The following is a 137513-nucleotide window of genomic DNA, read 5'->3' as shown; positions in this document are numbered from 1 at the left end:
TTGCCTGCTTGCCTACCTGCCGGCCTGTCAGCCTGCCTGCAGCCTGCCTGCCTGCCTGCGAGCTTGCGAGCTTGCTTGCCTGCCTGCCTGCCTGTGAACCTTCCTGCCTACCTGGCTGCGAGCCTGCCTGCCTGCCTATCAGCGAGCCTGCCTGGTGCGAGCCTGCCTTCCTGCCTGCCAGCGAGCCTGCCTGGTGCGAGCCTGCCTGCCTGCCTGCCTACCTGCCTACCTGCATGACTGCCTGCCTGCCTACCTACAAGCCTGCTTGCCTGCTAGCCTGGATGCAAGCCTGCTAGCCTGCTAGCCTGCCTGCCTGCCTGCCTGCGAGCCTGTGAGCTTGCTTGCCTGCTTGCCTACCTGCCTGCCTGCCTGCCTGCAGCCTGCCTGCCTGCCAGCGAGCCTGCCTGGTGCGAGCCTGCCTGCCTGCCTGCCTGCCTGCCTAACTGCCTGCCTGCATGCCTGCATGCCTGCCTAACTGCTAGCGAGCATGTGAGCTTACTTGCCTGCCTGCCTGCCTGCGGCCTGGCTGCCTGCATGCCTGCCTGCTAGCCTGCTACCCTGCTAGCCTGCCGGCCTGCATGCCTGCGAGCCTGTGAGCTTGCTTGCCTGCTTGCCTACCTGCCTGCCTCCCTGCCTGCCTGCAGCCTGCCTGCCTGCCTGCCTGCCTGCCTGCCTGCGAGCTTGCTTGCCTGCCTGCCTGCCTGCGAACCTTCCTGCTTACCTGCCTGTGAGCCTGCCTGCCTGAATGCCAGCGAGCCTGCCTGGTGCGAGCCTGCCTGCCTGCCTGCCAGCGAGCCTGCCTGGTGCGAGCCTGCCTGCCTGCCTGACTGCCTACCTGCCTGCCTGAATGCCTGCCTGCCTGCCTGCCTGCCTGCGAGCGAGCATGTGAGCTTGCTTGCCTGCCTGCCTGCCTGCAAGCCTGCCTGCCTGCTAGCATGCCTGCCTTCCTGCCTGCCTGCCTGCCTTCCTACCTGCCTGCTAGCCTGCCTGCCTTCCTGCCTGATTTCCTGCCTTCCTGCCTGCCTGCCAGCGAGCCTGCCTGATGCGAGCCTGCCTGCCTGCCTGCCTGCCTACCTGCCTGCCTGAATGCCTGCCTGACTGCCCGCCTGCCTGCGAGCGAGCATGTGAGCTTGATTGCCTGCCTGCCTGCCTGCCTGAAAGCCTGCATGCCTGCTAGCCTGCCTGCCTTCCTGCCTGATATCCTGCCTTCCTGCCTGCCTGCCTGCCTGCCTGCCTGCATGCCTGCCTGCCTGCCTGCCTGCCTGCCTGCCTGCCTGCGAGCCTGCGAGCTTGCTTGCCTGCCTGCCTACATGCCTGAGGCTTGCCTGCCTGCCTGCAAGCCTGTGAGTTTGCTTGTCTGCCTGCCTGCCTGCGAGCTTGCTTGCCTGCTTGCCTACCTGCCTGCCTGCCTGCATGCCTGCAGCCGGCCTGCCTGCCAGCAAGCCTGCCTGGTGCGAGCCTGCCTGCCTGCCTAACTGCCTGCCTGCCTGCCTGCCTGCCTGCGAGCGTGCATGTGAGCTTACTTGCCTGCCTGCCTGCCTGCGGGCTGGCTGCCTGCATGCCTGCCTGCTAGCCTGCTACCCTGCTAGCCTGCCGGCCTGCCTGCCTGCGGCCTGACCGCCTGCCTGCTTGCCTGCTAGCCTGCTACCCTGCTAGCCTGCTGGCCTGCCTGCCTGCGAGCCTGCGAGCTTGCTTGCCTGCTTGCCTACCTGCCTGCCTGCCTGCCTGCAGCCTGCCTGCCTGCGAGCCTGCGAGCTTGCTTGCCTGCCTGCCTGCCTGCTATCCTTCGTACCTACCTGCCTGCGAGCCTGCCTGGTGCGAGCCTGCCTGCCTGCCCCCCAGCGAGCCTGCCTGGTGCGAGCCTGCCTGCCTGCCTGCCTGCCTGCCTACCTGCCTGCCTGAAAGCCTGCCTGCCTGCCTGCCTGCGAGTGAGCATGTGTGCTTGCTTGCCTGCCTACCTGCCTGCAAGCCTGCCTGCCTGCTAGCATGCCTGCCTTCCTGCCTGCCTGCCTGCCTTCCTGCCTGCCTGCTAGCCTGCCTGCCTTCCTGCCTGATTGCCTGCCTGCCTGCCTGCATGCCTGCCTGCCTGCCTGCGAGCCTGCGAGCTTGCTTGCCTGCCTGCCTGCTTGCCTGCAAGCCTGTGAGTTTGCTTGCCTGCCTGCAAGCCTGTGAGTTTGCTTGCCTGCCTGCCTGCCAGCGAACCTGCCTGCCTGCCTGCCTGCCTGCCTGCCTGCATGCCTGCCTGCCTGCCTGCCTGCCTGTATGCCTGCCTGCCGGCCTGCCTTCATGCCTCCCTGCCTGCCTGCCTGCAGCCTGCCTGCCTGCCAGCGAGCCTGCCTGGTGCGAGCCTGCCTGCCTGCCTGCCTGCCTGTCTACCTGCCTGTCTGCCTACCTGCCTACCTGCCTGCCAGCCAGCGAGCTTGCTTGCCTGCTTACTTGCCTGACTGCCTGCGAGCCTGCCTGCCTGCTAGCCTTCCTGCCTGCCTGCCTGCCTGCCTGCCTGGCTACCTGCCGGCATGGCTGCCTGCATGCCTGCCTGCCTGCGAGATTGCGAGGTTGCTTGCCTGCTTGCCTGCCTGCCTGACTGCCTGCGGCCTGCCTGCCTGCATGCGAGCCTGCGAGCTTGCTTGCCTGCCTGCCTGCCTGCCTGTCTACCTGCCTGCCTTCCTGTATGCCTGCCTGCCGGCCTGCCTTCCTGCCTGTATGCCTGCCTGCCGGCCTGCCTTCCTGCCTGCCTGCATGCCTGCATGCCTGCCTGCCTGCCTGCTAGCGAGCATGTGAGCTTACTTGCCTGCCTGCCTGCCTGCATGCCTGCCTGCCTGCCTGCCTGCCTGCTAGCTTGCTAGCCTGGCTGCCTGCCTGCCTGCCTTCCTGCCTGCCTGTGAGCGATCATGTGAGCTTGCTTGCCTGCCTTCCTGCCTGCAAGCCTGCCTGCCTGCTAGCCTGCCTGCCTGCCTGCCTGCCTGCCTGCTAGCTTGCTAGCCTGGCTGCCTGCCTGCCTGACTGCCTGCCTGCCTGCCTGTGAGCGATCATGTGAGCTTGCTTGCCTGCCTTCCTGCCTGCAAGCCTTCCTGCCTGGTAGCCTTCCTGCCTTCCGGCCTGTCTACCTGCCTGCCTGCCTGCCTGCATGCCTGCCTGCCTGCCTGTGAGCCTGCCTGGTGCGAGCCTGCCTGCCTGCCCCCCAGCGAGGCTGCCTGGTGCGAGCCTACCTGCCTGCCTGCCTGCCTGCCTACCTGCCTGCCTGAATGCCTGCCTGCCTGCCTGCCTGCAAGCGAGCATGTGTACTTTCTTGCCTGCTGCCTGCCTGCCTGCAAGCCTGCCTGCCTGCTAGCCTGCCTGCCTTCCTGCCTGCCTGCCTGCCTTCCTGCCTGCCTGCTAGCCTGCCTGCCTTCCTGCCTGATTGCCTGCCTGCCTGCCTCCCTGCCTGCCTGCATGCCTGCCTAACTGCCTGCGAGCCTGCGAGCTTGCTTGCCTGCCTGCCTGCATGCCTGCGGCCTGCCTGCCTGCCTGCGGCCTGCCTGCCTGCCTGCAAGCCTGTGAGTTTGCTTGCCTGCCTGCCTGCCAGCGAACCTGCCTGCCTGCCTGCCTGCCTGACTGCTTACCTGCCTGCATGCCTGCCTGCCTGCCTGCCTGCCTGTATGCCTGCCTGCCGGCCTGCCATCCTGCCTGCCTGCCTGTGAGCCTGTGCCTGTGAGCCTGCCTGGCTGCCTGCCTGCTTGCCTGAGTGACTGTGAGCCTGTCTGCGAGTCTGCCTGCCTGCCTGCTTGCCTGCGAGCGTGTGAGCTTGCTTGCCTGCCTGCCTGCCTGCGAGCCTGCCTACCTGTAAGACTGCCTGCCTGTGAGCCTGCCTGCCTGCGAGTCTGTCTGCGAGCCTGCCTGTGAGCCTGCCTGCCTGCGAGCCTGCCTGCGAGCCTGCCTGCCTGTGAGCCTGCCTGCCTGCCTGCCTGCCTGCCTGCCCGCCTGCGAGATTGTTTGCCTGCTTGCCTGCCTCCCTGCCTGCCTACCTGCCTGCGGACTGCCTGCCTGCCTGCCTGCCTACCTGCCTGCCTACCTGCCTGCCTGCATGCCTGCCTTCCTGCCTGCCTGTCTGCCTGCCTGCGTGCCTGCCTGCCTGCCTGCCTGCCTGCTAGCTTGCTAGCCTGGCTGCCTGCCTGCCTGCCTGCTTGCGAGCCTGCGAGTTTGCTAGCCTGCCGGCCTGCCTGCGAACCTTCCTGCCTACCTGCCTGAGAGCCTGCCTGCCTGCCTGCCAGCTAGCCTGCCTGATGCGAGCCTGCCTGACTGCCTGGCTGGCTGCCTACCTGCCTGCCTGCATGTCTGCCTGCATGCCTGCATGCCTGCCTGCCTGCTAGCCTTCTAGCCTGGATGCCTGCCTGCCTGCAAGCCTGTGAGTTTGCTTGCCTGCCTGCCTGCCAGCGAACCTGCCTGCCTGCCTGCCTGCCTGCCTGTGAGCGATCATGTGAGCTTGCTTGCCTGCCTTCCTGCCTGCAAGCCTGCCTGCCTGCTAGCCTGCCTGCCTTCCTGTCTTCCTGCCTTCCTGCCTGTCTACCTGCCTGCCTGCCTGCCTGCATGCCTGCCTGCCTGCCTGCCTGCCTGTCTGCCTGCCTGCCTGCGAGCCCGCCTGGTGCGAGCCTGCCTGCCTGCCCCCCAGCGAGCCTGCCTGGTGCGAGCCTGCCTGCCTGCCAGCCTGCCTACCTGCCTGCCTGAATGCCTGCCTGCCTGCCTGCGAGCGAGCATGTGTGCTTGCTTGCCTGCTGCCTGCCTGCCTGCAAGCCTGCCTGCCTGCTAGCCTGCCTGCCTTCCTGCCTGCCTGCCTTCCTGCCTGCCTGCTAGCCTGCCTGCCTTCCTGCCTGATTGCCTGCCTGCCTGCCTGCCTGCCTTCCTGCCTGCCTGCGAGCCTGCGAGCTTGCTTGCCTGCCTGCCTGCCGGCCTTTAAGCCTGCCTGCCGGCCTGCCATCCTGCCTGCCTGCCTGCGAGCCTGTGCCTGTGAGCCTGCCTGCCTTCCTGCCTGCTTGCCTGAGTGACTGTGAGCCTGTCTGTGAGTCTGCCTGCCTGCCTGCCTGCCTGCTTGCCTGAGTGACTGTGAGCCTGTCTGTGAGTCTGCCTCCCTGCCTGCCTGCCTGCTTGCCTGCGAGCTTGCGAGCTTGCTTGCCTGCCTGCCTGCCTGCGAGCCTGCCAACCTGTGAGACTGCCTGCCTGCGAGCCTGCCTGCCTGCGAGTCTGTCTGTGAGCCTGCCTGCCTGCGAGCCTGCCTCCGAGCCTGCCTGCCTGTGAGCCTGCCTGCCTGCCTGCCTACCTGCGCGCCTGCGAGATTGTTTGCCTGCTTGCCTGCCTCCCTGCCTGCCTACCTGCCTGCGGACTGCCTGCCTGCCTGCCTACCTGCCTGCCTACCTGCCTGCCTGCATGCCTGCCTTCCTGCCTGCCTGCCTGCCTGCCTGCCTGCATGCCTGCCTGCCTGCCTGCCTGCCTGCTAGCTTGCTAGCCTGGCTGCCTGCCTGCCTGACTGCCTGCCTGCCTGCCTGTGAGCGATTATGTGAGCTTGCTTGCCTGCCTTCCTGCCTTCAAGCCTGCCTGCCTGGTAGCCTTCCTGCCTTCCGGCCTGTCTACCTGCCTGCCTGCCTGCCTGCATGCCTGCCTGCCTGCCTGCGAGCCTGCCTGGTGCGAGCCTGCCTGCCTGCCCCCCAGCGAGGCTGCCTGGTGCGAGCCTACCTGCCTGCCTGCCTGCCTGCCTGCCTACCTGCCTGCCTGAATGCCTGCCTGCCTGCCTGCCTGCGAGCGAGCATGTGTACTTTCTTGCCTGCTGCCTGCCTGCCTGCAAGCCTGCCTGCCTGCTAGCCTGCCTGCCTTCCTGCCTGCCTGCTAGCCTGCCTGCCTTCCTGCCTGATTGCCTGCCTGCCTGCCTCCCTGCCTGCCTGCATGCCTGCCTAACTGCCTGCGAGCCTGCGAGCTTGCTTGCCTGCCTGCCTGCCTGCGGCCTGCCTGCCTGCCTGCGGCCTGCCTGCCTGCCTGCAAGCCTGTGAGTTTGCTTGCCTGCCTGCCTGCCAGCGAACCTGCCTGCCTGCCTGCCTGCCTGACTGCTTACCTGCCTGCATGCCTGCCTGCCTGCCTGCCTGCCTGTATGCCTGCCTGCCGGCCTGCCATCCTGCCTGCCTGCCTGTGAGCCTGTGCCTGTGAGCCTGCCTGGCTGCCTGCCTGCTTGCCTTAGTGACTGTGAGCCTGTCTGCGAGTCTGCCTGCCTGCCTGCTTGCCTGCGAGCGTGTGAGCTTGCTTGCCTGCCTGCCTGCCTGCGAGCCTGCCTACCTGTAAGACTGCCTGCCTGTGAGCCTGCCTGCCTGCGAGTCTGTCTGCGAGCCTGCCTGTGAGCCTGCCTGCCTGCGAGCCTGCCTGCGAGCCTGCCTGCCTGTGAGCCTGCCTGCCTGCCTGCCTGCCTGCCTGCCTGCCTGCCCGCCTGCGAGATTGTTTGCCTGCTTGCCTGCCTCCCTGCCAGCCTACCTGCCTGCGGACTGCCTGCCTGCCTGCCTGCCTACCTGCCTGCCTGCATGCCTGCCTTCCTGCCTGCCTTCCTGCCTGCCTGTCTGCCTGCCTGCGTGCCTGCCTGCCTGCCTGCCTGCCTGCCTGCCTGCTAGCTTGCTAGCCTGGCTGCCTGCCTGCCTGCCTGCTTGCGAGCCTGCGAGTTTGCTAGCCTGCCGGCCTGCCTGCGAACCTTTTTGCCTACCTGCCTGGGAGCCTGCCTGCCTGCCTGCCAGCTAGCCTGCCTGATGCGAGCCTGCCTGACTGCCTGGCTGGCTGCCTACCTGCCTGCCTGCATGCCTGCCTGCCTGCCTGCGAGCCTGCGAGCTTGCTTGCCTGCCTGCCTGCCTGCCTGCAAGCCTGTGAGTTTGCTTGCCTGCCTGCCTGCCAGCGAATCTGCCTAACTGCCTGCCTGCCTGCCTGCCTACCTGCCTGCATGCATGCCTGCCTGCCTGCCTGCCTGTATGCCTGCCTGCCGGCCTGCCTTCCTGCCTGCCTGCCTGCGAGCCTGTGCCTGTGAGCCTGCCTGCCTGCCTGCCTGCTTGCCTGAGTGACTGTGAGCCTGTCTGCGAGTCTGCCTGCCTGCCTGCCTGCCTGCTTGCCTGCGAGCGTGTGAGCTTGCTTGCCTGCCTGCCTGCCTGCGAGCCTGCCTACCTGTGAGACTGCCTGCCTGTGAGCCTGCCTGCCTGCCAGTCTGTCTGCGAGCCTGCCTGCGAGCCTGCCTGCCTGCGAGCCTGCCTGCGAGCCTGCCTGCCTGCGAGCCTGCCTGCCTGCCTGCCTGCCTGCCTACCTGCGCGCCTGCGAGATTGTTTGCCTGCTTGCCTGCCTCCCTGCCTGCCTACCTGCCTGCGGACTGCCTGCCTGCCTTCCTGCCTGCCTGCCTTCCTGCCTGCCTGCATGCCTGCCTGCCTGCCTGCCTGCCTGCTAGCTTGCTAGCCTGGCTGCCTGCCTGCCTGCCTTCCTGCCTGCCTGTGAGCGATCATGTGAGCTTGCTTTCCTGCCTTCCTGCCTGCAAGCCTGCCTGCCTGCTAGCCTGCCTGCCTTCCTGCCTTCCTGCCTGTCTACCTGCCTGCCTGCCTGCCTGCCTGCCTGCCTGCCTGCCTGCCTGCCTGTGAGCCTGCCTGGTGCGAGCCTGCCTGCCTGCCCCCCAGCGAGCCTGCCTGGTGCGAGCCTGCCTGCCTGCCTGCAAGCCTGCCTGCCTGCTAGCCTGCCTGCCTTCCTGCCTGCCTGCCTTCCTGCCTGCCTGCTAGCCTGCCTGCCTTCCTGCCTGATTGCCTGCCTGCCTGCCTGCCTGCCTGCCTGCCTGCCTGCCTGCCTGCCTGCCTGCCTGCCTGCCTGCCTGCGAGCCTGCGAGCTTGCTTGCCTGCCTGCCTGCCTGCCGGCCTTTAAGCCTGCCTGCCGGCCTGCCATCCTGCCTGCCTGCCTGCGAACCTGTGCCTGTGAGCCTGCCTGCCTTCCTGCCTGCTTGCCTGAGTGACTGTGAGCCTGTCTGTGAGTCTGCCTGCCTGCCTGCCTGCCTGCTTGCCTGAGTGACTGTGAGCCTGTCTGCGAGTGTGCCTCCCTGCCTGCCTGCCTGCTTGCCTGCGAGCTTGCGAGCTTGCTTGCCTGCCTGCCTGCCTGCGAGCCTGCCAACCTGTGAGACTGCCTGCCTGCGAGCCTGCCTGCCTGCGAGTCTGTCTGCGAGCCTGCCTGCCTGCGAGCCTGCCTGCGAGCCTGCCTGCCTGTGAGCCTGCCTGCCTGCCTACCTGCGCACCTGCGAGATTGTTTGCCTGCTTGCCTGCCTCCCTGCCTGCCTACCTGCCTGCGGACTGCCTGCCTGTCTGCCTACCTGCCTGCCTACCTGCCTGCCTGCATGCCTGCCTTCCTGCCTGCCTGCCTGCCTGCCTGCATGCCTGCCTGCCTGCCTGCCTGCCTGCTAGCTTGCTAGCCTGCCTGCCTGACTGCCTGCCTGCCTGCCTGTGAGCGATCATGTGAGCTTGCTTGCCTGCCTTCCTGCCTGCAAGCCTGCCTGCCTGCTAGCCTTCCTGCCTTCCTGCCTTCCGGCCTGTCTACCTGCCTGCCTGCCTGCATGCATGCCTGCCTGCCTGCCTGCCTGCCTGCCTGCCTGCCTGCCTGCCTGCGAGCCTGCCTGGTGCGAGCCTGCCTGCCTGCCCCCCAGTGAGCCTGCCTTGTGCGAGCCTACCTGCCTGCCTGCCTGCCTGCCTGCCTGCCTGCCTGCCTACCTGCCTGCCTGAATGCCTGCCTGCCTGCCTGCCTGTGAGCAAGCATGTGTGCTTGCTTGCCTGCTGCCTGCCTGCCTGCAAGCCTGCCTGCCTGCTAGCCTGCCTGCCTTCCTGCCTGCCTGCCTTCCTGCCTGCCTGCTAGCCTGCCTGCCTTCCTGCCTGATTGCCTGCCTGCCTGCCTCCCTGCCTGCCTGCATGCCTGCCTAACTGCCTGCAAGCCTGCGAGCTTGCTTGCCTGCCTGCCTGCCCTGCCTGCGGCCTGCCTGCCTGCCTGCCTGCAAGCCTGTGAGTTTGCTTGCCTGCCTGCCTGCCAGCGAACCTGCCTGCCTGCCTGCCTGCCTGCCTGCTTACATGCCTGCATGCCTGCCTGCCTGCCTGTATGCCTGCCTGCCTGTATGCCTGCCTGCCGGCCTGCCATCCTGCCTGCCTGCCTGCGAGCCTGTGCCTGTGAGCCTGCCTGGCTGCCTGCCTGCTTGCCTGAGTGACTTTGAGCCTCTCTGCGAGTCTGCCTGCCTGCCTGCTTGCCTGCGAGCGTGCGAGCTTGCTTGCCTGCCTGTCTGCCTGCGAGCCTGCCTACCTGTGACACTGCCTGCCTGTGAGCCTGCCTGCCTGTGAGTCTGTCTGCGAGCCTGCCTGTGAGCCTGCCTGCCTGCGAGCCTGCCTGCGAGACTGCCTGCCTGTGAGCCTGCCTGCCTGCTTGCCTGCCTGCCTACCTGCGCGCCTGCGAGATTGTTTGCCTGCTTGCCTGCCTCCCTGCCTGCCTACCTGCCTGCGGACTGCCTGCCTGCCTGCCTACCTGCCTGCCTACCTGCCTGCCTACATGCCTACCTTCCTGCCTGCCTGCCTGCCTGCCTGCGTGCCTGCCTGCCTGCCTGCCTGCTAGTTTGCTAGCCTGGCTGCCTGCCTGCCTGCCTGCCTGCCAGCCTGCGAGTTTGCTAGCCTGCCTGCCTGCCTGCGAACCTTCCTGCCTACCTGCCTGAGAGCCTGCCTGCCTGCCTGCCAGCTAGCCTGCCTGGTGCGAGCCTGCCTGCCTGCCTGGCTGGCTGCCTACCTGCCTGCCTGCATGCCTGCCTGCATGCCTGCATGCCTGCCTGCCTGCTAGCCTTCTAGCCTGGATGCCTGCCTGCCTCCCTGCGAGCCTGCGAGCTTGCTTGCCTGCCTGCCTGCCTGCAAGCCTGTGAGTTTGCTTGCCTGCCTGCCTGCCAGCGAATCTGCCTGCCTGCCTGCCTGCCTGCCTACCTGCCTGCATGCCTGCCTGCCTGCCTGTATGCCTGCCTGCCGGCCTGCCATCTTGCCTGCCTGCCTGCGAGCCTGTGCCTGTGAGCCTGCCTGGCTGCCTGCCTGCTTGCCTAAGTGACTGTGAGCCTGTCTGCGAGTCTGCCTGCCTGCCTGCTTGCCTGCGAGCGTGCGAGCTTGCTTGCCTGCCTGCCTGCCTGCGAGCCTGCCTACCTGTAAGACTGCCTGCCTGTGAGACTGCCTGCCTGCGAGTCTGTCTGCGAGCCTGCCTGTGAGCCTGCCTGCCTGCGAGCCTGCCTGCGAGCCTGCCTGCCTGCCTGCCTGCCTGCCTGCCCGCCTGCGAGATTGTTTGCCTGCTTGCCTGCCTCCCTGCCTGCCTACCTGCCTGCGGACTGCCTGCCTGCCTGCCTGCCTACCTGCCTGCCTACCTGCCTGCCTGCATGCCTGCCTTCCTGCCTGCCTGCCTGCCTGCCTGCCTGCGTGCCTGCCTGCCTGCCTGCCTGCCTGCTAGCTTGCTAGCTTGGTTGCCTCCCTGCCTGCCTGCCTGCGAGCCTGCTAGTTTGCTAGCCTGCCTGCCTGCCTGCGAACCTTCCTGCCTACCTGCCTGAGAGCCTGCCTTCCTGCCTGCCAGCTAGCCTGCCTGGTGCGAGCCTGCCTGCCTGCCTGGCTGGCTGCCTACCTGCCTGCCTGCATGCCTGCCTGCATGCCTGCATGCCTGCCTGCCTGCTAGCCTTCTAGCCTGGATGCCTGCCTGCGAGCCTGCGAACTTGCTTGCCTGCCTGCCTGCCTGCCTGCAAGCCTGTGAGTTTGCTTGCCTGCCTGCCTGCCAGCGAACCTGCCTGCCTGCCTGCCTGCCTGCCTACCTTCCTGCATGCCTGCCTGCCTGCCTGCCTGCCTGTATGCCTGCCTGCCGGCCTGCCTTCCTACCTGCCTGCCTGCGAGCCTGTGCCTGTGAGCCTGCCTGCCTGCCTGCCTGCTTGCCTGAGTGACTGTGAGCCTGTCTGCGAGTCTGCCTGCCTGCCTGCCTGCCTGCTTGCCTGCGAGCATGCGAGCTTGCTTGCCTGCCTGCCTGCCTGCGAGCCTGCCTACCTGTGAGACTGCCTGCCTGCGAGCCTGCCTGCCTGCGAGCCTGCCTGCGAGCCTGCCTGCCTGCGAGCCTGCCTGCCTGCGAGCCTGCCTGCCTACCTGCGCGCCTGCGAGATTGTTTGCCTGCTTGCCTGCCTCCCTGCCTGCCTACCTGCCTGCGGACTGCCTGCCTGCCTGCCTACCTGCCTGCCTACCTGCCTGCCTGCATGCCTGCCTTCCTGCCTGCCTGCCTGCCTGCCTGCCTGCAAGCCTGCCTGCCTGCCTGCCTGCCTGCTAGCTTGCTAGCCTGGCTGCCTGCCTGCCTGCCTTCCTGCCTGCCTGTGAGCGATCATGTGAGCTTGCTTGCCTGCCTTCCTGCCTGCAAGCCTGCCTGCCTGCTAGCCTGCCTGCCTTCCTGCCTTCCTGCCTGTCCACCTGCCTGCCTGCCTGCCTGCATGCCTGCCTGCCTGCCTGCCTGCGAGCCTGCCTGGTGCGAGCCTGCCTGCCTGCCCCCCAGCGAGCCTGCCTGGTGCGAGCCTGCCTGCCTGCCTGCAAGCCTGCCTGCCTGCTAGCCTGCCTGCCTTCCTGCCTGCCTGCCTTCCTGCCTGCCTGCTAGCCTGCCTGCCTTCCTGCCTGATTGCCTGCCTGCCTGCCTGCCTGCCTGCCTGCCTGCCTGCCTGCCTGCCTGCCTGCCTGCGAGCCTGCGAGCTTGCTTGCCTGCCTGCCTGCCTGCCGGCCTTTAAGCCTGCCTGCCGGCCTGCCATCCTGCCTGCCTGCCTGCGAGCCTGTGCCTGTGAGCCTGCCTGCCTTCCTGCCTGCTTGCCTGAGTGACTGTGAGCCTGTCTGTGAGTCTGCCTGCCTGCCTGCCTGCCTGCCTGCTTGCCTGAGTGACTGTGAGCCTGTCTGCGAGTCTGCCTCCCTGCCTGCCTGCCTGCTTGCCTGCGAGCTTGCGAGCCTGCTTGCCTGCCTGCCTGCGAGCCTGCCAACCTGTGAGACTGCCTGCCTGCGAGCCTGCCTGCCTGCGAGTCTGTCTGCGAGCCTGCCTGCCTGCGAGCCTGCCTGCCTGTGAGCCTGCCTGCCTGCCTGCCTACCTGCGCACCTGCGAGATTGTTTGCCTGCTTGCCTGCCTCCCTGCCTGCCTACCTGCCTGCGGACTGCCTGCCTGCCTGCCTACCTGCCTGCCTACCTGCCTGCCTGCATGCCTGCCTTCCTGCCTGCCTGCCTGCCTGCCTGCATGCCTGCCTGCCTGCCTGCCTGCCTGCTAGCTTGCTAGCCTGGCTGCCTGCCTGCCTGACTGCCTGCCTGCCTGCCTGTGAGCGATCATGTGAGCTTGCTTGCCTGCCTTCCTAACTGCAAGCCTGCCTGCCTGCTAGCCTTCCTGCCTTCCGGCCTGTCTACCTGCCTGCCTGCCTGCATGCATGCCTGCCTGCCTGCCTGCCTGCCTGCCTGCCTGCCTGCCTGCCTGCGAGCCTGCCTGGTGCGAGCCTGCCTGCCTGCCCCCCAGCGAGCCTGCCTTGTGCGAGCCTACCTGCCTGCCTGCCTGCCTGCCTGCCTGCCTGCCTACCTGCCTGCCTGAATGCCTGCCTGCCTGCCTGCCTGTGAGCAAGCATGTGTGCTTGCTTGCCTGCTGCCTGCCTGCCTGCAAGCCTGCCTGCCTGCTAGCCTGCCTGCCTTCCTGCCTGCCTGCCTGCCTTCCTGCCTGCCTGCTAGCCTGCCTGCCTTCCTGCCTGATTGCCTGCCTGCCTTCCTCCCTGCCTGCCTGCATGCCTGCCTAACTGCCTGCAAGCCTGCGAGCTTGCTTGCCTGCCTGCCTGCCTGCCTGCGGCCTGCCTGCCTGCCTGCCTGCAAGCCTGTGAGTTTGCTTGCCTGCCTGCCTGCCAGCGAACCTGCCTGCCTGCCTGCCTGCCTGCCTGCTTACATGCCTGCATGCCTGCCTGCCTGCCTGTATGCCTGCCTGCCTGTATGCCTGCCTGCCGGCCTGCCATCCTGCCTGCCTGCCTGCGAGCCTGTGCCTGTGAGCCTGCCTGGCTGCCTGCCTGCTTGCCTGAGTGACTTTGAGCCTCTCTGCGAGTCTGCCTGCCTGCCTGCTTGCCTGCGAGCGTGTGAGCTTGCTTGCCTGCCTGTCTGCCTGCGAGCCTGCCTACCTGTGAGACTGCCTGCCTGTGAGCCTGCCTGCCTGTGAGTCTGTCTGCGAGCCTGCCTGTGAGCCTGCCTGCCTGCCTGCCTGCCTGCGTGCCTGCCTGCCTGCCTGCCTGCCTGCCTGCTAGCTTGCTAGCTTGGTGGCCTGCCTGCCTGCCTGCCTGCGAGCCTGCGAGCTTGCTTGCCTGCCTGCCTGCCTGCAAGCCTGTGAGTTTGCTTGCCTGCCTGCCTGCCAGCGAACCGGCCTGCCTACCTGCCTGCCTGCCTACTTGCCTGCATGCCTGCCTGCCTGCCTGCCTGCCTGTATGCCTGCCTGCCGGTCTGCCATCCTACCTGCCTGCCTGTGAGCCTGTGCCTGTGAGCCTGCCTGCCTGCCTGCCTGCGAGCCTGCGAGCTTGCTTGCCTGCCTGCCTGCCTGCCTGCAAGCCTGTGAGTTTGCTTGCCTGCCTGCCTGCCAGCGAACCGGCCTGCCTACCTGCCTGCCTGCCTACTTGCCTGCATGCCTGCCTGTATGCCTGCCTGCCTGTATGCCTGCCTGCCGGCCTGCCATCCTGCCTGCCTGCCTGCGAGCCTGTGCCTGTGAGCCTGCCTGGCTGCCTGCCTGCTTGCCTGAGTGACTTTGAGCCTCTCTGCGAGTCTGCCTGCCTGCCTGCTTGCCTGCGAGCGTGCGAGCTTGCTTGCCTGCCTGCCTGCCTGCGAGCCTGCCTACCTGTGAGACTGCCTGCCTGCGAGCCTGCCTGCCTGAGAGTCTGTCTGCGAGCCTGCCTGTGAGCCTGCCTGCCTGCCTGCCTGCCTGCCCGCCTGCGCGCCTGCGAGATTGTTTGCCTGCTTGCCTGCCTCCCTGCCTGCCTACCTGCCTGCGGACTGCCTGCCTGCCTGCCTACCTGCCTGCCTACCTGCCTGCCTGCATGCCTGCCTTCCTGCCTGCCTGCCTGCCTGCATGCCTGCCTGCCTGCCTGCCTGCTAGCTTGCTTGCCTGGCTGCCTGCCTGCCTGCCTGTGAGCGATCATGTGAGCTTGCTTGCCTGCCTTCCTGCCTGCAGCCTGCATGCCTGCTAGCCTGCCTGCTTTCCTGCCTTCCTGCCTTCCTGCCTGTCTGCCTGCCTGCCTGCCTGCATGCCTGCCTGCCTGCCTGCCTGCCTGCCGGCCTGCCTGCGAGCCTGCGAGCTTGCTTGCCTGCCTGCCTGCCTGCCTGCAAGCCTGTGAGCTTGCTTGCCTGCCTTCCTGCCTGCGAACTTTCCTGCCTACCTGCCTGCGAGCCAACCTGCCTGACTGCCAGCAAGCCTGCCTGCCTGCCTGCCTGCCTGCCTGCCTGCGAGCCTGCGAGAATGCTTTCCTGCCTGCCTGCCTGCGAGCCTGCCTGTCTGCCTGCCTGCCTGTCCGTCTGCATGCCTGCCTGCCTGCCTGCCTGCCTGCCTGCAAGCCTGCCTTCCTGCCTGGCTGCTAGCCTGGCTGCCTGCCTGCGAGCCTGCCTACCGACCAGCCTGCCAGCGTGTCTGTCTGCCTGCGAGCCTGCCTGCCTGCTAGCCTTCCTGCCTGCCTGCCTGCCTGCCTACCTGCCTGTATGCCTGCCTGCCTGCATGCCTGCTGCCTGCCTGCCTGAGGCCTGCCTGCCTGCCTGCCTGAGGCCTGCCTGTCTGCCTGCGAGCCTGCAAGTTTGCTAGCCTGCCTGCCTGCTTGCGAATCTTCCTGCCTACCTGCCTGGGAGCCTGCCTGCCTGCCTGGCAACTAGCCTGCCTGGTGCGAACCTGCCTGCCTGCCTGGCTGGCTGCCTACCTGCCTGCCTGCATGCCTGCCTGCGTGCTAGCCTTCTAGCCTGGCTGCCTGCCTGCCTGCCTACCTGCGAGCCTGCGAGCTTGCTTGCCTGCTTGCCTACCTGCCGGCCTGTCAGCCTGCCTGCTGCCTGCCTGCCTGCCTGCGAGCTTGGGAGCTTGCTTGCCTGCCTGCCTGCCTGCGAACCTTCCTGCCTACCTACTGTGAGCCTGCCTGCCTGCCTGCCAGTGAGCCTGCCTGGTGCGAGCCTGCCTGCCTGCCTGCCAGTGAGCCTGCCTGGTGCCAGCCTGCCTGCCTGCCTGCCTGCCTACCTGCCTACCTGCATGCCTGCCTGCCTGCCTGCCTGCCTGCAAGCCTGCTTGCCTGCTAGCCTGCCTGCCTGCCTTCCTGCCTGCCTGCCTGCCTGCGAGCCTGTGAGCTTGCTTGCCTGCTTGCCTACCTGCCTGCCTGCCTGCCTGCCTGCAGCCTGCCTGCCTGCCAGCGAGCCTGCCTGGTGCGAGCCTGCCTGCCTGCCTGCCTTCCTAACTGCCTGCCTGCATGCCTGCCTGCCAGCCTGCCTGCCTGCGAGCGAGCATGTGAGCTTGCTTGCCTGCCTGCCTGCCTGCGGTCTGGCTGCCTGCCTGCCTGCCTGCTAGCCTGCTACCATGCTAGCCTGCCGGCCTGCCTGCCTGCGAGCCTGCGAGCTTGCTTGCCTGCTTGCCTACCTGCCTGCCTGCCTGCCTGCCTGCAGCCTGCCTGCCTGCCTGTGAGCCTGCGAGCTTGCTTGCCTGCCTGCCTGCCTGCCTGCGAACCTTCCAGCCTACCTGCCTGTGAGCCTGCCTGCCTGTGAGCCTGCCGGCCTGCGAACATCAGGCCAGCCGGCCTGCCTGCCTGCCTGCCTACCTGTCTGCGAGACTGCATGCCTGCCTGCGAGCCTGCGAGCTTGCTTGCCTGCTTGCCTGCCTGCCTGCCTATGAGCCTGCGAGCGAGCTTGCTTGCCTGCCTACCTGCCTGCCTGCCTGCGAGCCTGCCTGCCTGGTAGCCTTCCTGCCTGCCTGCCTGCCTGCCTACCTGCCAGCATGCCTGCCTGCCTGCCTGCCTACCTGCCGGTGGCCTGCCTGCCTGCCTGCAAGCCTGTGAGCTTCCTTGCCTGCCTTCCTGCCTGCAAACCTTCCTGCCTACCTGCCTGTGAGCCTGCCTGCCTGACTGCCAGCGAGCCTGCCTGCCTGCCTGCCAGCGAGCCTGCCTGCCTGCCTGCATGCCTGCCTGCCTGCATGCATGCCTGCCTGCCTGCTAGCCTTTTAGCCTGGCTGCCTGCCTGCCTGCCTGCGAGCTTGCTTGCCTGCTTGCCTACCTGCCGGCCTGTCAGCCTGCCTGCAGCCTGCCTGCCTGCCCGCCTGCGAGCTTGCGAGCTTGCTTGCCTGCCTGCCTGCCTGCGAACCTTCCTGCCTACCTACTGCGAGCCTGCCTGCCTGCCTGCCAGCGAGCCTGCCTGTTGCGAGCCTGCCTGCCTGCTTGCCAGCGAGCCTGCCTCGTGCGAGCCTGCCTGCCTGCCTGCCTACCTGCCTACCTGCATGCCTGCCTGCCTGCCTGCCTGCCTGCCTGCAAGCCTGCCTGCCTGCTAGCCTGCATGCAAGCCTGCTAACCTGCTAGCCTGCCTGCCTGCCTGCCTGCCTGCCTGCCTGCGAGCCTGTGAGCTTGCTTGCCTGCTTGCCTACCTGCCTGCCTGCCTGCCTGCCTGCAGCCTGCCTGCCTGCCAGCGAGCCTGCCTGCCTGCCTGCCTAACTGCCTGCCTGCCTGCCTGCCTGCCAGCCTGCATGCCTGTGAGCGAGCATGTCAGCTTGCTTGCCTGCCTCCCTGCCTGCGGCCTGGCTGCCTGCCTGCCTGCCTGCTAGCCTGCTAGCCTGCTAGCCTGCCGGCCTGCCTGCCTGCGAGCCTGAGAGCTTACTTGCCTGCCTGCCTGCCTGCCTGCCTGCGAGCCTGCCTGCGAGACTGCCTGCCTGTGAGCCTGCCGGCCTGCGAGCATCAAGCCAGCCGGCCTGCCTGCCTGCCTGCCTACCTGTCTGCGAGACTGCATGCCTGCCTGCGAGCCTGCCTGCCTGTTAGAATTCCTGCCTGCCTGCCTGCCTGCCTACCTGCCAGCCTGCCTGCCTACCTGCCTGTGACCTGCCTGCCTGCGAGCCTGCGAGTTTGCTTGCCTGCCTACCTGCCTGCCTGCCTGCAAGCCTGCCTGCCTGGTAGCCTTCCTGCCTGCCTGCCTGCCTGCCTGCCTACCTGCCAGCATGCCTGCCTGATTGCCTGCCTTTCTGCCTGTGGCCTGCCTGCCTGCGAGCCAGCGAGCTTGCCTGCCTGCCTGCCTGCCTGCGAACCTTCTTGCTTTCCTGCCTGTGAGCCTACCTGCCTGCCTGCCAGCGAGCCTGCCTGGTGCGACCCTGCCTGCCTGCCTGCCAGCGAGCCTGCCTGGTGTGAGCCTGCCTGCCTGCCTGCCAGCGAGCCTGCCTGGTGCGAGCCTGCCTGCCTGCCTGCCTGCTTGCCTACCTACCTGTCTGCATGCCTGCCTGCCTGCCTGCGAGCGATCATGTGAGCTTGCTTGCCTGCCTGCCTGCAAGCCTGCCTGCCTGCTAGCCTGCCTGCCTTCCTGCCTTCCTGCCTGTCTTCCTGCCTGCCTGCCTGCCTGCCTGCCTGCCTGCCTGCCTGCCTGCGGCCTGCTTGCCTGCCTGCAAGCCAGTGAGCTTGCTTGCCTGCCTTCCTGCCTGCTAACCTTCCTGCCTACCTGCCTGCGAGCCTGCCTACCTGCCTGCCAGCGTGCCTGCCTGCCTGCCTGCCTGCATGCCTGCCTGCCTGCGAGCCTGTGAGTATGCTTGCCTGCCTTCCTGCCTGCGAGCCTGCCTGCCTGCTAGCCTTCCTGCCTGCCTGTCTGCCTGACAGCGAGCCTGCCTAGCTGCCTGCCTGCCTGCATGCCTTCCTGCCTACCTGACTGCGAGCCTGCCTGCCTTCGAGCCTGCCTGCCTGCCTGCTGCCTGCCTGCCTGAGAGCCTGTGCCTGCGAGCCTGCTTGCCTGCCTGCCTGTGAGCCTGCGAGCCTGCACGCTTGCTTGCCTGCTTGCCTGCCTGCCTGCCTGCCTGCGGCTGGCCTGCCTGCTTGCCTGCGAGCCTGCGAGCTTGCTTGCCTGCCTGCCTGCGAACCTTCTTGCTTACCTGCCTGTGAGCCTGCCTGCCTGCTTGCCAGCGAGCCTGCCTAGTGCGAGCCTGCCTGCCTGCTTGCCTGCCTGCCTGCTAGCCTGCTAGCCTGGCTGCCTGTGGCCTTCCTGCCGGCGAGCATGCGAGCTTGTTTGCCTGCCTGCCTGCCTGCGAACCTTCCTGCCTAGCTGCCTGTGAGCCTGCCTGCCTGCTTGCCAGCGAGCCAGCCTGGTGAGAGCCAGCCTGCCTGCCTACCTGCCTGCCTGTCTGCTTGCAAGCCTGCCTGCCTGGAAGCCTGCCTGGCTGCCTGCCTGCCTGCTAGCCTGGCTGCCTGCCTGTGAGCCTGCCTGCCTGCCTGCGGCCTGCCTGCCTGCCTGCCTGCCTGCAAGCATGCCTGCCTGCCTGCCTGCCTGCCTGCCTGCGATCCTGCGAGCTTGCTTGCCTGCCAGCCTGCCTGCGGCCTGTTTGCCTGCCTGCAAGCCTGTGAGCTTGCTTGCCTGCCTTCCTGCCTGCGAGCCTGCCTGCCTGACTGCCAGCGAGCCTGCCTGCCTGCCTACATGCCTGCCTGCCTGCGAGCCTGGGAGTATGCTTCCCTGCCTGCCTGCCTGTGAGCCTGCCTGCCTGCCTGTCCGTCTGCATGCCTGCCTGCCTGCCTGCCTGCAAGCCTGCCTGCCTGCCTGGCTGCTAGCCTGGCTGCCTGCCTGTGAGCTTGCCTACCCGCCTGCCTGCCAGCGAGCCTGCCTGCCTGCGAGCCTGCCTGCCTGCTAGCTTTCCTGCCTGCCTGCCTGCCTGCATACCTGCCTGTATACCTGCCTGCCTGCCTGCCTGCTGCCTGCCTGCCTGAGAGCTTGCTTGCCTGCCTGCCTGCCTGCGAGCCTGCGAGTTTGCTAGCCGGCCTGCCCGCCTGCGAACTCTCCTGCCTACCTGCCTGCGAGCCTGCCTGCCTGCCTGCCAACTAGCCTGCCTGGTGCGAGTCTGCCTGCCTGCCTGGCTGGCTGCCTACCTGCCTGCCTGCATGCCTGCCTGCCTGCCTGCCTGCTAGCCTGCCTGCCAGCGAGCCTGCCTGCCTGCGAGCCTGCCTGCCTGCTAGCCTTCCTGCCTGCCTGCCTGCCTGCCTACCTGCCTGTATGCCTGCCTGCCTGCATGCCTGCTGCCTGCCTGCCTGAGAACTTGCTTGCCTGCCTGCTTGCCAGCCTGCCTGCCTGCCTGAGGCCTGCCTGCCTGCCTGCGAGCCTGCGAGTTTGCTAGCCTGCCTGCCGGTCTGCGAACCTTCCTGCCTACCTACCTGCGAGCCTGTCTGCCTGCCTGGCAGCTAGCCTGCCTGGTGCGAACCTGCCTGCCTGCCTGGCTGGCTGCCTACCTGCTTGCCTGCATGCCTGCCTGCCTGGTGCGAGCCTGCCTGCCTGCCTGCCAGCGAGCCTGCCTGGTGCTAGCCTGCCTGCCTGCCTGCCAGCGAGCCTGCCTGGTGCGAGCCTGCCTGCCTGCCTGCCTGCCTACCTGCCTACCTGCATGCCTGTCTGCCCGCAAGACTGCCTGCCTGCTAGCCTGCATGCAAGCCTGCTAGCCTGTTAGCCTGCCTGCCTGCCTGCCTGCGATCCTGTGAGCTTGCTTGCCTACCTGCCTGCCTGCCTGCCTGCCTGCAGCCTGCCTGCCTGCCAGCGAGCCTGCCTGGTGCGAGCCTGCCTGCCTGCCTGCCTGCCTAACTGCCTGCCTGCATGCCTGCCTGCCAGCCTGCCTGCCTGCGAGCGAGCATGTGAGCTTGCTTGCCTGCCTCCCTGCCTGCGGCCTGGCTGCCTGCCTGCCTGCCTGCTAGCCTGCTACCCTGCTAGCCTGCCGGCCTGCATGCCTGCGAACCTGCGAGCTTGCTTGCCTGCTTGCCTACCTGCCTGCCTGCGAGCCTGCCTGCGAGCCTGCCTGCCTGTGAGCCTGCCAGCCTGCGAGCATCAAGCCAGCCGGCCTGCCTGCTTGCCTACCTACCTGTCTGCATGCCTGCCTGCCTGCCTGCGAGCGATCATGTGAGCTTGCTTGCCTGCCTGCCTGCAAGCCTGCCTGCCTGCTAGCCTGCCTGCCTTCCTGCCTTCCTGCCTGTCTTCCTGCCTGCCTGCCTGCCTGCCTGCCTGCCTGCATGCCTGCTTGCCTGCCTGCCTGCCTGCCTGCGGCCTGCTTGCCTGCCTGCAAGCCAGTGAGCTTGCTTGCCTGCCTTCCTGCCTGCTAACCTTCCTGCCTACCTGCCTGCGAGCCTGCCTGCCTGCCTGCCAGCGTGCCTGCCTGCCTGCCTGCCTGCATGCCTGCCTGCCTGCGAGCCTGTGAGTATGCTTGCCTGCCTTCCTGCCTGCGAGCCTGCCTGCCTGCTAGCCTTCCTGCCTGCCTGTCTGCCTGACAGCGAGCCTGCCTAGCTGCCTGCCTGCCTGCATGCCTTCCTGCCTGCCTGCCTGCTGCCTGCCTGCCTGAGAGCCTGTGCCTGCGAGCCTGCTTGCCTGCCTGCCTGTGAGCCTGCGAGCCTGCACGCTTGCTTGCCTGCTTGCCTGCCTGCCTGCCTGCCTGCGGCTGGCCTGCCTGCTTGCCTGCGAACCTGCGAGCTCCTTTGCCTGCCTGCCTGCGAACCTTCTTGCTTACCTGCATGTGAGCCTGCCTGCCTGCTTGCCAGCGAGCCTGCCTAGTGCGAGCCTGCCTGCCAGCTTGCCTGCCTGCCTGCTAGCCTGCTAGCCTGGCTGCCTGTGGCCTTCCTGCCGGCGAGCATGCGAGCATGTTTGCCTGCCTGCCTGCCTGCGAACCTTCCTGCCTACCTGCCTGCGAACCTTCCTGCCTAGCTGCCTGTGAGCCTGCCTGCCTGCTTGCCAGCGAGCCAGCCTGGTGAGAGCCAGCCTGCCTGCCTACCTGCCTGCCTGTCTGCTTGCAAGCCTGCCTGCCTGGAAGCCTGCCTGGCTGCCTGCCTGCCTGCTAGCCTGGCTGCCTGCCTGTGAGCCTGCCTGCCTGCCTGCCTGCAAGCATGCCTGCCTGCCTGCCTGCCTGCCTGCCTGCCTGGCTGCCTGCCTGCGATCCTGCGAGCTTGCTTGCCTGCCAGCCTGCCTGCGGCCTGTTTGCCTGCCTGCAAGCCTGTGAGCTTGCTTGCCTGCCTTCCTGCCTGCGAACCTTCCTGCCTACCTGCCTGCGAGCCTGCCTGCCTGACTGCCAGCGAGCCTGCCTGCCTGCCTACCTGCCTGCCTGCCTGCCTGCCTGCGAGCCTGGGAGTATGCTTGCCTGCCTGCCTGCCTGTGAGCCTGCCTGCCTGCCTGTCCGTCTGCATGCCTGCCTGCCTGCCTGCCTGCAAGCCTGCCTGCCTGCCTGGCTGCTAGCCTGGCTGCCTGCCTGTGAGCTTGCCTACCCGCCTGCCTGCCAGCGAGCCTGCCTGCCTGCGAGCCTGCCTGCCTGCTAGCTTTCCTGCCTGCCTGCCTGCCTGCATACCTGCCTGTATACCTGCCTGCCTGCCTGCCTGCTGCCTGCCTGCCTGAGAGCTTGCTTGCCTGCCTGCCTGCCTGCGAGCCTGCGAGTTTGCTAGCCTGCCTGCCCGCCTGCGAACCCTCCTGCCTACCTGCCTGCGAGCCTGCCTGCCTGCCTGCCAACTAGCCTGCCTGGTGCGAGTCTGCCTGCCTGCCTGGCTGGCTGCCTACCTGCCTGCCTGCATGCCTGCCTGCCTGCCTGCCTGCTAGCCTGCCTGCCTGCCTGCCTGCCTGCATGCCTGCTTGCAAGCCTGCGAGCTTGCTTGCCTGCTTGCCTACCTGCCGGCCTGTCAGCCTGCCTGCAGCCTGCCTGCCTGCCTGCGAGCTTGTGAGCTTGCTTGCCTGCCTGCCTGCCTGCGAACCTTCCTGCCTACCTACTGCGAGCCTGCCTGCTTGCCTGCCAGCGAGCCTGCCTGGTGCGAACCTGCCTGCCTGCCTGCCTACCTGCCTACCTGCATGCCTGCCTGCCTGCCTGCCTGCCTGCAAGCCTGCCTGCCTGCTAGCCTGCATGCAAGCCTGCTAGCCTGCTAGCCTGCCTGCCTGCCTGCGAGCCTGTGAGCTTGCTTGCCTGCTTGCCTACCTGCCTGCCTGCTTGCCTGCCTGCAGCCTGCCTGCCTGCCAGCGAGCCTGCCTGGTGCGAACCTGCCTGCCGGCCTGCCTGCCTAACTGCCCGCCTACATGCCTGCCTGCCAGCCTGCCTGCCTGTGAGCGAGCATGTGAGCTTGCTTGCCTGCCTGCCTGCCTACGGCCTGGCTGCCTGCCTGCCTGCCTGCTAGCCTTCTACCCTGGTAGGCTGCCGGCCTGCCTGCCTGCGAGCCTGCCAGCTTGCTTGCCTGCTTGCCTGCCTGCCTGCCTGTGAGCCTGCGAGCGAGCTTGCTTGCCTGCCTACCTGCCTGCCTGCCTGGTAGCCTGCCTGCCTGATAGCCTTCCTGCCTGCCTGCCTGCCTGCCTACCTGCCAGCCTGCCTACCTACCTGCCTGTGGCCTGCCTGCCTGCGAGCCTGCGAGTTTGCTTGCCTGCCTGCCTGCCTGCGAACCTTCTTGCTTACCTGCCTGTTAGCCTACCTACCTGCCTGCCATCGAGCCTGCCTGGTGCGAGCCTGCCAGGTGCGAGCCTGCCTGCCTGCCTGCCTGCTTGACTACCTACCTGTCTGCATGCCTGCCTGCTTGCCTGCCTGCCTGCCTGCGAGCGATCATGAGAGCTTGCTTACCTGCCTGCCTGCCTGCAAGCCTGCCTGCCTGCTAGCCTGCCTGCCTTCCTGCCTTCCTGCCTGTCTACCTGCCTGCCTGCCTGCCTGCATGCATGCATGCCTGCCTGCCTGCCTACCTGCCTGCCTGCCTGCGAGCCTGCGAGCTTACTTGCCTGCCTGCCTGCCTGCCTGCGGCCTGTTTGCCTGCCTGCAAGCCTGTGAGCTTGCTTGCCTGCCTTCCTGCCTGCGAACCTTCCTGCCTACCTGCCTGCGAGCCTGCCTGCCTGACTGCCAGCGAGCTTCCCTGCCTGCCTGCCTACCTGCGAGCCTGCGAGTATGCTTGCCTGCCTGCCTGCCTGCCTGCCTGCCTGTCCTTCTGCATGTCTGCCTGCCTGCCTGCCTGCCTGCCTGCCTGGCTGCTAGCCTGGCTGCCTATCTGCGAGCCTGCCTACCGGCCTGCCTGCCAGCGAGCCTGCCTGCCTGCGAGCCTGCCTGCCTGCTAGCCTTCCTGCCTCCCTGCCTGCCTGCCTACCTGCCTGTATGCCTGACTGCCTGCATGCCTGCTGCCTGCCAGCCTGAGAGCGTGCTTGCCTGCCTGCTTGCCTGCCTGCTTGCCTGCCTGCCTGCCTGCCTGCGAGCCTGCGAGTTTGCTAGCCTGCCTGGCTGCCTGCGAACCTTCCTGCCTACCTGCCTGAGAGCCTGCCTGCCTGCCTGCCAGCTAGCCTGCTGGGTGCGAGCCTGCCTGCCTGCCTACCTGCCTGCCTGCCTGTCTGTCTGCATGCCTGCCTGCCTGAATGCCTGCGAACCTTCCTGCCTACCTGCCTGAGAGCCTGCCTGCTTGCCTGCCTGCATGCCTGCCTGCCTGCATGCCTGCCTGCCTGCTAGCCTTCTAGCCTGGATGCCTGCCTGCCTGCCTGCGAGCCTGCTTGCCTGCTTGCCTACCTGCCGGCCTGCCTACCTGCCTGCGAGCCTGCCTGCCTGACTGCCAGCGAGCCTGCCTGCCTGCCTACATGCCTGCCTGCCTGTGAGCCTGGGAGTATGCTTGCCTGCCTGCCTGCCTGTGAGCCTGCCTGCCTGCCTGTCCGTCTGCATGCCTGCCTGCCTGCCTGCCTGCAAGCCTGCCTGCCTGCCTGGCTGCTAGCCTGGCTGCCTGCCTGTGAGCTTGCCTACCCGCCTGCCTGCCAGCGAGCCTGCCTGCCTGCGAGCCTGCCTGCCTGCTAGCTTTCCTGCCTGCCTGCCTGCCTGCATACCTGCCTGTATACCTGCCTGCCTGCCTGCCTGCTGCCTGCCTGCCTGAGAGCTTGCTTGCCTGCCTGCCTGCCTGCGAGCCTGCGAGTTTGCTAGCCTGCCTGCCCGCCTGCGAACCCTCCTGCCTACCTGCCTGCGAGCCTGCCTGCCTGCCTGCCAACTAGCCTGCCTGGTGCGAGTCTGCCTGCCTGCCTGGCTGGCTGCCTACCTGCCTGCCTGCATGCCTGCCTGCCTGCCTGCCTGCTAGCCTGCCTGCCTGCCTGCCTGCCTGCATGCCTGCTTGCAAGCCTGCGAGCTTGCTTGCCTGCTTGCCTACCTGCCGGCCTGTCAGCCTGCCTGCAGCCTGCCTGCCTGCCTGCGAGCTTGTGAGCTTGCTTGCCTGCCTGCCTGCCTGCGAACCTTCCTGCCTACCTACTGCGAGCCTGCCTGCTTGCCTGCCAGCGAGCCTGCCTGGTGTGAACCTGCCTGCCTGCCTGCCTACCTGCCTACCTGCATGCCTGCCTGCCTGCCTGCCTGCCTGCAAGCCTGCCTGCCTGCTAGCCTGCATGCAAGCCTGCTAGCCTGCTAGCCTGCCTGCCTGCCTGCGAGCCTGTGAGCTTGCTTGCCTGCTTGCCTACCTGCCTGCCTGCTTGCCTGCCTGCAGCCTGCCTGCCTGCCAGCGAGCCTGCCTGGTGCGAACCTGCCTGCCGGCCTGCCTGCCTAACTGCCCGCCTACATGCCTGCCTGCCAGCCTGCCTGCCTGTGAGCGAGCATGTAAGCTTGCTTGCCTGCCTGCCTGCCTACGGCCTGGCTGCCTGCCTGCCTGCCTGCTAGCCTGCTACCCTGGTAGGCTGCCGGCCTGCCTGCCTGCGAGCCTGCCAGCTTGCTTGCCTGCTTGCCTGCCTGCCTGCCTGTGAGCCTGCGAGCGAGCTTGCTTGCCTGCCTACCTGCCTGCCTGCCTGGTAGCCTGCCTGCCTGATAGCCTTCCTGCCTGCCTGCCTGCCTGCCTACCTGCCAGCCTGCCTACCTACCTGCCTGTGGCCTGCCTGCCTGCGAGCCTGCGAGTTTGCTTGCCTGCCTGCCTGCCTGCGAACCTTCTTGCTTACCTGCCTGTTAGCCTACCTACCTGCCTGCCATCGAGCCTGCCTGGTGCGAGCCTGCCAGGTGCGAGCCTGCCTGCCTGCCTGCCTGCTTGACTACCTACCTGTCTGCATGCCTGCCTGCTTGCCTGCCTGCCTGCCTGCGAGCGATCATGAGAGCTTGCTTACCTGCCTGCCTGCCTGCAAGCCTGCCTGCCTGCTAGCCTGCCTGCCTTCCTGCCTTCCTGCCTGTCTACCTGCCTGCCTGCCTGCCTGCCTGCATGCATGCCTGCCTGCCTGCCTACCTGCCTGCCTGCCTGCCTGCGAGCCTGCGAGCTTACTTGCCTGCCTGCCTGCCTGCCTGCGGCCTGTTTGCCTGCCTGCAAGCCTGTGAGCTTGCTTGCCTGCCTTCCTGCCTGCGAACCTTCCTGCCTACCTGCCTGCGAGCCTGCCTGCCTGACTGCCAGCGAGCTTCCCTGCCTGCCTGCCTACCTGCGAGCCTGCGAGTATGCTTGCCTGCCTGCCTGCCTGCCTGCCTGCCTGTCCTTCTGCATGTCTGCCTGCCTGCCTGCCTGCCTGCCTGCCTGGCTGCTAGCCTGGCTGCCTATCTGCGAGCCTGCCTACCGGCCTGCCTGCCAGCGAGCCTGCCTGCCTGCGAGCCTGCCTGCCTGCTAGCCTTCCTGCCTCCCTGCCTGCCTGCCTACCTGCCTGTATGCCTGACTGCCTGCATGCCTGCTGCCTGCCAGCCTGAGAGCGTGCTTGCCTGCCTGCTTGCCTGCCTGCTTGCCTGCCTGCCTGCCTGCCTGCGAGCCTGCGAGTTTGCTAGCCTGCCTGGCTGCCTGCGAACCTTCCTGCCTACCTGCCTGAGAGCCTGCCTGCCTGCCTGCCAGCTAGCCTGCTGGGTGCGAGCCTGCCTGCCTGCCTACCTGCCTGCCTGCCTGTCTGTCTGCATGCCTGCCTGCCTGAATGCCTGCGAACCTTCCTGCCTACCTGCCTGAGAGCCTGCCTGCTTGCCTGCCTGCATGCCTGCCTGCCTGCATGCCTGCCTGCCTGCTAGCCTTCTAGCCTGGATGCCTGCCTGCCTGCCTGCGAGCCTGCTTGCCTGCTTGCCTACCTGCCGGCCTGCCTACCTGCCTGCGAGCCTGCCTGCCTGACTGCCAGCGAGCCTGCCTGCCTGCCTACATGCCTGCCTGCCTGTGAGCCTGGGAGTATGCTTGCCTGCCTGCCTGCCTGTGAGCCTGCCTGCCTGCCTGTCCGTCTGCATGCCTGCCTGCCTGCCTGCCTGCAAGCCTGCCTGCCTGCCTGGCTGCTAGCCTGGCTGCCTGCCTGTGAGCTTGCCTACCCGCCTGCCTGCCAGCGAGCCTGCCTGCCTGCGAGCCTGCCTGCCTGCTAGCTTTCCTGCCTGCCTGCCTGCCTGCATACCTGCCTGTATACCTGCCTGCCTGCCTGCCTGCTGCCTGCCTGCCTGAGAGCTTGCTTGCCTGCCTGCCTGCCTGCGAGCCTGCGAGTTTGCTAGCCTGCCTGCCCGCCTGCGAACCCTCCTGCCTACCTGCCTGCGAGCCTGCCTGCCTGCCTGCCAACTAGCCTGCCTGGTGCGAGTCTGCCTGCCTGCCTGGCTGGCTGCCTACCTGCCTGCCTGCATGCCTGCCTGCCTGCCTGCCTGCTAGCCTGCCTGCCTGCCTGCCTGCCTGCATGCCTGCTTGCAAGCCTGCGAGCTTGCTTGCCTGCTTGCCTACCTGCCGGCCTGTCAGCCTGCCTGCAGCCTGCCTGCCTGCCTGCGAGCTTGTGAGCTTGCTTGCCTGCCTGCCTGCCTGCGAACCTTCCTGCCTACCTACTGCGAGCCTGCCTGCTTGCCTGCCAGCGAGCCTGCCTGGTGTGAACCTGCCTGCCTGCCTGCCTACCTGCCTACCTGCATGCCTGCCTGCCTGCCTGCCTGCCTGCCTGCAAGCCTGCCTGCCTGCTAGCCTGCATGCAAGCCTGCTAGCCTGCTAGCCTGCCTGCCTGCCTGCGAGCCTGTGAGCTTGCTTGCCTGCTTGCCTACCTGCCTGCCTGCTTGCCTGCCTGCAGCCTGCCTGCCTGCCAGCGAGCCTGCCTGGTGCGAACCTGCCTGCCGGCCTGCCTGCCTAACTGCCCGCCTACATGCCTGCCTGCCAGCCTGCCTGCCTGTGAGCGAGCATGTGAGCTTGCTTGCCTGCCTGCCTGCCTACGGCCTGGCTGCCTGCCTGCCTGCCTGCTAGCCTGCTACCCTGGTAGGCTGCCGGCCTGCCTGCCTGCGAGCCTGCCAGCTTGCTTGCCTGCTTGCCTGCCTGCCTGCCTGTGAGCCTGCGAGCGAGCTTGCTTGCCTGCCTACCTGCCTGCCTGCCTGGTAGCCTGCCTGCCTGATAGCCTTCCTGCCTGCCTGCCTGCCTGCCTACCTGCCAGCCTGCCTACCTACCTGCCTGTGGCCTGCCTGCCTGCGAGCCTGCGAGTTTGCTTGCCTGCCTGCCTGCCTGCGAACCTTCTTGCTTACCTGCCTGTTAGCCTACCTACCTGCCTGCCATCGAGCCTGCCTGGTGCGAGCCTGCCAGGTGCGAGCCTGCCTGCCTGCCTGCCTGCTTGACTACCTACCTGTCTGCATGCCTGCCTGCTTGCCTGCCTGCCTGCCTGCGAGCGATCATGAGAGCTTGCTTACCTGCCTGCCTGCCTGCAAGCCTGCCTGCCTGCTAGCCTGCCTGCCTTCCTGCCTTCCTGCCTGTCTACCTGCCTGCCTGCCTGCCTGCCTGCATGCATGCCTGCCTGCCTGCCTACCTGCCTGCCTGCCTGCCTGCGAGCCTGCGAGCTTACTTGCCTGCCTGCCTGCCTGCCTGCGGCCTGTTTGCCTGCCTGCAAGCCTGTGAGCTTGCTTGCCTGCCTTCCTGCCTGCGAACCTTCCTGCCTACCTGCCTGCGAGCCTGCCTGCCTGACTGCCAGCGAGCTTCCCTGCCTGCCTGCCTACCTGCGAGCCTGCGAGTATGCTTGCCTGCCTGCCTGCCTGCCTGCCTGCCTGTCCTTCTGCATGTCTGCCTGCCTGCCTGCCTGCCTGCCTGCCTGGCTGCTAGCCTGGCTGCCTATCTGCGAGCCTGCCTACCGGCCTGCCTGCCAGCGAGCCTGCCTGCCTGCGAGCCTGCCTGCCTGCTAGCCTTCCTGCCTCCCTGCCTGCCTGCCTACCTGCCTGTATGCCTGACTGCCTGCATGCCTGCTGCCTGCCAGCCTGAGAGCGTGCTTGCCTGCCTGCTTGCCTGCCTGCTTGCCTGCCTGCTTGCCTGCCTGCCTGCGAGCCTGCGAGTTTGCTAGCCTGCCTGGCTGCCTGCGAACCTTCCTGCCTACCTGCCTGAGAGTCTGCCTGCCTGCCTGCCAGCTAGCCTGCTGGGTGCGAGCCTGCCTGCCTGCCTACCTGCCTGCCTGCCTGTCTGTCTGCATGCCTGCCTGCCTGAATGCCTGCGAACCTTCCTGCCTACCTGCCTGAGAGCCTGCCTGCTTGCCTGCCTGCATGCCTGCCTGCCTGCATGCCTGCCTGCCTGCTAGCCTTCTAGCCTGGATGCCTGCCTGCCTGCCTGCGAGCCTGCGAGCTTGCTTGCCTGCTTGCCTACCTGCCGGCCTGCCTGCCTGCCTGCAGCCTGCCTGCCTGCCTGCAAGCTTGCGAGCTTGCTTGCCTGCCTGACTGCCTGCGAACCTTCCTGCCTACCTACTGCGAGCCTGCCTGCCTGCCTGCCAGCGAGCCTGCCTGCCTGCCTGCCTACCTGCCTGCCTGCATGCCTACCTGCCTGCCTGCCTGCCTGCATGCCTGCATGCCTGCCTGCCTGCCTGCCTGCTAGCCTGGCTGCCTGCCTGCCTGCCTGCCTGTGAGCCTGCGAGCGAGCTTGCTAGCCTGCCTACCTGCCTGCCTGCCTGCGAGCCTGCCTGCCTGGTAGCCTTCCTGCCTGCCTGCCTACCTGCCAGCATGCCTGCCTGATTGCCTGCCTACCTGCCTGTGGCCTGCCTGCCTGCGAGCCAGCGAGCTTGTGTGCCTGCCTGCCTGCCTGCGAACCTTCTTGCTTTCCTGCCTGTGAGCCTACCTGCCTGCCTGCCAGCGAGCCTGCCTGGTGCGAGCCTGCCTGCCTGCCTGCCAGCGAGCCTGCCTGGTGCGAGCCTGCCTGCCTGCCTGCCAGCGAGCCTGCCTGGTGCGAGCCTGCCTGCCTGCCTGCCTGCTTGCCTACCTACCTGTCTGCATGCCTGCCTGCCTGCCTGCGAGCGATCATGTGAGCTTGCTTGCCTGCCTGCCTGCAAGCCTGCCTGCCTGCTAGCCTGCCTGCCTTCCTGCCTTCCTGCCTGTCTTCCTGCCTGCCTGCCTGCCTGCCTGCCTGCCTGCATGCCTGCTTGCCTGCCTGCCTGCCTGCCTGCCTGCGGCCTGCTTGCCTGCCTGCAAGCCAGTGAGCTTGCTTGCCTGCCTTCCTGCCTGCTAACCTTCCTGCCTACCTGCCTGCGAGCCTGCCTGCCTGCCTGCCAGCGTGCCTGCCTGCCTGCCTGCCTGCATGCCTGCCTGCCTGCGAGCCTGTGAGTATGCTTGCCTGCCTTCCTGCCTGCGAGCCTGCCTGCCTGCTAGCCTTCCTGCCTGCCTGTCTGCCTGACAGCGAGCCTGCCTAGCTGCCTGCCTGCCTGCATGCCTTCCTGCCTACCTGACTGCGAGCCTGCCTGCCTTCGAGCCTGCCTGCCTGCCTGCTGCCTGCCTGCCTGAGAGCCTGTGCCTGCGAGCCTGCTTGCCTGCCTGCCTGTGAGCCTGCGAGCCTGCACGCTTGCTTGCCTGCTTGCCTGCCTGCCTGCCTGCCTGCGGCTGGCCTGCCTGCTTGCCTGCGAGCCTGCGAGCTTGCTTGCCTGCCTGCCTGCGAACCTTCTTGCTTACCTGCCTGTGAGCCTGCCTGCCTGCTTGCCAGCGAGCCTGCCTAGTGCGAGCCTGCCTGCCTGCTTTCCTGCCTGCCTGCTAGCCTGCTAGCCTGGCTGCCTGTGGCCTTCCTGCCGGCGAGCATGCGAGCTTGTTTGCCTGCCTGCCTGCCTGCGAACCTTCCTGCCTAGCTGCCTGTGAGCCTGCCTGCCTGCTTGCCAGCGAGCCAGCCTGGTGAGAGCCAGCCTGCCTGCCTACCTGCCTGCCTGTCTGCTTGCAAGCCTGCCTGCCTGGAAGCCTGCCTGGCTGCCTGCCTGCCTGCTAGCCTGGCTGCCTGCCTGTGAGCCTGCCTGCCTGCCTGCGGCCTGCCTGCCTGCCTGCCTGCCTGCAAGCATGCCTGCCTGCCTGCCTGCCTGCCTGCCTGCCTGCCTGCCTGCCTGCGATCCTGCGAGCTTGCTTGCCTGCCAGCCTGCCTGCGGCCTGTTTGCCTGCCTGCAAGCCTGTGAGCTTGCTTGCCTGCCTTCCTGCCTGCGAACCTTCCTGCCTACCTGCCTGCGAGCCTGCCTGCCTGACTGCCAGCGAGCCTGCCTGCCTGCCTACCTGCCTGCCTGCCTGTGAGCCTGGGAGTATGCTTGCCTGCCTGCCTGCCTGTGAGCCTGCCTGCCTGCCTGTCCGTCTGCATGCCTGCCTGCCTGCCTGCCTGCAAGCCTGCCTGCCTGCCTGGCTGCTAGCCTGGCTGCCTGCCTGTGAGCTTGCCTACCCGCCTGCCTGCCAGCGAGCCTGCCTGCCTGCGAGCCTGCCTGCCTGCTAGCTTTCCTGCCTGCCTGCCTGCCTGCATACCTGCCTGTATACCTGCCTGCCTGCCTGCCTGCTGCCTGCCTGCCTGAGAGCTTGCTTGCCTGCCTGCCTGCCTGCGAGCCTGCGAGTTTGCTAGCCTGCCTGCCCGCCTGCGAACCCTCCTGCCTACCTGCCTGCGAGCCTGCCTGCCTGCCTGCCAACTAGCCTGCCTGGTGCGAGTCTGCCTGCCTGCCTGGCTGGCTGCCTACCTGCCTGCCTGCATGCCTGCCTGCCTGCCTGCCTGCTAGCCTGCCTGCCTGCCTGCCTGCCTGCATGCCTGCTTGCAAGCCTGCGAGCTTGCTTGCCTGCTTGCCTACCTGCCGGCCTGTCAGCCTGCCTGCAGCCTGCCTGCCTGCCTGCGAGCTTGTGAGCTTGCTTGCCTGCCTGCCTGCCTGCGAACCTTCCTGCCTACCTACTGCGAGCCTGCCTGCTTGCCTGCCAGCGAGCCTGCCTGGTGTGAACCTGCCTGCCTGCCTGCCTACCTGCCTACCTGCATGCCTGCCTGCCTGCCTGCCTGCCTGCAAGCCTGCCTGCCTGCTAGCCTGCATGCAAGCCTGCTAGCCTGCTAGCCTGCCTGCCTGCCTGCGAGCCTGTGAGCTTGCTTGCCTGCTTGCCTACCTGCCTGCCTGCTTGCCTGCCTGCAGCCTGCCTGCCTGCCAGCGAGCCTGCCTGGTGCGAACCTGCCTGCCGGCCTGCCTGCCTAACTGCCCGCCTACATGCCTGCCTGCCAGCCTGCCTGCCTGTGAGCGAGCATGTAAGCTTGCTTGCCTGCCTGCCTGCCTACGGCCTGGCTGCCTGCCTGCCTGCCTGCTAGCCTGCTACCCTGGTAGGCTGCCGGCCTGCCTGCCTGCGAGCCTGCCAGCTTGCTTGCCTGCTTGCCTGCCTGCCTGCCTGTGAGCCTGCGAGTGAGCTTGCTTGCCTGCCTACCTGCCTGCCTGCCTGGTAGCCTGCCTGCCTGATAGCCTTCCTGCCTGCCTGCCTGCCTGCCTACCTGCCAGCCTGCCTACCTACCTGCCTGTGGCCTGCCTGCCTGCGAGCCTGCGAGTTTGCTTGCCTGCCTGCCTGCCTGCGAACCTTCTTGCTTACCTGCCTGTTAGCCTACCTACCTGCCTGCCATCGAGCCTGCCTGGTGCGAGCCTGCCAGGTGCGAGCCTGCCTGCCTGCCTGCCTGCTTGACTACCTACCTGTCTGCATGCCTGCCTGCTTGCCTGCCTGCCTGCCTGCGAGCGATCATGAGAGCTTGCTTACCTGCCTGCCTGCCTGCAAGCCTGCCTGCCTGCTAGCCTGCCTGCCTTCCTGCCTTCCTGCCTGTCTACCTGCCTGCCTGCCTGCCTGCCTGCATGCATGCCTGCCTGCCTGCCTACCTGCCTGCCTGCCTGCGAGCCTGCGAGCTTACTTGCCTGCCTGCCTGCCTGCCTGCGGCCTGTTTGCCTGCCTGCAAGCCTGTGAGCTTGCTTGCCTGCCTTCCTGCCTGCGAACCTTCCTGCCTACCTGCCTGCGAGCCTGCCTGCCTGACTGCCAGCGAGCTTCCCTGCCTGCCTGCCTACCTGCGAGCCTGCGAGTATGCTTGCCTGCCTGCCTGCCTGCCTGCCTGTCCTTCTGCATGTCTGCCTGCCTGCCTGCCTGCCTGCCTGCCTGGCTGCTAGCCTGGCTGCCTATCTGCGAGCCTGCCTACCGGCCTGCCTGCCAGCGAGCCTGCCTGCCTGCGAGCCTGCCTGCCTGCTAGCCTTCCTGCCTCCCTGCCTGCCTGCCTACCTGCCTGTATGCCTGACTGCCTGCATGCCTGCTGCCTGCCAGCCTGAGAGCGTGCTTGCCTGCATGCTTGCCTGCCTGCTTGCCTGCCTGCCTGCCTGCCTGCCTGCGAGCCTGCGAGTTTGCTAGCCTGCCTGGCTGCCTGCGAACCTTCCTGCCTACCTGCCTGAGAGTCTGCCTGCCTGCCTGCCAGCTAGCCTGCTGGGTGCGAGCCTGCCTGCCTGCCTACCTGCCTGCCTGCCTGTCTGTCTGCATGCCTGCCTGCCTGAATGCCTGCGAACCTTCCTGCCTACCTGCCTGAGAGCCTGCCTGCTTGCCTGCCTGCATGCCTGCCTGCCTGCATGCCTGCCTGCCTGCTAGCCTTCTAGCCTGGATGCCTGCCTGCCTGCCTGCGAGCCTGCGAGCTTGCTTGCCTGCTTGCCTACCTGCCGGCCTGCCTGCCTGCCTGCAGCCTGCCTGCCTGCCTGCAAGCTTGCGAGCTTGCTTGCCTGCCTGACTGCCTGCGAACCTTCCTGCCTACCTACTGCGAGCCTGCCTGCCTGCCTGCCAGCGAGCCTGCCTGCCTGCCTGCCTACCTGCCTGCCTGCATGCCTACCTGCCTGCCTGCCTGCCTGCATGCCTGCATGCCTGCCTGCCTGCCTGCCTGCTAGCCTGGCTGCCTGCCTGCCTGCCTGCCTGTGAGCCTGCGAGCGAGCTTGCTTGCCTGCCTACCTGCCTGCCTGCCTGCGAGCCTGCCTGCCTGGTAGCCTTCCTGCCTGCCTGCCTGCCTGCCTACCTGCCAGCATGCCTGCCTGATTGCCTGCCTACCTGCCTGTGGCCTGCCTGCCTGCGAGCCAGCGAGCTTGCCTGCCTGCCTGCCTGCCTGCGAACCTTCTTGCATTCCTGCCTGTGAGCCTACCTGCCTGCCTGCCAGCGAGCCTGCCTGGTGCGAGCCTGCCTGCCTGCCTGCCAGCGAGCCTGCCTGGTGCGAGCCTGCCTGCCTGCCTGCCAGCGAGCCTGCCTGGTGCGAGCCTGCCTGCCTGCCTGCCTGCTTGCCTACCTACCTGTCTGCATGCCTGCCTGCCTGCCTGCGAGCGATCATGTGAGCTTGCTTGCCTGCCTGCCTGCAAGCCTGCCTGCCTGCTAGCCTGCCTGCCTTCCTGCCTTCCTGCCTGTCTTCCTGCCTGCCTGCCTGCCTGCCTGCCTGCCTGCATGCCTGCTTGCCTGCCTGCCTGCCTGCCTGCCTGCGGCCTGCTTGCCTGCCTGCAAGCCAGTGAGCTTGCTTGCCTGCCTTCCTGCCTGCTAACCTTCCTGCCTACCTGCCTGCGAGCCTGCCTACCTGCCTGCCAGCGTGCCTGCCTGCCTGCCTGCCTGCATGCCTGCCTGCCTGCGAGCCTGTGAGTATGCTTGCCTGCCTTCCTGCCTGCGAGCCTGCCTGCCTGCTAGCCTTCCTGCCTGCCTGTCTGCCTGACAGCGAGCCTGCCTAACTGCCTGCCTGCCTGCATGCCTTCCTGCCTACCTGACTGCGAGCCTGCCTGCCTTCGAGCCTGCCTGCCTGCCTGCTGCCTGCCTGCCTGAGAGCCTGTGCCTGCGAGCCTGCTTGCCTGCCTGCCTGTGAGCCTGCGAGCCTGCACGCTTGCTTGCCTGCTTGCCTGCCTGCCTGCCTGCCTGCGGCTGGCCTGCCTGCTTGCCTGCGAGCCTGCGAGCTTGCTTGCCTGCCTGCCTGCGAACCTTCTTGCTTACCTGCCTGTGAGCCTGCCTGCCTGCTTGCCAGCGAGCCTGCCTAGTGCGAGCCTGCCTGCCTGCTTGCCTGCCTGCCTGCTAGCCTGCTAGCCTGGCTGCCTGTGGCCTTCCTGCCGGCGAGCATGCGAGCTTGTTTGCCTGCCTGCCTGCCTGCGAACCTTCCTGCCTAGCTGCCTGTGATCCTGCCTGCCTGCTTGCCAGCGAGCCAGCCTGGTGAGAGCCAGCCTGCCTGCCTACCTGCCTGCCTGTCTGCTTGCAAGCCTGCCTGCCTGGAAGCCTGCCTGGCTGCCTGCCTGCCTGCTAGCCTGGCTGCCTGCCTGTGAGCCTGCCTGCCTGCCTGCGGCCTGCCTGCCTGCCTGCCTGCCTGCCTGCAAGCATGCCTGCCTGCCTGCCTGCCTGCCTGCCTGCCTGCCTGCCTGCCTGCCTGCCTGCCTGCCTGCGATCCTGCGAGCTTGCTTGCCTGCCAGCCTGCCTGCGGCCTGTTTGCCTGCCTGCAAGCCTGTGAGCTTGCTTGCCTGCCTTCCTGCCTGCGAACCTTCCTGCCTACCTGCCTGCGAGCCTGCCTGCCTGACTGCCAGCGAGCCTGCCTGCCTGCCTACCTGCCTGCCTGCCTGTGAGCCTGGGAGTATGCTTGCCTGCCTGCCTGCCTGTGAGCCTGCCTGCCTGCCTGTCCGTCTGCATGCCTGCCTGCCTGCCTGCCTGCAAGCCTGCCTGCCTGCCTGGCTGCTAGCCTGGCTGCCTGCCTGTGAGCTTGCCTACCCGCCTGCCTGCCAGCGAGCCTGCCTGCCTGCGAGCCTGCCTGCCTGCTAGCTTTCCTGCCTGCCTGCCTGCCTGCATACCTGCCTGTATACCTGCCTGCCTGCCTGCCTGCTGCCTGCCTGCCTGAGAGCTTGCTTGCCTGCCTGCCTGCCTGCGAGCCTGCGAGTTTGCTAGCCTGCCTGCCCGCCTGCGAACCCTCCTGCCTACCTTCCTGCGAGCCTGCCTGCCTGCCTGCCAACTAGCCTGCCTGGTGCGAGTCTGCCTGCCTGCCTGGCTGGCTGCCTACCTGCCTGCCTGCATGCCTGCCTGCCTGCCTGCCTGCTAGCCTGCCTGCCTGCCTGCCTGCCTGCATGCCTGCTTGCAAGCCTGCGAGCTTGCTTGCCTGCTTGCCTACCTGCCGGCCTGTCAGCCTGCCTGCAGCCTGCCTGCCTGCCTGCGAGCTTGTGAGCTTGCTTGCCTGCCTGCCTGCCTGCGAACCTTCCTGCCTACCTACTGTGAGCCTGCCTGCTTGCCTGCCAGCGAGCCTGCCTGGTGCGAACCTGCCTGCCTGCCTGCCTACCTGCCTACCTGCATGCCTGCCTGCCTGCCTGCCTGCCTGCAAGCCTGCCTGCCTGCTAGCCTGCATGCAAGCCTGCTAGCCTGCTAGCCTGCCTGCCTGCCTGCGAGCCTGTGAGCTTGCTTGCCTGCTTGCCTACCTGCCTGCCTGCTTGCCTGCCTGCAGCCTGCCTGCCTGCCAGCGAGCCTGCCTGGTGCGAACCTGCCTGCCGGCCTGCCTGCCTAACTGCCCGCCTACATGCCTGCCTGCCAGCCTGCCTGCCTGTGAGCGAGCATGTGAGCTTGCTTGCCTGCCTGCCTGCCTACGGCCTGGCTGCCTGCCTGCCTGCCTGCTAGCCTGCTACCCTGGTAGGCTGCCGGCCTGCCTGCCTGCGAGCCTGCCAGCTTGCTTGCCTGCTTGCCTGCCTGCCTGCCTGTGAGCCTGCGAGCGAGCTTGCTTGCCTGCCTACCTGCCTGCCTGCCTGGTAGCCTGCCTGCCTGATAGCCTTCCTGCCTGCCTGCCTGCCTGCCTACCTGCCAGCCTGCCTACCTACCTGCCTGTGGCCTGCCTGCCTGCGAGCCTGCGAGTTTGCTTGCCTGCCTGCCTGCCTGCGAACCTTCTTGCTTACCTGCCTGTTAGCCTACCTACCTGCCTGCCATCGAGCCTGCCTGGTGCGAGCCTGCCAGGTGCGAGCCTGCCTGCCTGCCTGCCTGCTTGACTACCTACCTGTCTGCATGCCTGCCTGCTTGCCTGCCTGCCTGCCTGCGAGCGATCATGAGAGCTTGCTTACCTGCCTGCCTGCCTGCAAGCCTGCCTGCCTGCTAGCCTGCCTGCCTTCCTGCCTTCCTGCCTGTCTACCTGCCTGCCTGCCTGCCTGCCTGCATGCATGCCTGCCTGCCTGCCTACCTGCCTGCCTGCCTGCGAGCCTGCGAGCTTACTTGCCTGCCTGCCTGCCTGCCTGCCTGCCTGCGGCCTGTTTGCCTGCCTGCAAGCCTGTGAGCTTGCTTGCCTGCCTTCCTGCCTGCGAACCTTCCTGCCTACCTGCCTGCGAGCCTGCCTGCCTGACTGCCAGCGAGCTTCCCTGCCTGCCTGCCTACCTGCGAGCCTGCGAGTATGCTTGCCTGCCTGCCTGCCTGCCTGCCTGCCTGTCCTTCTGCATGTCTGCCTGCCTGCCTGCCTGCCTGCCTGCCTGGCTGCTAGCCTGGCTGCCTATCTGCGAGCCTGCCTACCGGCCTGCCTGCCAGCGAGCCTGCCTGCCTGCGAGCCTGCCTGCCTGCTAGCCTTCCTGCCTCCCTGCCTGCCTGCCTACCTGCCTGTATGCCTGACTGCCTGCATGCCTGCTGCCTGCCAGCCTGAGAGCGTGCTTGCCTGCCTGCTTGCCTGCCTGCTTGCCTGCCTGCCTGCCTGCCTGCCTGCGAGCCTGCGAGTTTGCTAGCCTGCCTGGCTGCCTGCGAACCTTCCTGCCTACCTGCCTGAGAGTCTGCCTGCCTGCCTGCCAGCTAGCCTGCTGGGTGCGAGCCTGCCTGCCTGCCTACCTGCCTGCCTGCCTGTCTGTCTGCATGCCTGCCTGCCTGAATGCCTGTGAACCTTCCTGCCTACCTGCCTGAGAGCCTGCCTGCTTGCCTGCCTGCATGCCTGCCTGCCTGCATGCCTGCCTGCCTGCTAGCCTTCTAGCCTGGATGCCTGCCTGCCTGCCTGCGAGCCTGCGAGCTTGCTTGCCTGCTTGCCTACCTGCCGGCCTGCCTGCCTGCCTGCAGCCTGCCTGCCTGCCTGCAAGCTTGCGAGCTTGCTTGCCTGCCTGACTGCCTGCGAACCTTCCTGCCTACCTACTGCGAGCCTGCCTGCCTGCCTGCCAGCGAGCCTGCCTGCCTGCCTGCCTACCTGCCTGCCTGCATGCCTGCCTGCCTGCCTGCCTGCATGCCTGCATGCCTGCCTGCCTGCCTGCCTGCTAGCCTGGCTGCCTGCCTGCCTGCCTGCCTGTGAGCCTGCGAGCGAGCTTGCTAGCCTGCCTACCTGCCTGCCTGCCTGCGAGCCTGCCTGCCTGGTAGCCTTCCTGCCTGCCTGCCTGCCTGCCTACCTGCCAGCATGCCTGCCTGATTGCCTGCCTACCTGCCTGTGGCCTGCCTGCCTGCGAGCCAGCGAGCTTGCGTGCCTGCCTGCCTGCCTGCGAACCTTCTTGCTTTCCTGCCTGTGAGCCTACCTGCCTGCCTGCCAGCGAGCCTGCCTGGTGCGAGCCTGCCTGCCTGCCTGCCAGCGAGCCTGCCTGGTGCGAGCCTGCCTGCCTGCCTGCCAGCGAGCCTGCCTGGTGCGAGCCTGCCTGCCTGCCTGCCTGCTTGCCTACCTACCTGTCTGCATGCCTGCCTGCCTGCCTACGAGCGATCATGTGAGCTTGCTTGCCTGCCTGCCTGCAAGCCTGCCTGCCTGCTAGCCTGCCTGCCTTCCTGCCTTCCTGCCTGTCTTCCTGCCTGCCTGCCTGCCTGCCTGCCTGCCTGCATGCCTGCTTGCCTGCCTGCCTGCCTGCCTGCCTGCCTGCCTGCGGCCTGCTTGCCTGCCTGCAAGCCAGTGAGCTTGCTTGCCTGCCTTCCTGCCTGCTAACCTTCCTGCCTACCTGCCTGCGAGCCTGCCTGCCTGCCTGCCAGCGTGCCTGCCTGCCTGCCTGCCTGCATGCCTGCCTGCCTGCGAGCCTGTGAGTATGCTTGCCTGCCTTCCTGCCTGCGAGCCTGCCTGCCTGCTAGCCTTCCTGCCTGCCTGTCTGCCTGACAGCGAGCCTGCCTAGCTGCCTGCCTGCCTGCATGCCTTCCTGCCTACCTGACTGCGAGCCTGCCTGCCTTCGAGCCTGCCTGCCTGCCTGCTGCCTGCCTGCCTGAGAGCCTGTGCCTGCGAGCCTGCTTGCCTGCCTGCCTGTGAGCCTGCGAGCCTGCACGCTTGCTTGCCTGCTTGCCTGCCTGCCTGCCTGCCTGCGGCTGGCCTGCCTGCTTGCCTGCGAGCCTGCGAGCTTGCTTGCCTGCCTGCCTGCGAACCTTCTTGCTTACCTGCCTGTGAGCCTGCCTGCCTGCTTGCCAGCGAGCCTGCCTAGTGCGAGCCTGCCTGCCTGCTTGCCTGCCTGCCTGCTAGCCTGCTAGCCTGGCTGCCTGTAGCCTTCCTGCCGGCGAGCATGCGAGCTTGTTTGCCTGCCTGCCTGCCTGCGAACCTTCCTGCCTAGCTGCCTGTGAGCCTGCCTGCCTGCTTGCCAGCGAGCCAGCCTGGTGAGAGCCAGCCTGCCTGCCTACCTGCCTGCCTGTCTGCTTGCAAGCCTGCCTGCCTGGAAGCCTGCCTGGCTGCCTGCCTGCCTGCTAGCCTGGCTGCCTGCCTGTGAGCCTGCCTGCTGCCTGCGGCCTGCCTGCCTGCCTGCCTGCCTGCAAGCATGCCTGCCTGCCTGCCTGCCTGCCTGCCTGCCTGCCTGCCTGCCTGCCTGTGATCCTGCGAGCTTGCTTGCCTGCCAGCCTGCCTGCGGCCTGTTTGCCTGCCTGCAAGCCTGTGAGCTTGCTTGCCTGCCTTCCTGCCTGCGAACCTTCCTGCTTACCTGCCTGCGAGCCTGCCTGCCTGACTGCCAGCGAGCCTGCCTGCCTGCCTACCTGCCTGCCTGCCTGTGAGCCTGGGAGTATGCTTGCCTGCCTGCCTGCCTGTGAGCCTGCCTGCCTGCCTGTCCGTCTGCATGCCTGCCTGCCTGCCTGCCTGCAAGCCTGCCTGCCTGCCTGGCTGCTAGCCTGGCTGCCTGCCTGTGAGCTTGCCTACCCGCCTGCCTGCCAGCGAGCCTGCCTGCCTGCTAGCTTTCCTGCCTGCCTGCCTGCCTGCATACCTGCCTGTATACCTGCCTGCCTGCCTGCCTGCTGCCTGCCTGCTGCCTGCCTGCCTGAGAGCTTGCTTGCCTGCCTGCCTGCCTGTGAGCCTGCGAGTTTGCTAGCCTGCCTGCCCGCCTGCGAACCCTCCTGCCTACCTGCCTGCGAGCCTGCCTGCCTGCCTGCCAACTAGCCTGCCTGGTGCGAGTCTGCCTGCCTGCCTGGCTGGCTGCCTACCTGCCTGCCTGTATGCCTGCCTGCCTGCTAGCCTGCCTGCCAGCGAGCCTGCCTGCCTGCGAGCCTGCCTGCCTGCTAGCCTTCCTGCCTGCCTGCCTGCCTGCCTACCTGCCTGTATGCCTGCCTGCCTACATGCCTGCTGCCTGCCTGCCTGAGAACTTGCTTGCCTGCCTGCTTGCCAGCCTGCCTGCCTGCCTGAGGCCTGCCTGCCTGCCTGCGAGCCTGCGAGTTTGCTAGCCTGCCTGCCGGTCTGCGAACCTTCCTGCCTACCTACCTGCGAGCCTGTCTGCCTGCCTGGCAGCTAGCCTGCCTGGTGCAAACCTGCCTGCCTGCCTGGCTGGCTGCCTACCTGCTTGCCTGCATGCCTGCCTGCCTGGTGCGAGCCTGCCTGCCTGCCTGCCAGCGAGCCTGCCTGGTGCTAGCCTGCCTGCCTGCCTGCCAGCGAGCCTGCCTGGTGTGAGCCTGCCTGCCTGCCTGCCTGCCTACCTGCCTACCTGCATGCCTGCCTGCCCGCAAGACTGCCTGCCTGCTAGCCTGCATGCAAGCCTGCTAGCCTGTTAGCCTGCCTGCCTGCCTGCCTGCGATCCTGTGAGCTTGCTTGCCTACCTGCCTGCCTGCCTGCCTGCCTGCAGCCTGCCTGCATGCCTGCCTGCCAGCCTGCCTGCCTGCGAGCGAGCATGTGAGCTTGCTTGCCTGCCTCTCTGCCTGCGGCCTGGCTGCCTGCCTGCCTGCATGCTAGCCTGCTACCCTGCTAGCCTGCCGGCCTGCATGCCTGCGAACCTGCGAGCTTGCATGCCTGCTTGCCTACCTGCCTGCCTGCGAGCCTGCCTGCCTGTGAGCCTGCCGGCCTGCGAGCATCAAGCCAGCCGGCCTGCCTGCCTGCCTGCCTACCTGTCTGCGAGACTGCATGCCTGCCTGCGAGCCTGCGAGCTTGCTTGCCTGCTTGCCTGCCTGCCTGCCTGTGAGCCTGTGAGTGAGCTTGCTTGCCTGCCTACCTGCCTGCCTGCCTGCGAGCCTGCCTGCCTGGTAGAATTCCTGCCTGCCTGCCTGCCTGCTAGCCTGCCAGAATTCCTGCCTGCCTGCCTGTCTGCCTGCCTGCGAGCCTGCGAGCTTGCTTGCCCGCCTGCCTGCCTGCCTATGGCCTGCTTGCCTGCCTGCAAGCCTGTGAGCTTGCTTGCCTGCTGCCTGCCTGCCTGTGAAACTTCCTGCCTACCTGCCTGCGAGCCTGCCTGCCTGCTTGCCAGCAAGCCTACCTGGTGTGAGCCTGCCTACCTGCCTGCCTACCTGCCTGCCTGCCTGCCTGCCTGCCTGCATGCTTGCCTGCCTGCATGCCTGCATGCCTGCCTGCCTGACTGCCTGCCTGCTAGCCTGCTAGCCTGGCTGCCTGCCTGCCTGCCTGCAAGCCTGCGAGCTTGCTTGCCTGCTTGACTACCTGCCTGCCTGCCTGCAGCCTGCCTGCCTTCCTCCGAGCCTGCGAGCTTGCTTACCTGCCTGCCTGCCTGCAAGCCTGCCTGCCTGCCTGCATGCCTGCCTTCCAGCCTGCCTGCCTGTCTACCTGCCTGCCTGCTTGCCTGCATGCCTGCCTGCCTGCCTGCGTGCGAGCCTGCGAGCTTGCTTGCCTGCCTGCCTCCCTGACTGCGGCCTGCCTGCCTGCCTGCAAGCCTGTGAGCTTGCCTGCCTGCCTGCCTGCATGCGAACCTTCCTGCCTACCTGCCTGCGAACCTTCCTGCCTAGCTGCCTGTGAGCCTGCCTGCCTGCTTGCCAGCGAGCCAGCCTGGTGAGAGCCAGCCTGCCTGCCTACCTGCCTGCCTGTCTGCTTGCAAGCCTGCCTGCCTGGAAGCCTGCCTGGCTGCCTGCCTGCCTGCTAGCCTGGCTGCCTGCCTGTGAGCCTGCCTGCCTACCTGCGGCCTGCCTGCCTGCCTTCTTGCCAGCGAGCCTGCCTGGTGCGAGCCTGCCTGCCTGCCCGCCTGCCTGCCTGCCTGTCTGTCTGCAAGCCTACCTGCTTGTCTACCTGCCTACCTGCAAGCCTGCCTGCCTGCCTGCCTGCTAGCCTGGCTGCCTGCCTGCGAGCCTGCCTGCCTACCTGCCTGCTGGCCTGCGGCCTGCCTGCCTGCCTGCCTGCAGCCTTCCTGCCTGCCTGTGAGCCTGTGAGCTTGCTTGCCTGCTTGCCTGCCTGCGAACCTTCCTGCCTACCTGCCTGCGAGCCTGCATGCCTGCCTGCCAGCGAGCCTGCCTGGTGAGAGCCTGCCTGCCAACCTGCCTGCCTGCATGCCTGCATGCATGCCTGCCTGCCTGCCTGCCTGTTTGCCTGCGAGCATGTGAGCTTGCTTGCCTGCCTGCCTGCCTGCTAGCCTGCCTGCCTGCTAGCCTGCCAGAATTCCTGCCTGCCTGCCTGTCTGCCTGCCTGCGAGCCTGCGAGCTTGCTTGCCCGCCTGCCTGCCTGCCTACGGCCTGCCTGCCTGCCTGCAAGCCTGTGAGCTTGCTTGCCTGCTGCCTGCCTGCCTGTGAAACTTCCTGCCTACCTGCCTGCGAGCCTGCCTGCCTGCTTGCCAGCAAGCCTGCCTGGTGTGAGCCTGCCTGACTGCCTGCTTGCCTGCCTGCCTGCATGCCTGCCTGCCTGCCTGCATGCCTGCCTGCCTGACTGCCTGCCTGCTAGCCTGCTAGCCTGGCTGCCTGGCTGCCTGCCTGCCTGCAAGCCTGCGAGCTTGCTTGCCTGCTTGACTACCTGCCTGCCTGCCTGCAGCCTGCCTGCCTGCCTCCGAGCCTGCGAGCTTGCTTGCCTGCCTGCCTGCCTGCAAGCCTGCCTGCATGCCTGCATGCCTGCCTTCCAGCCTGCCTGCCTGTCTACCTGCCTTCCTGCTTGCCTGCATGCCTGCCTGCCTGCCTGCGTGCGAGCCTGCGAGCTTGCTTGCCTGCCTGCCTACCTGACTGCGGCCTGCCTGCGAGCCTGCCTGCCTGCCTGCTAGCCTTCTAGCCTGGCTGCCTGCCGGCCTGACTGCCTGCCTGCCTGCCTGCCTGCCTGCCTGCCTGCGAGCCTGCGAGCTTGCTTGCCTGCCTGCCTGCCTGCCTGCGAACCTTCCTGCCTACCTGCCTGCTTGCCTGCCTGCCTTCTTGCCAGCAAGCCTGCCTGGTGCGAGCCAGCCTGCCTGCCCGCCTGCCTGCCTGCCTGTCTGTCTGCAAGCCTGCCTGCTTGCCTACCTGCCTGCCTGCAAGCCTGCCTGCCTGCCTGCCTGCTAGCCTGGCTGCCTGCCTGTGAGCCTGCCTGCCTACCTGCCTGCCTGCCTGCGGCCTGCCTTCCTGCCTGCCTGCCTGCAGCCTGCCTGCCTGCCTGTGAGCCTGTGAGCTTGCTTGCCTGCTTGCCTGCCTGCGAACCTTCCTGCCTACCTGCCTGCGAGCCTGCATGCCTGCCTGCCAGCGAGCCTGCCTGGTGCGAGCCTGCCTGCCAACCTGCCTGCCTGCATGCCTGCATGCATGCCTGCCTGCCTGCCTGCCTGTTTGCCTGCGAGCATGTGAGCTTGCTTGCCTGCCTGCCTGCCTGCAAGCCTGCCTGCCTGCCTGCGAGCCTGCGAGCTTGCTTGCCCGCCTGCCTGCCTGCCTACGGCCTGCCTGCCTGCCTGCAAGCCTGTGAGCTTGCTTGCCTGCTGCCTGCCTGCCTGTGAAACTTCCTGCCTACCTGCCTGCGAGCCTGCCTGCCTGCTTGCCAGCAAGCCTGCCTGGTGCGAGCCTGCCTACCTGCCTGCCTACCTGCCTGCCTGCCTGCATGCCTGCCTGCCTGCCTGCCTGCATGCCTGCCTGCCTGCCTGCCTGCCTGCTAGCCTGCTAGCCTGGCTGCCTGCCTGCCTGCCTGCCTGCAAGCCTGCGAGCTTGCTTGCCTGCTTGACTACCTGCCTGCCTGCCTGCAGCCTGCCTGCCTGCCTCCGAGCCTGTGAGCTTGCTTGCCTGGCTGCCTGCATGCAAGCCTGCCTGCCTGCTACCCTGCCTGCCTTCCTGCCTGCCTGCCTGTCTACCTGCCTGCCTGCCTGCCTGCATGCATGCATGCATGCCTGCCTGCCTGCCTGCCTGCAAGCCTGCGAGCTTGCTTGCCTGCCTGCCTGCCTGCCTGAGGCCTGCCTGCCTGCAAGACTGTGAGGTTGCATGCCTGCCTTCCTGCCTGCGAACCTTCCTGCCTACCTGCCTGCGAGCCTGCCTGCCTTCCTGCCTACCTGCCTGTCTACCTGCCTTGCTGCCTGCCAGCCTGCCTGCCAGCCTGCCTGCTTGCCTGTGAGCCTGCCTGCCTGCATGCCTTCCTGCCTACCTGACTGCGAGCCTGCCTGCCTGCGAGCCAGCCTGCCTATCTGCCTGCCTGACTGCGAGCCTGTGCCTGCGAGCCTGCTTTCCTGCCTGCCTGCGAGCCTGCCTGCCTGCCTGCCTGCCTGCGAGTCTGCCTGCCTGCGAGCCTGCCTGCCTGCCTGCCTGCCTGCTTGACTGCCTGCCAGCGAGCATGCCTGGACGAGCCTGCCTGCCTGCCTGCCTGCCTGCATACCTACCTGTCAGCATGCCTGCCTGACTGCCTGCCTGCCTAAGAGCGAGCATGAGCTTGCTTGCCTGCCTGCCTGCCTGCGAGCCTGCCTGCCTGCCTGCCTGCCTGCCTGCCTGCCTGCCTGCCTGCGAGCCTGCCTGCCTGCCTGCTAGCCTGCTACCCTGGCTGCCTGACTGCCTGCCTGCGAGCCTGCCTGCCTGCCTGTGAGCCTGCGAGCTTGCTTGCCCGCTTGCCTGCCTGCCTGCCTACCTGCCTGAGGCCTGCCTGCCTGCCTGTGAGCCTGCGAGCTTGCTTGCCTGCCTGCCTGCCTGCCTGCGAGCCTACCTGCCTGCCTGCCTGCGAGCTTGCCTGCTGCTAGACTTCCTACCTGCCTGCCTGCCTGTCTACCTGCCTGCCTGCCTGTTTGCCTGCGAGCATGTGAGCTTGCTTGCCTGCCTGCCTGCCTGCAAGCCTGCCTGCCTGCTAGCCTGCCAGAATTCCTGCCTGCCTGCCTGTCTGCCTGCCTGTGAGCCTGCTTGCCCGCCTGCCTGCCTGCCTACGGCCTGCCTGCCTGCCTGCAAGCCTGTGAGCTTGCTTGCCTGCTGCCTGCCTGCCTGTGAAACTTCCTGCCTACCTGCCTGCGAGCCTGCCTGCCTGCTTGCCAGCAAGCCTGCCTGGTGCGAGCCTGCCTACCTGCCTGCTTGCCTGCATGCCTGCCTGACTGCCTGCCTGCATGCCTGCCTGCCTGACTGCCTGCCTGCTAGCCTGCTAGCCTGGCTGCCTGCCTGCCTGCCTGCCTGCAAGCCTGCGAGCTTGCTTGCCTGCTTGACTCCCTGCCTGCCTGCCTGCAGCCTGCCTGCCTGCCTCCGAGCCTGTGAGCTTGCTTGCCTGGCTGCCTGCATGCAAGCCTGCCTGCCTGCTACCCTGCCTGCCTTCCTGCCTGCCTGCCTGTCTACCTGCCTGCCTGCCTGCATGCATGCATGCATGCATGCCTGCCTGCCTGCCTGCCTGCAAGCCTGCGAGCTTGCTTGCCTGCCTGCCTGCCTGCCTGAGGCCTGCCTGCCTGCAAGACTGTGAGGTTGCATGCCTGCCTTCCTGCCTGCGAACCTTCCTGCCTACCTGCCTGCGAGCCTGCCTGCCTTCCTGCCTACCTGCCTGTCTACCTGCCTTGCTGCCTGCCAGCCTGCCTGCCAGCCTGCCTGCTTGCCTGTGAGCCTGCCTGCCTGCATGCCTTCCTGCCTACCTGACTGCGAGCCTGCCTGCCTGCGAGCCAGCCTGCCTATCTGCCTGCCTGACTGCGAGCCTGTGCCTGCGAGCCTGCTTTCCTGCCTGCCTGCGAGCCTGCCTGCCTGCCTGCCTGCCTGCCTGCGAGTCTGCCTGCCTGCGAGCCTGCCTGCCTGCCTGCCTGCCTGCTTGACTGCCTGCCAGCGAGCATGCCTGGACGAGCCTGCCTGCCTGCCTGCCTGCCTGCATACCTACCTGTCAGCATGCCTGCCTGACTGCCTGCCTGCCTAAGAGCGAGCATGAGCTTGCTTGCCTGCCTGCCTGCCTGCGAGCCTGCCTGCCTGCCTGCCTGCCTGCCTGCCTGCCTGCCTGCGAGCCTGCCTGCCTGCCTGCTAGCCTGCTACCCTGGCTGCCTGACTGCCTGCCTGCGAGCCTGCCTGCCTGCCTGTGAGCCTGCGAGCTTGCTTGCCCGCTTGCCTGCCTGCCTGCCTACCTGCCTGAGGCCTGCCTGCCTGCCTGTGAGCCTGCGAGCTTGCTTGCCTGCCTGCCTGCCTGCCTGCGAGCCTACCTGCCTGCCTGCCTGCGAGCTTGCCTGCTGCTAGACTTCCTACCTGCCTGCCTGCCTGTCTACCTGCCTGCCTGCCTGTTTGCCTGCGAGCATGTGAGCTTGCTTGCCTGCCTGCCTGCCTGCAAGCCTGCCTGCCTGCTAGCCTGCCAGAATTCCTGCCTGCCTGCCTGTCTGCCTGCCTGTGAGCCTGCTTGCCCGCCTGCCTGCCTGCCTACGGCCTGCCTGCCTGCCTGCAAGCCTGTGAGCTTGCTTGCCTGCTGCCTGCCTGCCTGTGAAACTTCCTGCCTACCTGCCTGCGAGCCTGCCTGCCTGCTTGCCAGCAAGCCTGCCTGGTGCGAGCCTGCCTACCTGCCTGCTTGCCTGCATGCCTGCCTGACTGCCTGCCTGCATGCCTGCCTGCCTGACTGCCTGCCTGCTAGCCTGCTAGCCTGGCTGCCTGCCTGCCTGCCTGCCTGCAAGCCTGCGAGCTTGCTTGCCTGCTTGACTCCCTGCCTGCCTGCCTGCAGCCTGCCTGCCTGCCTCTGAGCCTGCGAGCTTGCTTGCCTGCCTGCCTGCCTGCAAGCCTGCCTGCCTGCCTGCATGCCTGCCTTCCAGCCTGCCTGCCTGTCTACCTGCCTGCCTGCTTGCCTGCATGCCTGCCTGCCTGCCTGTGTGCGAGCAGGCGAGCTTGCTTGCCTGCCTGCCTACCTGACTGCGGCCTGCCTGCCTGCCTGCAAGCCTGTGAGCTTGCCTGCCTGCCTGCCTGCGTGCGAACCTTCCTGCCCACCTGCCTGCGAGCCTGCCTGCCTGCTTGCCAGCGAGCCTGCCTGGTGCGAGCCTGCTGCCTACCTGCCTGCCTGCCTACCTGCCTGCCTGCATGCCTGCCTGCCTGCCTAACTGCCTGCCTGCATGCCTGCCTGCCTGCCTGCTAGCCTGCTAGCCTGGCTGCGTGCCTGCCTGACTGCCTGCCTGCGGCCTGCCTACCTGCCTGCGAGCCTGCGAGCTTGCTTACCTGCCTGCCTGCCTGCGAACCTTCCTGCCTACCTGCCTACGAGCCCGCCTGCCTGCTTGCCAGCATGCCTGCCTGGTGCAAGCCTGCCTACCTGCCTGCCTGCCTGCATGCAAGCCTGCCTGCCTGCCTGCCTGCGGCCTGCCTACCTGCCTGCGAGCCTGCGAGCTTGCTTGCCTGCCTGCATGTATGCGAGCCTGCCTGCCTGCGAGCCTGCCTGCCTGCCTGCATGCATGCCTGCCTGCCTGCTAGCCTGGCTGCCTGCCTGTGAGCCTGCCTGCCTGCCTGCGGCCTGCCTGCCTGCCTGCGAGCCTGCGAGCTTGCTTGCCTGCCTGCCTGCCTGCGAACCTTCCTGCCTACCTGCCTGCTTGCCTGCCTGCCTTCTTGCCAGCGAGCCTGCCTGGTGCGAGCCTGCCTGCCTGCCCGCCTGCTTGCCTGCCTGTCTGTCTGCAAGCCTGCCTGCTTGTCTACCTGCCTGCCTGCAAGCCTGCCTGCCTGCCTGCCTGCTAGCCTGGCTGCCTCCTGCGAGCCTGCCTGCCTACCTGCTTGCCGGCCTGCGGCCTGCCTGCCTGCCTGCCTGCCTGCCTGCAGCCTGCCTGCCTGCCTGTGAGCCTGTGAGCTTGCTTGCCTGCTTGCCTGCCTGCGAACCTTCCTGCCTACCTGCCTGCGAGCCTGCATGCCTGCCTGCCAGCGAGCCTGCTTGGTGCGAGCCTGCCTGCCAACCTGCCTGCCTGCATGCCTGCATGCATGCCTGCCTGCCTGCCTGCCTGTTTGCCTGCGAGCATGTGAGCTTGCTTGCCTGCCTGCCTGCCTGCAAGCCTGCCTGCCTGCCTGCCTGCAAGCCTGCCTGCCTGCCTGCCTGCAAGCCTGCCTGCATGCATGGCTGCCTGCCTGCCTGTCTGCCTGCCTGCGAGCCTGCAAACTTGCTTGCCCGCCTGCCTGCCTGCCTACGGCCTGCCTGCCTGCCTGCAAGCCTGTTAGCTTGCTTGCCTGCTGCCTGCCTGCCTGTGAAACTTCCTGCCTACCTGCCTGCGAGCCTGCCTGCCTGCTTGCCAGCGAGCCTGCCTGGTGCGAGCCTGCCTTCCTGCCTGCCTACCTGCCTGCCTGCCTGCATGCCTGCCTGCCTGCCTGCCTGCATGCCTGCCTGCCTGACTGCCTGCCTGCTAGCCTGCTAGCCTGCGAGCTTGCTTGCCTGCTTGACTACCTGCCTGCCTGCCTTCAGCCTGCCTGCCTGCCTCCGAGCCTGCGAGCTTGCTTGCCTGCCTGCCCGCCTGCAAGCCTGCCTGCCTGCCTGCATGCCTGCCTTCCAGCCTGCCTGCCTGTCTACCTGCCTGCCTGCTTGCCTGCATGCCTGCCTGCCTGCCTGCGTGCGAGCCTGCGAGCTTGTTTGCCTGCCTGCCTACCTGCCTGCGGCCTGCCTGCCTGCCTGCAAGCCTGTGAGCTTGCCTGCCTGCCTGCCTGCGTGCGAACCTTCCTGCCTACCTGCCTGCGAGCCTGCCTGCCTGCTTGCCAGCGAGCCTGCCTGGTGCGAGCCTGCTACCTGCCTGCCTGCCTGCCTACCTGCCTTCCTGCATGCCTGCCTGCCTGCATTCCTGCATGCCTGCCTGCCTGCCAGCAAGCCTGCCTGGACGAGCCTGCCTGCCTGCCTGCCTGCCTACATACCTGTCTGCATGCCTGCCTGCCTGCCTGCCTGCCTACGAGCGAGCATGTGAGCTTCCTTGCCTGCCTGCCTGCCTGCAAGCCTTCCTGCCTGCCTGCCTGCCTTCCTACTTGCCTGCTAGCCTGCCTGCCTTCCTGCCTGATTTCCTGCCTTCCTGCCTGCCTGCCTGCCTGCCTGCATGCCTGCCTGCCTGCCTGCCTCACAGCGAGCCTGCCTGGTGCGAGCCTGCCTGCCTGCCTGCCTGCCTACCTGCCTGCCTGAATGCCTGCCTGCCTGCCTGCCTGCCTGCCTACCTGCCTGCTTGCCTGCCTGCCTGCCTGCCTGCCTGCCTGCCTGCCTGCGAACCTTCCTGCCTACCTGCCTGCTTGCCTGCCTGCCTTCTTGCCAGCGAGCCTGCCTGGTGCGAGCCTGCCTGCCTGCGAGCATGCCTGCCTGCCTGTCTGTCTGCAAGCCTGCCTGCTTGTCTACCTGCCTGCCTGCAAGCCTGCCTGCCTGCCTGCCTGCTAGCCTGGCTGCCTGCCTGCGAGCCTGCCTGCCTACCTGCCTGCCGGCCTGCGGCCTGCCTGCCTGCCTGCCTGCCTGCAGCCTGCCTGCCTGCCTGTGAGCCTGTGAGCTTGCTTGCCTGCTTGCCTGCCTGCGAACCTTCCTGCCTACCTGCCTGCGAGCCTGCATGCCTGCCTGCCAGCGAGCCTGCCTGGTACGAGCCTGCCTGCCTGCCTGCCATCGAGACTGCGAGCTTGCTTGCCTGCCGGCCTGCCTGCATGCCTGCCTGCCTGCCTGCCTGCATGCCTGCCTGCCTGACTGCCTGCCTGCTAGCCTGCTAGCCTGCTAGCCTGCTAGCCTGCGAGCTTGCTTGCCTGCTTGACTACCTGCCTGCCTGCCTTCAGCCTGCCTGTCTGCCTCCGAGCCTGCGAGCTTGCTTGCCTGCCTGCCTGCCTGCAAGCCTGCCTGCCTGCATGCCTGCCTTCCAGCCTGCCTGCCTGTCTACCTGCCTGCCTGCTTGCCTGCATGCCTGCCTGCCTGCCTGCGTGGGAGCCTGCGAGCTTGCTTGCCTGCCTGCCTACCTGCCTGCGGCCTGCCTGCCTGCCTGCAAGCCTGTGAGCTTGCCTGCCTGCCTGCCTGTGTGCGAACCTTCCTGCCTACCTGCCTGCGAGCCTGCCTGCCTGCTTGCCAGCGAGACTGCCTGGTGCGAGCCTGCTGCCTGCCTGCCTGCCTGCCTGCCTGCCTGCCTGCATTCCTGCATGCCTGCCTGCCTGCCAGCGAGCCTGCCTGGACGAGCCTGCCTGCCTGCCTGCCTGCCTACATACCTGTCTGCATGCCTGCCTGCCTGCCTGCCTACGAGCGAGCATGTGAGCTTGCTTGCCTGCCTGCCTGCCTGCAAGCCTGCCTGCCTGCTAGCATGCCTGCCTTCTTGCCTGCCTGCCTGCCTTCCTACCTGCCTGCATGCCTGCCTGCCTGCCTGCCAGCCAGCGAGCCTGCCTGGTGCGAGCCTGCCTGCCTGCCTGCCTTCCTGCCTTCCTGCCTGCCTGCCTGCCTGCCTGCATGCATGCCTGCCTGCCTGCGAGCCTGTGAGCTTGCTTGCCTGCCTGCCTGCCTGCCTGAGGCCTGCCTGCCTGCCTGCAAGCCTGTGAGTTTGCTTGTCTGCCTGCCTGCCTGCGAGCTTGCTTGCCTGCTTGCCTACCTGCCTGCCTGCCTGCATGCCTGCAGCCTGCCTGCCTGCCAGCGAGCCTGCCTGGTGAGAGCCTGCCTGCCTGCCTGCCTGCCTGCCTAACTGCCTGCCTGCATGCCTGCCTGCCTGCCTGCCTGCCTGCGAGCGAGCATGTGAGCTTACTTGCCTGCCTGCCTCACTGCGGCCTGACTGCCTGCCTGCTTGCCTGCCTGCCTTCCAGCGAGCCTGCGAGCTTGCTTGCCTGCTTGCCTCCCTGCCTGCCTGCCTGCGGCCTACCTGCCTGCCTACGAGCCTGCGAGCCTGCTTGCCTGCCTGCCTACCTGACTGCGAGGCTGCGAGCTTGCTTGCCTGCCTGCCTGCCTGCAAGCCTGCCTGCTTGCCTGCATGCCTGCCTTCCAGCCTGCCTGCCTGTCTACCTGCCTGCCTGCTTGCCTGCATGCCTGCCTGCCTGCCTGCGTGGGAGCCTGCGAGCTTGCTTGCCTGCCTGCCTACCTGCCTGCGGCCTGCCTGCCTGCCTCCAAGCCTGTGAGCTTGCCTGCCTGCCTGCCTGCGTGCGAACCTTCCTGCCTACCTGGCTGCGAGCCTGCCTGCCTGCTTGCCAGCGAGCCTGCCTGGTGCGAGCCTGCTGCCTGCCTGCCTGCCTGCCTACCTGCCTTCCTGCATGCATGCCTGCCTGCCTGCCTGCATTCCAGCATGCCTGCCTACCTGCCAGCGAGCCTGCCTGGACGAGCCTGCCTGCCTGCCTACATACCTTTCAGCATGCCTGCCTGCCTGCCTGCCTACGAGCGAGCATGTGAGCTTGCTTGCCTGCCTGCCTGCCTGCAAGCCTGCCTGCCTGCTAGCATGCCTGCCTTCCTGCCTGCCTGCCTGCCTTCCTACCTGCCTGCATGCCTGCCTGCCTGCCTGCCAGCCAGCGAGCCTGCCTGGTGCGAGCCTGCCTGCCTGCCTGCCTTCCTGCCTTCCTGCCTGCCTGCCTGCCTGCCTGCATGCATGCCTGCCTGCCTGCGAGCCTGTGAGCTTGCTTGCCTGCCTGCCTGCCTGCCTGAGGCCTGCCTGCCTGCCTGCAAGCCTGTGAGTTTGCTTGTCTGCCTGCCTGCCTGCGAGCTTGCTTGCCTGCTTGCCTACCTGCCTGCCTGCCTGCATGCCTGCAGCCTGCCTGCCTGCCAGCGAGCCTGCCTGGTGAGAGCCTGCCTGCCTGCCTGCCTGCCTGCCTAACTGCCTGCCTGCATGCCTGCCTGCCTGCCTGCCTGCCTGCGAGCGAGCATGTGAGCTTACTTGCCTGCCTGCCTCACTGCGGCCTGACTGCCTGCCTGCTTGCCTGCCTGCCTTCCAGCGAGCCTGCGAGCTTGCTTGCCTGCTTGCCTCCCTGCCTGCCTGCCTGCGGCCTACCTGCCTGCCTACGAGCCTGCGAGCCTGCTTGCCTGCCTGCCTACCTGACTGCGAGGCTGCGAGCTTGCTTGCCTGCCTGCCTGCCTGCAAGCCTGCCTGCTTGCCTGCATGCCTGCCTTCCAGCCTGCCTGCCTGTCTACCTGCCTGCCTGCTTGCCTGCATGCCTGCCTGCCTGCCTGCGTGGGAGCCTGCGAGCTTGCTTGCCTGCCTGCCTACCTGCCTGCGGCCTGCCTGCCTGCCTCCAAGCCTGTGAGCTTGCCTGCCTGCCTGCCTGCGTGCGAACCTTCCTGCCTACCTGGCTGCGAGCCTGCCTGCCTGCTTGCCAGCGAGCCTGCCTGGTGCGAGCCTGCTGCCTGCCTGCCTGCCTGCCTACCTGCCTTCCTGCATGCATGCCTGCCTGCCTGCCTGCATTCCAGCATGCCTGCCTACCTGCCAGCGAGCCTGCCTGGACGAGCCTGCCTGCCTGCCTACATACCTGTCAGCATGCCTGCCTGCCTGCCTGCCTACGAGCGAGCATGTGAGCTTGCTTGCCTGCCTGCCTGCCTGCAAGCCTGCCTGCCTGCTAGCATGCCTGCCTTCCTGCCTGCCTGCCTGCCTTCCTACCTGCCTGCTAGCCTGCCTGCCTTCCTGCCTGATTTCCTGCCTTCCTGCCTGCCTGCCTGCCTGCCAGCGAGCCTGCCTGGTGCGAGCCTGCCTGCCTGCCTGCCTGCCTACTGCCTGCCTGAATGCCTGCCTGCCTGCCCGCCTGCCTGCCTGCTAGCCTGCCTGCCTTCCTGCCTGATATCCTGCCTTCCTGCCTGCCTGCCTGCCTGCCTGCCTGCCTGCCTGCCTGCCTGCGAGCCTGCGAGCTTGCTTGTTTGCCTGCCTGCCTGCGAGCTTGCTTGCCTGCTTGCCTACCTGCCTGCCTGCCTGCATGCCTGCAGCCTGCCTGCCTGCCAGCGAGCCTGCCTGGTGAGAGCTGCCTGCCTGCCTGCCTGCCAAACTGCCTGCCTGCATGCCTGCCTGCCTGCCTGCCTGCCTGCGAGCGAGCATGTGAGCTTACTTGCCTGCCTGCCTGCCTGCGGCCTGACTGCCTGCCTGCTTGCCTGCCTGCCTTCCAGCGAGCCTACGAGCTTGCTTGCCTGCTTGTCTCCCTGCCTGCCTGCCTGCGGCCTGCCTGCCTGCCTGCGAGCCTGCGAGCATGCTTGCCTGCCTGCCTGCCTGACTGCGAGCCTGGCTGCCTGCGAGCCTGGCTGCCTGCCTGTCTGCCTGCCTGCGAGCCTGTGCCTGCGAGCCTGCTTACCTGCCTGCCTGCCTGCCTGCGAGCCTGCCAGCCTGCCTGCCTACCTGTGAGCCTGCCTGCCTGCGAGCCTGCCTGCCTGCCTGCCTGCCTGCTTGACTGCCTGCCAGCAAGCCAGCCTGGATGAGCCTGCCTGCCTGCCTGCCTGCCTGCCTACGAGCGAGCATGTGAGCTTGCTTGCCTGGCTGCCTGCATGCAAGCCTGCCTGCCTGCTACCCTGCCTGCCTTCCTGCCTGCCTGCCTGTCTACCTGCCTGCCTGCCTGCATGCATGCATGCCTTCCTGCCTGCCTGCCTGCGAGCCTGCGAGCTTGCTTGCCTGCCTGCCTGCCTGCCTGAGGCCTGCCTGCCTGCAAGCCTGTGAGGTTGCTTGCCTGCCTTCCTGCCTGCGAACCTTCCTGCCTACCTGCCTGCGAGCCTGCCTACCTTCCTGCCTGCCTGCCTTCCTGCCTGCCTGCCTGTCTACCTGCCTGCATGCCTGCCTGCCTGCCTGCCTGCCTGCCTGCTTGCCTGTGAGCCTGCCTGCCTGCATGCCTTCCTGCCTACCTGACTGCGAGCCTGCCTGCCTGCGAGCCTGCCTGCCTATCTGCCTGCCTGCCTGCGAGCCTGTGCCTGCGAGCCTGCTTTCCTGCCTGCCTGCGAGCCTGCCTGCCTGCCTGCCTGCCCACCTGTGAGTCTGCCTAGCTGCAAGCCTGCCTGCCTGCCTGCCTGCCTACCTACCTGTCTGCATGCCTGCCTGACTGCCTGACTGCCTGCCTGCCTAAGAGCGAGCATGAGCTTGCTTGCCTGCCTGCCTGCCTGCCTGCAAGCCTGCCTGCCTGCTAGCCTGCCTGCCTTCCTGCCTGCCTACCTGTCTACCTGCCTGCCTGCATGCCTGCCTGCCTGCCTGCCTGCCTGCCTGCCTGCCTGCCTGCCTGCCTGCCTGCCTGCCTGCGAGCCTGCCTGCCTGCCTGCTAGCCTGCTAGCCTGGCTGCCTGACTGCCTGCCTGCGAGCCTGCCTGCCTGCCTGCGAGCCTGCGAGCTTGCTTGCCCGCTTGCCTGCCTGCCTGCCTACCTGCCTGAGACCTGCCTGCCTGCCTGTGAGCCTGCGAGCTTGCTTGCCTGCCTGCCTGCGAGCCTACCTGCCTGCCTGCCTGCGAGCTTGCCTGCTGCTAGACTTCCTACCTGCCTGCCTGCCTGCCTACCTGCAAGGCTGCCTGCCGGCTAGCCTGCCTGCTTTCCTGCCTGCCTGCCTGTCTACCTGCCTGCCTGCCTGCCTGCCTGCCTGCCTGCCTGCATGCATGACTGACTGCCTGCATGCCTGCCTGCGAGCCTGCCTGCCTGTGAGCCTGCCTGCTTGCGAGCCTGCCTGCTAGCCTGCTAGCTTTCTTGCCTGCTTGTCTGCCTGCCTGACTGCCTGCCTGTGAGCCAGCCTGCCTGCCTGCGAGCCTCTGAGCTTGCTTGCCTGCTTGCCTGCCTGCCTGCCTGCCTGCCACCGAGCGAGCATGTGAGCTTCCTTGCCTGCCTGCCTGCCTTCAAGCCTGCCTGCCTGCTAGCCTTCCTGCCTGGCTGCCTGTCTACCTGCCTGCCTGCCTGCCTGCATGCAAGCCTTCCTGCCTGCCTGCCTGCCTGCCTGCCTGGCTGCCTGCATGCCTTCCTGCCTACCTGACTGTGAGCCTGCCTGCCTGCGAGCCTGCCTGCCTGCCTGCCTGCCTGCCTGCGAGCCTGTGCCTGCGAGCCTGCTTGCCTGCCTGCCTGCGAACCTGCCTGCCTGCCTGCCTGCCTGCCTGTGAGCATTCCTGCCTGCGAGCCTGCCTGCCTGCCTGCCTGCCTGCTTGCCTGCCTGCCTGCCTGCCTGCCTGCCTGCTTGCCTGCCTGCCTGCCTGCCTGCCTGCCTGCCTGCGGCCTGCCTGTCTGCCTGCGAGCCTATGAGCTTGCTTGCCTGCCTGCATGTATGCGAGCATGCCTGCCTACGAGCCTGCCTGCCTGCCTGCATGCATGCCTGCCTGCGAGCTTGCCTGCCTGCTAGCCTTCCTACCTGCCTGCCTGCCGGCCTGCCTGCCTGCCTGCCTGCCTGCCTTCCAGCGAGCCTGCGAGCTTGCTTGCCTGCTTGCCTCCCTACCTGCCTGCCTGCGGCCTGCCTGCCTGCCTGCGAGCCTGCGTGCTTGCTTGCCAGCTTGCCTGCCTGCCTGACTGCCTGCGGCCTGCCTACCTGCCTGCGAGCCTGTGAGCTTGCTTGCCTGCCTGCCTGCCTGTGAGCCTGCCTGCCTGCCTGCTAGCCTGCTAGCCTGGCTGCCTGCCTGCCTGCCTGCCTGCTTGACTGCCTGCCAGCAAGCCAGCCTGGATGAGCCTGCCTGCCTGCCTGCCTACCTACCTGTCTGCATGCCTGCCTGACTGCCTGACTGCCTGCCTGCCTAAGAGCGAGCATGAGCTTGCTTGCCTGCCTGCCTGCCTGCCTGCAAGCCTGCCTGCCTGCTAGCCTGCCTGCCTTCCTGCCTGCCTACCTGTCTACCTGCCTGCCTGCATGCCTGCCTGCCTGCCTGCCTGCCTGCCTGCCTGCCTGCCTGCCTGCCTGCCTGCGAGCCTGCCTGCCTGCCTGCTAGCCTGCTAGCCTGGCTGCCTGACTGCCTGCCTGCGAGCCTGCCTGCCTGCCTGCGAGCCTGCGAGCTTGCTTGCCCGCTTGCCTGCCTGCCTGCCTACCTGCCTGAGACCTGCCTGCCTGCCTGTGAGCCTGCGAGCTTGCTTGCCTGCCTGCCTGCGAGCCTACCTGCCTGCCTGCCTGCGAGCTTGCCTGCTGCTAGACTTCCTACCTGCCTGCCTGCCTGCCTACCTGCAAGGCTGCCTGCCGGCTAGCCTGCCTGCTTTCCTGCCTGCCTGCCTGTCTACCTGCCTGCCTGCCTGCCTGCCTGCCTGCCTGCCTGCATGCATGACTGACTGCCTGCATGCCTGCCTGCGAGCCTGCCTGCCTGTGAGCCTGCCTGCTTGCGAGCCTGCCTGCTAGCCTGCTAGCTTTCTTGCCTGCTTGTCTGCCTGCCTGACTGCCTGCCTGTGAGCCAGCCTGCCTGCCTGCGAGCCTCTGAGCTTGCTTGCCTGCTTGCCTGCCTGCCTGCCTGCCTGCCACCGAGCGAGCATGTGAGCTTCCTTGCCTGCCTGCCTGCCTTCAAGCCTGCCTGCCTGCTAGCCTTCCTGCCTGGCTGCCTGTCTACCTGCCTGCCTGCCTGCCTGCATGCAAGCCTTCCTGCCTGCCTGCCTGCCTGCCTGCCTGGCTGCCTGCATGCCTTCCTGCCTACCTGACTGTGAGCCTGCCTGCCTGCGAGCCTGCCTGCCTGCCTGCCTGCCTGCCTGCGAGCCTGTGCCTGCGAGCCTGCTTGCCTGCCTGCCTGCGAACCTGCCTGCCTGCCTGCCTGTGAGCATTCCTGCCTGCGAGCCTGCCTGCCTGCCTGCCTGCCTGCTTGCCTGCCTGCTTGCCTGCCTGCCTGCCTGCCTGCCTGCGGCCTGCCTGTCTGCCTGCGAGCCTATGAGCTTGCTTGCCTGCCTGCATGTATGCGAGCATGCCTGCCTACGAGCCTGCCTGCCTGCCTGCATGCATGCCTGCCTGCGAGCTTGCCTGCCTGCTAGCCTTCCTACCTGCCTGCCTGCCGGCCTGCCTGCCTGCCTGCCTGCCTGCCTTCCAGCGAGCCTGCGAGCTTGCTTGCCTGCTTGCTTCCCTACCTGCCTGCCTGCGGCCTGCCTGCCTGCCTGCGAGCCTGCGTGCTTGCTTGCCAGCTTGCCTGCCTGCCTGACTGCCTGCGGCCTGCCTACCTGCCTGCGAGCCTGTGAGCTTGCTTGCCTGCCTGCCTGCCTGTGAGCCTGCCTGCCTGCCTGCTAGCCTGCTAGCCTGGCTGCCTGCCTGCCTGCCTGCCTGCCTGCCAGCCTGCCTACCTACCTGTCTGCATGCCTGCATGACTGCCTGCTTGCCTACGAGCGAGCATGAGCTTGCTTGCCTGCCTGGTTGCCTGTGAACCTTCTTGCTTTCCTGCCTGTGAGCCTACCTGCCTGCCTGCCAGCGAGCCTGCCTGGTGCGAGCCTGCCTGCCTGCCTGCCAGCGAGCCTGCCTGGTGCGAGCCTGCGTGCCTGCCGGCCAGCAAGCCTGCCTGGTGCGAGCCTGCCTGCCTGCCTGCCTGCTTGCCTACCTACCTGTCTGCATGCCTGCCTGCCTGCCTGCCTGCGAACGTTCATGTGAGCTTGCTTGCCTGCCTCCCTGCCTGTGAACCTTCCTGCCTACCTGCCTGCGAGCCTGCCTGGTGCGAGCCTGCCTGCCTGCCTACCTGCCTGCCTGCCTGTCTGTCTGCATGCATGCCTGCCTGCCTGCCTGCCTGCCTGCCTGCCTGCTTGCCTGTGAGCCTGCCTGCCTGCATGCCTTCCTGCCTACCTGACTGCGAGCCTGCCTGCCTGTGAGCCTGCCTGCCTATCTGCCTGTCTGCCTGCGAGCCTGTGCCTGCGAGCCTGCTTTCCTGCCTGCCTGCGAGCCTGCCTGCCTGCCTGCCTGCCTGCCTGCCTGCTTTACTGCCTGCCAGCGAGCATGCCTGGACGAGCCTGCCTGCCTGCCTGCCTGCCTGCCTACCTACCTGTCTGCATGCCTGCCTGACTGCCTGCCTGCCTACGAGCGAGCATGAGCTTGCTTGCCTGCCTGGTTGCCTGCAAGACTGCCTGCCTGCTAGCCTGCCTGCCTTCCTGCCTGCCTGCCTGTCTGCCTGCCTGCCTGCCTGCCTGCCTGACTGCATGCATGCCTGCCTGCCTGCCTGCCTGCCTGCCTGTGAGCCTGCCTGCATGCCTGCTAGCCTGCTAGCCTGGCTGCCTGCCTGCCTGACTGCCTGCCTGCGAGCCTGCCTGCCTGCCTGCCTGCGAGCCTGCGAGCTTGCTTGCCTGCTTACCTGCCGGCCTGCCTACCTGCCTGTGGCCTGCCTGCCTGCCTGTGAGCCTGCGAGCTTGCTTGCCTGCTTGCCTGCCTGCCTGCCTTCCTGCGGCCTGCCTGCCTGCGAGCCTGCGAGCTTGCTTGCCTGCCTGCCTGCCTGTGAGCCTTCCTGCCTGCGAGCCTGCCTGCCTGCCTGCCTTCCTGCTTGCCTGCCTGCCTGTGAGCTTGTCTGCGAGCATGCCTGCCTGTGAACCTACTGGCTGCGAGCATGCAAACCGGCTTGCCTGCCTGCCTGCCTGCCTGCCTGCGAGCCTGCCTGCATGCCTGCGAGCGTGCGAGCTTGCTTGCCTGCTTGCCTGCCTGCCTGCCTGCCTGCGGCCTGCCTGCCTGCCTGCGAGCCTGTGAACTTGCTTGCCTGCCTGCATGTATGCGAGCCTGCCTGCCTGTGAGCTTGCCTGCGAGCATGCCTGCCTGTGAACCTACTGGCTGCGAGCATGCAAACCGGCTTGCCTGCCTGCCTGCCTGCCTGCCTGCGAGCCTGCCTGCCTGCCTGCGAGCCTGCGAGCTTGCTTGCCTGCTTGCCTGCCTGCCTGCCTGCCTGCCTGCGGCCTGCCTGCCTGCCTGCGAGCCTGTGAACTTGCTTGCCTGCCTGCATGTATGCGAGCCTGCCTGCCTGCGAGCCTGCCTGCCTGCGTGCCTGCCTGCCAGATAGCCTGCCTGGCTGCCTGCCTGCCTGCCTGTATGCCTGCCTGCCTGCCTGCCTGCGAGCCTGTGAGCTTGCTTGCCTGCTTGCATGCCGGCCTGCCTGTCTGCCTGCGAGCCTGTGAGCTTGCTTGCCTGCCTGCATGCATGCATGCCTGCCTGCCTGCCTGCCTGCGAGCCTGCCTGCCTGCCTGCTAGCCTGCCTGCTAGCCTGCTAGCCTGCTAGCCTGGCTGCGTGCCTGCCTGACTGCCTGCCTGCGGCCTGCCTACCTGCCTGCGAGCCTGCGAGCTTGCTTGCCTGCCTGCCTGCGAACCTTCCTGCCTACCTGCCTGCGAGCCTGCCTGGTGCGAGCCTGCCTGCCTGCCTGCCTGCCTGCCTGCGGCCTGCCTGACTGCCTGCGAGCCTGTGAGCTTGCTTGCCTGCCTGCATGTATGCGAGCCTGCCTGCCTGCGAGCCTGCCTGCCTGCCTGCATGCATGCCTGCCTGCCTGCCTGCCTGCCTGCTTGCCTGCTTGCCTGCCTGCCTGCGGCCTGCCTACCTGCCTGCGAGCCTGTGAGCTTGCTTGCCTGCCTGCATGTATGCGAGCCTGCCTGCCTGCGAGCCTGCCTGCCTGCATGCATGCATGCCTGCCTGCCTGACTGCATGCCTGCCAGCCTGCCTGCCTGCCTGCGAGCCTGCGAGCTTGCTTGCCTGCTTGCCTGCCTGCCTGCCTGCCACCGAGCGAGCATGTGAGCTTTCTTGCCTGCCTGCCTGCCTTCAAGGCTGCCTGCCTGCTAGCCTTCCTGCTTGCCTGCCTTCCTGCCTGCCAGCCTGTCTACCTGCCTGCCTGCGGCCTGCCTGCCTGCCTGCGAGCCTGTGAGCTTGCTTGCCTTCCAGCATGTATGCGAGCCTGCCTGCCTGCGAGCCTGTCTGCCTGCATGCATGCATGCCTGCCTGCCTGCCTGCTTGCCTGCTTGCCTTCCTGCCTGCCTGCGGCCTGCCTGCCTGCCTGCGAGCCTGTGAGCTTGCTTGCCTGCCTGCATGTATGCGAGCCTGCCTGCCTGCGAGCCTGCCTGCCTGCCTGCATGCATGCCTGCCTGCCTGCCTGCGAACCTTCTTGCTTTCCTGCCTGTGACCCTACCTGCCTGCCTGCCAGCGAGCCTGCCTGGTGCGAGCCTGCCTGCCTGCCGGCCAGCGAGCCTGCCTGGTGCGAGCCTGCCTGCCTGCCTGCCTGCTTGCCTACCTACCTGTCTGCATGCCTGCCTGCCTGCCTGCGAGCGATCATGTGAGCTTTCTTGCCTGCCTGCCTGCAAGCCTGCCTGCCTGCTAGCCTGCCTTCCTTCCTTCCTTCCTGCCTGTCTACCTCCCTGCCTGCCTGCCTGCCTGCCTGCCTGCTTGCCTGCCTGCCTGCCTGCCTGCCTGCCTGCCTGCCTGCCTGCGGCCTGCTTGCCTGCCTGCAAGCCAGTGAGCTTGCTTGCCTGCCTTCCTGCCTGCTAACCTTCCTGCCTACCTGCCAGCCAGCCTGCCTGCCTGTCTGCCAGCGAGCCTGCCTGCCTGCCTGCCTGCATGCCTGCCTGCCTGCGAGACTGCGAGTATGCTTGCCTGCCTTCCTGCCTGCGAGCCTGCCTGCCTGCTAGCCTTCCTGCCTGTCTGTCTGCCTGACAGCGAGCCTGCCTAGCTGCCTGCCTGCCTGCATGCCTTCCTGCCTACCTGACTGCGAGCCTGCCTGCCTTCGAGCCTGCCTGCCTGCCTGCTGCCTGCCTGCCTGAGAGCCTGTGCCTGCGAGCCTGCTTGCCTGCCTGTGAGCCTGCGAGCCTGCGCGCTTGCTTGCCTGCTTGCCTGCCTGCGGCCGGCCTGCCTGCTTGCCTGCGAGCCTGCGAGCTTGCTTGCCTGCCTGCCTGCCTGCGAACCTTCTTGCTTACCTGCCTGTGAGCCTGCCTGCCTGCTTGCCAGCTAGCCTGCCTAGTGCGAGCCTGCCTGCCTGCCTACCAGCCTGCCTGTCTGCCTGCAAGCCTGCCTGCCTGGAAGCCTGCCTGGCTGCCTGCCTGCCTGCTAGCCTGGCTGCCTGTCTGTGAGCCTGCCTGCCTGCCTGCGGCCTGCCTGCCTGCCTGCGAGCCTGCGAGCTTGCTTGCCTGCCTGCCTGCCTGCGAACCTTCCTGCCTACCTGCCTGCTTGCCTGCATGCCTTCTTGCCAGCGAGCCTGCCTGGTGCGAGCCTGCCTGCCTGCCCGCCCGCCTGCCTGCCTGTCTGTCTGCAAGCCTGCCTCCTTGTCTACCTGCCTGCCTGCTAGCCTGGCTGCCTGACTGCGAGCCTGCCTGCCTACCTGCCTGCCGGCCTGCTGCCTGCCTGCCTGCCTGCCTGCCTGCCTGCAGCCTGCCTGCCTGCCTGTGAGCCTGTGAGCTTGTTTGCCTGCTTGCCTGCCTGCGAACCTTCCTGCCTACCTGCCTGCGAGCCTGCATGCCTGCCTGCCAGCGAGCCTGCCTGGGCGAGCCTGCCTGCCAACCTGCCTGCCTGCATGCCTGCATGCATGCCTGCCTGCCTGCCTGCCTGTTTGTCTGCGAGCATGTGAGCTTGCTTGCCTGCCTGCCTGCCTGCCTGCAAGCCTGCCTGCCTGCTAGCCTGCCAGACTTCCTGCCTGCCTGCCTGTCTGCCTGCCTGAGAGCCTGCGAGCTTGCCTGGTGCGAGCCTGCTGCCTGCCTGCCTGTGAAACTTCCTGCCTACCTGCCTGCGCGCCTACCTGCCTACTTGCCAGCGAGCCTGCCTGGTGCAAGCCTGCCTGCCTGCCTGCATGTCTGCCTGCCTGACTGCCTGCCTGCTAGCCTGCTAGCCTGGCTGCCTGCCTGCCTGCCTACCTGCGAGCCTGCGAGCTTGCTTGCCTGCTTGACTACCTGCCTGCCTGCCTGCAGCCTGCCTGCCTGCCTCCGAGCCTGCGAGCTTGCTTGCCTGCCTGCCTGCCTGCAAGCCTGCATGCCTGCCTGCCTGCCTGCCTGCCTGCATGCCTGCCTTCCAGCCTGCCTGCCTGTCTACCTGCCTGCCTGCTTGCCTGCATGCCTGCCTGCCTGCCTGCGTGCGAGCCTGCGAGCTTGCTTGCCTGCCTGCCTACCTGCCTACGGCCTGCCTGCCTGCCTGCAAGCCTGTGAGCTTGCCTGCCTGCCTGCCTGCGTGCGAACCTTCCTGCCTACCTGCCTGCGAGCCTGCCTGCCTGCTTGCCAGCGAGCCTGCCTGGTGCGAGCCTGCTGCCTGCCTGCCTGCCTACCTGCCTGCCTGCATGCCTGCCTGCATTCCTGCATGCCTGCCTGCCTACCAGCGAGCCTGCCTGGACGAGCCTGCCTGCCTGCCTACATACCTGTCTGCATGCCTGCCTGCCTACCTGCCTGCCTATGAGCAAGCATGTGAGCTTGCTTGCCTGCCTGCCTGCCTGCAAGCCTGCCTGCCTGCTAGCCCACCTACCTTCCTGCCTGCCTGCCTGCCTGCCTGCGAGCCTGCGAGCTTGCTTGCCTGCCTGTCTGCCTGCCTGCCTGCGGCCTGCCTGCCTGCCTGCCTGCAAGCCTGTGAGCTTGCTTGCCTGCCTTCCTGCCTGTGAACCTTCCTGCCTACCTGCCTGCGAGCCTGCCTGGCTGCCTGCCTGTATGCCTGCCTGCCTGCCTGCCTGCGAGCCTGCCTGTCTGTCTGCATGCCTGCCTGCCTGCCTGCCTGCCTGCAAGCCTGCCTGCCTGCCTGCCTGCTAGCCTGGCTGCCTGCCTGCCTGTGCCTGCCTGACTGCCTGCGAGCCTGTGAGCTTGCTTGCCTGCCTGCATGCATGCGAGCCTGCCTGCCTGCATGCATGCATGCCTGCCTGCCTGCCTGCCTGCGAGCCTGCCTGCCTGCTAGCCTGCTAGCCTGCTAGCCTGGCTGCCTGCCTGCCTGACTGCCTGCCTGCGAGCCTGCCTGCCTGCCTGCGAGCCTGCGAGCTTGCTTGCCTGCCTGCCTGCCTGCGAACCTTCCTGCCTACCTGCCTGCGAGCCTGCCTGCCTGCATGCCAGCGAGCCTGCCTGGTGTGAGCCTGCCTGCCTGCCTACCTGCCTACCTGCCTGTCTGTCTGCATGCCTGCCTGCCTGCCTGCCTGCAAGCCTGCCTGCCTGCCTGCCTGCTAGCCTGGCTGCCTGACTGTGAGCCTGCCTGCCTGCCTGCAGCCTGCCTGCCTGACTGCGAGCCTGCGAGCTTGCTTGCCTGCCTGCCTGCCTGCCTGTGAACCTTCCTGCCTACCTGCCTGCGAGACTGCTTGCCTGCTTGCCAGCGAGCCTGCCTGGTGCGAGCCTGCCTCCCTGCCTACCTGCCTGCCTGCCTGTCTGTCTGCATGCCTGCCTGCCTGCCTGCCTGCCTGCCTGGAAGCCTGCCTGCCTGCTACCCTGGCTACCTGCCTGCGAGCCTGCCTGCCTGCCTGCCTGCCTGCGGCCTGCCTGCCTGCCTGCGAGCCTGCAAGCTTGCTTGCCTGCCTGCCTGCCTGTGAATCTTCCTGCCTACCTGGAAGCCTGCCTGCCTGCTACCCTGGCTACCTGCCTGCGAGCCTGCCTGCCTGCCTGCCTGCCTGCCTGCGGCCTGCCTGCCTGCCTGCGAGCCTGCAAGCTTGCTTGCCTGCCTGCCTGCCTGCCTGTGAATCTTCCTGCCTACCTGCCTGTGAGCCTGCCTGCCTGCCTGCCAGTTAGCCTGCCTGCCTGCCTGCCTGCCTGCCTGCCTGTATGCCTTCCTGCATGCCTGACTGCCTGCCGGCCTGCGAGCCTGTGAGCATGCTTGCCTGCCTGCCTGCGAGCCTGCCTGCCTGCAAGCCTTCCTGCCTGCCTGCCTGCCTGCCTACCTGCCTGCCTGCCTGGCTGCCTGCATGCCTTCCTGCCTACCTGACTGCGAGCCTGCCTGCCTGTGAGCCTGCCTGCCTGCCTGCCTGCCTGTGAGCCTTCCTGCCTGCGAGCCTGCCTGCCTGCCTGCATTCTTGCTTGCCTGCCTGCCTGTGAGCTTGCCTGCGAGCACGCCTGCCTGTGAACCTGCTGGTTGCGAGCATGCAAACCGGCTTGCCTGCCTGCCTGCGAGCCTGCGAGCTTGCTTGCCTGCTTGCCTGCCTGCCTGACTGCCTGCCTGCGGCCGGCCTGCCTGCCTGCCTGCGAGCCTGTGAACTTGCTTGCCTGCCTGCATGTATGCGAGCCTGCCTGCCTGCGAGCCTGCCTGCCTACCTGCAAGCCTGTGAGCTTCCTTGCCTTCCTTCCTGCCTGCGAACCTTCCTGCCTACCTGCCTGCGAGCCTGCCTGCCAGTTAGCCTGCCTGGCTGCCTGCCTGCCTGACTGTATGCCTGCCTGCCTGCCTGCCTGCGAGCCTGCGAGCTTGCTTGCCTGCTTGCATGCCGGCCTGCCTGCCTGCCTGCGGCCTGCCTGCCTGCGAGCCTGTGAGTTTGCTTGCCTGCCTGCATGCATGCGAGCCTGCCTGCCTGCCTTCCTGCATGCATGCATGCATGCCGGCCTGCCTGCCTGCCTGCCTGCGAGCCTGCCTGCCTGCCTGCCTGCCTGCTAGCCTGCTAGCCTGCTAGCCTGGCTGCGTGCCTGCCTGATGGCCTGCCTGCTGCCTGCCTACCTGCCTGCGAGCCTGCGAGCTTGCTTGCCTGCCTGCCTGCCTGCGAACCTTCCTGCCTACCTGCCTGCTTGCCAGCGAGCCTGCCTGCCTGCTTGCCAGCGAGCCTGCCTGGTGCGAGCCTGACTGCCTGCCTGCAAGCCTGCCTGCCTGCCTGCCTGCTTGCCTGCCTGCCTGCGGCCTGCCTGCCTGCGAGCCAGTGAGCTTGCTTGCCTGCCTGCCTGCATGTATACGAGCTTGCCTGCCTGCCTGCCTGCCTTCATGCATGCCTGCCTGCCTGCCTGCCTGCCTGCCTGCCTGCCTGCTTGCCTGCCTGCCTGCGGCCTGCCTACCTGCCTGCAAGCCTGTGAGCTTGCTTGCCTGCCTGCATGTATGCGAGCCTGCCTGCCTGCGAGCCTGCCTGCCTGCCTGCATGCATGCCTGCCTGCCTGCCTGCCTGCCTGCCTGCCTGCGAGCCTGCCTGCCTGCATGCTAGCCTGCTAGCCTGGCTGCCTGCCTGCCTGCCTGCCTGCCTGCGAGCCTGCTAGCCTGGCTACCTGCCTGCCTGACTGCCTGACTGCCTGCCTACCTGCCTGCGAGCCTGTGAGCTTGCTTCCCTGCCTGCATGTATGCGAGCCTGCCTGCCTGTGAGCCTGCCTGCCTGTGAGCCTGCCTGCCTGCCTGCCTGCCTGCCTGCCTGCCTGCCTGCCTGCCTGCCTGCTAGCCTGATAGCCTGGCTGCCTGCCTGCTTGCCTGCCTGCCTGCCTGCCTGCCTGCCTGCCTGCCTGCCTGCGGCCTGCCTACCTGCCTGCGAGCCTGAGATTGCTTGCCTGCCTGCATGTATGCGAGCCTGCCTGCCTGCGAGCCTGCCTGCCAGCATGCATGCCTGCCTGCCTGCCTGCCTGCCTGCGAGCCTGCCTGCCTGCCTGCTAGCCTGCTAGCCTGGCTGCCTGCTTGCCTGCCTGCCTGCGAGCCTGCCTATGAGCCTTCCTGCCTGCGAGCCTGCCTGCCTGCCTGCCTGCCTGCCTGCCTGCCTGCCTGCCTGCCTGCATGCATGCCTGCCTGCCTGCCTGCCTGTTTGTCTGCGAGCATGTGAGCTTGCTTGCCTGCCTGCCTGCCTGCCTGCAAGCCTGCCTGCCTGCCTGCTAGCCTGCCAGACTTCCTGCCTGCCTGCCTGTCTGCCTGCCTGAGAGCCTGCGAGCTTGCCTGGTGCGAGCCTGCTGCCTGCCTGCCTGTGAAACTTCCTGCCTACCTGCCTGCGCGCCTACCTGCCTACTTGCCAGCGAGCCTGCCTGGTGCAAGCCTGCCTGCCTGCCTGCCTGCCTGCATGCCTGCCTGCCTGCCTGCCTGCATGTCTGCCTGCCTGACTGCCTGCCTGCTAGCCTGCTAGCCTGGCTGCCTGCCTGCCTGCCTACCTGCTTGCCTGCGAGCTTGCTTGCCTGCTTGACTACCTGCCTGCCTGCCTGCAGCCTGCCTGCCTGCCTCCGAGCCTGCGAGCTTGCTTGCCTGCCTGCCTGCCTGCAAGCCTGCCTGCCTGCCTGCCTGCCTGCCTGCCTGCATGCCTGCCTTCCAGCCTGCCTGCCTGTCTACCTGCCTGCCTGCTTGCCTGCATGCCTGCCTGCGAGCCTGCGAGCTTGCTTGCCTGCCTGCCTACCTGCCTACGGCCTGCCTGCCTGCCTGCAAGCCTGTGAGCTTGCCTGCCTGCCTGCCTGCGTGCGAACCTTCCTGCCTACCTGCCTGCGAGCCTGCCTGCCTGCTTGCCAGCGAGCCTGCCTGGTGCGAGCCTGCTGCCTGCCTGCCTGCATACCTGCCTGCCTGCATTCCTGCATGCCTGCCTGTCTACCAGCGAGCCTGCCTGGACGAGCCTGCCTGCCTGCCTGCCTGCCTACATACCTGTCTGCATGCCTGCCTGCCTACCTGCCTGCCTATGAGCAAGCATGTGAGCTTGCTTGCTTGCTTGCCTGCCTGCAAGCCTGCCTGCCTGCTAGCCCACCTACCTTCCTGCCTGCCTGCCTGCCTGCCTGCGAGCCTGCGAGCTTGCTTGCCTGCCTGTCTGCCTGCCTGCCTGCGGCCTGCCTGCCTGCCTGCCTGCAAGCCTGTGAGCTTGCTTGCCTGCCTTCCTGCCTGCGAACCTTCCTGCCTACCTGCCTGCGAGCCTGCCTGGCTGCCTGCCTGCCTGCCTGTATGCCTGCCTGTCTGTCTGCATGCCTGCCTGCCTGCCTGCCTGCCTGCAAGCCTGCCTGCCTGCCTGCCTGCTAGCCTGGCTGCCTGCCTGCCTGTGCCTGCCTGACTGCCTGCGAGCCTGTGAGCTTGCTTGCCTGCATGCATGCATGCGAGCCTGCCTGCCTGCCTGCATGCATGCATGCCTGCCTGCCTGCCTGCCTGCGAGCCTGCCTGCCTGCCTGCCTGCTAGCCTGCTAGCCTGCTAGCCTGGCTGCCTGCCTGCCTGACTGCCTGCCTGCGAGCCTGCCTGCCTGCCTGCGAGCCTGCGAGCTTGCTTGCCTGCCTGCCTGCCTGCGAACCTTCCTGCCTACCTGCCTGCGAGCCTGCCTGCCTGCTTGCCAGCGAGCCTGCCTGGTGTGAGCCTGCCTGCCTGCCTACCTGCCTACCTGCCTACCTGCCTGTCTGTCTGCATGCCTGCCTGCCTGCCTGCCTGCTAGCCTGGCTGCCTGACTGTGAGCCTGCCTGCCTGCCTGCAGCCTGCCTGCCTGACTGCGAGCCTGCGAGCTTGCTTGCCTGCCTGCCTGCCTGTGAACCTTCCTGCCTACCTGCCTGCGAGACTGCTTGCCTGCTTGCCAGCGAGCCTGCCTGGTGCGAGCCTGCCTGCCTGCCTACCTGCCTGCCTGCCTGTCTGTCTGTATGCCTGCCTGCCTGCCTGCCTGCCTGCCTGCCTGGAAGCCTGCCTGCCTGCTACCCTGCCTACCTGCCTGCGAGACTGCTTGCCTGCTTGCCAGCGAGCCGAGCCTGCCTGGTGCGAGCCTGCCTGCATGCCTGCCTGCCTGCCTGCCTGCCTGCCTGGAAGCCTGCCTGCCTGCTACCCTGGCTACCTGCCTGCGAGCCTGCCTGCCTGCCTGCCTGCCTGCGGCCTGCCTGCCTGCCTGCGAGCCTGCAAGCTTGCTTGCCTGCCTGCCTGCCTGTGAATCTTCCTGCCTACCTGGAAGCCTGCCTGCCTGCTACCCTGGCTACCTGCCTGCGAGCCTGTCTGCCTGCCTGCCTGCCTGCCTGCGGCCTGCCTGCCTGCCTGCGAGCCTGCAAGCTTGCTTGCCTGCCTGCCTGCCTGTGAATCTTCCTGCCTACCTGCCTGTAAGCCTGCCTGCCTGCCTGCCAGTTAGCCTGCCTGCCTGCCTGCCTGCCTGCGTGTATGCCTTCCTGCATGCCTGACTGCCTGCGGGCCTGCGAGCCTGTGAGCATGCTTGCCTGCCTGCCTGCGAGCCTGCCTGCCTGCAAGCCTTCCTTCCTGCCTGCCTGCCTGCCTACCTGCCTGCCTGCCTGGCTGCCTGCATGCCTTCCCTCCTACCTGACTGCGAGCCTGCCTGCCTGTGAGCCTGCCTGCCTGCCTGCCTGCCTGTGAGCCTTCCTGCCTGCGAGCCTGCCTGCCTGCCTGCATTCTTGCTTGCCTGCCTGCCTGTGAGCTTGCCTGCGAGCACGCCTGCCTGTGAACCTGCTGGTTGCGAGCATGCAAACCGGCTTGCCTGCCTGCCTGCGAGCCTGCGAGCTTGCTTGCCTGCTTGCCTGCCTGACTGCCTGCCTGCCTGCGGCCTGCCTGCCTGCCTGCGAGCCTGTGAACTTGCTTGCCTGCCTGCATATATGCGAGCCTGCCTGCCTGCGAGCCTGCCTGCCTACCTGCAAGCCTGTGAGCTTCCTTGCCTTCCTTCCTGCCTGCGAACCTTCCTGCCTACCTGCCTGCGAGCCTGCCTGCCAGTTAGCCTGCCTGGCTGCCTGCCTGCCTGACTCTATGCCTGCCTGCCTGCCTGCCTGCGAGCCTGCGAGCTTGCTTGCCTGCTTGCATGCCGGCCTGCCTGCCTGCCTGCGGCCTGCCTGCCTGCGAGCCTGTGAGCTTGCTTGCCTGCCTGCATGCATGTGAGCCTGCCTGCCTGCCTTCCTGCATGCATGCATGCATGCCGGCCTGCCTGCCTGCCTGCCTGCGAGCCTGCCTGCCTGCCTGCCTGCCTGCTAGCCTGCTAGCCTGCTAGCCTGGCTGCGTGCCTGCCTGATGGCCTGCCTGCTGCCTGCCTACCTGCCTGCGAGCCTGCGAGCTTGCTTGCCTGCTTGCCTGCCTGCCTGCCTGCCTGCCTGCGGCCTGCCTACCTGCCTGCGAGCCTGTGAGATTGCTTGCCTGCCTGCATGTATGCGAGCCTGCCTGCCTGCGAGCCTGCCTGCCTGCCTGCATGCATGCCTGCCTGCCTGCCTGCCTGCCTGCCTGCCTGCCTGCCTGCCTGCCTGCGAGCCTGCCTGCCTGCCTGCTAGCCTGCTAGCCTGCCTGCCTGCTTGCCTGCCTGCCTGCGAGCCTGCCTATGAGCCTTCCTGCCTGCGAGCCTGCCTGCCTCCCTGCCTGCCTGCCTGCCTGCCTGCCTGCCTGCCTGCCTGCCTGCCTGCCTGCCTGCCTGCCTGCGAGCCTGCCTGCCTGCCTGCCTGCATGCCTGCATGCATGCCTGCCTGCCTGCCTCCCTGCCAGCCTGCCAGCCTGTGAGCTAGCTTGCCTGCCTACTTGCATGCCTGCCTGCGATCCTGCCTGCCTGCTTGACTCCCTGCCTGCCTGCCTGCCTGCCTGCCTGCCTGCCTGCCTGCGAGCCTGCCTGCCTGCCTGCCTGACTGCCTGCCTGCCTGCCTGCCTGCGAGCCTGTGCCTGCGAGCCTGCTTGCCTGCCTGCCTGCCTGCCTACCTGCCTGATGCCTGCCTGCCTGTGAGCCTGCCTGCGAGCCTGCCTGCCTGCCTTTGAACCTGCTGGCCTGCGAGCATGCAAACCGTCTTGCCCGCCTGCCTGCCTACCAGCCTGCGAGCCTGCCTGCCTGCCTGCGAGCCTGCGAGCTTGCTTGCATGCTTGCCTGCCTGCCTGGCTGCCTGACTGCGGCCTGCCTGCCTGCCTGCGAGCGTATGAGCTGGCTTGCCTGCCTGCATGTATGCGAGCATGCCTGCCTGCGAGCCTGCCTGCCTGCCTGCATGCATGCCTGCCTGCGAGCTTGCCTGCCTGCTAGCCTTCCTACCTGCCTGCCTGCCTGCCTGCCTGCCTGCCTACCTGCCTGCCTGCCTGCCTGCCTGCCTGCCTGCCTGCCTGCCTGCCTGCCTGCCTGCCTGCCTGCCTGCCTGCGAGCCTGCCTGCCTGCCTGCTAGCCTGCTAGCCTGGCTGCCTGCTTGCCTGCCTGCCTGCGAGCCTGCCTATGAGCCTTCCTGCCTGCGAGCCTGCCTGCCTGCCTGCCTGCCTGCCTGCCTGCCTGCCTGCCTGCCTGCGAGCCTGCCTGCCTGCCTGCCTGCCTGCCTGACTGCCTGACTGCCTGCGGCCTGCCTACGTGTCTGCGAGCCTGTGAGCTTGCTTGCCTGCCTGCCTACCTGCGAGCCTGCCTGCCTGCCTGCTAGCCTGCTAGCCTGCTAGCCTGGCTTCCTGCCTGCCTGACTGCCTGCCTGCCAGCCTGCCTGCCTGCCTCTGAGCCTGCGAGCTTGCTTGCCTGCTTGCCTGCCTTCCTGCCTGCCTGCCTGTCTACCTGCCTGCCTGCCTGCCTACCTGCCTGCATGCCTGCCTGACTGCAAGCATGCCTGCCTGCCTGCCTGCCTGCCTGCATGTGAGCCTGCCTGCCTGCCTGCCTGCCAGCCTGCTAGCCTGGCTGCCTGCCTGCCTGACTGCCTGCCTGCGAGCCTGCCTGCCTGCCTGCCTGCGAGCCTGCGAGCTTGCTTGCCTGCTTGCCTGCCGGCCTGCCTACCTGCCTGTGGTCTGCCTGCCTGCTTGTGAGCCTGCGAGCTTGCTTGCCTGCTTGCGGGCCTGCCTGCCTGCCTGCCTGCGGCCTGCCTGCCTGCCTGCGAGTCTGTGAGCTTGCTTGCCTGCCTGCCTGCCTGCGAGCCTGCGAGCTTGCTAGCCTGCCTGCCTACCTGTGAACCTTCCTGCCTACCTGCCTGCTAGCCTGCCTGCCTGCCTGCCAGCGAGCCTGCCTGGTGCGAGCCTGCCTGCCTGCCTGCTTGCCTACCTCCTACATGCATGCCTGCCTACCTGCCTGCTTGCCTGACTGGCTGGCTGCGAGCTTTGAGCTTGCATGCCTGCCTGCCTGCCTGCAAGCCTGCCTGCCTGCTAGCCTGCCTGCCTTCCTGCCTGCCTGCCTGTCTACCTGCCTGCCTGTCTGCCTGTGAGCCTGCGAGCTTGCTTGCTTGCTTGCCTGCCTGCCTGCCTGCCTGCCTGCCTGCCTGCAAGCCTGTGAGCTTGCTTGCCTGCCTGCCTGCCTGCGAACCTTCCTGCCTACCTGCCTGCGAGCCTGCCTGCTTGCTTGCCAGCGAGCCTGCCTGGTGCGAGCCTGCCTGCCTGCCTACCTGCCTGCCTGCATTCCTGTCTGCCTGCCTGCCTGCCTGCATGCCTGCCTGCCTGCTAGCCTGCTATCCTGGCTGCATGCCTGCCAGCCTGCCTACCTGCGAGCCTGCAAGCTTGCTTGCCTCCCTGCCTGCCTGCCTGCCTGCATCCTGCCTGCCTGCCTGTCTGCGAGCCTGTGAGCTTGCTAGCCAGCCTGCCTGCCTGCGAACCTTCCTGCCTACCTGCCTGCGAGCCTGCCTGCCTGCCTGCCAGCGAGCCTGCCTGCTTGCCTGACTGCCTGTCTGCCTGCGAGCGAGCATGTGAGCTTGTTTGCCTGCCTGCCTTCCTGCAAGCCTTCCTGCCATCCTGCCTGCCTGCTGGCCTGCAAGCCTGTGAGCTTGCTTGCCTGCCTGCCTTCCTGCAAGCCTCCCTGCCTGCCTGCCTGCCTGCCCTCCTGCATGCCTGCCTGCCTGCCTGCGGCCTGCCTGCCTGCCTGCAAGCCTGTGAGCTTGCTTGCCTGCCTTCCTGCCTGCGAACCTTCCTGCCTACCTGCCTGCGAGTCTGCCTGCCTGCCTGCCAGCGAGCCTGCGTGCCGGCCTGCCTGCCTGCCTGCCTGCGAGCCTGCCTGCCTGCCTGCTAGCCTTCCTGCCTGCCTGCCTGCCTACCTTCCGGCCTGCATGCCTTCATGCCTACCTGCCTGCGAGCCTATCTGCCTGCGAGCCTGCCTGCCTGCCTGCGAGCCTGTGCCTGCGAGACTGCTTGCCTGCTGCCTGCAAGTCTGCCTGCCTGCCTGCCTACCTGCCTGCCTGCCTGTGAGCCTGCCTGCCTGCGAGCCTTCCTGCCTGCCTGCCTGCGAACTTGCTTGCCTGCCTGCCTGCCTGTAAACCTGCCATCCTGCCTGCCTGTAAGTCTGCCTGCCTTCCTGGGAGCCTGCCTGCCTGCCGGCGAACCTTCCTGTCTACCTGCCTGCTAGCCTGCCTGCCTGCATGCCTGCGAAGCTGCCTGCCTGCCTGCGAGCCTGCCTGCCTGCGAGCCTGCCTGCCAGCGAGCCTGCTTGCCTGCCTGACTGTGAGTCTGCCTGCGAGCCTGCCTGCCTGCCTGGCTGCCTGTGAATCTGCTGGCCTGCGAGCATGCAAGCCGGCCTGCCTGCCTGCATGCCTGCCTGCCTGCCTGCCTGCCTGCTAGCCTGCTAGCCTGGCTGCCTGCCTGCCTGCCTGCCTGCCTGCCTGCCTGCGGCCTGCCTACCTACCTGCGAGCCTGCGAGTAGCTTGCCTGCCTGCCTGCCTGCGAACCTTCCTGCCTACCTGCCTGCAAGCCTGCCTGCCTGCTTGCCAGCGAGCCTGCCTGGTGCGAGCCTGCCTGCCTGCCTACCTGTCTGCCTGCCTGTCTGTCTGCATGCCTGCCTGCCTGAATGCCTGCCTGGAAGCCTGCCTGCCTGCCTGCTTGCTAGCCTGACTGCCTGCCTGCGAGCCTGCCTGCCTGCCTCCGGCCTGCCGGCCTGCCTGCCTGCCTGCGAGCCTGCGAGCTTGCTAGCCTGCCTGCGTACCTGTGAACCTTCCTGCCTACCTGCCTGCTAGCCTGCCTGCCTGCCTGCCAGCGAGCCTGCCTGATGCGAGCCTGCCTGCCTGCCTGCTTGCCTACCTCCTGCATGCATGCCTGCCTGCCTGCCTTCAAGCCTGCCTGCCTGCTAGCCTGCCTGCCTTCCTGCCTGCCTGCCTTTCTACCTGCCTGCCTGTCTGCCTGTGAGCCTGCGAGCTTGCTTGCTTGCCTGCCTGCCTGCGAACCTTCCTGCCTAACTGCCTGCGAGCCCGCCTGCTTGCTTGCCAGAGAGCCTGCCTGGTGTGAGCCTGCCTGCCTGCCTACCTGCCTGCCTGCATGCCTGTCTGCCTGCCTGCCTGCATGCATGCCTGCATGCCTGCCTGCCTGCCTGCTATCCTGGCTGCATGCCTGCCAGCCTGCCTACCTGCGAGCCTGCAAGCTTGCTTGCCTGCCTGCCTGCCTGCCTGCATCCTGCCTGCCTGCCTGTCTGCGAGCCTGCGAGCTTGCTTGCCTGCCTGCCTGCCTGCGAACCTTCCTGCCTACCTGCCTGCGAGCCTGCCTGCCTGCCTGCCAGTGAGCCTGCCTGGTGCGAGCCTGCCTGCCTGCCTGCCTGCCTGCGAGTGAGCATGTGAGCTTGCTTGCCTGCCTGCCTGCCTGCCTGCAAGCCTGCCTGCCTGCAAGCCTTCCTGCCTGCCTGTCTGCTAGGCTGGCTGCTTGCTTGCGAGCCTGCCTCACTGCCAGCAAGCCTGCCTGGTGCGAGCCTGCCTGCCTGCCTGCCTGCAAGCCTGCCTGCCTGCAAGCCTTCCTGCCTGCCTGTCTGCTAGGCTGGCTGCTTGCTTGCGAGCCTGCCTCACTGCCAGCAAGCCTGCCTGGTGCGAGCCTGCCTGCCTGCCTGCCTGCCGGTCTACCTTCCTGCCTGCCTGCCTGCCTGCCTGCCTGCCAGCCTGCCGGCGTGCCTGCCTGCCTGCCTGCCTGCCTGCCTGCCTGCCTGCGAGCCTGCGAGCTTGCTTGCCTGCTTGTCTGCCTGCCTGCATGCCTGCCTGTGAGCCTGCCTGCCTGCCAGCCTGCCTGAGCGCCTGCCTGCCTGCCTGCCTGCCTGCCTGCCTATCTACCTGCCTGCCTGCCTGTCTGCCAGCCTGCCATCCTGCCTGCCTGCCTGCCTGCCTGCCTGCCTGCCTTCCTGCCTGCCTGCGAGCCTGCCTGCCTGCGAGCCTGCCTGCCTGCCTGCCTGCCTGCCTGCCTGCCTGCCTGCCTGCCTGCCTGCCTGCCTACGAGCCTGTGCCTGCGAGACTGCTTGCCTGCTGCCTGCAAGTCTGCCTGCCTGCCTGCCTACCTGCCTGCCTGCCTGTGAGCCTGCCTGACTGCGAGCCTTCCTGCCTGCCTGCCTGCCTGCGAACTTGCTTGCCTGCCTGCCTGCCTGTAAACCTGCCATCCTGCCTGCCTCTAAGCCTGCCTGCCTTCCTGGGAGCCTGCCTGCCTGCCGGCGAACCTTCCTGTCTACCTGCCTGCTAGCCTGCCTGCCTGCATGCCTGCGAAGCTGCCTGCCTGCCTGCGAGCCTGCCTACCTGCGAGCCTGCCTGCCTGCGAGCCTGCCCGCCTGCCAGCGAGCCTGCTTGCCTGCCTGACTGTGAGTCTGCCTGCGAGCCTGCCTGCCTGCCTGGCTGCCTGTGAATCTGCTGGCCTGCGAGCATGCAAGCCGGCCTGCCTGCCTGCCTGCCTGCCTGCCTGCCTGCCTGCCTGCCAGCCTGGCTGCCTGCCTGCCTGCCTGCCTGACTGCCTGCCTGCCTGACTGCATGCCTGCGAGCCTGCCTGCCTGCCTGCCTGCCTGCCTGCGAGCCTGCGAGCTTGCGAGCCTGCTTGCCTGCCTCCCTGCCTGCCTGCGGCCTGCCTACCTACCTGCGAGCCTGCGAGTAGTTTGTCTGCCTGCCTGCCTGCGAACCTTCCTGCCTACCTGCCTGCAAGCCTGCCTGCCTGCTTGCCAGCGAGCCTGCCTGGTGCGAGCCTGCCTGCCTGCCTACCTGTCTGCCTGCCTGTCTGTCTGCATGCCTGCCTGCCTGAATGCCTGCCTGGAAGCCTGCCTGCCTGCCTGCTTGCTAGCCTGACTGCCTGCCTGCGAGCCTGCCTGCCTGCCTCCGGCCTGCCGGCCTGCCTGCCTGCCTGCGAGCTTGCTAGCCTGCCTGCGTACCTGTGAACCTTCCTGACTACCTGCCTGCTAGCCTGCCTGCCTGCCTGCCAGCGAGCCTGCCTGATGCGAGCCTGCCTGCCTGCCTGCATGCCTACCTCCTGCATGCATGCCTGCCTGCCTGCCTGCTTGCCTGACTGGCTGCCTGTGAGCTTTGAGCTTGCTTGCCTGCCTGCCTGCCTTCAAGCCTGCCTGCCTGCTAGCCTGCCTGCCTTCCTGCCTGCCTGCCTTTCTACCTGCCTGCCTGTCTGCCTGTGAGCCTGCGAGCTTGCTTGCTTGCCTGCCTGCCTGCGAACCTTCCTGCCTAACTGCCTGCGAGCCCGCCTGCGTGCTTGCCAGAGAGCCTGCCTGGTGCGAGCCTGCCTGCCTGCCTACCTGCCTGCCTGCATGCCTGTCTGCCTGCCTGCCTGCATGCATGCCTGCATGCCTGCCTGCCTGCCTGCTATCCTGGCTGCATGCCTGCCAGCCTGCCTACCAGCGAGCCTGCAAGCTTGCTTGCCCGCTTGCCTGCCTGCCTGCCTACATCCTGCCTGCCTGCCTGTCTGCGAGCCTGCGAGCTTGCTTGCCTGCCTGCCTGCCTGCGAACCTTCCTGCCTACCTGCCTGCGAGCCTGCCTGCCTGCCTGCCAGTGAGCCTGCCTGGTGCGAGCCTGCCTGCCTGCCTGCCTGCGAGTGAGCATGTGAGCTTGCTTGCCTGCCTGCCTGCAAGCCTGCCTGCCTGCAAGCCTTCCTGCCTGCCTGTCTGCTAGGCTGGCTGCTTGCTTGCGAGCCTGCCTCACTGCCAGCAAGCCTGCCTGGTGCGAGCCTGCCTGCCTGCCTGTCTGCCGGTCTACCTTCCTGCCTGCCTGCCTGCCTGCCTGCCTGCCTGCCAGCCTGCGAGCTTGCTTGCCTGCCTGCATGCCTGCCTGTGAGCCTGCCTGCCTGCCAGCCTGCCTGAGCGCCTGCCTGCCTGCCTGCCTGCCTGCCTGCCTGCCTGCCTGCCTGCCGGCGAGCCTGCCTGCCTGCGAGCCTGCCTGCCTGCGAGCCTGCCTGCCTGCGAGCCTGCGAGCCTGCCTGCCTGCCTGCCTGCCTGCCTGCCTGCCTGCCTGCCTGATTGCATGCCTGCGAGCCTGCGAGCTTGCTTGCCTGCTTGCCTGCCTGCCTGCCTTCCTGTGGCCTGCCTACCTGCCTGCGAGCCTGCGGGCTTGCTTGCCTGCCTGCCTGCGAATCCTCCTGCCTACCTGCTTGTGAGCCTGCCTGCCTGTCTGTCTGCATGCCTGCCTGCCTGCCTGCCTGCCTGCCTGCCTGCCTGCCTGCCTGCCTGCCTGCTAGCCTGGCTGCCATGGCTGCGTGCCTGCCTGCCTGTCTGCCTACCTGTGGTCTGCCTGCCTGCCTGCCTGCGAGCCTGCGAGATTGCTTGCCTGCCTGTCTGCCTGCGAACCTTCCTGCCTACCTGCCTGCGAGTTTGCCTGCCTGCTTGCCAGCGAGCCTGCCTGGTGCGAGCCTACCTGCCTGCCTGCCAGTTACAGAAAGGGACTAACATCGTCCCTTTTCTCTATAGGGCACAGTCTAAAATGTCTGGTCTTTTCACAACAGACTCCATTTTGAGTCCTGCACCTCCATCTTAGCTCTCAAGGCTCTCCCCTAAGCGACCCCCTCCCCTGCTCAACCCCAAATTCCTGGAACCAGCTCGTCCCAAAGCCAGAATGTTTTCTGAAGATATGGTCACTCCACGCGTCCCTGACATATAAGTAAGATTAACGACCTTCTCCCTTCTGAAGCACCTGTGTGCGCAGACGCTCCCCAGCTTTGATCCTCCCCAGCTGTGCCTGCCAGCAGTGGGCATAAAAACGCGGCCAGGATTTTTCCCCCCTGCGCGGCTTCAATAGCTCAATACCCTGAGTTGCTGAACCCGCCCACAAGCTTCTCAATAAAGCCTGCTTCTAAAACTTCGTTAATTGCATCTTTGATTCTGTTTTCGCGTCCAAATAAACCTTATACACCGAGCCTCGAGAAGGCTTTGGGAGTCAAAATCCTCCCAGCCTCCAGGCAGCAGCGTCCCAGCACCCTCACAAATGCAGCCCGGGAAGGCAGGCGAGTTCCCGGGAAAGCAGGCACAGAGAGGCACGTCAAGTCCCGCACACCAGCAAGAAACGGCGCAAAGACGGACACCAGCAAGAAACGGCACAAAGACGGACACCAGCAAGAAACGGCGCAAAGACGGACACCAGCAAGAAACGGCGCAAAGACGGACAACGTGAATTCAACCCAACAATTCTCGCGAGGGTGGTGAGGTCAAAGGAGCCCAGAGGGGCCCCAAACCCGTGAGACCAACATGGGAGGGCCCACTCCTGGGGCCGGCTTACCTCATAGCTCAGAGTCACACAGCACTGCTTTCTGTTCAACCTCTCCGGGGACGGGTGTGCCTCGGTCCTCGGCTCCACGCGAGAAACAACTCACGCTGAGGCTTGGTTTGGGAACCCCGTGAGTTTTATGAGCGGTTAGGAAGGCGTGGTCAATGACGTGGGTCGACCCCATTGGCTGAATTGTTGAATGAAATTCACCTGGCCTAGGTGAGCCAATGCAGGTACAGCACCCACCCAGGCGTAGCTCCCCCTCCTGGCTGGAAACCTGAACTTCTGAGCATGCAGTGAGCCACTGCTTCAGGAGCCGGTAGCTCGGACCTCTGAGCATGTGTAATGGGCCTGCCAGTCCCTATGCTAGCTCCCTAACAGGTTTTCCAGCCAAAGGTCTGCCTTCTGGAGCTGTTCTACAGAAAGCACTTTGTTCCCGACCCCTACTCATTCGGGGTAATGGCTGCCCTCGCTTCCGTGCTTGCTTCTATGTCACTCTGGAATGGTCCTTGTTTCACAAGGTCGGCGAGGTCAGGAATTCTGGGCTGGTTGGCTACCAAGCACAAAATAAATAGCCAACAGATTGAAATCTCAACCCCTATATTGGTTTGTTATCAACCACACAAACTTGTCTTCTGGAACTTCCCTCCTAAATTTCTGAACCCTTGAACTCCTTGACACATGTATTGGAAAGCAAGGATTCCAAACTCTGATCACCATATCTGACTGCTCCCCCAGTCCCTCTACACTGTCAACCAGCAAAGTCGGGCCTCCCCATTTCTCAGAAGCTGCAGATTGTTACGTGACATCACCCTGTGTTTAAATGTTAGTGATCATGCCATTTAAAAAACAAATGTGTGAGCCAACTGGGGGCAAACAAGACTCGTTTCAAACACCAGCTCTGTCTCCTCTAAGGGCCTGTGTACAACTGAGACAACACAACAGCGGGTCCTGCTGGGTCCCCATTAGCATCTGGGAGGAAGGCTATTTATGACAGGGAATCCTACCTTTGTCCCTTGGTGTTAATTGCAGACTCACTGGGTGACGGATTGTATCTGACACGCACCACGTTTGCCGCAGCAAACACCAACACTTTGTCAAACTCCGTTTGCTATTGCTCCATCCCTCCATTATTCTCCCTAATGACAAAAATAATTAACACATTCATATAAAAGCACAGGATGAGGAAAGCTTTAATTTATGCATCTAGTTCAGGGTCATCCCTCTTATCAATATATGACAATCCCATGAGGCTTAATTAAAAAGTAGCAGTGAAGCAATTTAGGAAACTGAGGGATTGTCACGAGTCCTGGTTGTGACAGCATGTTTTGTGCACCATGGAAGATAACAGATTTGTCTTCTGTGGTATCTCATATCCATCATCCCCAAACTACCTGCTCTTAGGGGTAGAGAGAGCGAGCTTGTCTTTGAAAACAGTGCCTGGGTTTGGTAGCTGCTCACAGGACGGCAGGTGTAATGTATTATGAGAACTTACCAAGGCTCTGAGAAGATGGCTATTGGAAGGTCTGGCTGGAGGGCAAGGTCATGGCCCTGAAGGATTCAGGATCCAGAAGTCAAGTCAGAACTGGATGCCAGAGACTTTCTCAATCCAGCCCTCTTTGCCCCTCCCCTAAGGCCAATACATTTCTAAGGGTTATGGATTCTACTTCAGAATCTTTCTCAAACCCAAGGCCCTCTTCACCATTATTGTCTAGACCTGGTCACCTCTTGCCTTATAAATAAAAATATGGGTTTATTGTAAGTCTGGGTCTGTTAGGTTTCTCGGGTGGGAAATGTCTCGGTCCTTGGCTACACACTGGAAAGAAATTCACACCAAAGCCTGGTTGGTAATCCGAGTGGGTTTATATACATGAGAGAAGAAGGTTCCGGCGTTACACTAAACTGAACACGGGCACCCTCATGACACTGCACACCCAGCCCTGCTGAGTGGAAGGCAGAGAAGCAGCTGAAGGGAAGGGGCGGTGGTCTCCAGATTCCAGCCTTTTAAGGGCTTTCAGCTGGGAGGCGTCAATTAAGCTCTCCTGGCTTGGGCTTAGCCCGCATTGGCTTCCAACCTCCCGTAGGGGGCCCCCTAAGCATGGAGAGGAACAACCCCTTGTCTTGCTACCTAACCGGTCTACATTCCTGCATGGCTACATTGAGATGGAACTAGCCCCTTTAGACAGCCTGTGTGGTTCACCAGGAGACACGGGCCCCAGTGTTCCCTGTGACCACCTTAACCCTTAAACTACTGTTGCAGTTTATAGTACCTGTGTGGGTCTGTGGGCATGGGACGTTTCCATGCCAGAGACCTGAAGTTGCACAAATAGGCATCCAGAACAGAACTCATACAGGCTCTAATAAGATGCTCAGATGCTTCTCGCTAGGATGAGAATTTAACGAAGTGTGTGAGCAGTTCAGATCTTGTAAGGGAGAACAGGCCGGTAGGGTATCCAGAGAAGAGAGCAAAGGTCAGGGGAAAGCAAGGGGGCCCACAGACATCTGTGCTCTGTGTTTGGCCACAAGACAAGAAACCGGGTCTCCTTGCAAAAGAAAGCAGAACAGCAAGTCCCTCAGAACTAGGACACTTTTAAACATGACCTATACAACACTCGGCTCAAGGAGGCGCCTTGGAAAACCATAAAAGCCCTAAAAGAGGGGCAAGGAGGAAGCCCAAGTCTTTGATTTTCCCTGCTGTGCTTTCAGTGTTGAAATGTCTGTGTACGGAGCCTTTGAAATTTCAGAATCAGAGAGTGGATTCACAAGCCAAGCTCCTGCTTTATTCTTCAATGCATTTTGGCCCAGCTTCTCCTTGGTGAGACATGTGACAGAAATTCTGGACTTAGGAGCCACTTGGTCCTTGGACACGAGGATATTTCAGTGGAATCTAAAACAGGACTCTAAACGCCAGCTGGACTGGCCTAGGAAGCCCAAGTGTTCAGTCTCCCAAACACCAACCTCCAGTTGCTCGTCATCTGCCTCCACCTTGTTCAGCTTTAGTTGTCCGTGGAAGCGTTTGGCACCCATCTGATGCTTCGGAACCCAGAAAGGAGGAAAGTTAAAATTGGGATTCAAATGAAACAGACTTAAGCAGGACCATAGCCAAGATGTGCCCAGGGCTCCTCGTGGCATTTGTCACCTTCATTTCCCTCTTCGGACTCAGACGTGGCAAGGTTCAGAATCAAGCTTTACCAGAAAGAACAGCTGTGAACCCAGCCTGCTTCCAAGTGAGAAAAAGCCCTTTACACATGAGTTCCTGAGGTCAGCCCAGCCCTGTGCGTCCCCACCCCTCCCAGAGTCCCCGGCTCTCTGGCGAAGCATTAAAGCAAGTGGAAGCAGAGATTTGCTCAGAATAAAAAATCATTTTTCACAATAGCACGGCACGTTCTGGATGGCAATCACGGCTGCACAAACCATATCCGTCCTCCAGCCATAACGTTGGCGCCTCAGTGACCACGCACATACATTGTGTGTCGAGACTCAGAGCCTATTCCATTTGTGATCAATTGTTTCCTCCCTCTCCATACTTTGCACTTAGGAGACATGCTCTCTGGAGGTGGTTGAGGCTTGTCTTGTCACCAATAATCATCTCCTACGCCTTCCTTTACAGTCACTAATTTGATGTGTTCACTCAGAGAAATGCCAATAATATGAGGTTTCAGAGGAGAGCCCCTAGAGCTCCCCCAGACAACAAGGAGGCCGAGTGTCACCATCATTATCCTGAGCTGGGAGGGGGCACTAGTGTTCCAGAAGCTGGGAATCCGTCACTGCCTGCCCACTGCACGGACAGAGCAGGTGCTGGTTATATTTGCTTCTAGACGTCCTGCCATGCTGAGTTGAAAGTCAAACCCGTAAACGCTGCCCGACTACAATAAAACTGGAGTACACAGACATTTCTGCATCATTGCTGGGTGAAAATATACTGAGTGGAGTTGGATGAGATGGCAGCAAGTGCCTAAGGAGGGGATGCTGTGGGAATACCAACAAGATAACTGTCAGTCGCCGGTTCCTCCTCTCGTCTGCTTTTTTCCCCCTTTCTTTCAGGACCAAAAGACATGACAAATATGTAAGGAAACAAATTTTCTCAATTCCAGAGGAGACTCTCACCCCACCCCACCCCACCCCACCCCCATCCACCTCTGGCCTCCTTTGAGCAAGTCAGTAGAGCTTTTTTTTTTTTTTTTTTTTTTTTTTTTTAAACCTGGCTTCTACTATGGAAATTTCCGGAGTTGCTATGTGGCTGTGTTTAAAAGTCGCCTTTGGGATCCAGAGCACAATCCTTGTCACAAAGGCATTCTCCCACTCCCAAATAGCAATGGGACCTCATTTCAGAAGGTTGTTCTTGTTTCTGTAGACCCAGAAAGAAGTTCAAGCTGTTGATCTTTTCCGTGGTTGTCGAGTCAGCCTCTCATGGGCACCTCATGGGAAGCGGAGCAAACTATGCCAGTCTGTGCTATCACCAGGTCTGGGTGGGGAAGCCAACCATGGCGGCCCAGAGGTCGATGTGTGGATGGAGATGATCAGGTCTTTCGTCCTTATTCTATTTCAGTCTGGAAACATCACATTTGTGAGTGGTGATACTGAGAGGGTTGTGGGAGGGTGGATTGGAAAGAGGGAACTGATTACAAGTATCTACATGTGACCTCCTCCCTGGGGGACGGATTACAGAAAAGTGGGTGAAGGGAGACATTGGAGCGGTCAAGATCCTGCCTTTTCAATTCCTCCATAGGGAGGCATGGTTGACGGTCATGGTCAACCCCAATGACTGGATTGAATTCACCTGGCCCAGATGGGCCAATCCAGGTGTAATGCCCACCTAGGTGTACCACCCCTTCCTGGCCGGAAGTTTGAACCTGAGCATATGTAATGGATGACCCAGTCCCTATGCTAAACCACCTAATAGTATTTGCAAGATGCCAAGCACCGTTCTAAGCTTTTTGTGTATAATAATTCAATTATTCCACTTAACAAGCCTATGTGTGGACTCTATTCTGGCCTCATTTTACAGATGAAAAATCAGTGGCACAGGATGATAAAGTCATGAGCCTAGGACCACACAGTGAGGAAGTGGGAAGGAGAGATTTGGACCCAGGCTGCAGAGCCCATGCCTTGGGTGCCTACAGCTGCCATGCAGGACACAGAAAAGCATGGAGCAGACTCGGCGTAAGACATTAGGGAGTTGGGAGGACTGTAGCATGAATGTATGTGCTATGACTTCATGAGAGTAGCTGCTACTCAGATCCAGAAGAAAATACAAGCCTTTTGCAAAAATTATTTTTTCCAAGAGAGGGTGGAAATCTGCATCTTGTGCGAAATCCCCCCAACCTGCACATATGCATAGCTATTTCAGAAGGTGCCACACAATGTGTGCTGTGCGGCAAACCAAACTGAGCTCAGGGGGAGCTGGTCTGTGGGTTATGTTAGCCAGAAGGTGAGCAGTTTGAACTCACCAGCCACCACTCCTAGGGAGAAAGAGGAGGCTTTCTGCTCCCATGGACTTACAGTCTTCAAAGTGGCAGGGAGCATTTCCATGCGTCCTATGATTAGGATCTCGGAGGGTGAGGGTGGAGTTGGTTGAGACCTGTCTTCAGGGCATTTCCCAGAAGGGCTTCCTGCAGTGGCTCTGCCTTCAGGAATGTCTGATGACCTTGAGGGCAGCAAAGTCCTAAACACTCTCGGGCAGTGGTTCTCAACCTTCCTAATACAGGTCCTCTTGTTGTGGTGATGCCCCCCTCCCCCAACCATTAAATGATTTTCTTGCTACTTCATCACTGTAATTTTGCTACAGTTATGAATTGGGTAAGCCCTGTGAAAGGGTCATATGACTCCCAAAGGGGTCGCAACCCACAGGTTGAGAACCACTGCACTAAGGGTTCCCCACCCAGGCAGCCCTACCAGTGTCTCAGTGTCTGGTGTGCATAGTTCTGTGAGGTGAGAGAAATGGACTTAGTGTCTGCTTCTGGGGACAGTTGATGTGGGTGGGCTTTCTCCCTATGTCAAATCCCTCTCAAGCCATTTGTCACCACAACAGAGGGAGCCATGCACAAAAAGCAAGAAGAGGATGCAGCACAGCAGGACAGCAAGCAGAACAAAGATTGAATAAGCACAATCCACTTCAATCATGAATCCGGTGCCCTTGAGATGTGAGGAAGACCCCAGTCTAGTGACATTAGATCAGGTTTAGGGATTGAGTGAAGGGACCCTTCTTGGCTCCCCTCAGCCCCTATTTTGCTTTCCCATTGACCCTGACCCTTGCATCGTGATTGGTCCTTATTCCAGCATGATGGTTGGTTTCATAACCACGGCATTTGGGAATGTGTTAGTCGATAGGTTATACAGGCACAGCCTCTGGAATGGGTAAGTGAGGAGGCGATTTGGGCTCGCTCATGCAGACCTCTAGTTGTCATTGACATGACTGGTAGAATGGATCATGTGAAGTGATTTGAGATCGGCGTTGAGATCTGATAGGTCATGCAGACTTCTAGCTGATCCTGGCAGTACCCTATTTTAAGGAAACAGAATGTTTGGCGTTTAAGTCGTATTTGAGCTTAAATTTTGAGCAATAGGCTGTGGCTCACAGTGAGAGTCTATGTGGAGACCCTACATCCATTTTGAGGGGCCACAGATTCAGCCGCCATTGAGTTCTTTCCTACTGCTGACTGGCAGTGGAAAGCTTGTCCCTCAGGCAGTGTGCTTGCGTCCACTCCCCGGGCCAGACTCAACGATATACGGTAGTGTGCACATCCCAATGAAGGTCCCGCTCATGCTCTCACAAGCCCTCCTGAAACTCCATGAATTGATCTGTCTTCAGTCACAATTTTGTGACAAAGTTGTTTGTTTTCTATGTCTTATTTAAGTTTTCAGGAGCCCAGGTGGTAATGCTGGATAGTGTTGGACTATTAAGAGCAAGGTCGCTGGTTCAAAGCCACTAGTCATTCCACAGGAGAAAGATGAGGCTATTGCTTCCTGTAAAGGTAGCCACTTCAGGATCCCTACACAGAGTCACTATGAGTCAGAGTCAGCAGGACAGAATGGGTGTCATTTTATTTAAGTCACTGTGGCTGTGGGTCCTTCCGACACCATTGGGGCCTCATGCGATGCTCTCCTTCATCCAGAACAGCAGTTTGTGCCTTTTTCTTGTGTAAAACTTAGCAAAGGAGTTCCTAATAAAATATAGTTGAATTGGGAGTCTTTTCCCCCTAAAAACGAAGTAAATACATAAATAGAAATGAGACTATGGTGCTAATAACCAGTTGGAGAGTTGAGAGAGCTGAACTCTCAGTGCTGATAGAAACCCATTGTGACTGAGCACCTGATCAAGGTCATCCACAGCCTATGAGGTTGAGCCTATGTGTTGGGGAGTAATTGTGTACATAAAGTTAACAATTTATCTTTCTAAAGATTCTGTCTAAAACTTAATTTAAATAATAAGTTTTCCCCTGGGCTAGGTAAAGTTCAGGGAGTTTAACCCCCTAGTATCCACCCCCTCTCAGCGTTCATCATGTTAGACCAGAGGAGACAAATCACACCCACTACCCAGGGAGCACTACTTCCAAAAGTACATTGCCTGTGCCGGGGCAGAGGGGAGGTACCCGGACCAGAAATGCTGACAGAGTGGAACCAGAGAGCTCAGCCCCCAGCTTCGAAGGGAGCAGCTGTGATGGTTCACTTCTGGATGAATATGTTTAAGCAAAGGCCAAGGGCATGACTTGGGCAGCACGAAAAGCAGATGTGCAGAGGTTGTTCACTGCATTCCAGAAGTTCACACACTCTCCGGAGGCTCCTTGGCTCAATGGCAGGAAGTCATTGGTGGCTTCCACCTTCAATCCCAAAAGGTCACTGCCGTCCAGTGGATTCCAACCGCAGTGACCCTATATGGAGTTTTCAAGACTGTAAATCTTCATGGGAGCCAGCAGTCTCATTGTCCCCCTTGGGACAGGGAGCTAGCAGCCCGTTTTGCCACCAGGGCTCCTTCCTCTCTAATTCTGGATCCAGTCCCTCCGAATATCCTGCCCTGCCCTTGTCTAGGCTTCTTAAATGCGTTCCACGCTGCTTATGTTAGTCTGGGTGCATTCGAGAAACAAATCCACAGAAACACGTATGTATAAGAGAGTTGTATGTAAAGGGTGAGTGCACATCAAGAAAACATGCTCGCATGTGCTTATGCACCCACTTTGTCTTCAGCGATCATGTCGGGGTAGGCTGGTGTGCTTTTTCCATGGGGGCTTTGTTGTTTCTTAGCTAGATGGCCCCCTGTTTATCTTCCAGCCTTTAAGATCCCAGACGCTATATCCTTTGATAGCCGGACACCATGGTGCTTAACTACTACACCACCAGGGTTCATTAGCATGTGACTTATCTCCTGTCATTCACACTAGATGCTCAAAATAGCAGGAAACCAGGTTTCTCCTTTGTGGCCACACCAGGTACTGACAGAACCAAGAACAGAGACACAGTTATATATCTTGACTATCATTTGCATATTATATGCCAGGCAATCTGTTAGCCTTTGCTCCCCTAACCTCTCACAGCCTCGGTAAAATGAAGTTAATAAAAGTAGTGATCTCACAAACTTAGTAAGAGATTAAACAACTCACGTAAGGCTACACAACCCATCAACCAGGAGGCGAGATGAGGCAGTGTGCGGCTGCTGAACCCACACCCTTCACAACACCGCCATTAAAATGAGTGAGGGCTATGGGGAATCAGACAGAAGCAGGTTCACACCCCAGATTTAGTCAATTAAACTGCCTATTGTGCCTGACCCTTCTATCTCCGATCTTAGAAATGGGGTTCACAACAACAAAACACTATAGAAGAAATGTCCAGCAGGTGCCAGGCACATGATTAAAAAACAAAAAATAAATCACTTAAGTTGAAATTCTAACTCCTGGAAACCCCTCACATGCGTGCAGAGAAGGATTGAGCCCCATATGGTGTTTCCAGTGGCCCCGCCCTTCCCCCCTAAAATGAGCAGTTGAGAAGGTAATGCCTGGATTGTTCCAAGCCCCAGACTGTGGAGAACTAAAGGAAAGCCCAGCATTATGAATCTTTGAGCACAGCCCTGCTGGGAAACCGCCCTGCAGCCACTTACTGTTGATGACTGGAGGAGGGACGGGATTAGGCAGGAGAACGGGGACTGAATGTGACACATAAGCAGGGATGGCCTACATTCCATAAAGGGAAACACTCAAGGTCTGCTTTTCTGGTGCTGGAAAGTTAGAACCCATCCGGTGTAGTTGAAAAGGTGTGTGTGTGTAGTGGTGGGGGGAGGTAGGGGGGAGGGGTGATGAGTCCAAAGGATGAACTCCATCTGCAATTGTGTCCTCAACGGCTTTCCCCTGCTTGCCACACGATATCTGTGGCTGGCCTGCCCTGCTTTTGTTATCAAGCCCAGAGAGGGCAAGAGACTAAGTCACACTGTAAGTGGGCAGCAGAGTCAGGCCTAGAACTCGGGATGCTTAGAAAGCTTCGCACAGACCTGAGAAAGTACCAAGGGAAGACCTGTTCGCTAACTGGGCAGCACTCACTGCATGCCAGCGCTGTTCCAGTGCCCCAGCCAGGGCACTGCTCCCTGTGTCCGTGTGTCTTCAGTGATGCACACAGGTGACGAATTGGCTTTTAATAGCATGCTTGGAAGGTTGAGTCCACCCAGCAGCACCTCAAAAGAAAGGCCTGCCAATCTACTTCAGACCAAGCAGCCTTTCAAGATCTTGGGGAGCACAGTTCTGCTTGGACACACAAGGGGGCCAAGAGTTGAAGTTGATTCCATGCTGTAGTTGATTCCATGGTTACTGGTTGTAGCTATACCTAGAGTCACATCCACATTCATGTTTACATCTCTTCACTCCCTGGGGTGTTCATGGCTCCAGCTCTTCTGAAGCAGACCACCAGGATTTTTTTAAGGGGCCTCAGGATAGGTTTGAACTGCCAACCTTTTGGTTTGCAGCTGAGTGCTAAACAAGCTGTGCCATGCAGGGTGCTAAGCTCAGAAACTCAGTCGGTGCTTGATGATCTCAGTTGGAATTACAGAGAGGGTCAGTGATGACCCATTGACTGCTGGGTAATTGTTGATGTAGTCTCCCTGTGCAGACATGTAAAGTACCTGAAAACTTAAAATCCAGCTCATCGAGTGCATCATCCTGCCGTGCTCCAGCCCAGCAGTGTGCTCTGCAGGGGACATTTGGCCATGCCTGGAGACATTCTGCAGAAGGGAGTCCCACTGCCATCTAGTGAGCTGAGACCAGGGATGCTCGCTTAGCATCCGGGTTCAGGGAAAAAGACGGCCCCACAGCAATGATGTTGCCCAAAATGTCAGCAGTGCTGCCTCTGGGAAAATGGTCTAGTCCAAGCCCTGACCTTCGTAGAGGAAGAAAGCCAATCCAGAGCAGCTAAGTGACCTGCTGTGGGTTGGACAGTCTGATTCCAAGCCCAGTACTCCACCCAAAGCTGTGACCACGTCCAAAATTACACAGCAATGCCTCACCAAAGGCCTCTTCATTTGAGGACCGAGTAAGACATTAAGGAGAAAGCCCTTTGACAAATGTGGCATGCTGCACAAACATGAGATGTTATTACCCAGGATCTTTTGATATATGTAAATAGATCTTGTACTAGGTCAGTTAATTTTCTAACTACTCTATCTGAGCTTCAAGATGGCAGCACCTCTGTCCAATCCAGGAAAGGTCTCCTGTGCAGGCTGAGCCGCCCTGGAAAGCCTCATGCCTGGCTTCTTGACCCCTCAGCTAATCTCCCAGTGATTAATAAGGGCTCTGACTCTGTTGTGCCTCCCAGCTGACAGATGCTAGGCTATCAGTGCATTCATGTCACCTCCTTGATGCCTGAGGAGGAATATAGTCTAATGTGTGAGAGAAGCCACGAATATCTCCCTTCTCACAAGTGTGCAGCTAACGAGATCTCCCGATCTGATTTTCTGCCCTCCTGTCTTTCCAAGTGAAGTGGATGGTCCATTTCACGTTGTCTCAAGTCTCTGCACATTGCATACCAACATTGCCATACAGGGTGCGGCTGTGGGTCTTAGTAGACAAAGCCCCCCCCCCTGGACCCCTTTCCCCAAAGCTACTTGGTCACCTGCACAATGCAGGTCCAGGCCGGGCTCCACACTGCAAGGTGATCAACCCTGACCCTCCAGTTTGGCCGTCCTCACACCCTCCCACAACCACCTAGAAGGACTGGAGATGAGAGATTTTGGAAGCTCTCTGCCTCATCTGCCTCCCTTCCCAGAGTGACAGAGCAACTGTAACTGACGAGGCAGGATGCAGCCTCGTTCCCAGTCCCCACCCTCTCTGGGAGAGCAGGGCTGTCTGGCCCCTCATCCAAGGCCTTTCCCCTGTGATCTCATTACTGAGGAGCTGCTTCTCTCCCGCCCACCTCCGTGCCCTCATCTACATATGGGGGAGATGACTGTGTCTTACTTGCTGCTCCTTCCCTGAGTCCATCTCAGGAGCTCCCTGAACAGATCAATTACTTCAAGTTACACCTGCAGATATGCCTGAAGAGAGCCAGGCGCCTCCCCTGCTGCTGCCAGGCTCCAGTGCACATGTGCACACACACGTGCACACACACTGTACAGACACACTCACATGTACACACATGCATGCGCACAATGTGCACAAACATGTCAACAGGTGGGAATTCTGCCCATTTTTGCCTCTAATATTGCAATTAGAGAGTGATATAATAGTGAAGGTGCAGGTGGATGAAGAAAGATCTGTTTATTCCCTTACTCGTTACATAAACCATTCAGGGCTCTTTTTTTTTTGTATGAAAACCCCACCACCACCATCAACAATAACACAGTAGCTGTCATGTATGTAGCGCTGCCCTATTCAAGGCGGTGCTGAGTATGTTCGGAGGATTCTCTAAAGCACAGCTCTGAGGAAGTCTGTCTCCTTCGCCCTTTTACACAGGCAGGGAGAAGAGCCTGCAGGAGGCTCCGTGAGTTGGGTGAAGACACACGATGAGTGAGGAGACCGAGGGTGAAGCCAGGGGAGTGAGAGCCTCAAGGTCACCACTTCACCACCATGCTGGTGTGCCAGCAACCTGGCAGTTAACAAGTACTTCCCTTGTACCTGCAATACCTGTATAAAATTTATGAAATATGAACTACTCCTGGTGTGTGATTTCAAATTGAATTATTGTGCCTGGAAATTTTTTAATAGCTAAGAATGGTGAAGTCAGACTCCTTTAGATGTTATGATAAGAATACACACTGCACAGGCCTTGGACCCAACCCATTTTAATTCAAAGGAAGGCAGATTTATTTTCTTCTGCTTCCCAGAAGGTTCCTCAGCAGAACGTGTGTTAAACAAAATTGTTTAGATATGGAAAAGAGCAATCTCTTCTTGGGAAGGTTTTGTTAGAAAGGGGTTTGGGTTATATATCCAGCTCAACCCAGCCCCTGAGGCCTCATCATGTTTTATTTTGTTTTGCTCTTGACACTGATTGTCTTGGGAACTGTGGCCCCCGTGCAATGGCCAAGAAGTCAGGTCTTCTTGATGTATATCCACTGATATCCCCTGCTATGATTTTCAGTGCCAATGGTAAGCCCCACCCAGTGGCTGCAACATGCCCCTGAGCAGACACGTCAGAGCAGATGAGAGCATGAGACAGCATTTAAGAGAATGGTAGGCTGGTCCTTGACTTAGCTGTTTGGCCTCTCCTCAGAATTCATTTGTGACACTGACTGGCTGCGCTCACGGATTTCATTAAGAACAAGTCTATCTTTACCAAAGGAAGCTGCAAGGTAAGAAGACTTTCAGCTCCAGCTACATATGGCCCCAAACTTACGTACCTATTGTCCTGCTTTCAGAAGAAAAAAAAATTACTCAGTGCCTCCCTGGCAAATAAAAACTTTGGCACTACAACCTACAATCCCAGATAAAGTGTAGGTATCTGCTTTGGCAGCTCCCCTGGATCATGCTGCTCCAGAAGCTCTTCACAACCACCCTGTGAAGAGATGATCAGTCACGATATGCTAGTCTGTTCTGCAGAAAGAAGCTACCCCTGAAACCTCAGTGGCTTAAAATCTAGAAGTTTCTTTCTTGTTCATGCAAATTCTGATGCCGGAAGGGCATTTCTACAGGGTATTTGTCCTGCACACAGTCACTCAGTGATTCGGGCTGCTTCACATATATGGTGCCACCAGATCAAACGGTGGATTCCAGGTCATCACAGCAGAGGAAGAGAGAAGTGGGGGTCGTCGATCAGCCTTTACATGCTTTGACACGTTAGTTGACATAGGTCACTGGATAGTGTTGCTTATATAAAGGTTATTAGTTCAAACCCACCTCGCTGTACCACAAAAAGAAGGGGTCATCTGCTTTCATAAAGGGTACAGTCCAGACAAGCTAATGCAGAAATTGTACTCTGCATCACAAGGGGCGAGCACGAGTCAGAATTCACTTGAAGGCAACAGGCTTTTTGTTTGTTTGTTTGCATGGTTTGGTTTGGTGGGTGGGAGGTCGTTCTACCTACAGCGTATTAATCTGAACTATTCACTTTAGTTTTTTGTTTGTTTTTTGAGAGATGTGGAAAAGCTCATTGGCTTTAATGGAGAGTTAACTCTGCCACAGACGGCCTCCTCAAAATTTCCCTCCCCCTTCAGAAACTAGCAGAGATTTTCAGTGAAGGAGCCCTGCTGGCACCCACTGGACATCTCCCTGCAAGTTCAGTCCTTTGGAGCCACTGGGAAGGAGAAAAAAAGATACTTTCTATTCCTGTAAAGAATTCCAGGCTCAGAAACCCTCCGGGGGCAATTCTACCCTGTCTTCTCGGGTCGCTAAGAGTCAGAATTGAATTTATGGCTATGAGTTGAGTATTAATTCCATTCACTTACTGCTATTGACAGGTTGCTAGATTAGGGCTTGTCTTCCCAAATGCCAACACTAACCGTGAATGAGCTGTCTGGGCCACAATGAAGGGGTTGGAAATACATCAGGCACACTAATTAGACATCTATGGCAAAATTCAGAACTGAGCATGCTCTCACCCAAGTCATGTAGGCCCAGGTGGAAGGTCCACCGGTCACACAGAATAAGACATCACAGAAGTGCGCCTAAACCAGCCAGGAAGATCGACCAAGGCCCTCCAGTGGTGTTGGGAGGTGATAGAAGTAGGCCTAGGCTCTTTGTTGCACTCTCTTGTTCATGTGCTTTACAAGTGGAGGGTGAGGCCCTTGAGGGTTCCTGCCATGGCTCCTCAGCTGGGTCTGCACTCCTGCTCAGGTATTCCTCCCATGGAACTGCCATATTCAGCTGCAAACTTTCCCCACCCCTGCCATGCAGCCCGGCCTGCTTTCTGGAGATAGCAAGTACTTTTTGAGACTGCGATACCTGAAACTTTCCTTCATAAACTTCACTTGGATTTACAAAAGTGCTTCTGCCATGTGAATTCTTTCAGCGTTGCTAAGGAAGAACTGAGGTCAACCACCCCAGAAACCTAACACTATCAAGTCGATTCTGACTTATATCAATCTAGGGGGTCCTCAAACTATGGCCCGTGGGCCACATGGCCCTCAGAGGACATTCATCCGGCACGCTGGGTGTTTTTGCCCCATTTTGTTTTTTACTTCAAAATAAGGTATGTGCAGTGTGCATAGCAATTTGTTCATAGTTTTATTTTTAAACAATAGTCTGGCCCTCCAACGGGTCTGAGGGACAATGAACTGGCCTCCTGTTTAAAAAGTTTGAGGACCCCTGAAAGGACAACGTAGAACTGTGCCTGTAGGTTCCCAAGGTCGTAAGTCTTTACAGAAGCTGAGAACCTCATCTTTCTCTGTGAGCCACTAGCGGATTCCAACTGGCTGGCCTATGGTCACACACATTCCACCAGGCTCCTTGAGCCTTAACTTGATAATTTAATGAAACGATACTTCTCCCAGTCAACTGTATCATTGTCTATAATCTTGCTATTCCAATATCAGATTTAAAATAAGGAATATATTTAAGCTCCATATCCATAAGCAATCAGATCATTATATCTCTCTGGACACTATTACTTTAAAAAAACACACTCTGTCCAATTATGTTCAGCACAGAAAAGTTTCCAGTGTTGACAGCTTAGTATTTAATTGCTTTTTCTCTTCTTCTTTTGCATTGGTGAATCATTTTGAGCTTATAATAATTTTAAAATAAATATTTTCCAAAGCCTCCAGGCATTCACTGTGTAATGGTCATTTAAAAGATTTCTTGGTTAGAGGGTCCTCAAAGAATAAAAAGCTTGTCGACATCCATGGTCATTTCTATATTCAAAAGATGAAATTGCTCACTAAATGCTACAAGTCAATTTCTTTCTTCAACCGAACTGCCCATTTCAGCAAAGATTCCATCACTGAATTAGGCAAATGGTTCTACATTTCAAAGTCAACAACGATACTCTTCCCTTTAACACGAGCATCTTAAATGGCTCCAAAAACAGCCGAGCTCTTTATTATGCCTTTTCTTGAGAAAACGGTTTTGTGGTTTATTTTATTTATTCATTTAGACTTTCATTTTAAGATTTTTTTACACTTTGCCTTTTAAAAAAGAACGAGGCTGAGCAGTGCATCCCATAAGAAAATATAAAGTCTTCGTATTTCTGTTTGTTTGTAATTTCCCTAAGGATAACTCTTAATCTAGCAACCACCCACCCCCAATGAATTACATTTATTCTACTGGGGGTTGTGGCCAACCTTTTGATAGAAAAGCCCATTGACACTCCCTTCTGCATCTCCTTTCCCAACCAAACCCCGCTGGCTGGAGGCTGGAAGGAAGAAAGAGGCTGGGCTGCTAGGGCAGGGTGTGGAAGGGGTGACCTCGCAGATTATTTCAAATTCTACCCTGAAGGCAGAAGGTTATCCAAATGAGATAGCTAGAGATTCACTTCCTTAGAAAAAGATTGAAATTATTTTGTCCCTTGGAAAAGCCAAAGGAAAAGTCGTTATTAATTTAGGCAATTAGAGAACTTTGAAAGCCATGTCTAGTACATAAAAACACCTGTCCTGAGAGCCCATCGGCCTAGAAAACGGAATTTTTATCCATGTAAAATAAAGGAAGGTTATTTCTTAGACTTGGTCAACAGAAGATTGTCATTTTAAACCGGTTACTGTAATGAGAAGCTGGGTTTTCGTAAAAAGGAGTGAATGCTTGAGTGAGTTTGAAATGAAACTAGAGATGCATGTTCTGCCCATCGCGGCATTTCCAGAGGAATCTGTGTTCCCGTGACTGCTCTTGCTCTGTCTCGTGCCTTCTGGGAAACTCAAAGCTTGGTGCCCACATCTAGTCTCTCAGACTTTCTTGCCAGCTTTGGAAAGATGTTGAGTCTGTTGGATCTGCTGCACAGAGACAGCATGCAAGTGGACCCTTCCCAGATTCTTCATAGAGCAGCCCCCCAGTGTAAAGCTGTGGGTGAGGTTTGAAGACCTTTGCCCCTTCTGCATCCCCCATTCTTTGACAGACTCAAATGCTCTCCTGAGGCATTACCGGAGAAGCAGCTACCCCATAGTTTCCAGATGGTGGGCATCAGCCTTGTGTGCTCATTGGAATCGCCAGAGAGCTTTCCAAAAGACATCTTTGTCCCATCTCCATTGAGTCTGATTTTATTGACCTGGAATGCACCCTAGGTGCTTGGATTTTTTTTCTCTCTCAAGTGTTTATTGTGAATTGGGTGAACGTTTACCAAGATCATCAGTTTTCTATTCAACAATTCATACACCTTGTGTTTTATGCCACTTATTGCAATCTCCACAATATAATATCCCTTATTCCACTTCCTACTTGTGCCTTCCATTTCCACTCCTCCTCCCTGCCTACCCTTCTGAACTTGGTCCTTGGATTAATGCTGCCCTTTTGAGATCAAATGATTTGCTATTTTAATGTCTGTGTGCCTCACTTGTGTCATTGCTCCCATTATAGACCGGTCTATTATTTGGCTGGATATTGAGCCACAGGTAAGAGTTCATTTTCGGACTTAGTGAATAAGGACCATAGTCTCAGAGGTCCGTTGGTCCCTATTCAGCCAATAAACCTGGTCTCTTTTATAACTGTGAATTTTGCTTCACTATCTAGGACCTTTTGATGTGTGATCCCGTTCAAAGAAGTTGGAATTGATAGTTGGAGATCCTCTAGTTAGTCTGTGCTCAGAGTCAGGAAGTCTACTGTTCATGTGGCCCATTCACCACTCTTATTTCCTCCAGAGTGAGGGTGACAATACTTGCCCCCTAGATGGCCACTTGTGAGCTTCTAACATCCAGCTGCTACTCTCCAGCGTGGATGTCCAACATTGTCTTTACAGTCTAGGTTATGCCAATTGACCTCGGTGTCCCTTACAACTATAATCCCCAGCCCCCAAGCCCAGTAAAGCACTCCCTCCAGTTGTTTGGTTATGCCTAAGGAGTTTTTATAAATTCATCTTCTGTGTGCTCCGGAATATTCAATTCCCTGGATGATCAGTATGCTCAGTCAGGGCTCAGAATCTTGGTGTTAAGGCTCCTGGTGAGATCCTGGCACATCAGACACAGAGGTTGTGAGGCTAGAGGATGGGCAGAAGGGGATCATACTGAGTCTAACAAGGAAAGAAAAGGAAATGAAGGATATAAGCAATTAAAAGCAAGAGCATAAATAGATACAAATACACAGATGGCCCTTGCAACATTATTCCCAATCTCGCAAACGTGTAAACGGTCTAAATACCCATCAATAGATGAATGGATAAGTCAAACATGTTGCCTACGGTATGTACAATGGACTGCTACTAAGCCACATAGAGACATGAATTCCTGACACAGGCTACAAGAGGAATGAACGTCATAAATATTATGCTGAGTGAAAGAAATCAGCTTCAAAAAGGACACATTTTGTTTAGTTCCACTTACATGAAATATCTAGACTAGGAAAATGAGTAGAGACAAACATCTATCAATTGTTTCTAGGGATAGGTAGGAAGCTAAGTATGGTTGTTACATAATTTCATGTAAATTGGATAAATAAGTGGGGTGGAGTCTTTCTTATACCTATATGAGTGTCCTTTTATTTATTTCTCTAGTCAACCCAGCCTAACCCAGTTGGGCCTGGAGGGGAAGTGCCAGCACTGAGACGATACTGAGCTTCCATAAGGGTGATGGCATAATTTTGGAATGGGTAAGGATGATATATGAACAACATGCAGAATGCCACTTAATTATAATCTTGTAGAGGGTGGAAGAGTCGAATGTTTTGATGCATGTATATTTACTACAATTTTTAAAGAGTGTACGCAAAAGAGCAATATGGCAAGTCTGCGTTACCATTTGCTTTTGCTCAGCTAAAAGCGATTTGGGCTTATGTAGTGAATGGGAACCACAGAGGCTCAGGAGGAAAGCTGGTACCATCTGGAAACTAAGACTTGTCTGACCAAACGCAGAGTCTCCCTTCAAGTAACTGACAGGTCAGAGGCAGCTCATCTCTGTTGCAGAAGCAACGATTTGTCTTAATTCCTAGACCACTGTCACAACCACGCTTTGTTGCCCTCGGTGCCCTCCTTTGCCACCACAATAAGTCACTAAAATGCCGTGCTTTATTTAAAAACAAACAAACAAAAAAACAAACAATGTCTGTCTCCATCCTGGCACCGTTCAGCTTATTTAGCATCATAGCATATGTCATCTGTTTCCCTAAAACATCTAACATGGACATGGCATGATGGGAATGATGATTTAGGCAAATGAGAAACAACCTGCCCTCCGAACACACACGACGGCATTTGATTTGCTGTCAGTAGATGCTATCGTGTTTCTTCTCCTCTTTCGTGGAAAATAAGTACAGAAGAGAAAGAGGACATGAAAAGGGCTGCACGATGTTTAGCTCTGGTCCTTCTAGAAAGTCTAGGAAAAAGTATGTGAACCCTGCCTGCCTTTAGATGCCCCAGTCACCTGGTAAACAAGGATTGCACACTGACCATGGACAAGACATCTGGATCTGGGGGGCGGATATAGCAATTGCCCCCACCAGCAAAGAGCTTCCAGATTTGCGGGAGAGCACAGGCCAGGGAGCAGCTCATAAAAAGAACAAGAAGAATCACAAAGGAGGGTGTGCTCCAGCACCACTTCATCCAGTTGCAGACACATGAAGGCAAAGTTTCCTTTGCCTTCAAGTTTATGATTTCCGCTGCATCCCTTACCAACACCTTCACAAAGATCTAGGTTCTTGGGTTGTTTCGTTCCATGGCTGACATCTCCTTGGTAAAGCCACACTTTATGGACAACGCATGGTCCAAGAATTCCACTTATATGTTCTGAAAGGGGCCACGCTAAAACCCCTGGCTCAGACTTTCAGGACTGGGCACAATACAGCAAACCCACTATGGGGAGAGTGGGATTTGGTAACACTCTCATCTCCATCACAACCTAGATCTGGTAAAGCTATTTTCTTCCACTCACCATCTTTCAATCAATATTTACTCAGCTATTAGTTGCTCCCCAGACTCAACATCAGAAAAGTGTTCAAACGTTACCGAATTGTCCATCTGATGGTAGAGGTCTGTGCAAGGGATACGAGAGCAAGAGGCTCAGAGATGATCAGCGGGTAAAGAGGGAGGGATTCACCTTTGTCTTTGGTAGAAAGCTCCTAAGGTTTAGTCACATTGGCAGACTTTCCCTGGAGCAAGCAAATAAAGCTGCTCCCGGCTCAGCTCCATTCCTAATCTGATCTTGCCATGAGACTATCCAGGCTTTGTCCCAACACCACATTCTGGAAACCACAAGTGGAAGGAGGTGGATCTTGGGGATACCATTGAAAAGAATGGGAGGTACACAACACTTCATTGTACTCATATGGAGCTTATACAAAGGCCAAGAGATAGGACAAGGTGAGACTGTGGACAGGACAAGGTGGTACTGCATGGTTTAAAATCAGAAAATTTGTGCACTAGGGTTGTATCTTTCACTGTTCTTATTCCATCTGTATGCTGAGCAATGAATACAAGAAGCTGGTCTATGTGAAAAAGCTGGTCGGGATTAGAGGAAGGCCCATGTGATGTCATTGGGAAAATTTTTCCACTGGAAATTTTAGGTCATGGCATCAAAAAAGTGTCATTTTAGCCCATATGGGGTTTTAGACCAGAGAAATAACAGCAAGAGTGAGTCAGCATTATGCACAGAATTGAGCGATATTGGTTCCTCAGGAAATTCATAATCTGACCCTGATACTGCTCAGATAAAAGGTGACAGTGTGGAAGATTCTACACCTGAGCTCAGTGATGGGCAAACGTGGTGCTCTATTGCCTTCGGCTATGGATAAGCCACTCCACCAAGATTCCCATTTACTGCAGCACCTGTTATGTATGCAGACGTTGAACACAAGAACGCTTTGGCATACCTGGGAAAAACCGATTGAAGAGCAACAATCTGCTACTCTGTTTCATAAGATTTCTAGAAGCAGAAAGAGAGATCTAGTTAACAAAATGACCTTTGGAAAAATCTGGGTCTAATCATTCCTCAGGGAGTGGGGGCGCAACGCCGGCAGAAATGGTACTGGACCAGGAATAAAGTACTTGCAGCTCAGTTTTCGGGAGCCTTCATGTTAGAATACTGATAATTTTGGATTATAACATTTTTTCACTTCACAAATAATGAAAATATGGGTCCAAAATTACTGACATTATTAGACAGGCAGGGAGGTTAACTGCTTCCCTTTACAGTGTTATTCTCCCAGTGGAGGACAGCCACAGGTGGGCCAGCCTGGGCAGGAGATTCAATAGGGTAAGTTTTAAAGAGAAATACAAACATAGTGCGATACTGTGTAATCTTTGAGGAGTATATTGTATCCAAGCAGAGCACCTCAGATTTACCTATAGAGCAGTCTTCGGTGCCTGCTTGCCTTTTCAATGTCATTGGGAAAAATTTCTGACTAGAAATTTTAGTCCAAGCGATCTAAAAAGTGTCATTTTAACACAAAATTGGTTTTAGACCAGAGAAATAACAGCGACAGTGACCCAGCATTTTGCACAAAATTGAGTAATAGTGGTTCCTTGGGAAATTCATAAACCGACACTGACACTGTTCAGATAAAGGATGACAGTGAGGAAGATAAGATTCACACCTGAGCTCTGCGATGGGCAAACGTGGTGCTCGATTTTCTTTGGGTTTGGACCAGCGAGCTCCACCAAGATTCCCACTCACAGGAGCACCTGGCATGCAAGTAGAAGATCTGCATGTGACCTCCTCCCTGGGGGACAGACAGCATAAAAGGGGGTGAGGGGAGACGGCGGATAGGGCAAGATATGACAAAATAATAATTTATGAATTATCAAAGGCTCATGAGGGAGCGGGGAGAGGGGAAGGAGAAAAAAAAGAGGACTTGATGCAAAGGGCTTAAGTGGAGAGCAAATGCTTTGAGAATGATTGGGGCAAAGAATGTACAGATGTGCTTTATACAATTGATGTATGTCTATGTATGGATTGTGATAAGAGTTGTATGAGCCCCTAATAAAATATTTTTTAAAAAAAGAAAAGAAATGGAAAAAAAATCTTTTGGGGTAACTACAATTATTTCTGTTTGATGAGGTCATTGAAAAAATCATTACAGAGACAAACTGGCTGACAGACCCTGCTCAGGAAATAAAACATTTTCTGTTGAACTTGCTGACGGTGTGAGTTTTTTTTTTTGTTTTTTTTTTTTTTTCTGGGAATGGACTGTGGCTACAACATTTTGAGGTGCACCGTGCTCTGACTGCCACTGTCCGGGCCTGCATAGAAAGGAGACCACCTGTACAGGAGTGCTCTCCCCAGAACTAGGGGATTTCTGATTTCTCTTGGCCAGGGGTCCTTAAACTCTTTAAACAGGGACCAGTTCACTGTCCCTCCAACCCGTTGGAGGGCCGGACTATAGGTTAAAAAACAAACAAAAACTAAAACAAAAAAAAAATTTGAACAAATTCCCAGGCACTATGCACACATCTAATTTTGAAGTTAAAAAACAAACCAACAAACGGGGCACAAACACCCGGCGGACAGGATCAATGTCCTCGGCTGTCCCCATGTGGCCCGCCGGCTGTCGTTTGAGGACCCCTGCTCTAAGCACTCACAAAGAGCATGTGGCTTCAACCCTAAAGCCTGGAGACTCTGCAATTTGTTTAAAGGTGATTGGGCAGAAGGAGTCCCTGATTGGCCCACATAAGATTGATTTTCCCTTCCACTATTTCTCAGAGGTCATAGTTATGCTTATGGGCAACCAGGACATCCCGATCTGATCCCTAAAATTGATGTGTGGATTGACAGGGCCACTAATAAGCCAGAATATATAAAAGACTTGCTCCCTCCCTCAACAGAATAGGTTCTTGTTTCCAAGATTTCAGGAAACATGGCATGACCGGAAAAACAACCGGTGCAAGTTCTTAAAACCTCCAAGGTGGAGGCCGTCCTTCCCTCTCCCCTCCCCCTCCCCAACCCTGTCTGCTTTATCCCACTTTGCAGGAGGACTCGGGGAGTGGGAGAGCTGGATTACGACCCATTGTGAGTGCTGCCTGCCTATCAGTTCCCGGGGGCCAGAGAGAGAGAAATACAACCCCTTTTAAAATCACCCACCAACACGTGCACTAGGGCTTTCCTGTCTTCTCTACCCACCAAGAGGGATCACTAGGCAGCAGCATTCTCTGCTTAAGGCAAGCAGCCCCAACACCTGGGGAAGACCCCGGAGTCTCTCGTTGGGTATATGTCCCCTTTTCTTCCAGGGATTACATAATTGGAATCAACAAAATCACCTTTTCTGACAAATGACAAGGTCTGATTTCTTTGCTAGACATGCTTTTCCACATGCATCAGCCCACCTCAGACAATTGCTAACCACTTCTCCAGGTGCTGTTCACAACAGAAGAACGGGAACCCTTCCAGAGAAAGGCCCAGAAAGCAGTCAATAGACATGATGGTCAGCCAGCGGGCACTCCCCACTGGAGAGAAACTCTTTTTGCCACTGCACGAAAAATACGTGGTCCAAAATCCTAGCAAGGCCCCAAGGGCTTAACCAGGTATCACCAGTTTCTATTTGCAGGGCCTCCACGGGACAGCTAGGAAACCTATGCATTTATCTAAGGTCAGTGAGAATTTTCAGGCGCCTACAAGAGAATGTCTGCCTGGCTTTTTAGAGTGGCTGATGGAAGCCTGCAGTCTTTATAACCCTATCAACCCAGAGGCCGCTGAAAACATGAGGGCAATAAGTATTGCCTTTATTACTCAGCCCGCCTCAGTCATGAAAAAGAAATGGGAAGCATTTGAAGGGAACAATCTTAGTGATTTGGTAGAAGTGTCTTAGTGGGTGTATCACAACACAGATGACCCTACCACGACAGAGACAAACAAATAGCTAAAATATTAGGAATTGCCATGAGACACACCAGAGACTCAGGAAAAGAGATCATGGCCCACTCACGGAGTGACTCAACTGTGGCACCGCCAAGCCCCGAGGAAGGAAGGATCCATGTGCCTACTACAGAGAAGACAGACATTGGAAAAATAACTGCATTAAAAACGCCAGGAGAGACGGACAACCTCCACTATAGAGGTCGGGCCTCGTCCTCACCTAGAAAAACCCAAGCGAGAGACAATAACGCTTGAGGAAGCTGAAGGAATGTCTCAGGGCTCTGTTTCACTGGCCCCCAGGATCCCGTGCTAACTGTCCAAGTCAGGGGCTAGCCAGTAAATGTCTTGGAGAACATAGGGGCCAACTTCTTGGGCTCAAAAAAGAGAACAGGCACATTGTCAAAGGAAAGATTTGAATTACTGTCAGTATATGATTGCTTCCAAAGATAACTCACACCAGAAGGTTTGCAGGGAGATTGGGGGGCTTCCCTAGCCATCGAGGTAAAAAATGTCTCTCTGCCCTTTGTCCCAGTTAGCCACATGGTTTTCATGGCATTGGCTCCCGGCTCGGCTGTTGAGCCAGTGAAACTCTTTTAGCAGGAGTTGAGGTGGCCATCAGCGGAAGGACAAAACCTCCACAGTGGGCTTCCCGTTTCAATACGAAGCCACCTATATCACCTCTTGGACATTATCATTGTCCTGGGCTCTGAATCGCCACCCGAGATCTAGAATGCGCCTGACATGAGCACATTGTCTGAATCAGGTTTGGGTTAACCCCCCTCGATCACTTAGTGTCATGGGAGTCTGGACAATGGAGTACCTTTACTTTCCAGATGAGAAAACTCACTCAAAAAGACACAGGTGTTGACCCACAGGAACACAATAGGTTAACAACAAAGCCATGGGAGAGAGGGTTTGGGGGGAAAGGGAGTGGTGTTAAGAAACCCAGAGACAAGGGAACAACAAGTGGATGCAAATCCATGGTGAGGGCGGAGTAGGAATCCTGGTAGTGCGTGATCAAGGGTAAAGGAACCCAGAGGATTTACTGAAACCCAAATGAAGACTGAGCATGGCAGTGGGCACCAGAGGGAGATAAAAGGGAATAGCAGAGCGACCTAGGAAGCACGGGCCAGTTACATGGGTCTAAAGAAAGGAAAGAACGTATGTAAATATATTTATCTGTGAGCATGGGGAAATACACCTATGTCCATATCTTTATAGGTGTCCTATTAAGGTAGCAGATGGCCTTTGGGCCTCCACTCCCGTACTCTCTCATTGCAAGAATACTTTGTTCTATTACATTGGCATTCTATGATGCTCACCTTCCCAACACGATCACTGAAGACTAAGCGGTTGCATATGCAAATATGGTCAAGAAAGATGATGGTGCCCAGCTATCAAAAGATATGGCATAAGAGGTCTTAAATGCCTGAAGGTAAGCAAGCGACCATCTAGTTCAGAAGCAACAAAGCCAACATAGGGTAAGCATACCACCCTCTGCGATCATGACGATCAAAGGGATCAGGCATCATCAGTACAAAAAATCTCATCATTGCAAATGAGCATGGAGTGCTGGGCAGAGAGCCAAAGCCCATTTTCAGTCCACTGGACATTCTCTTAAAAAAAGGTCTCAGGGAGGAGACAAGCTTACACAGGGTACGAGGCAGCAACGATGAAACACAACTTTCCTCTAGCTCCTCAATGCTTCCTCTCCCCTCACTATCAAGATCCTAATTATAACTTTCAAATCTGGCTAGAACAGAGAATGTACACTGGGACAGATAGGAACTAGAAACACAGGGAATTCAATGTGGATGAGCCCTTTAGGACCAGTGTTATGAATGGGGATGCTGGGAGGGTGGAGGGAGGCTAGGCTGGCACCAGGGAACCGATGGCAAGGATCTACATAAACCTCAAAAGAAAAGGGGTCGAAGGGGGACATCAGACAGTGCAAGACATGACAAAATAATAATTAGTAAATGATGAAGGATTTATGAGGGAGGGGTAGTGAGAATGGGGGCGGGGGGAATGAGGAGCTGAGGCCACGGGCTTGGGGGGAGAGAAGATATTTTGAGAATAATGAGGGCAATGAATGTACAAATGTGCCTTATATCAGTGATGTTTGCACGTATTGTGGTTATTGTTGTATGAGCCCCTATAAAAGGAGAGAAAAAAAAGAACCTGGCAGAGGGCTGATGCTAGGATGATCTCAGGCTGGATTAGACCAGCAAAAGCAGGTGCTGCAATCAACTCACCCTGTGTCTATTCCTGTGTAAGGCATGAAGCTTAGGGTCCACAGCCCCGGCAGCTGGACAGTGAGAGAGGCGGGGCTCTGAGGTCATTCCACAGGGGCAATGGCCCTCCGGTTCCTGCAGGGCCCACCCTCCTGGGTAGTCCTGCTGTCTGGGGCACCTCTTTCATGGAGCCTACACCAGGGGAGCTCTATAACTCATGGGGGATTGGCAGGAAGCCTCTGCTCATGCACACACACTACCACCTAGCTGGAGGACCTCGGTGAACAAAGCCTGAGGCAGACAACAAGCCCACTAACTGATCCTGTGAGAGATATGGTCAGGATCCAGAAACCGACAACTAGGAGTAAGGGGCAGCATACCTGGGTCCCAGTCCCTTCCACTGCCATATCGAAGGAGTGACATTCCAAAACAGAGGGCTTTCCAAAGGCATTGTCAGGACTTTGGAATGGGCAGCTCATTTGTGGACATGGATACTATGTGATCCAGACATACTACCTGCTCCGTTCCAGTCAGCTGAGACTAAAAACCCTTCCAAGCACAAAGCCATGCATCTGAACAGTATCCACCAGCCATTCATGTCCAGTCCTGCTGCCTCCAAAGAGCTTTCCTGGGCTGGTCAGATCTCTCTGGGGACAGATATCCCACGGTCCTTGGTTCTGCGTGAGAAAGAATTCACGCCAAACCTGGTTTGTGACCTAAATGAGGTTTAGGAGAGTTAGGGAGGTGTGGTGGGCAACCCTGGTCGATCCCAGTGGCTCTGAGCACGCACAGTGTGCCACTCCTTCCTGGGCCGCTAACTGGGCCCTCTGAGCATGTGTAATGGACACCCCAGTCCCTATGCTAGCTACGTAACTTTTCCACCCTGAAGAGATATGGACCCAAATCTTTGGGGTACTGGGCGACGGCATCTCTAATTGCTTCCTGCTGGCAAAAGAGGCAAAGTGGGGCTTTGGGTCCACACCCTTCCTGCTCTGCTGGGAGGGCTTGTCCATTCAGCGCTAGGATGGATAAGGTTGAAGTGGTCCAGGAGATGGTGGTCCTCGAGCTGGCACACTGGGATTAGGGGCCTTGGTTACTTGAGAACTTCTGGAAAAACCAACAAACGCACAAAAGGGTGAACAGTTTAACTGAGATTAGGCTAGGATTGTGAGGTAGGAGAGCCCTTGAAAGTAGGTGAGTATCACAGGAACTAAGTAAAATCTTAGGATTATCAGGCGTGTGTTTGTTCATTCTAAGTACCGGCACGGGGGTAAAAGCATTCACAATTTCCCCTAGGGGGTTCCAGGGTTTGGGCACTATTGGGTGAAGTAGGATCACTGCTTCATTTATGATCCTAAGGCCTTGGACCTGCTGATAAGAACCATCCTTCTTTTTAACCCTATAACGCCTCACTTTTAAATTTTTGGAAAAAAAATTTCATTTTGATTCTTTACTTGCATAGTTATCAATATATATATATACATATAAATTCATTTCATTAAATTTTAGGGAAAGGTCATGCTCGGCGTTATAGGGTTAAATTGTAATATTGGGATACCACAGGCCGAGTCAACAGGGAGCAAAAGTAGAGTAACTGCCTGTGTCATTTTTAATTTTCTTGGGTTCCATTTGAGTAACAGACTTGTAAATTACCCGGGGACCAAATGACCCTGGTGCATCTACTAGGGGTAGAATGTTCAGGGATGGCTCAGGGCTGGGGGAATAATAACCTGAAGTCCAGGATCCCTTAGATCCTCGAATTGTTTACACAGGGGCCCAATCACTGCCCTCCAACTGTTGGAGGGCCAGACTATGGTTTTCAAAAAAACCTATGAACAAATCCCTATGCACACTGCACGAGTTGGCTGCTAACCAGGACAGGCAGTGGCAGCAAAAACACCCCGAGGGTGGGATAAATGGCATCGTGCCACATGTGCCCCATGGACCACAGTTTGAGGACGCTTACCTTAGGGGTTCCTGGGTGCACTGGGGATGAAGGTCTCCTACTGCTTCTCGAGAGGAGAAATGCTCTAAGTTCTGGCATCTCCGCCCACTTTCCCGGCACTCTTCAAAACTGCTCCAGGTGAATCACGGTTGGAAGGGAAAGTGTACCATTCTCTGCCCACCATTCTCCTTTCTCAAAACGATACTGTGGCCAAATAGAGTTGCAAAGTGAATCTATCAGCTTCTGTTTGCCCAGCCTCTCTGTATCAACTCTATCCCAATTGAACAGGATTCATGCAAGGGGGCAATTCCTGAGCATCAAGCTGCTAAGTCCCATCTAGAAAGCACAAAACAAGGAGGCGATTGAGAGCTTGCTGCCTCCAGGTCAATAACCCCCACTTGAGAGCGCACCACTGGGTTGCCTTGAATCTCATGCCTCAGCCCGAGGGAAGGGGTCAAGGACCAGTCGCTGAGGGCGACCTTTAGGTCCAACCATTTTTCTGGACAATAGGCTAGGGGGACCGCTGCTTGGGATGGCCCCAAGGCCCTCCAAGACGCCTGCTGACGGGGCTGATGCTCAAATCTCTGAAGGGAAGGGACACGTGGCAGTTCAGTCAGGGAACCTTAAGGGAAATTGGAATTTCTGGCTGGAACATAATGGCAGAGGAGCTGTGTATTAACTTAAGAGCTGTCCCCAAAAGTGCCTGAAGCAGCATCACTGAAAGCCTAGAGGTTACAATGACTCCGCCTAGACTTCCGAACGCCATTGGCCTAAGTGTGGGCAACGGAAAACCAGCCTGTAACAAGGAACAAACCTAAACTGGATGAAAACTAGCCCTATAACGACTCACATTTTAAATTCAGGAAAAAAATTTTTTTTGGTTTTTATTCTTTACTTTCATACTTATCAATATACATGGCATTCAAAATATATTTTAAAAGCATAAAATTTTCAGTGTTTTTAAAATGTGACCAAATTGTCACATTTATAATTTGGGTACCAGATACGTTTTCATTAAGAATTATGACAATTTTGTGCTTGGCGTTATAGGGCTAGAGCAGCTTGTTTGAAAAACCAGGAGAAAGGCAAAGGGAATGGAGGGGAAAGGGAAACTTTTGGCTCCTGGGACCAGGCAGGGCTAACTCCCAGGCCTCTTCACCCAGCTCCCTAGGCAGCGCCCTTCCACATGTTTGGACTGGTGGGTGCCATCTTGGCCATGGTCACAGACCCTGTTACCTCTCGGCTACAATGGCGACTGTGTAGGTTCTCTGGGAAAAGCTAAAATAGCTTTGACAAGAGTGAAGCCATTTGGGGCTGACAGAAGCCACCATGAAAAGAAAATAAAGTAGCTAGGAAGTGTAAATGAACTAGCTGATATTGGGGAGGTAGGCTGTGCAGACGTCGCCCAAGGGAATGTCACAAAGGAAATAGATGTTCAGAAGGCTTACGAGGACGACCAGGGCAGTTTTGGTTCAACTAAAAATGGCTAACCCTAATACCCCACTTCTCACTCTGCCTGCTTGCACACATGCATATTGCAAAAGTTTTAAAACCTTTGGAAAATTCGACTCGGGGCTGCTCAGACTCCTCTCAAGAGGGCTGACAGACCCTGCTCAGGAAATAAAACTTTTCCTGTTAAACTTGCTGATGGTGTGAGTTGTTCTTTTTCTGGGAATGGACAGTGGCTACAACATTTCGAGGTGCACCGAGCTCCAACTGCCACTGTCTGGGTCTGCATAGAAAGGAGAGCACCTGTACAGGAGAGCTCTCCCCAGAACTAGGGGATTTCTGGTTTATCTAGGCCAGGGTTCCTTAAACTCTTTAAACAGGGACCAATTCACTGTCCCTCCGACCCGTTGGAGGGCCAGACTACAGTTTAAAAAAAAACTACGAAAAAATTCCAGGCACACTGCACACATCTAATTTTGAAGTTAAAAAACAAACCAGCAAAGGGGCACAAACACCCCGCTGTCCCCATGTGGCCCGCCGGCTATCATATGAGGAACCCTGCTCTAGGCACTCACAAAGAGCATGTGGTTTCAACCCGAAAGCCTGGAGACTCCGCCATTTGTTTAAAGGTGATTGGGCAGAAGGAGTCCCTAATGGGCCCACGCAAGACTCGTTTTCCCTTCCCCTATTTCTCAGAGGTCTTAGATCTATTTCTGGGCAAGCGTGACACGCTGATCTGATCTCTAAAATTGATGTGTGACTTGACAGGGTCACTAATAAGCCAGCATATATAAAAGACTTACTACCTCCCCCAAAAGACTGGGTTCTTTTCCCCAAGATTTCGGGAAACGTGGCATGGCCGGGAAAGACAACCGGTCTAAGTTCCTAAAGCCACCAAGGTGGAGGCCGTCCCTCCCCTCCCCTCCCCATCCCCGTCGTCTTTATCACACTTTGCAGGAGGACTCGGGGAGCGGGACAGCTGGCTTAAGACCCATTGTGACCCCTGCCTGCCTATCAGTTCATGGGGGGCCAGAGAGAGAGAAATATCACCCCCTTTTAAAGTCACCCCCCCAACACGTGCACTAGGGCTGGCATGTCCTCTCCACCCCCCAGAAGGATCACTGGGCAGCAGCATTCTCTGCTTAAGGAAAGCAGCCCCAACACCTGGGGTAACCCCCTGAGTCCCTCTTTGGTTCTATGTCCCCTTTTTTTCCAGGGATTGCATAATTGGGATAAACAAACGCCCCCTGTCTGACAAACCACAAGAACTGATTTCTTTGCTAGACTAGCTTTTCCACATGCATCAGCCCACCTCAGACAAGTGCCAGCCACTTCTCCAGGTGCTGTTCACAACAGAGGAACGGGAGCCCTTCCAGAGAGAGGCCCAGAAAGCAGTCAATAGACCTGATGGTCAGCCAGCCAGCACTCCCCACTGGACAGAAACTCTTTTTGCCACTCCACGAATACTGTGGGACATAACTCCCAGTAAGGCCCCGAGGGCTTAAACAGGTATCACCAGTTTCTCTTGCAGGGCCTCCGCGGGACAGCTAGGAAACCTATGCATTTATCTAAGGTCAGTGAGAATTTTCAGGCGCCTACAAGAGAATGTCTGCCTGCCTGCCTGCCTGCCTGACTGTCTGCCTTTTTAGAGTGGCTGATGGAAGCCTGCGGTCTTTGTACCCCCAAGGACCCAGAGACCCCCGAGAACAAGAGGGCAATAAGTATTGCCTTTATTACTCAGCCCGCCTCAGACAGGGAAAAGAAATGGGAAGTCTTTGAAGGGAACAATTTTAGTGATTTGGTAGAAGTGTCTTACTGGGTGTATCACAACACAGATGACCCTACCACGACAGAAACAAACAAATAGCTAAAATACTAGGAATTGCCATGAGACACACCAGAGACTCAGGAAAAGAGATCAAGCCACTCACGGAGAGACTGACCTGTGGCACCGCCAAGCCCCGAGGAAGGAAGGATCCAGGTGCCTACTACAGAACAGACAGACATTGGAAAAACCACTGCATTGTAAACCCCAGGGGAAACGGACAAACTTCCACTAGAGAGGACGAGCCTCGTCCTCGCCTAGAAAAACCCAAGCGAGAGACAATAACGCTTGAGGAAGCTGAAGGAATGTCTCAGGACTCTGTTTCACTGGCCCACAGGAACCCGTGCTAACTGTCCAAGTCGGGGGCCAGCCAGGAAATGTCTTGGAGGACACAGGGTCCATCTTCTCAGGTTCAAAGAGAGAACAGGCACATTGTCAAAGGAAAGATGGTAATTACTGTCAGCCTATGATTGCTTCCAAAGATAACTCACACCAGAAGTTTTGCATGGAGATTGGGGGGCTTCCCAAGCTATCGAGGTAAAAAATGTCTTTCTGCCCTATGTCCCAGTTAGCCACATGGTTTTCATGGCATTGGCTCCCGGCTCGGCTGTTGAGCCAGTGAAATTCTTTTAGCAGGAGTTGAGGTGGCCATCAGCGGAAGGACAGTGGGTTTCCTGTTTCAATACGATGCTCGGCGTTATAGGGTTAAATTGTAATATTGGGACATTACACGCGGAGTCAACAGGGAGCAAAAGTAGAGTAAATGCCTGTGTCATTTTTAATTTTCTCGGGTTCCATTTGAGTAAAAGGCTTGTAAATTACCCGGGGACCAAATGCCCCTGATGCCTCTACTAGGGGTAGAATGTTCAGGGAGGGTTCAGGGCTGGGCGAATAGTGACCTGAAGTCCAGGAACCCTTAAGGCAGGGGTCCTCAAATTGTTTACACAGGGGGCCAATTCATTTCTCTCCGACTGTTGGAGGGCCAGACTATTGTTTTCAAAGAACCTATGAACAAATTCCTATGCACACTGCACGAGTCGGCTGCTAAGCAGGACAGGCAGTGGCAGCAAAAACACCCCGAGGGTGGGATAAACGGCATCGCGCCACATGTGTCCCATGGACCACAGTTTGAGGACGCCTGCCTTAGGGGTTCCTGGGTGCACTGGGGATGAAAGTCTCCTACAGCTCCTCGAGAGGAGAAAAGCTCTAAGTTCTGGCATCTCCGCCCACTTTCCCGGCACTCTACAAAACTGCTCCAGGTGAATCATGGTTGGAAGGGAAAGCGTAGCCTTTCTCAAAACGATACTGTGGCCAAATAGTGTTGCAAATGAATCTATCAGCTTTTGTTGCCCAGCCTCTCTGTATCAACTCTATCCCAAATGGACAGGATTCATGCAAGGGGGCAATTCCTGAGCATCACGCTGCTAAGTCCCATCCAGAAAGCACAAAACAAGGAGGCGATTGAGAGCTTGCTGCCTACAGGTCACTAACCCCCACTTGAGAGCGCACCCCTGAGTTGCCCTGAACCTCATGCCTCAGCCTGAGGGAAGGGGTCAATGACCAGTCGCCGAGGGCGACCTTTAGGTCCAACCATTTTTCTGGACAACAGGCTAGGAGGACCACTGCTTGGGATGGCCCCAAGGCCCTCCAAGACGCCTGCTGGCGGGGCTGACGCTCATATCTCTGAAGGGAAGGGACATGTGGCAGCTCAGGGAATCTTAATGGAAATTGGAATTTCTGGCTGGAACATCATGGCAGAGGAGCTGTGTATTAAGTTAAGAGCTGTCCCCAAAGTGCCTGAAGCAGCATCACTGAAAGCCTAAAGGTAACAGTGACTCCGCCTAGGCTTCCGAACGACATTGGCCTAAGCGTGGGCAACGGAATACCAGCCTGTAACAAGGAACAAACCTAAACTGGAAGAACACTAGCCCTATAACGCCTCAGGTTTTAAATCCAGGAAATTTTTTTTTGGTTTTTATTCTTTACTTTCATACTTATCAATATATGGCATTCAAAATATATTTTAAAAGCATAATTTTCAGTGTTTTTGAAATGTGACCAAATAGTCACATTTATAATTTGGGTACCATATACGTTTTCATTAAGAATTATGACAATTTTGTGCTTGGTGTTATAGGGCTAGAGCAGCTTGTTTGAAAAACCAGGAGAAAGGCAAAGAGAATGGAGGGGAAAGGGAAACTTTTGGCTCCCGGGACAAGGCAGGGCTAACTCCCAGGCCTCTTCACCCAGCTCCCTAGGCAGCGCCCTTCCACATGTTTGGACTGGTGGGTGCCCTCTTGGCCATGGTCACAGACCCTGTTACCTCTCGGCTACAATGGTGACTGTGTAGGATCTCTGGGCAAAGCTGAAACAGCTTTGACAAGAGAGAAGCCATTTGGGGCTGACAGAAGCCACCATGAAAAGAAAATAAAGTAGCTAGCAAGTGTAAATCAACTAGCTGATATTGGGGAGGTAGGCTGTGCAGACATCACCCAAGGGAATATCACGGAGGAAATGGATGTTCAGAGGGTTGCGAGAACCACCAGAGCAGTTTTGGTTCAACTAAGAATGGCTAACCCTAATACCCCGCTTCTCACTCTGCCTGCTTGCACACATGCACATTGCAAAAGTTTTAAAACCCTTGGGAAATTCGACTCGGGGCTACTCAGACACCTCTCAAGAGGGCTGACGGAACCTGCCTATCAGTTCATTGGGTGCCAGAGAGAGAGAAATACCACCCCTTTTAAAGTCACCCCCCAACACGTGCACTAGGGCTGGCATGTCCTCTCCACCCGCCAAAAGGATCACGGGGCAACAGCATTCTCTGCTTAAGGCAAGCAGCCCCAACACCTGGGGAAACCCCCCGAGTCCCTCTTTGGGTCTATGTCCCCTTTTTTTCCAGGGATTGTATAATTGGAATAAACAAAACCCCCCGGTCTGACAAACCACAAGAACTGATTTCTTTGCTAGACTAGCTTTTCCACATGCATCAGCCCACCTCAGACAAGTGCCATCCACTTCTCCAGGTGCTGTTCACAACAGAGGAACGGGAGCCCTTCCAGAGAGAGGCCCAGAAAGCAGTTAATAGACCTGATGGTCAGCCAGCGGGCACTCCCCACTGGACAGAATCTCTTTTTGCCACTCCACGAATACTGTGGGACATAACTCCCAGTAAGGCCCCGAGGGCTTAAACAGGTATCACCAGTTTCTCTTGCAGGGCCTCCGCGGGACAGCTAGGAAACCTATACATTTTTCTAAGGTCAGTGAGAATTTTCAGGCGCCTACAAGAGAATGTCTGCCTGCCTGCCTGCCGCCTGCCTTCCTTTTTAGAGTGGCTGATGGAAGCCTGTGTTCTTTGTACCTCCAAGGACCCAGAGGCCCCCGAAAACAAGAGGGCAATAAGTATTGCCTTTATTACTCAGCCCGCCTCAGACGTGAAAAAGAAATGGGAAGCATTTAAAGGGAACAATCTTAGTGATTTGGTAGAAGTGTCTTAGTGGGTGTATCACAACACAGATGACCCTACCACGACAGAAACAAACAAATAGCTAAAATACTAGGAATTGCCATGAGACACACCAGAGACTCAGGAAAAGAGATCATGGCCCACTCACGGAGAGACTGGCCTGTGGCACCGCCAAGCCCCGAGGAAGGAAGGATCCAGGTGCCTACTACAGAAGAGACAGACATTGGAAAAAAGCACTGCATTGAAAACCCCAGGAGAGACGGACAAACCTACACTAGAGAGGACGGGCCTCGGCCTCGCCTAGAAAAACCCAAGCTAGAGACAATAACGCTTGAGGAAGCTGAAGGAATGTCTCAGGGCTCTGTTTCACTGGCCCCCAGGATCCCGTGCTAACTGTCCAAGTCGGGGGCCAGCCAGGAAATGTCTTGGAGGACACAGGGGCCAACTTCTCTGGTTTAAAAAAGGGAACAGGCACATTGTCAAAGGAAAGATGGGAATCACTGTCAGCCTATGATTGCTTCCAAGGATAACTCACACCAGAAGGTTTGCGTGGAGATTGGGGGGCTTCCCAAGCCATCGAGGTAAAAAATGTCCCAGTTAGCCACATGGTTTTCATGGCACTGGCTCCCGGCTCAGCTGTTGAGCCAGTGAAACTCTTTTAGCAGGAGTTGAGGTGGCCATCAGCGGAAGGACAAAACCTCCACAGTGGGCTACTTGTTTCAATACGAAGCCACCTATATCACCTCTTGGACATTATCAATGTCCTGGGCTCTGAATCGCCACCCCAGATCTAGAATGCGCCTGACATGTGCACATGGTTTGAATCAGGTTCGGGTTAACTCCCCTCGATCACTTAGTGACATGGGACACTAGACCATGGAATACCTTTACTTTCCAGATGAGAAAACTCACTCAAAAAGACACAGGTACTGACCCACAGGAACACAACTGGTTAACAACAAAGCCACATTCCCAACCAGTGTCTGGAGCCAGAGCTCGGAGCCCCACATGCCTGTGCCCAGCTGAGCAGTCACTCTCTCCTGGACCCTCAAAAGATCTGAGCAGATCTTCCCCAGCCCATGTGCCCCCCTCCCCCACCCGAATATGTTTTTTCATAGAATGGCACCGAATCTGCAGCTCTGGGAGAGGGACATAGCTAATGGGAGCACACGGAGCAGACGAAGGGGGAGTAGGGGAGAGTGGAGCACATCCTGGCCCACCAGGCCTTGAGGATGATGTTCCCATGCAGAGAAGACATTCCACACAGAAGACTACATGGCCAGCCCAAGTTGAGACACGACGTCCCTCAAAGACCCATAGCCCTAGAAGGGACAACACTGGAGACACAGTGCGGGAACGGATCCCGCCACACCGAGGCATAGCACTAAGGGGGTGCAGCAGAAGAGCAAGGAAGTGGAGCAGCAAGGTCCTCAGGGAATGCCAAAGGAGGACTTTGGGGGCAGGACTTGGTGCCTGCACAGACTGGACTGGAAAACACTCCTAAGGGCCGACAAACTGTCCGTGAACTACCTACGAGCTTTCCTTTCTGGATGAGTTGTGTTTTCGTTTATGGTCATTGGATTTTGGCTGTTTTCTTTCTGTTGGTGCTTGCTATTGCTCTGTTTTGTGTTTGTGCATGTTATTACCTCTCCTGTATGTCTAAGAAGAGATGCTGGATGCACAATCTGCGGGAGAGAATAAGGGGAACAACACTTTGGGGGAGGGCCACGGGAAAGAGGGAGTTGGGGGGAAAGGAAGTGGTGTGAAGAAACCCAGAGACAAGGGAACAACAAGTGGATGCAAATCCGTGGTGAGGGCGATGTAGGAATCCTGGTAGGGCGTGATCAAGGGTAAAGGAACCAAGGGGATTCACTGAAACCCAAATGAAGCCTGAGCATGGCAGTGGGCACAAGAGGGAAATGAAAGGGAATAGCAGAGCGACCTAGGAAGCACGGGCCAATTATAGAGGTCTAAAGAAAGGCACGCACAGATGTAAATATATTTATCTGTGAGCATGGGGAAATACACCTATGTCCATATCTTTATAGGATTCCTATTAAGGTAGCAGATGGCATTTGGGCCTCCACTCAAGGACTCTCTCATTGCAAGAATACTTTGTTCTATTACATTGGCATTCTATGATGCTCACCTTCCAGACACGTTCCCTGAAGTCTAAGCGGTTGCATAAGCAAACGTGGCCAAGAAAGCTGATGGTGCCCTGCTACCAAAAGATATGGCGTCTGAGGTCTTCAAGGCTTGCAGGGTAAACAAGCGGCCATGCAGCTCAGAAACAACAGAGCCCACGTGGAATAAGCATACCAACCTGTGCGATCACGAGGTTTCAAAGGGATCAGGCATCATCAGCACAAAAAAATCTCATCATTGCGAATGAGAGGAGAATGCTGGGTAGAGAGCCAAAGCCCATTTGCAGTCCACTGGACATTCCCTTAAGAAAGGTTTCAGGGAGGAGACAAGCCTACACAGAGTACTAGACAGCAATGATGAAACACAACTTTCCTCTAGCTCGTCAATGCTTCCTCTGCCCTCACTATCAAGATCCCAATTATAACTTTCAAATCTGGCTAGAACAGAGAATATACACTGGGACAGATAGGAACTAGAAACACAGGGAATACAAGGTGGATGAGCCCTTTAGGACAGGTGTTATGAATGGGGATGCTGGGAGGCTGGAGGGAGGGTATGCAGGCATTCTGGCAGGCAGGCAGGCAGGCAGGCATTCTCGAAAGCAGGCAGGCAGTTTCGCAGGCAGGCTGGCAGGCAGCCATTGTCGCAGGCAGGCAGGCAGGCAGGCATTCTCGCAGGCAAGCAGGGAGGCAGGCAAGAAGGCAGGCATTCTCGCAGGCAGGTAGGCAGGCAGGCCGGCAGGCATTCTCGCAGGAAGCAGGCAGGCAAGCAGGCATTCTCGCAGGCAGGCAGCCAGGCAGGCATTCTCACAGGCAGGCAGGCAGGCAGGCAGGCATTCTCGCAGGCAGGCAGGCAGGCAGGCATTCTTGCAGGCAGGCATGCAGACACGCATACAGGCAGGCAGGCATTCTCGCAGGCAGACAGGAAGGCAGGAAGGAAGGCATTCTAGCAGGCAGGCAGGCAGGCAGGCAGGCAGGCAGGCAGGCAGGCAGGCATTCTCGCAGGCAGGCAGGCAGGCAGGCATTCTCGCAGGCAGGCAGGCATTCTCGCAGGTAGGAAGGCTGGCAGGCATTCTCACAGGCAGGCAGGCAGGCATGTAGGCAGCCATTCTCGCAGGCAGGCAGGCAGGCATTCAGACACGCATGCAGGCAGGCATTCTCGCAGGCAGACAGGAAGGCAGGAAGGAAGGCATTCTAGCAGGCAGGCAGGCAGGCAGGCAGGCCGGCAGGCATTCTCGCAGACAGACAGGCAGGCAGGCATTCTCACAGGCAGGCAGGCAGGCAGGCATTCTCGCAGGCAGGCAGGCAGGCCGGCATTCTAACAGGCAGGCAGGCAGACACGCATGCAGGCAGGCAGGCATTCTAGCAGGCAGACAGGGAACAGGCAGGAAGGCATTCTCGCAGTCACGCAGGCAGGCAGGCCGGCAGGCATTTTCGCAGGTAGGCATTCTCGCAGGCAGGCATTCTAGCGGGCAGGCAGGCAGGCATTCTCGCAGGCATGCAGGCAGGCAGGCATTCTAGGAGGCAGGCAGGCAGACATACATGCAGGCAGGCAGGCATTCTCGCAGGCAGACAGGCAGGCAGGCAGGCAGGCATTCTGGCAGGCAGGAAGGCAGGCAGGCATTCTCGCAGGCAGGCAGGCAGGCAGGCAGGCAGGAATTCAAGTAGGCAGGCAGGCAGGCAGGCATTCTCACAGGCAGGCAGGCAGGCAGGCATGCAGGCAAGCAGGCATTCTCCCAGGTAGGCAGGCAGTCATTCTCGCAGGCAGGCAGGCAGGCAGGCAGGCATTCTCGCAAGCAGGCAGGCACGCATTCTCACAGACAGGCAGGCAGGCAGGCAGGCATTCTCGCAGACAGGCAGGCAGGCAGACACGCATGCAGGCAGGCAGGCATTCTAGCAGGCAGACAGGCAACAGGCAGGAATGCATTCTCGCAGTCACGCAGGCAGGCAGGCCGGCAGGCCGGCAGGCATTTTCGCAGGTAGGCATTCTCGCAGGCAGGCATTCTAGCGGGCAGGAATTCTCGCAGGCAGGCAGGCAGGCAGGCATTCTAGGAGGCAGGCAGGCAGACATACATGCAGGCAGGCAGGCATTCTCGCAGGCAGACAGGCAGGCAGGCAGGCAGGCATTCTGGCAGGCAGGAAGGCAGGCAGGCATTCTCGCAGGCAGGCAGGCAGGCAGGCAGGCAGGAATTCAAGTAGGCAGGCAGGCAGGCAGGCATTCTCACAGGCAGGCAGGCAGGCATGCAGGCAAGCAGGCATTCTCCCAGGTAGGCAGGCAGTCATTCTCGCAGGCAGGCATGCAGGCAGGCAGGCATTCTCACAGGCAGGGAGGCAGGCACGCAGGCAGGCAGGCAGGCATTCTCGCAAGCAGGCAGGCAGGCATTCTCGCAGGCAAGCAGGCATGCAGGCAGGCAGGCATTTTCGCACGCAGGCAGGCATTCTCGCAGGCAGGCAGGCAGGCAGGCATTCTCGCAGGCAGGCAGGCAGGCAGGCATTCTCACAGGCAGGCAGGCAGGGAGGCAGGCAGGCTCTCAGGCAGGCAGGGAGGCATTCTCACAGGCAGGCACGTAGGCAGGCATTCTCGCAAGCAGTAAGGTAGGCAGGCAGGCAGGCAGGCATTCTCGCAGGCAGGCAGGCAGGCAGGCATTCTCAAAGGTAGCCAGGCAGGCATTCTCGCAAGCAGGCAGGCAGGCAGGCATTCTCGCAGGCAGGCAGGCAGGCAGGCATTCTCACAGGCAGGCAGGCAGGCAGGCATTCTCACAGGCAGGCAGGCATTCTCGCAGGTAGGAAGGCTGGCAGGCATTCTCACAGGCAGGCAGGCAGGCATGTAGGCAGGCATTCTCGCAGGCAGGCAGGCAGGCAGGCATTCTCGAAGGTAGGCAGGCAGGCATTCTCGCAGGCAGGCAGGAAGGGAGGCAGGCAAGCAGGCAGGCATTCTCGCAGGCAGGCAGGCAAGCATTCTCGCAGGCAGGCAGGCAGGCAGGCATTCTCGCAGGCAGGCAGGCATTCTCGCAGGTAGGAAGGCTGGCAGGCATTCTCGCAGGCAGGCAGGCAGGCAGGCAGGCAGGCAGCCATTCTGGCAGGCAGGAAGGCAGGCAGGCATTCTCGCAGGCAAGCAGGCAGGCAGGCAGGCAGGCATTTTCGCACGCAGGCAGGCATTCTCGCAGGCAGGCAGGCAGGCAGGCAGGCAGGCAGGCATTCTCACAGGCAGGCAGGCAGGGAGGCAGGCAGGCTCTCAGGCAGGCAGGGAGGCATTCTCACAGGCAGGCAGGCAGGCAGGCATTCTCACAGGCAGACAGGCAGGCACGCAGGCAGGCAGGCAGGCATTCTCGCAGGCAGGCAGGCAGGCACGCAGGCAGGCAGGCAGGCATGAAGGCAGGCAGGCATTTTCGCACGCAGGCAGGCATTCTCGCAGGCAGGCAGGCAGGCATTCTCGCAGGCAGGCAGGCAGGCATTCTCACAGGCAGGCAGGCAGGGAGGCAGGCAGGCTCTCAGGCAGGCAGGGAGGCATTCTCACAGGCAGGCAGGTAGGCAGGCATTCTCGCACGCAGTAAGGTAGGCAGGCAGGCAGGCACGCATTCTCGCAGGCAGGCAGGCAGGCAGGCATTCTCAAAGGTAGCCAGGCAGGCATTCTCGCAAGCAGGCAGGCAGGCAGGCATTCTCGCAGGCAGGCAGGCAGGCAGGCATTCTCGCAGGCAGGCAGGCATTCTCGCAGGTAGGATGGCTGGCAGGCATTCTCACAGGCAGGCAGGCAGGCCTGTAGGCAGGCATTCTCACAGGCAGGCAGGCAGGCAGGCATTCTCGAAGGTAGGCAGGCAGGCATTCTCGCAGGCAGGCAGGCAGGGAGGCAGGCAGGCAGGCAGGCATTCTCGCAGGCAGGCAGGAAAGCATTCTCGCAGGCAGGCAGGCAGGCAGGCATTCTCGCAGGCAGGCAGGCATTCTCGCAGGTAGGAAGGCTGGCAAGCATTCTCGCAGGCAGGCAGGCAGGCAGGCAGGCAGGCAGCCATTCTGGCAGGCAGGAAGGCAGGCAGGCATTCTCGCAGGCAAGCAGGCAGGCAGGCAGGCAGGCATTTTCGCACGCAGGCAGGCATTCTCGCAGGCAGGCAGGCAGGCAGGCAGGCAGGCAGGCAGGCAGGCAGGCATTCTCACAGGCAGGCAGGCAGGGAGGCAGGCAGGCTCTCAGGCAGGCAGGGAGGCATTCTCACAGGCAGGCAGGCAGGCAGGCATTCTCACAGGCAGACAGGCAGGCACGCAGGCAGGCAGGCAGGCATTCTCGCAGGCAGGCAGGCAGGCACGCAGGCAGGCAGGCAGGCATGAAGGCAGGCAGGCATTTTCGCACGCAGGCAGGCATTCTCGCAGGCAGGCAGGCAGGCATTCTCGCAGGCAGGCAGGCAGGCATTCTCACAGGCAGGCAGGCAGGGAGGCAGGCAGGCTCTCAGGCAGGCAGGGAGGCATTCTCACAGGCAGGCAGGCAGGCAGGCATTCTCACAGGCAGACAGGCAGGCACGCAGGCAGGCAGGCAGGCATTCTCGCAGGCAGGCAGGCAGGCACGCAGGCAGGCAGGCAGGCATGAAGGCAGGCAGGCATTTTCGCACGCAGGCAGGCATTCTCGCAGGCAGGCAGGCAGGCAGGCATTCTCGCAGGCAGGCAGGCAGGCAGGCATTCTCACAGGCAGGCAGGCAGGGAGGCAGGCAGGCTCTCAGGCAGGCAGGGAGGCATTCTCACAGGCAGGCAGGTAGGCAGGCATTCTCGCACGCAGTAAGGTAGGCAGGCAGGCAGGCACGCATTCTCGCAGGCAGGCAGGCAGGCAGGCATTCTCAAAGGTAGCCAGGCAGGCATTCTCGCAAGCAGGCAGGCAGGCAGGCATTCTCGCAGGCAGGCAGGCAGGCAGGCATTCTCGCAGGCAGGCAGGCATTCTCGCAGGTAGGAAGGCTGGCAGGCATTCTCACAGGCAGGCAGGCAGGCCTGTAGGCAGGCATTCTCACAGGCAGGCAGGCAGGCAGGCATTCTCGAAGGTAGGCAGGCAGGCATTCTCGCAGGCAGGCAGGCAGGGAGGCAGGCAGGCAGGCAGGCATTCTCGCAGGCAGGCAGGAAAGCATTATCACAGGCAGGCAGGCAGGCAGGCATTCTCGCAGGCAGGCAGGCATTCTCGCAGGTAGGAAGGCTGGCAGGCATTCTCGCAGGCAGGCAGGTAGGCAGGCAGCCATTCTGGCAGGCAGGAAGGCAGGCAGGCATTCTCGCAGGCAAGCAGGCAGGCAGGCAGGCAGGCATTTTCGCACGCAGGCAGGCATTCTCGCAGGCAGGCAGGCAGGCTGGCAGGCAGGCAGGCATTCTCACAGGCAGGCAGGCAGGGAGGCAGGCAGGCTCTCAGGCAGGCAGGCATTCTCACAGGCAGACAGGCAGGCACGCAGGCAGGCAGGCAGGCATTCTCGCAGGCAGGCAGGCAGGCACGCAGGCAGGTAGGCAGGCATGAAGGCAGGCAGGCATTTTCGCACGCAGGCAGGCATTCTCGCAGGCAGGCAGGCAGGCATTCTCACAGGCAGGCAGGCAGGCATTCTCACAGGCAGGCAGGCAGGGAGGCAGGCAGGCTCTCAGGCAGGCAGGGAGGCATTCTCACAGGCAGGCAGGTAGGCAGGCATTCTTGCACGCAGTAAGGTAGGCAGGCAGGCAGGCACGCATTCTCGCAGGCAGGCAGGCAGGCAGGCATTCTCAAAGGTAGCCAGGCAGGCATTCTTGCAAGCAGGCAGGCAGGCAGGCATTCTCGCAGGCAGGCAGGCAGGCAGGCATTCTCGCAGGCAGGCAGGCATTCTCGCAGGTAGGAAGGCTGGCAGGCATTCTCACAGGCAGGCAGGCAGGCCTGTAGGCAGGCATTCTCACAGGCAGGCAGGCAGGCAGGCATTCTCGAAGGTAGGCAGGCAGGCATTCTCACAGGCAGGCAGGCAGGGAGGCAGGCAGGCAGGCAGGCATTCTCGCAGGCAGGCAGGAAAGCATTCTCGCAGGCAGGCAGGCAGGCATTCTCGCAGGCAGGCTGGCATTCTCACAGGTAGGAAGGCTGGCATGCATTCTCGCAGGCAGGCAGGCAAACACGCAGGCAGGCAGGCAGGCAGGCATTCGCAGGCAGACAGGCAGTCAGGCAGGCAGGCATTCTCGCAGGCAGGCAGGCAGGCAGGCTGGCATTCTCACAGGCAGGCATTCTCGCAGGCAGGAATTCTCACAGGCAGGCAGGTAGGCAGGCCGGCATTCTCGCAGGCAAGCAGGCAGGCATTCTCGCAGGCAGGCAGGCAGACACGCAGGCAGGCAGGCAGGCAGGCAGGCATTCGCAGGCAGACAGGCAGTCAGGCAGGTAGGCATTCTCGCAGGCAGGCAGGCAGGCATGCAGGCATTCGCAGGCAGACAGGCAGTCAGGCAGGCAGGCATTCTCGCAGGCAGGCAGGCAGGCAGGCTGGCATTCTCGCAGGCAGGCATTCTCGCAGGCAGGCATTCTCACAGGCAGGCAGGCAGGCATTCTCGCAGGCAGACAAGCAGACATTCTCTGGTGGCGCCTGAAAATTCTCACTGACCTTCGATAAATGCATAGGTTTCCTAGCTGTCCCGCGGAGGCCCTGCAAGAGAAACTGGTGATACCTGGTTAAAACCTTCTGGTGTGAGTTATCTTTGGAAGCAATCATAGGCTGACAGTAATTCCCATCTTTCCTCTGACAATGTGCCTGTTCTCTCTTTGAACCTGAGAAGATGGACCCTGTGTCCTCCAAGACATTTCCTGGCTGGCCCCCGACTTGGACAGTTAGCACGGGTTCCTGTGGGCCAGTGAAACAGAGTCCTGAGACATTCCTTCAGCTTCCTCAAGCGTTATTGTCTCTCGCTTGGGTTTTTCTAGGCGAGGACGAGGCTCATCCTCTCTAGTGGAAGTTTGTCCGTTTCCCCTGGGGTTTACAATGCAGTGGTTTTTCCAATGTCTGTCTGTTCTGTAGTAGGCACCTGGATCCTTCCTTCCTCGGGGCTTGGCGGTGCCACAGGTCAGTCTCTCCATGAGTGGCCATGATCTCTTTTCCTGAGTCTCTGGTGTGTTTCATGGCAATTCCTAGTATTTTAGCTATTTGTTTGTTTCTGGCGTGGTAGGGTCATCTGTGTTGTGATATACCCACTAAGACACTTCTACCAAATCACTAAAATTGTTCCCTTCAAAGACTTCCCATTTCTTTTCCCTGTCTGAGGCGGTCTGAGTAATAAAGGCAATACTTATTGCCCTCTTGTTCTCGGGGGCCTCTGGGTCCTTGGGGGTACAAAGACCGCAGGCGTCCATCAGCCACTCTAAAAAGGCAGACAGTCAGGCAGGCAGGCAGGCAGGCAGACATTCTCTTGTAGGCGCCTGAAAATTCTCACTGACCTTAGATAAATGCATAGGTTTCCTAGCTGTCCCGCGGAGGCCCTGCAAGAGAAACTGGTGATACCTGGTTAAGCCCTCGGGGCCTTACTGGGAATTTGGGTCCCACATTATTCGCGGAGTTGTAAAAAGAGTTTCTGTCCAGTGGGGAGTGCCCGCTGGCTGACCATCAGGTCTATTAACTGCTTTCTGGGCCTCTCTCTGGAAGGGTTCCCGTTCCTCTGTTGTGAACAGCACCTGAAGAAGTGGCTGGCACTTGTCTGAGGTGGGCTGATGCATGTGGAAAAGCTAGTCTAGCAAAGAAATCAGACCTTGTGGTTTGTCAGACAGGGGGGGTTTGTTTATCCCAATTATGCAATCCCTGGAAAAAAAGGGGACATAGAACCAAAGATGGACTCAGGGGGTTACCCCAGGTGTTGGGGCTGCTTTCCTTAAGCAGAGAATGCTGCTGCCCAGTGATCCTTCTGGGGGGTGGAGAGGACATGCCAGCCCTAGTGCACGTGTTGGGGGGTGACTTTAAAAGGGGGTGATATTTCTCTCTCTCTGGCCCCCCATGAACTGATAGGCAGGCAGGGATCACAATGGGTCTTAAGCCAGCTGTCCCACTCCCTGAGTCCTCCTGCAAAGTGTGATAAAGACGATGGGGATGGGGAGGGGAGGGGAGGGACGGCCTCCACCTTGGTGGCTTTAGGAACTTATACCGGTTGTCTTTCCCAGCCATGCCACGTTTCCTGAAATCTTGGGGAAAAGAACCCAGTCTTTTGGGGGAGGTAGTAAGTCTTTTATATATGCTGGCTTATTAGTGGCCCTGTCAAGTCACACATCAATTTCAGAGATCAGATCAGCGTGTCATGCTTGCCCAGAAATAGATCTAAGACCTCTGAGAAATAGGGGAAGGGAAAACGAGTCTTGCGTGGGCCCATTGGGGACTCCTTCTGCCCAATCACCTTTAAACAAATGGCGGAGTCTCCAGGCTTTCGGGTTGAAACCACATGCTCTTTGTGAGTGCCTAGAGCAGGGTTCCTCATATGACAGCCGGCGGACCACATGGGGACAGCGGGGTGTTTGTGCCCCTTTGTTGGTTTGTTTTTTAACTTCAAAATTAGATGTGTGCAGTGTGCCTGGAATTTTTTCGTAGTTTTTTTTTTTAACTGTAGTCTGGCCATCCAACGGGTCGGAGGGACAGTGAATTGGTCCCTGTTTAAAGAGTTTAAGGACCCCTGGCCTAGATAAACCAGAAATCCCCTAGTTCTGGGGAGAGCTCCCCTGTACAGGTGCTCTCCTTTCTATGCAGGCCCAGAGAGTGGCAGTCGGAGCTCGGTGCACATCGAAATGTTGTAGCCACTGTCCATTCCCAGAAAAGAACAACTCACACCATCAGCAAGTTTAACAGAAAAAGTTTTATTTCCTGAGCAGGGTCTGTCAGCCCTCTTGAGAGGAGTCTGAGCAGCCCCGAGTCGAATTTTCCAAAGGTTTTAAAACTTTTGCAATGTGCATGTGTGCAAGCAGGCAGAGTGAGAAGCGGGGTATTAGGGTTAGCCATTCTTAGTTGAACCAAAACTGCCCTGGTCGTCCTCGTAAGCCTTCTGAACATCTATTTCCTTTGTGACATTCCCTTGGGCGACGTCTGCACAGCCTACCTCCCCAATATCAGCTAGTTGATTTACACTCCCTAGCTACTTTATTTTCTTTTCATGGTGGCTTCTGTCAGCCCCAAATGGCTTCACTCTTGTCAAAGCTGTTTCAGCTTTTCCCAGAGATCCTACACAGTCGCCATTGTAGCCGAGAGGTAACAGGGTCTGTGACCATGGCCAAGATGGCACCCACCAGTCCAAACATGTGGAAGGGCGCTGCCTAGGGAGCTGGGTGAAGAGGCCTGGGAGTTAGCCCTGCCTGGTCCCGGGAGCCAAAAGTTTCCCTTTCCCCTCCATTCCCTTTGCCTTTCTCCTGGTTTTTCAAACAAGCTGCTCTAGCCCTATAACGCCAAGCACAAAATTGTCATAATTCTTAATGAAAACGTATCTGGTACCCAAATTATAAATGTGACAATTTGGTCACATTTCAAAACCACTGAAAATTTTATGCTTTTAAAATATATTTTGAATGCCATATATATTGATACCTATGAATGTAAAGGATAAAAAACAAAAAAAAAATTTCCTGATTTTAAAACCTGAGGCGTTATTGGGCTAGTTTTCATCCAGTTTAGGTTTGTTCCTTGTTACAGGCTGGTTTTCCGTTACCCACGCTTAGGCCAATGGCGTTCGGAAGTCTAGGCGGAGTCACTGTAACCTCTAGGCTTTCAGCGATGCTGCTTCAGGCACTTTTGGGGACAGCTCTTAAGTTAATACACAGCTCCTCTGCCATGATGTTCCAGCCAGAAATTCCAATTTCCCTTAAGGTTCCCTGACTGAACTGCCACGTGTCCCTTCCCTTCAGAGATTTGAGCATCAGCCCCGCCAGCAGGCGTCTTGGAGGGCCTTGGGGCCATCCCAAGCAGCGGTCCCCCTAGCCTGTTGTCCAGAAAAATGGTTGCACCTAAAGGTCGCCCTCAGCAACTGGTCCTTGACCCCTTCCCTCAGGCTGAGGCATGAGATTCAAGGCAACCCAGTGGTGCGCTCTCAAGTGGGGGTTATTGACCTGGAGGCAGCAAGCTCTCAATCGCCTCCTTGTTTTGTGCTTTCTAGATGGGACTTAGCAGCTTGATGCTCAGGAATTGCCCCCTTGCATGAATCCTGTCCAATTGGGATAGAGTTGATACAGAGAGGCTGGGGAAACAGAAGCTGATAGATTCACTTTGCAACTCTATTTGGCCACAGTATCGTTTTGAGAAAGGAGAATGGTGGGCAGAGAACGGTACACTTTCCCTTCCAACCGTGATTCACCTGGAGCAGTTTTGTAGAGTGCCGGGAAAGTGGGCGGAGATGCCAGAACTTAGAGCATTTCTCCTCTCGAGAAGCAGTAGGAGACTTTCATCCCCAGTGCACCCAGGAACCCCTAAGGTAAGCGTCCTCAAACTGTGGTCCATGGGGCACATGTGGCACGATGCCATTTATCCCACCCTCGGGGTGTTTTTGCTGCCACTGCCTGTCCTGTTTAGCAGCCAACTCGTGCAGTGTGCATAGGAATTTGTTCATAGGTTTTTTTGAAAACCATAGTCTGGCCCTCCAAAGGTCGGAGTGCAGTGTTTGGGCCCCTGTGTAAACAATTCGAGGACCTAAGGGATCCTGGACTTCAGGTTATTATTCCCCCAGCCCTGAGCCATCCCTGAACATTCTACCCCTAGTAGATGCACCAGGGTCATTTGGTCCCCGGGTAATTTACAAGTCTGTTACTCAAATGGAACCCAAGAAAATTAAAAATGACACAGGCAGTTACTCTACTTTTGCTCCCTGTTGACTCGGCCTGTGGTATCCCAATATTACAATTTAACCCTATAACGCCGAGCATGACCTTTCCCTAACATTTAATGAAATGAATTTATATGTATATATATATTGATAACTATGGAAGTAAAGAATCAAAATGAATTTTTTTTCCCAAAACTTTAAAAGTGAGGCGTTATAGGGTTAAAAAGAAGGATGGTTCTTATCAGCAGGTCCAAGGCCTTAGGATCATAAATTAAACAGTGATCCTACTTCACCCAATAGTGCCCAAAACCTGGACACCCCTAGGGGATATTTTGAATGCTTTTACCCCCATGCCGGTACTTAGAATGAACAAACACACGCCTGATAATCCTAAGATTTTACTTACTTCCTGTGATACTCACCTACTTTCAAGGGCACTCCTACCTCACAATCCTAGCCTAGTCTCAGTTAAACTGTTCACCCTTTTGTGCGTTTGTTGGTTTTTCCAGAAGTTCTCAAGTAACCAAGGCCCCTAATCCCAGTGTGCCAGCTCGAGGACCACCATCTCCTGGACCACTTCAACCTTATCCATCCTAGCACTGAATGGACAAGCCCTCCCAGCAGAGCAGGAAGGGTGTGGACCCAAAGCCCCACTTTGCCTCTTTTGCCAGCAGGAAGCAATTAGAGATGCCGTCGCCCAGTACCCCAAAGATTTGGGTCCATATCTTTTCAGGGTAGAAAAGTTACGTAGCTAGCATAGGGACTGGGGTGTCCATTACACATGCTCAGAGGGCCCAGTTAGCGGCCCAGGAAGGAGTGGCACACAGTGCGTGCTCAGAGCCACTGGGATCGACCAGGGTTGCCCACCACACCTCCCTAACTCTCCTAAACCTCATTTAGGTCACAAACCAGGTTTGGCGTGAATTCTTTCTCACGCAGAACCAAGGACCGAGGGATATCTGTCCCCAGAGAGATCTGACCAGCCCAGGAAAGCTCTTTGGAGGCAGCAGGACTGGACATGAATGGCTGGTGGATACTGTTCAGATGCATGGCTTTGTGCTTGGAAGGGTTTTTAGTCTCAGCTGACTGGAACGGAGCAGGTAGTATGTCTGGATCACATAGTATCCATGTCCACAAATGAGCTGCCCATTCCAAAGTCCTGACAATGCCTTTGGAAAGCCCTCTGTTTTGGAATGTCACTCCTTCGATATGGCAGTGGAAGGGACTGGGACCCAGGTATGCTGCCCCTTACTCCTAGTTGTCGGTTTCTGGATCCTGACCATATCTCTCACAGGATCAGTTAGTGGGCTTGTTGTCTGCCTCAGGCTTTGTTCACCGAGGTCCTCCAGCTAGGTGGTAGTGTGTGTGCATGAGCAGAGGCTTCCTGCCAATCCCCCATGAGTTATAGAGCTCCCCTGGTGTAGGCTCCATGAAAGAGGTGCCCCAGACAGCAGGACTACCCAGGAGAGTGGGCCCTGCAGGAACCGGAGGGCCATTCCCCCTGTGGAATGACCTCAGAGTCCCGCCTCTCTCACTGTCCAGCTGCCGGGGCTTCATGCCTTACACAGGAATAGACACAGGATGAGTTGATTGCAGCACCTGGTTTTGCTGGTCTAATCCAGCCTGAGATCATCCTAGCATCAGCCCTCTGCCAGGGTCTTTTTTTTCTCTCCTTTTATAGGGGCTCATACAACAATAACCACAATACGTGCAAACATCACTGATATAAGGCACATTTGTACATTCATTGCCCTCATTATTCTCAAAATATCTTCTCTCCCCCCAAGCCCGTGGCCTCAGCTCCTCATTCCCCCCGCCCCCATTCTCACTACCCCTCCCTCATAAATCCTTCATCATTTACTAATTATTATTTTGTCATGTCTTGCACTGTCTGAGGTCCCCCTTCGACCCCTTTTCTTTTGAGGTTTATGTAGATCCTTGCCATCGGTTCCCTGTTACCAGCCTACCCTCCCTCCACCCTCCCAGCATCCCCATTCATAACACTGGTCCTAAAGGGCTCATCCACATTGAATTCCCTGTGTTTCTAGTTCCTATCTGTCCCAGTGTACATTCTCTGTTCTAGCCAGATTTGAAAGTTATAATTAGGATCTTGATAGTGAGGGGAGAGGAAGCATTGAGGAGCTAGAGGAAAGTTGTGTTTCATCGTTGCTGCCTCGTACCCTGTGTAAGCTTGTCTCCTCCCTGAGACCTTTTTTAAGAGAATGTCCAGTGGACTGCAAATGGGCTTTGGCTCTCTGCCCAGCACTCCATGCTCATTTGCAATGATGAGATTTTTTGTACTGATGATGCCTGATCCCTTTGATCGTCATGATCACAGAGGGTGGTATGCTTACCCTATGTTGGCTTTGTTGCTTCTGAACTAGATGGTCGCTTGCTTACCTTCAGGCATTTAAGACCTCTTATGCCATATCTTTTGATAGCTGGGCACCATCATCTTTCTTGACCATATTTGCATATGCAACCGCTTGGTCTTCAGTGATCGTGTTGGGAAGTTGAGCATCATAGAATGCCAATGTAATAGAACAAAGTATTCTTGCAATGAGAGAGTACGGGAGTGGAGGCCCAAAGGCCATCTGCTACCTTAATAGGACACCTATAAAGATATGGACATAGGTGTATTTCCCCATGCTCACAGATAAATATATTTACATACGTTCTTTCCTTTCTTTAGACCCATGTAACTGGCCCGTGCTTCCTAGGTCGCTCTGCTATTCCCTTTTATCTCCCTCTGGTGCCCACTGCCATGCTCAGTCTTCATTTGGGTTTCAGTAAATCCTCTGGGTTCCTTTACCCTTGATCACGCACTACCAGGATTCCTACTCCGCCCTCACCATGGATTTGCATCCACTTGTTGTTCCCTTGTCTCTGGGTTTCTTAACACCATTCCCTTTCCCCCCAAACCCTCTCTCCCATGGCTTTGTTGTTAACCTATTGTGTACCTGTGGGTCAACACCTGTGTTTTTTTGAGTGAGTTTTCTCATCTGGAAAGTAAAGGTACTCCATTGCCCAGACTCCCATGACACTAAGTGATCGAGGGGGGTTTACCCAAACCTGATTCAGACAATGTGCTCATGTCAGGCGCATTCTAGATCTCGGGTGGCGATTCAGAGCCCAGGATAATGATAATGTCCAAGAGGTGATATAGGTGACTTCGTATTGAAACGGGAAGCCCACTGTGGAGGTTTTGTCCTTCCGCTGATGGCCACCTCAACTCCTGCTAAAAGAGTTTCACTGAGTCAACAGCCGAGCCGGGAGCCAGTGCCATGAAAACCATGTGGCTAACTGGGACAAAGGTCAGAGGGACATTTTTTACCTTGATGGCTAGGGAAGCCCCCCAATATCCCTGCAAACCTTCTGGTGTGAGTTATCTTTGGAAGCAATCATATACTGACAGTAATTCAAATCTTTCCTTTGACAATGTGCCTGTTCTCTTTTTTGAGCCCAAGAAGTTGGCCCCTATGTTCTCCAAGACATTTACTGGCTGGCCCCCGACTTGGACAGTTAGCACGGGATCCTGGGGGCCAGTGAAACAGAGCCCTGAGACATTCCTTCAGCTTCCTCAAGCGTTATTGTCTCTCGCTTGGGTTTTTCTAGGTGAGGACGAGGCCCGAACTCTATAGTGGAGGTTGTCCGTCTCTCCTGGCGTTTTTAATGCAGTTATTTTTCCAATGTCTGTCTTCTCTGTAGTAGGCACATGGATCCTTCCTTCCTCGGGGCTTGGCGGTGCCACAGTTGAGTCTCTCCGTGAGTGGGCCATGATCTCTTTTCCTGAGTCTCTGGTGTGTCTCATGGCAATTCCTAATATTTAACTATTTGTTTGTCTCTGTCGTGGTAGGGTCATCTGTGTTGTGATACACCCACTAAGACACTTCTACCAAATCACTAAAATTGTTCCCTTCAAATGCTTCCCATTTCTTTTTCATGACTGAGGCGGGCTGAGTAATAAAGTCAATACTTATTGCCCTCATGTTTTCAGGGGCCTCTGGGTTGATAGGGTTAGAAAGACCGCAGGCTTCCATCAGCCACTCTAAAAAGCCAGGCAGACATTCTCTTGTAGGCGCCTGAAAATTCCCACTGACCTTAGATAAATGCATAGGTTTCCTTGCTGTCCCGTGGAGGCCCTGCAAACAGAAACTGGTGATAACTGGTTAAGCCCTTGGAGCCTTGCTAGGAATTTGGACCCCGTATTTTTCGTGCAGTGGCAAAAAGAGATTCTCTCCAGTGGGGAGTGCCCGCTGGCTGACCATCATGTCTATTGACTGCTTTCTGGGTCTTTCTCTGGAAGGGTTCCCGTTCTTCTGTTGTGAACAGCACCTGGAGAAGTGGTTAGCAATTGTCTGAGGTGGGCTGATGCATGTGGAAAAGCATGTCTAGCAAAGAAATCAGACCTTGTCATTTGTCAGAAAAGGTGATTTTGTTGATTCCAATTATGTAATCCCTGGAAGAAAAGGGGACATATACCCAACGAGAGACTCCGGGGTCTTCCCCAGGTGTTGGGGCTGCTTGCCTTAAGCAGAGAATGCTGCTGCCTAGTGATCCCTCTTGGTGGGTAGAGAAGACAGGAAAGCCCTAGTGCACGTGTTGGTGGGTGATTTTAAAAGGGGTTGTATTTCTCTCTCTCTGGCCCCCGGGAACTGATAGGCAGGCAGCACTCACAATGGGTCGTAATCCAGCTCTCCCACTCCCCGAGTCCTCCTGCAAAGTGGGATAAAGCAGACAGGGTTGGGGAGGGGGAGGGGAGAGGGAAGGACGGCCTCCACCTTGGAGGTTTTAAGAACTTGCACCGGTTGTTTTTCCGGTCATGCCATGTTTCCTGAAATCTTGGAAACAAGAACCTATTCTGTTGAGGGAGGGAGCAAGTCTTTTATATATTCTGGCTTATTAGTGGCCATGTCAATCCACACATCCATTTTAGGGATCAGATCGGGATGTCCTGGTTGCCCATAAGCATAACTATGACCTCTGAGAAATAGTGGAAGGGAAAATCAATCTTATGTGGGCCAATCAGGGACTCCTTCTGCCCAATCACCTTTAAACAAATTGCAGAGTCTCCAGGCTTTAGGGTTGAAACCACATGCTCTTTGTGAGTGCCTAGAGCAGGGGTCCTCAAACGACAGCCGGCGGGCCACATGGGGACAGCCGAGGACATTGATCCTGTCCGCCGGGTGTTTGTGCCCCGTTTGTTGGTTTGTTTTTTAACTTCAAAATTAGATGTGTGCAGTGTGCCTGGGAATTTGTTCATAGTTTTTTTTTTGTTTTTGTTTTTGTTTGTTTTTTAACCTATAGTCCGGCCCTCCAACTGGTTGGAGGGACAGTGAACTGGTCCCTGTTTAAAGAGTTTAAGGACCCCTGGCCTAGAGAAATCAGAAATCCCCTAGTTCTGGGGAGAGCACTCCTGTACAGGTGGTCTCCTTTCTATGCAGGTCCGGACAGTGGCAGTCAGAGCACGGTGCACCTCAAAATGTTGTAGCCACAGTCCATTCCCAGAAAAAAAAAAAAACAACTCACACCGTCAGCAAGTTCAACAGAAAATGTTTTATTTCCTGAGCAGGGTCTGTCAGCCAGTTTGTCTCTGTAATGATTTTTTCAATGACCTCATCAAACAGAAATAATTGTAGTTACCCCAAAAGATTTTTTTTCCATTTCTTTTCTTTTTTTAAAAAATATTTTATTAGGGGCTCATACAACTCTTATCACAATCCATACATAGACATACATCAATTGTATAAAGCACATCTGTACATTCTTTGCCCCAATCATTCTGAAAGCATTTGCTCTCCACTTAAGCCCTTTGCATCAAGTCCTCTTTTTTTTCTCCTTCCCCTCTCCCCGCTCCCTCATGAGCCTTTGATAATTCATAAATTATTATTTTGTCATATCTTGCCCTATCCGCCGTCTCCCCTCACCCCCTTTTATGCTGTCTGTCCCCCAGGGAGGAGGTCACATGCAGATCTTCTACTTGCATGCCAGGTGCTCCTGTGAGTGGGAATCTTGGTGGAGCTCGCTGGTCCAAACCCAAAGAAAATCGAACACCACGTTTGCCCATCGCAGAGCTCAGGTGTGAATCTTATCTTCCTCACTGTCATCCTTTATCTGAACAGTGTCAGTGTCGGTTTATGAATTTCCCAAGGAACCACTATCACTCAATTTTGTGCAAAATGCTGGGTCACTGTCGCTGTTATTTCTCTGGTCTAAAACCAATTTTGTGTTAAAATGACACTTTTTAGATCGCTTGGACTAAAATTTCTAGTCAGAAATTTTTCCAATGACATTGAAAAGGCAAGCAGGCACCGTAGACTGCTCTATAGGTAAATCTGAGGTGCTTTGCTTGGATACAATATACTCCTCAAAGATTACACAGTATCGCACTATGTTTGTATTTCTCTTTAAAACTTACCCTATTGAATCTCCTGCCCAGGCTGGCCCACCTGTGGCTGTCCTCCACTGGGAGAATAACACTGTAAAGGGAAGCAGTTAACCTCCCTGCCTGTCTAATAATGTCAGTAATTTTGGACCCATATTTTCATTATTTGTGAAGTGAAAAAATGTTATAATCCAAAATTATCAGTATTCTAACATGAATGCTCCCGAAAACTGAGCTGCAAGTACTTTATTCCTGGTCCAGTACCATTTCTGCCGGCGTTGCGCCCCCACACCCGGAGGAATGATTAGACCCAGAATTTTCCAAAGGTCATTTTGTTAACTAGATCTCTCTTTCTGCTTCTAGAAATCTTATGAAACAGAGTAGCAGATTGTTGCTCTTCAATCGGTTTTTCCCAGGTATGCCAAAGCGTTCTTGTTTTCAACGTCTGCATACATAACAGGTGCTGCAGTAAATGGGAATCTTGGTGGAGCTGGCTTATCCATAGCCGAAGGCAATAGAGCACCACGTTTGCCCATCACTGAGCTCAGGTGTAGAATCTTCCACACTGTCACCTTTTATCTGAGCAGTATCAGGGTCAGATTATGAATTTCCTGAGGAACCAATATCGCTCAATTCTGTGCATAATGCTGACTCACTCTTGCTGTTATTTCTCTGGTCTAAAACCCCAAATGGGCTAAAATGACACTTTTTTGATGCCATGACCTAAAATTTCCAGTGGAAAAATTTTCCCAATGACATCACATGGGCCTTCCTCTAATCCCGACCAGCTTTTTCACATAGACCAGCTTCTTGTATTCATTGCTCAGCATACAGGTGGAATAAGAACAGTGAAAGATACAACCCTGATGCACACCTTTTCTGATTTTAAACCATGCAGTACCACCTTGTCCTGTCCACAGTCTCACCTTGTCCTATCTCTTGGCCTTTGTATAAGCTCCATATGAGTACAATGAAGTGTTGTGTACCTCCCATTCTTTTCAATGGTATCCCCAAGATCCACCTCCTTCCACTTGTGGTTTCCAGAATGTGGCGTTGGGACAAAGCCTGGATAGTCTCATGGCAAGATCAGATCAGGAATGGAGCTGAGCCGGGAGCAGCTTTATTTGCTTGCTCCAGGGAAAGTCTGCCAATGTGACTAAACCTTAGGAGCTTTCTACCAAAGACAAAGGTGCATCCCTCCCTCTTTACCCGCTGATCATCTCTGAGCCTCTTGCTCTCGTATCCCTTGCACAGACCTCTACCATCAGATGGACAATTCGGTAACGTTTGAACACTTTTCTGATGTTGAGTCTGGGGAGCAACTAATAGCTGAGTAAATATTGATTGAAAGATGGTGAGTGGAAGAAAATAGCTTTACCAGATCTAGGTTGTGATGGAGATGAGAGTGTTACCAAATCCCACTCTCCCCATAGTGGGTTTGCTGTATTGTGCCCAGTCCTGAAAGTCTGAGCCAGGGGTTTTAGCGTGGCCCCTTTCAGAACATATAAGTGGAATTCTTGGACCATGCGTTGTCCATAAAGTGTGGCTTTACCAAGGAGATGTCAGCCATGGAACGAAACAACCCAAGAACCTAGATCTTTGTGAAGGTGTTGGTAAGGGATGCAGCGGAAATCATAAACTTGAAGGCAAAGGAAACTTTGCCTTCATGTGTCTGCAACTGGATGAAGTGGTGCTGGAGCACACCCTCCTTTGTGATTCTTCTTGTTCTTTTTATGAGCTGCTCCCTGGCCTGTGCTCTCCCGCAAATCTGGAAGCTCTTTGCTGGTGGGGGCAATTGCTATATCCGCCCCCCAGATCCAGATGTCTTGTCCATGGTCAGTGTGCAATCCTTGTTTACCAGGTGACTGGGGCATCTAAAGGCAGGCAGGGTTCACATACTTTTTCCTAGACTTTCTAGAAGGACCAGAGCTAAACATCGTGCAGCCCTTTTCATGTCCTCTTTCTCTTCTGTACTTATTTTCCACGAAAGAGGAGAAGAAACACGATAGCATCTACTGACAGCAAATCAAATGCCGTCGTGTGTGTTCGGAGGGCAGGCTGTTTCTCATTTGCCTAAATCATCAGTCCCATCATGCCATGTCCATGTTAGATGTTTTAGGGAAACAGATGACATATGTTATGATGCTAAATAAGCTGAAACGGTGCCAGGATGGAGACAGAAATTGTTTGTTTTTTTGTTTGTTTGTTTTTAAATAAAGCACGGCATTTTAGTGGCTTATTGTGGTGGCAAAGGAGGGCACCGAGGGCAACAAAGCATGGTTGTGACAGTGGACTAGGAATTAAGACAAATCGTTGCTTCTGCAACAGAGATGAGCTGCCTCTGACCTGTCAGTTACTTGAAGGGAGACTCTGCGTTTGGTCAGACAAGTCTTAGTTTCCAGATGGTACCAGCTTTCCTCCTGAGCCTCTGTGGTTCCCATTCACTACATAAGCCCAAATCGCTTTTAGCTGAGCAACAGCAAATGGTAACGCAGACTTGACATATTGCTCTTTTGCGTACACTCTTTAAAAATTGTAGTAAATATACATGCATCAAAACATTCGACTCTTCCACCCTCTACAAGATTATAATTAAGTGGCATTCTGCATGTTGTTCATATATCATCCTTACCCATTCCAAAATTATGCCATCACCCTTATGGAAGCTCAGTATCGTCTCAGTGCTGGCACTTCCCCTCCAGGCCCAACTGGGTTAGGCTGGGTTGACAAGAGAAATAAATAAAAGGACACTCATATAGGTATAAGAAAGACTCCACCCCACTTATTTATCCAATTTACATGAAATTATGTAACAACCATACTTAGCTTCCTACCTATCCCTGGAAACAATTGATAGATGTTTGTCTCTACTCATTTTCCTAGTCTAGATATTTCATGTAAGTGGAACTAAACAAAATGTGTCCTTTTTGAAGCTGATTTCTTTCACTCAGCATAATATTTATGACGTTCATTCCTCTTGTAGCCTGTGTCAGGAATTCATGTCTCTATGTGGCTTAGTAGCAGTCCATTGTACATACCGTAGGCAACATGTTTGACTTATCCATTCATCTATTGATGGGTATTTAGACCGTTTACACGTTTGCGAGATTGGGAATAATTTTGCAAGGGCCATCTGTCTATTTGTATCTATTTATGCTCTTGCTTTTAATTGCTTATATCCTTCATTTCCTTTTCTTTCCTTGTTAGACTCAGTATGATCCCCTTCTGCCCATCCTCTAGCCTCACAACCTCTGTGTCTGATGTGCCAGGATCTCACCAGGAGCCTTAACACCAAGATTCTGAGCCCTGACTGAGCATTCTGATCCTCCAGGGAATTGAATATTCCGGAGCACACAGAAGATGAAGTTATAAAAACTCCTTAGGCATAACCAAACAACTGGAGGGAGTGCTTTACTGGGCTTGGGGGCTGGGGATTATAGTTGTAAGGGACACCGAGGTCAATTGGCATAACCTAGACTGTAAAGACAATGTTGGACATCCACGCTGGAGAGTAGCAGCTGGATGTTAGAAGCTCACAAGTGGCCATCTAGGGGGCAAGTATTGTCACCCTCACTCTGGAGGAAATAAGAGTGGTGAATGGGCCACATGAACAGTAGACTTCCTGACTCTGAGCACAGACTAACTAGAGGATCTCCAACTATCAATTCCAACTTCTTTGAACGGGATCACATCAAAAGGTCCTAGATAGTGAAGCAAAATTCACAGTTATAAAAGAGACCAGGTTTATTGGCTGAATAGGGGCCAACGGACCTCTGAGACTATGGTCCTTATTCACTAAGTCCGAAAATGAACTCTTACCTGTGGCTCAATATCCAGCCAAATAATAGACCGGTCTATAATGGGAGCAATGACACAAGTGAGGCACACAAACCTTAAAATAGCAAATCATTTGATCTCAAAAGTGCAGCATCAATCCAAGGACCAAGTTCAGAAGGGTAGGCAGGGAGGAGGAGTGGAAATGGAAGGCACAAGTAGGAAGTGGAATAAGGGATATTATATTGTGGAGATTGCAATAAGTGGCATAAAACACAAGGTGTATGAATTGTTGAATAGAAAACTGATGATCTTGGTAAACGTTCACCCAATTCACAATAAACACTTGAGAGAGAAAAAAAATCCAAGCACCTAGGGTGCATTCCAGGTCAATAAAATCAGACTCAATGGAGATGGGACAAAGATGTCTTTTGGAAAGCTCTCTGGCGATTCCAATGAGCACACAAGGCTGATGCCCACCATCTGGAAACTATGGGGTAGCTGCTTCTCCGGTAATGCCTCAGGAGAGCATTTGAGTCTGTCAAAGAATGGGGGATGCAGAAGGGGCAAAGGTCATCAAACCTCACCCACAGCTTTACACTGGGGGGCTGCTCTATGAAGAATCTGGGAAGGGTCCACTTGCATGCTGTCTCTGTGCAGCAGATCCAACAGACTCAACACCTTTCCAAAGCTGGCAAGAAAGTCTGAGAGACTAGATGTGGGCACCAAGCTTTGAGTTTCCCAGAAGGCACGAGACAGAGCAAGAGCAGTCATGGGAACACAGATTCCTCTGGAAATGCCGCGATGGGCAGAACATGCATCTCTAGTTTCATTTCAAACTCACTCAAGCATTCACTCCTTTTTACGAAAACCCAGCTTCTCATTACAGTAACCGGTTTAAAATGACAATCTTCTGTTGACCAAGTCTAAGAAATAACCTTCCTTTATTTTACATGGATAAAAATTCCGTTTTCTAGGCCGATGGGCTCTCAGGACAGGTGTTTTTATGTACTAGACATGGCTTTCAAAGTTCTCTAATTGCCTAAATTAATAACGACTTTTCCTTTGGCTTTTCCAAGGGACAAAATAATTTCAATCTTTTTCTAAGGAAGTGAATCTCTAGCTATCTCATTTGGATAACCTTCTGCCTTCAGGGTAGAATTTGAAATAATCTGCGAGGTCACCCCTTCCACACCCTGCCCTAGCAGCCCAGCCTCTTTCTTCCTTCCAGCCTCCAGCCAGCGGGGCTTGGTTGGGAAAGGAGATGCAGAAGGGAGTGTCTATGGGCTTTTCTATCAAAAGGTTGGCCACAACCCCCAGTAGACCAAATGTAATTCATTGGGGTGGGTGGTTGCTAGATTAAGAGTTATCCTTAGGGAAATTACAAACAAACAGAAATACGAAGACTTTATATTTTCTTATGGGATGCACTGCTCAGCCTCGTTCTTTTTTAAAAGGCAAAGTGTAAAAAAATTTTAAAATGAAAGTCTAAATGAATAAATAAAATAAACCACAAAACCGTTTTCTCAAGAAAAGGCATAATAAAGAGCTCGGCTGCTTTTGGAGCTATTTAAGATGCTCGTGTTAAAGGGAAGAGTATCGTTGTTGACTTTGAAATGTAGAACCATTTGCTTAATTCAGTGATGGAATCTTTGCTGAAATGGGCAGTTCGGTTGAAGAAAGAAATTGACTTGTAGCATTTAATGAGCAATTTCATCTTTTGAATATAGAAATGACCATGGATGCCGACAAGCTTTTTATTCTTTGAGGACCCTCTAACCAAGAAATCTTTTAAATGACCATTACACAGTGAATGCCTGGAGGCTTTGGAAAATATTTATTTTAAAATTATTATAAGCTCAAAATGATTCACCAATGCAAAAGAAGAAGAGAAAAAGCAATTAAATACTAAGCTGTCAACACTGGAAACTTTTCTGTGCTGAAAATAATTGGACAGAGTGTGTTTTTTTAAAGTAATAGTGTCCAGAGAGATATAATGATCTGATTGCTTATGGATATGGAGCTTAAATATATTCCTTATTTTAAATCTGATATTGGAATAGCAAGATTATAGACAATGACACAGTTGACTGGGAGAAGTATCGTTTCATTACATTATCAAGTTAAGGCTCAAGGAGCCTGGTGGAATGTGTGTGACCATAGGCCAGCCAGTTGGAATCCGCTAGTGGCTCACAGAGAAAGATGAGGTTCTCAGCTTCTGTAAAGACTTACGACCTTGGGAACCTACAGGCACAGTTCTACGTTGTCCTTTCAGGGGTCCTCAAACTTTTTAAACAGGAGGCCAATTCATTGTCCCTCACACCCGTTGGAGGGCCAGACTATTGTTTAAAAATAAAACTATGAACAAATTCCTATGCACACTGCACATACCTTATTTTGAAGTAAGAAACAAAATGGGGCAAAAACACCCAGCGTGCCGGATGAATGTCCTCTGAGGGCCATGTGGCCCACGGGCCATAGTTTGAGGACCCCCTAGATTGATATAAGTCAGAATCGACTTGATAGTGTTAGGTTTCTGGGGTGGTTGACCTCAGTTCTTCCTTAGCAACGCTGAAAGAATTCACATGGCAGAAGCACTTTTGTAAATCCAAGTGAATTTTATGAAGGAAAGTTTCAGGTATCGCAGTCTCAAAAAGTACTTGCTATCTCCAGAAAGCAGGCCGGGCTGCATGGCAGGGGTGGGGAAAGTTTGCAGCTGAATATGGCAGTTCCATGGGAGGAATACCTGAGCAGGAGTGCAGACCCAGCTGAGGAGCCATGGCAGGAACCCTCAAGGGCCTCACCCTCCACTTGGAAAGCACATGAACAAGAGAGTGCAACAAAGAGCCTAGGCCTACTTCTATCACCTCCCAACACCACTGGAGGGCATTGGTCGATCTTCCTGGCTGGTTTAGGCACACTTCTGTGATGTCTTATTCTGTGTGACCGGTGGACCTTCCACCTGGGCCTACATGACTTGGGTGAGAGCATGCTCAGTTCTGAATTTTGCCATAGATGTCTAATTAGTGTGCCTGATGTATTTCCAACCCCTTCATTGTGGCCCAGACAGCTCATTCACGGTTAGTGTTGGCATTTGGGAAGACAAGCCCTAATCTAGCAACCTGTCAATAGCAGTAAGTGAATGGAATTAATACTCAACTCATAGCCATAAATTCAATTCTGACTCTTAGCGACCCGAGAAGACAGGGTAGAATTGCCCCCGGAGGGTTTCTGAGCCTGGAATTCTTTACAGGAATAGAAAGTATCTTTTTTTCTCCTTCCCAGTGGCTCCAAAGGACTGAACTTGCAGGGAGATGTCCAGTGGGTGCCAGCAGGGCTCCTTCACTGAAAATCTCTGCTAGTTTCTGAAGGGGGAGGGAAATTTTGAGGAGGCCGTCTGTGGCAGAGTTAACTCTCCATTAAAGCCAATGAGCTTTTCCACATCTCTCAAAAAACAAACAAAAAACTAAAGTGAATAGTTCAGATTAATATGCTGTAGGTAGAACGACCTCCCACCCACCAAACCAAACCATGCAAACAAACAAACAAAAAGCCTGTTGCCTTCAAGTGAATTCTGACTCGTGCTCGCCCCTTGTGATGCAGAGTACAATTGCTGCATTAGGTTGTCTAGACTGTACCCTTTATGAAAGCAGATGACCCCTTCTTTTTGTGGT

This window comes from Tenrec ecaudatus, chromosome 12 (genome assembly GCF_050624435.1).
Source record: "Tenrec ecaudatus isolate mTenEca1 chromosome 12, mTenEca1.hap1, whole genome shotgun sequence".
Taxonomy (NCBI): Eukaryota; Metazoa; Chordata; class Mammalia; order Afrosoricida; family Tenrecidae; genus Tenrec; species Tenrec ecaudatus.
Note: the sequence above shows the minus strand (reverse complement) of the source record.